The following is a 125,311-nucleotide window of genomic DNA, read 5'->3' on the forward strand; positions in this document are numbered from 1 at the left end:
CTCAGCAACGATGGCCGTCCGGGGTGTCACGTGACTCCACGCCCGGCCGCCCTCAGCAAAGATGGCCACCTGCCCCGGGGCGGGGCCAGGCCTGGGGGGCGGGCCCGGGCCCGGGGGGGGCGGCGGCAGCGGCGGCGCGCAGCAGCCCCCCCACGGCGCGGGCCAGGCGCCCCAGGCTCTGCTCCTCCTCCAGCGCCTGCTGGGGCCGGCACAGGGCGGCCTGGGGGGAGACGGCGGCCGGTTAGGGGGCGGCGGGGGGCGCGGGGGGGCCGAGCGCAGGCGACAGGCGAGCGGAGCCGCGGCCGAGCCCCCGCCCGCACGGACGCCCGCCCCGCGCCCCGCCCCGGCGCCGCCTCTCTGTACACGCCTCCTATCAAATATAGTTATAATTTAAGGGAGGCGGCGCCGGGGCGGGGCGGCCCCCTAATAATAATAATAATAATAATAACAATAATTTAATATTAACAATAAAGGGGGGGGCGCCGCCCCGGCTTCCCCGCGGCGGGGGTTAAGGCGAGGGCGTCCCGCCCCCGGCGGCGGCTCCTCAGAAGACGCCGGCAGTGCAATAAGCCAAGTAAAGCAGCGACATGACGAGGACATAGAAGAGGGCGAAGCCAGCGAGGTGGGGGGGGGCGGGCGGGGGCCGGCGGGGGGCGGCAGCGCCCGCAGCGTGGGGCCCAGCCGCCCCAGGCGGCCCCGCAGCACGTCGCCCGGCGAGCACAGCGCCACCTGCGAGCCGACACAACGGAGAGGCGCCGCGTCAGCGAGCTCCCCGCCGGCCCGGACGCCGGGGCCCCCCCCGACAACGCCGCTCACCTCGGGCACCCCCATGCGCCGACAGGCCTCCAGGAAGCTCTCCACGTTCCTTCCGGCTCTTGACGGCGCTCAGCTTGGGCTGCGGAGGGCGGAGGAGGCTGAGCCGGGGGGGCGGCGGGGGGGGGACAAGGGGGAAGGGCCCAGGCGTCCGGGACTCACCACGGCGGGCGACGGCACGTGGATGAAGGGCACGGCGCGGGGGCGCAGGCGGTTGGCCAGCTGGCACAGCACGGCCCCGTCGGCCAGCGCTTCGCCCAGGTCCTCGCCCAGCGAGAGCTGCAGCAGCCCCTCGATGCTCTGCAGGGGGTGGGGGGGGTCAGCCGGGGTGGGGGGGGGGGGGGCAACCCCGAGGGGCCCCGGCGTCCGGCCGCTCCGGCTCTACCTTCCGCATCTCGGCCACCAGCTCCTTGTCGTCCGCGTCCGGCGCGGGGGCGGCGCGGAGCCGCGGGGGGTCGGCGGCGTCCTGGGGGGAGGCTGCGGGGAGCGGGGGGGGGTCAGCGGCGGCGCGCCCCCCCCCACCCCACCCCCCCCGGGGACGGCGGCGCCGGGGCCACGTACCGGAGCCGGCGCGGACGGCGCCGCGCGACGCCGAGCGGAAGAGGAAGCTGTTGGGCTTCGGGGCCGCGCCGGGATCGCGGGGCGACGAGCCGCCGGCGGCCGGGGGCGACTCTGGGGGCAGGAAAGGGAGGGGGCGTCACGAGGGGGCCCAGGCGTCCGGGCGCCTCGCGCTGCGCCCCCCCCTTGCCCCTCCCGGCGCCCGGAGGGGGCCCAGGCGTCCGGGCCACTCACCCTGCTGCCGCGCCGCGGGCCGGGGCGACGCCGGGCGCAGGGGGCCGGCAGGCAGCTCCGCGCCCTGCAACGGAGCCGGGGCAGCCGCAGTTAATTACCCGCCCGGCCGTCGTTAGCCCTCCGCTAACGAGCCCACAGCCCCTCACCTGCGTCCGCAGCCGCCTCTGCAGGAAGGTGCTGGTCTCCGGCTGGCCGCTGCGGAGGGGGGAGGACAAAGAGCGCGGGGGCCTGCGGTGAGCCCAGGCGTCCGGGGGGCCCAGGCGTCCGGGGGAGAGATTTGGGGGGGAATCGGGAGTCTTACTTGGTCGGCGCGGTGGCGGCGGCGGGGCCGGCTCTGGGCGCCGTCCGCAGGAAGCTGGAGCGGGGAGAGAGGTGGGAGAGGTGGGAGGAGGCGGCGGGGGCCCAGGCGTCCCGGCTCCGTCCCCGCTCCGTACCTGTCCCGCTTCTCCAGGCTCTGGCTCCGCAGCGCCTGCTGCTGCCGCTCGCGCTCCTGCCACAGCTGCAGGGTCTCAGGGCGCCTGCGCTCCTCGCCGGCGGCCTCTTCCCGAGCCTGGATGGATCCCGGAGCCGCCCTGGACGGATCCCGGAGCGGCGTGAAGGGGAATCGCCGCGGGAACGGCGCGTCCCCCCCTCCGCCGGCCCCGAGCGCTCACCTGCCGCTCGCGGCCTTTTCCCCCGCCTCCGCTCTGGGGGACGACGGGCTCTTCTCCGGCCTCCGCTTCTCCTGCGGGACAGGGAGAGGGGTCGGCGCCGGGGAACGCGGCGCCGGCAGCCCGGCGGGACGCGGCCTCACCTCCGGCGGGGCCGGCCCCTGCGAGCTGGCGTCGGAGCGGGCCGCCTCCTCCTCCTCCTCCCCGTTGACGCTGCCGTCGATGAAGTCGACCTGCTCCAGGTCGCTGTCGCCGGCTGCGGGGAGCGAAAGCGTCAGGCGCCGGCTCCGGCCGGGACTGCCGGCTGGCGGCTCCGGCCGCAGCAGCCCCGCTCACCTGCCCCGGGGCGCTTCTCCTTCAGCTGCCGGGGCTCGCGGGCCAGCTCGGCGATCCGCAGGGACAAATCCGAGAACTCGTCCGCGGACTGGCACGGGGGAGAAAGGGGAAATCCTTGGGAGACGGCGGCTCCGAGTCGGACCTGCCGCCGCCGCCGCCCGGGAAAACCGCCCCCTCCCGCCCCGCGCCGCGAGCCCACCTCGTTGCCAGACCACCGCTTGCTGCCGCTGTCGACGCTGTTGAAGCCGGAGTCCAGGCCTCCGTACTGCCGGACGGGGTAAAACTCGTCCGCGAGGCTGCGGAGCAGAGAGAGGGGCGGGCAACGGCGGCGCCGGCGCTCCCGGCGGCTCCGGCGCTCCCGCCTCGCGCCTCCCTTACCAGGTGCCGAAGCTGGAGGGCCGGGCGGCCCGGGCGAACTCGGCCAGCTCCGGCGCCGCTTTGCTGCAGGCTTCGACGTTGAGGTATTTGAAGATGTGGACCTTGCCCTTGAGACAGACCTGCGGGGGGGCGGCAGGAGGGAGCGGGCGCGCGGCGGCACCGGCGCCTCCTCGCCCTCGGCACGCCTGGGCCCTCTGCCTCCGCCCCCGGCCGCCGCGGCTCACCTGGGCGGGGGGCGACCGCAGCGGGTTGTTGTCGGACAGGATGGTCTGGAGGTGGCGGAGGTGGCGGTAGCAGACGGGGATGGCGGCGACGCGGTTGCAGGAGAAGTCGAGGCGGACGAGCGGCAGCTCCGACAGCTCTGCGGGAGGGAAGGGGGCTCAGCGCTGCCGGCTCCGGCCCCCCCGGAGCCGGGCGACGGCCCCGAGCCCCAGCGCGCGCCGCCGCCGACCTTCGGGCAGGGCGGTGAGCTGGTTGCGACGGACGTTGAGGTCCCGCAGCGACTCCAGCTGGCCCACGCTGGCCGGCAGCGACTGCAGCTCGTTGCAGCTCACGTCCTGGGGGACGGAAACTTAGCGGGGAACCGGAGCGTCGGATTCCCCCCGCCGCCACCGCCCTGGGGGAGAGGAGAAAAGCGGCGGCCGCCCGGCGCCGCGGGGAAGGGCCGGCTCTGCCCGCGCGCCGGGACGGACCCGGCCCCCCGCGGCCCCCCGCTTCCCCGGCTCACCAGCTGCCGGAGGCCGCTCAGGGCCCCGATGTCGTCGGGCAGCAGCGGCAGCTTGTTGTTGCTGGCGATGAGCACGCGGAGGGGCAGGCGGCACAGGCAGGTGGGCAGGGCGGCCAGCTGGTTGCGGCTGCCGGGGAGGAGCGAGAGGCCGGTGGCAGGCTCCGAGCGGCGGGAAGGAGCCGGCCGCCAGCCCCGGCCTCCGGGCCGCCTCCTACCTGAGGTTGAGGTAGGTGAGGGCCTGCAGGTTGGCGATGGTCGGCGGGATGCTCCGCAGGCAGTTGTGGTAGAGGCTCAGCCCCTCCAGCGACACCAGCCGGCAGGCGTCCTCCGGCACCTCGGCGAAGCGGTTCCGGGAGAGATCTGCCGGGGGGCGGAAAAAAAACACAATAAGCCAAACCATCGCGGCGGCGGCGGACGCGACCCCGACCCGCTTTCCCTCCCCGGGGCCAGCGGTGAAACCCTGGGCACGGACCGAAGCACGGGCTGACGCTGTTTCGGGAGCAGAAACGTGGAGGTGGATGGCGGCAAAACCTTCAGCCGTGCCGGCAGCCCCGGCCCCACCTGCTCCCCGCCGCCGCCTCCTTCGCAGGAGCTTAAAAATTAACCAAAATTCCCGTCGGCGGGAAAGGCACCGCGCCAAGCGCCCAGCCGAGACGTCACGCTCCGCTGCCGCCGAGGAGCGGCCGGAGCGGCGAGCTGCAGCCTCAAGACGGGACGGGTGATCCCGCCGGACGACAAGAGCTCGGGCGGGACCCCCGGCTGCTGCCGAAGGGGCGCTCGGAAAGGAGCCGGAGAAGCCTTTCGGCGCGGCTATCCGGCGGGACAGACCGGCTGCCCGCTGCCTCTCCCACGCGGCCCGGCCCGGCCGGCCTCCGCCGAGCGCAGGGGCGTTTGCTGCCGACGCCGCCCCAATCCTGGGGGATTCGGCGGCTGCTCGACGCTGCCGGAGAGCGCGGACGGGGAGCCAACGGATTAACGCTGGAGAAGAGGCCGGGAAGCATCCGGGCGAATAAAAACCATTTCGAGGTGAGGAAGCTCCTTACGAAAAGCCCGGGAAACGGCCAAAAGGCGTTTTCCCGAGGACGGCCCCCTTTCCGTGCCTTCGCGGCAGCCCCGGTTTTGCCTCCGGCTAGATGCGACCCCTCGATTTTTGTTATTTATAACCAGGCGATTAATCCCTCGAAGGAGCTCCCGGAGGGAGCGGGTGGATCTTCATCCCCGGCTGGGGTCGAGGTCTTTTCCGGACGGCAGAGAAGAGGCTCTCGGTCGCCGGCGTGCCGCAGGGCGAGCTCGAGCCCGGACGCTGGGAAAACCCCGTGGGCCTGTTATTAAACTGACGAGGGAAGGGCAGAGCAGCTGGGAGCGCGGCCCGATCCGGGTGCCAGGCTCTTTCCCCGCTGCCGCGGCTCTCGGTTTTACTCCGCGCGCCGTTGAAACCGCTCCGCTCCCAACCGAACAAAACGCGCAGACGGACGCTCGCTCACGGCTTTTGCCGCCTCCCGTCCCGCTGCCAGGCCGCCGCGCGCAGCCGGGGCGCTTCACCGCGTTCGGCGGCGCGCGAGCGGCGGCGGGTCGAAGAGGCGGCCGAGGGCGAAAGCCGGAAAAGCCGCCTCGGAGGCGGCCAGCCGGGGCGATTTCCCGTTTCCGACGAGCGGGCAGGATGTGGGTTTCTGTCGGGGTCGAGGCAGCTCCCGGCTCGCGCTGAGCTTCTGCTTCCCGGCCGCATCTCGGCCAGCTGCTGTTTTCCGTTCCCCGGGATGGAGATTAACCCGGCACGGAGAAATTCCCACCATCTCTGCCGTCCGCGGACGCTTCCCGCTCACGCAGGGGCCCAGAAACGGACCTTTTTGCCAGCTGTTAAGTGCCAAGGAGGCTACCAGACCCCCCCTCCTCTGGCCCCCAGATTTTAAGCATCTGCGTAAGCGAGCAAGGGAATTTCTGCCCTCCGAGGAAGCCAAAAACAAGCGGCGGGTTAAAGCCCCTCGCGGAGGGGAATCCGGCCGAGATACGAAGCCGTCGGGACAGGTGATGCCACCCGGCTTCGCTGCAGGAATTCCTCGGCGCGGCGATCCTCGCGCTCCATCGCGCTCGCCCGGCCCTGCCTCTCGCCTTCCTCCCGCCCCACAGCCTCCTCGAGCGGCCAAGAGGCGAAATCCGGACCCGCGCCTCCTGGAAACCAGGCCCAGAACGCAAATCAGGGCTCCGGCTGGTTCCTTCGCTTTTTTCCGGCTTTGGAGATGCCCCAAAAATCCCCTCCCCGGCTGGAGGGGGGGTTGCGCAAGGCCCCCGCCGGCGGTTACGAACAGAGCGGGCCAAAGCCGACGTCGGAGCCGACCCGGCGCAACAGCCGAACGGTCGCTTTCACCCGCGCTTCTCCGTGGAGGAACCACCGGCCAGCGAGCACAAAATCCTCGCTTTTGCCACCGAACGAGCCTGACCCCCGAGGCGGCCTCGGCCGCCGGGTTTTCAGATGGACTCCTTCGATGGAGCGAGCTTCCGGGGCCGACACGGTCGGAAAAGCCGTCGGAAGAGCCCAGAGGGTCCGTCTCTCATCCGCCGCCTGCGGGAAGCGGCAATAGGAAATCCTGTATTAGCGGGGGACGGACGGCAAGAGCCGGACGGCGAGGTGAGCGGGACGCGCGAGCCACGGAGAGGCGAGATCCCGGGCCCCAAACGGAGGGCAGCCGGGCTGGAACGGGCCCCGCTCTCCGAGAGACTCCCGCTTCGCTCCGTCCGGGCTGCCGGCGCGGCGGAGCTCGAGGACGGTGTCGCCGGAGCGCGCCGCTCCCGGCCCGGCCTCCTTCCCTAGCGCTGCCGGGGCCTTTCCCGAAGGAGCTCCGGCCTGGACGCTCCAAAATCCTCCCCTTCCCTCTGGCAGTTTGCTCCAGCGGTCAGTCACCCTCATTCGGGGCGGGCGGGGGGGAGAACAATTTCGTGTTATTTCTCTTCCAGCTATTCGTTCTTCGTACGTCCTCCTCGGCCAGGATTCGAGAGCCCACGGGGCCCCGGCGCTTTCTCCGACCCAGCGGCCGTCGCCTTTCCGACGGGGATAAAACCCGCGGGAGGGAGGGAGGCACTCCGCGTCGCGCCGCCGCCCCGAGCGCCCCGCGGCCGCCTCCGCCGGCCCGTCCCGACCCATCGGCTTCGTATCGCCGGACGGAGGAAGAACGGATCCCGCGGGATCGCTCTGGAGATCCGGCGCCAAACGGCTGCGAACGGCCCCGGGCGGGCTGCCCCCCGCAGCAGCGAACGCCCTCAAAGCCACCGCGGGGGTTTTTTTTTTAATAGCGGGCAACGCTCAACACGCTTGGAATTAACATGATACCCCCGCTGTGAAGCGCAAGGGGAACACGCCGGCTGCCAAGGCCGGTGACAACTGCTAAAATACTTGGGATTCGTGGAAGACGAACCCCCCGGAGACTCGGGCTTTCCGGCACGGAGCCCGTCCCAGCTGCCGTCGCTGGCGGCGGGATCTGAGCCTTCGCCGCGTCCCAGGGCGGGATCGGACCGTTCCCACCGCTCCGCTGGGAGGTTTCGTCCCAGGCTTCTCCGGCACAAAAAGCCCCTCGGAAGCGGCCCCGGCTTTCGGAGCAAACCTGGACCAAGGAGCAGCTGCCCGCCGCCTCCGGGCACGGCGTTGACCCGAGGCCGCTTTGCTCAGCTCCCACGGGGAACCGCTCGCCTTCCTGATACTTTTTCCCCCTTCTTCTCCCCAAAGGAGAAGCCGGAATCGGTTCCCGTCCCGGCGCGCTGGCTGGGCTTCACCTCCGCTCATGCCAGGTGACTTCCCCGCCGCACAGCGGGGCCGCGTTTCGCCTGCGTCAGGCGAAAGAAAACCCAGTCAGCGGGGTGGGGGATCGCTCCGAAGCGCCCGCGGGGAAGGGCTCTCCGGCCGGCCGCGCCGGGCCCCCGCGCCCGAGGTGTCGCTCCCTGCCGCGGGCGGGCGCCTGATTTCCACCGAGGGGAGAGCGGCGCGTTCCCGGCCGGGGAAGGGCTTCAGGGCTCTAAATCCGCTTGGGACGAGTTCGAGAGCGGAGCGGGTTTCCTAAATATCCCTGCCGAGGCCGGGAGTCGTCCCGGTCCGGAGCCCCTCGCTTCGGGGCCGACTCTCCGGACGGCCGCTCGGAGGGTTTCCCGTAACCGCGGCGCTTTGGGATCGCTGCTTGCGGGGGAGCAACGGTCGGCGTCCAGCAGAAACGGGGCAAAAAAGTCACAGGAAGAGCTGCAGGCCGCTCACGAAACGCGAGGGGTTGAGGGAACGGCCGCGGGAGAGCCCGGCTCCCCCGCTGACAGAGGGGCAAGATAAGGGAATTGAGTAATCTCCGCTGCAAGGCATTTTTTCACTCCCTCCCACCCGGACGCGTTGCTATCGGTTACGGCCGGATTACTCGGCCGCTTTGGAGCCGGGCTGGAAAACGATCCAGGCCGGGCTGACAACACCGGGTCAGCAGGAAAGGCCGCCGCCGGCAGGCCCAAACTCTGAAAGAAACACCCCAAAACGCGGCCTGAAGCCCGTTCCCTCCTCAGCCCCCCCTCCCGAGGGGAGCAGGCCCTGGGCGCAGCCGGAGCACACCCGGAAGCGGGAGCGAGTTTCAGCTCTGCTCTGAGAGACCGGGGACTCGGCTGGGACAAGGAGGCCGACGGGAAGCCCCGGCTGGACCTGCACGAGGAGCCGCGCGCTCGACCCCAAAAACGCGCAGATCGCGCCCGGGCTCCGGGCAGAAGGGCTCCGGCCGCGGGGTCGCAGGCGGGAGGCCGGAAGAGCCGCCGGAGAGCTCGGGCAAAGGGGGTTTCGAGACGCGTCCCTGCAGAGCAGCGTCGCGCTCCGCCCTGGCACCGCGCGCAGAAGAGAGGCCGGAAGGGGAAACCAAAGGGGGAAGCGAAAGCAGGGAGGCGCCGTGCCCAGCACCCTCCGCAGCCCGGCGCGGGCAGCGGGAGAGGACGCGGCAGCGTCGCCGCGCGCCCGGCCCTGTCGCGGCCCCACGGAGCCGCTCCGGGGTCAAAATCCAACTCTGTCGACAGCAGCGCTGCGCCGAACGGGATGCGGGTGGGGAGGGAAACTGAGGCAGCAGGAGGGAGGGCGGAGGAGAGCCGCGAACGCCGCCCGGCTCGGCATCTCCCTCCCGGCTCGGTGATTAGACGCTCCTGGCGGAGGCGGATCAGAGAGCGGCCCTGGCTGGCACGGGAGGTCCCAGCGAGGCGGTGAAACAGCCGCAGACTAAACCTGCGAGTTACAGAGCTCGGTTTCCTGTGATGTCTAATAACAGGGCTGAATTTGTGCCGGAAGCTTTGCCCCGGGGGCCCCGCCAGGGCGCCTCTCCTCTCCCGAGGCCCGTGCCATCACCAAACGCGCAGGGACGTCGCGTCTGCTGGAGACGGGCCTCGCCGCGGCTCCAAGTCAGCCCCGCACCGGAGAGACGGGGCTGCGGCAGCGCTGCCGGCTCGGCCCTGCCCTGGGGGAGGAAGTATCCAAGTCGTTCCCCTGCCTCGCCCTTAAGATCAGTATATCCTTTGGGCCGAAGGACATCCGGACCAAACGCCACCTCACACCTTCAGTTCAGGCCAAAGTCGCCGTGGGAGCAGGGTGGCAGCGGTCCAAAACCCCGGGTGCGCTGCAAACACCTCCACGCCGCAGCTGCCCCGGAAACGAGCCACTTTCTTCTCCCAGCTTGGCCTTTTTTTGGCTCTTTCCCCCTCCTGGCGCAACGGGGTCTCGAGCGCGAGCGACGCGGCCGAACCAGGCGCTGCGATTCCTCCGGGCGGGCGGGGGGGGGGGGGTGTTCTTCATATCCACGGAGTCACTTGTTTACCCGGCATTTTGCCCGGCAGCGATTCAGCTCGGCGGCAACCTTTGCTTTGCAAACGAGTTGACTCGTTTACGGGGACGGTCCCACAAGCTCTGGGAAGCTCGGCTCTGCCCAAAGCCATCCATCCGCGCGGGCAAGCCAGTCCTACCCGCGTCATCCCGCCGCGTTATCCCCAGCTCAGCGCTCTTGGGGAGGGGGGGGATTTTGATATGAGAAGGCGACCGGCTCTGCTGAAAGGCCCGATTCACCGGCAGCACAAAAGAGCGAGTGTTTGCGTCGCGCCCCGAGCGTCCCGTCAAAAGTTCATTGTATCGGAAAGCTCTCGGAGCGGAGATTTGGCTTGGCAGCCGCTCAGGCTTTTCTATCGCAACGGCGAGGGGGGGGAACGGGGCCGGGGGGGAGGAACCACAGAGGTTTAGACAACTAACAGGTGGCAGCTGACGGGGGAGCGGCGCGGAGAGACCCCCGGAGCTGCCCCCGGCGGATCGGCCCGGATGGGGGGCATGGAGGAGATGGCGGGGATGCTGCGGGGGGTAGAGGTAAAGGGGAGCCCCCCCCCCCACCTCACAGCAGGGCCAGGGGGTGGGGACGGGGCAGGCGAGCAGCCCCACAGGCATGGGGCAGGACTGGGGGGCGCGGGGGCGGGCCCCCAAGAAGGGGGGGGCTCGGGGGCTCAGGGGGTCGCGCTGGGGGCGGGGGGGAGCGCTGTGGGCAAGACCCCCGGGGCGGGGCCGAGACCCCGGAGGGGGCGGGACCGAGACGCCCGTGGGCGGGGCGGGGTCTCACCGGCCTGCGTGGTGTCGCTGAGGTCCCACCGCCGCGCCGCGGCCGCCGGGAAGGTGCGCAGGCGGCGGCCGGCCAAGCTGAGGGTGCCCGAAGCCGCCGCTTCCTCCAAGGCGCGCTCCGTGCCGGCTCCTCCGGGCGGCGGCGGCAGCGGCGGCGGCGGCGGCAGCTCCGCGGCCGCCTCCGTCTCGCCCGCCGCCATCGCGGGACCGGGGCAACGGGGAAGGGGCTGGAGGGGAAGGGGGGCAAGAGGGCTCCGCTCGCTGCGGGCGCCGCTGCCCAACTGAGCGGCCGGTTGCCGCCGCGCGGGGGAGGGACCCCAGCCGCGGGGGCGGAGCCAGCGGCCCGGCCAATCAGGGCGGGAGCGGCGCGGAGGGCGGGGCCTCGCCGGCGAGGAGCCAACCCAGTGAGGGCGGAGGCGGGGGGAAGGGCGGGGCTGAGCCTCCGGTTCCTCCAATCAGGAAGAGAGAAGGCAATGAAAGCGCGGAATTGGGATTCTTTTGATGGGTAGGCGAGCAGACCAATCATCTCCAAGCAAGGCGGGCTGCTGCCCGGCAACAGCCAATCATAGGGCAGATACCAGAAAGGAGGGAAGAGAGGGCTATTGAGTTCCACCAATCACGGCGGAGAAGGCGGAGCTAGTCACCACATAGCGTCCTACCACAAGCCCGTCCCCAAAAGGACCAATCCTAGCAGAGGACGGTGGGTACAACAGTCTCAACGCAGCCAATAGCCTTTCAGGAGGCGGGGAAACACGTGTGATTGATATGTAAGCTTCGATGCCCAGGAGGCCTGGAGAAAAGGCGGTAAGAGTTGAATACATGAAACCCAGGGCAACATGCAGGGCCGGAGCATCCCAGCTCTGCCAATCACGAGCAGAGGGCGGGCCTTACAGAGGTGAATGACAGCCTGGTTACCCCATCAAACGGAGGATCAGTGCACTTCATTGACAAGTGCAGTGTCCAATCAGGAAATCACAGCAGGTGAAAGGTGGGCACCAGGGCAGAGTGACAGCCCAGGGGGCCAATCAGAGGAAGTGTCACCTCAGGTGAAGGGTGGGCACCAGAGGGAAGTGACCGCCCTGGCAGCCAATCACAGCGAGAATCACCTCAGGTGGAGGGCGGGCACCAGAGGGAAGTGACCGCCCTGGCAGCCAATCACAGCGAGAATCACCTCAGGTGGAGGGCGGGCACCAGAGGGAAGAGACCGCCCTGGCAGCCAATCACAGCGAGAATCCCCTTGCCATGGGGCAAGGAGCAGTAAGAGGTGCTGTGGGGCGGTAAGAGGTGCCATGGGGCAGGTTCTGGGGCGGTGAGAGGCGCCATGGGGCAGGCGCGGGGCAGGAAGCGGTTGCCACAGCGCGGGGCGGGGGGGGGTCGCTGCGGCGCTGCTGGAGGGGCCGCGATGCGGCGTGCAGCCCCGCTGCTGTGGGGCAGGAAGGCCCGCGGCAGGTGCCGGAGGGCAGGGGCTCAGCAGGGCGCCCGTGGGCCCGGCCCCACGGCGGCCCTCGCCGCCCGCCCTGCACCCTGCCGGCGCAGCCGTGGGGCACCAGCCCCCTCTTGTGCCCTGCTGCCGCATGGCACCCTGCTGGGGGGCAGGCGCTCAGCCCGCACCCTCCCCCCAGCCCCACCGCACCCCCCAGCCGGCGCTGGCGGCCAGCGAGGAGCAGCCGGGCACGGCCGCCAAGCAACGCCCGCCTCCGGAGCTGGTGAGTCGGTGTGTGCCCACGGCACGGCGGGGCCCTACAGGGGAGGGGCGCGCGGCCTCTGGCAAGGCGGGATGGGGGCCGAGGGCCTAGCCGGGGGGCGGCTCGTGCGTGGCGGGCGCCGAGGCGCCGTCGCTCCCCGCAGCTGGAGCACGCCGCGTCCTTCCTGCCGCTGCGCGACACGGCGGCGCTGGGGCCCGAGCCGCCGCTACCTGCGGCGGGTGGGCGACGGCCAGGCCGCGGCCACCTCCGAGGGCTACCGGCCGTTAAGGAGCCCCGACGGCCGCACGGCTTCCCCCGGGGAGGCGCTCCCCGCCCGCCGGCCGCCCGGGCCCCTCCCGCCCGGCAGCCGTTCGCTCCGCCGGCCGCTTAACGAGCAACGCGCGCCAGTTAACGAGCTCGAGCACCCAGCCGCGGGGGGTGGAGGGGGAGGCGGGGGGCGCCCGGCGCTCACCCCCGGCCCCGGCCCCGCGGCGGGTTTAAAGTCCCGCGCGCGTGGCCCCGCCCCCCGGCTGGCACCACGTTCCCTCCCTACAGGCTGCTGAGGCCGAGCCCCGCCCTTCCCGCCTCCAGACCCCGCCCCTTTGCTGGCGCCAGGCCCCGCCCCCGGCTGGCACCACGTTCCCCCCCTACAGGCCGCTGAGGCCGAGCCCCGCCCCTCCCGCCTCCAGACCCCGCCCCCTTGCTGGCGCCAGGCCACACCCCCCGGCTGGCCCCACGCTCCACCCCTACAGGCTGCTGAGGCCGAGCCCCGCCCCTCCCGCCTCCAGACCCCGCCCCCGGCTGACGCCAGGCCACGCCCGCCGGGCCGCCCCGCGACTGGCGCCAGGCTCCGCCCCGCGGCAGCCCCCCCAGGCCACGCCCCCTCGGGCCGCTCTTAAAGGAGCCGCGCCGCCTATAGCCGTCTGCGGAGGCGCTTGCTCTAGGCGGGGTGGGGGTGCCCCCTCCGCGGGGGGCCTGTCAGGGGCGGGGGGGGTGGGGGGTTCGTTCCCCGGCTCCCGAAAGGGGGGAACATGGCAGCCGGGGGCGGCGGGGGGGAACACAACATCGACGTTTCCTCCAGGGGGCTGGCGACGTGGCGGCCCTCGTGCAAGGGGCCGGCCCGCTCCTGCCTCCACGGCTTGCACGAGGGCCACTGGCCAAGGACACAGCCACGTGGCCCCTCGTGCAAGCCCCGCCCCCTCGTGCAAGCCCCGCCCCCTCCAGACACCGGTTGGCCGGTTCTGTGTCCTTTATTTGCATACATGGGGTGGCCCCGGGCCGGGGGGGGGTGCTCAGGGCTGCCCCCGGCAGGGTCGCTTGCTGAGGCTGCCCAGGATCTGGTGCTGCTGCGGGCGGAAGGGCACCACGAAGGCGTCGGGGGGCAGCAGGGGGGCTCCGGCCGCGTCCAGGCGGCCCATGAGCACGTAGCTGGCACCTGGCAAAAACGCGGAGAAAAGGGTTAAAGGGGGGGAAAAAAACCAAACGGCATGGGGGGGGGAGACGCCCGCAACCCACCTTTCTTGAGGCCGGGGCAGTGGCGGCAGGGCAGGCCGAGGCGCAGCGCGGCGCCCTTGGCCGGCTGCGGCAGGCTCAGCCCCCCCAGCTTGTAGGCGTGCAGCACCGAGACGGCGGCCCAGGCGCCGGCCTCCCGCGACACCGTCTTCACCGTGCCCGTGAGCACTGCGGGGAGAAGGGGGCGGTGAGGCCCGCGCCGCCGCCACCGCCGCCCCCTCCGCGTCCCCCCCGCCGCCCCCCGCCTCACCGAAGTCGCTGGCGCAGAAGTTGCTCTGCATCGTCCCCGTCCGGCGGCAGCGCTGCGGGCACTCGGCGGCTGCAAGAGAGGGGCCGGGGTGGGCCGGGGCCGCGCCGGGGCCGCGCCGGGGCCGCCGCCACCCCCTTACCTGGCGCCGCGGCGGTGGGCGGCTCCGGGGCCGCCTTGGCCGTGGGGCCGGGGCCCTTGGGGCCCTTTCCCGGCGGCGGCTTGTTCTTGGGCTTGGCGCCGGGGAAGACGCCCGCGGCCGGGGGCGGTTTCGGGGCCGACTCCGGGGCCGAGCCGGCCGCCTCGGAGCGGCTCTTCATGGCGTAGGAAGCGGAGAAGCCGTCGGCCGTGACGCTGAGGTCGGACACGAACTGCACCAGCAGCTCGTTCCCGGCCGACACGATGGGGCTGCCGCCAGCGAGGAGAGGCCGGTCAGCGGCGGCGGGCGAACGCCGCGAGAAAAGCAGGTTTGTTCCCCAAGAACAAGCCCCAAAGGAAGGGGAGGAAAAGCCGCCTCACCCGGGAGCGGCCTCGCCGCAGAACTTGCCCAGGCGCCGCGAGTCGTCCGTGTCGCCACCGTCGAAGACGGCCACGTAGTCGTAGCGGCAGTAGGTGTCCGGCTCCACGTCGAACTTCCCGAACGTCAGCTCGATCACCTGGAGCGGCGGCGGGACGGAGACGCCGCGGGGGTCAGCCCCGTCCGGCCCCCCGCCCGCCGCGTCCCCGTCCCCGCGGCGGCGGCGGCCCCACCTGGTCCTTGGGGGCCACGATGTGCCAGGAGCAGCTGATGCCGGCCGGGTAGTTCTCCTCGGGCCAGTTCGGGGTCTTGAGGCCTCCCTGGGGCTTCTCCAGCTTCCCCCCGCAGAACTGGTGCTCTGCGGGGCGGGGCGGGGGTCAGCGCGGGCCCCCCGCCGCCGCCCGCCCGCGGCCCTGCCGCCGCCGCTGCCCGGCCGCGCTCCGCTCCGCGCCACGCCGCACCACGCCACGCCTCGCCGCGCCAGCGCGCTCCCCCAGGGCTGGCAGCCGCCCCGCGGCCGCCAAATTACAGGGCCGGAGTTGGAGGCGGCGGCGGGGGGGAGGCGACGCCGGGAAGGACAACGCGGCCCCCGGGGCAGGAGGAGGAGGAGGAGGAGGAGGAGGAGGAGGAGGAGGAAGGGGGCCACGCGGCGGCGGGGCTGGGGACATCCTGCTCGCCCCCCCGGGCGCCGGGGGCGCTACTCACCGTCAAAATAGTGCCAGGACTCCCCGAAAAACCGGGGTTTACTATTAGCACCCAACCGCCGCCGTCCGTGGGGGCGCCCTGCAAAAGGTCCTGAGGGTTGGGATGGGGCGGGGGGCGCGGGGGGGCGGCCATGCAGGGCGGGGGGGCCAGGCTGGGGCTGGGGGGGCGAATCGGGGCGGGGGTCCTTCCCGGCTGGCTGCTGTGCGCGGCGGCGGCGGCGGCGGCAGCGGCGGCGGCGTCCTGGCCCGCGCGTCCCCCGCCCCCCGCGCCGCCGCCGCCGCCCCGGCTCACCGTCGACGTGGGGCAGGCCGGCGCTGAACCAGACGAGGAAGCCGCGGCCGGCGGTGGCCTCGTCGCTCTCCATGCGCAGCAGCATGCGGTTGCCGGTGGAGAGCAGGGCGCCGGGGCGGAAGGTGCCGCAGAAGCGCCCCAGCAGCTGGGCCCCGGCCCCGGCGCCCGCGTACACCGAGAGGGCGTCGAAGCGGCACAGCGGGTCCGGCTCCAGGTCGAAGACGCGGAAGGAGAGCATCACCACCTGCCCCTCGGGCACCTGCGGGATGGGCGGCGGCGTCAGCGCCGGGGGGCGGCCGGGGCGGGGGCGGCCGGGGGGGGCGTACCGTGATGGTCCAGGTGCAGTTGCGGTTGGGCGGGTAGTGCGCCGGGAAGCCCTCGCTGGCGATGTAGCCCGAGTCGCCGCTGTGCTCGCCGCCGCAGAGGAACACGGGCCTGCGGGGGCGCCGGGGGGCCGTCAGCGCCCGGCCCGCGCACCGGCCCGGGGGGGCCCTGCGGGGGGGCCCGGGGGCGCCGGCCCTGCCGGGGAGGGAACGGGGGGGCCCTGCCAGGGGCGCGGGGCTCGGGCGCCGGCCGGACAGCGGCTGCGGGGGGGAGCGGGTGCCACGCCGGCCCCCCCGGCGGCGGCGGCGGCGGCGTTGGGGGCGCAGGGCCGGGGCTGCAGCCGGGGAGCGGGACGGGGCGAGCGGGGCTCGGCGGTTACCTGGAGACGTTGGCGCGGGCGGCGGGGCCCTGCCCCAGGCCGAGGCGGCTCAGGGCGCAGAGCCCGAGCAGCAGCGGCAGCGGCGCCGGGCCGGGGCTCATGGCGCGGCCGGGACCGGGGCCGGGGCCGGGGCAGGGGCCGAGGGTGCCTGCGCGGCGGCGCTCCGCAATGGCAGCCGGGCGGGCCGGGCCGGGCCGCGGCGGGCGGGCGGGCGGGGGCGGCGGCGGGGCCCCGCCGGGGGAAGGGGCCGGGGGCGCGGCGGGGGGGGCCGCGCCGCGGCGGGGCACCCCGGCGGGGGGGCGGGGCCGGCGGCGCGGAAGCTCCGCCCCCTTGGAGCTGCCCCCGCCGACGTGGCGCCGACCCGCCCCGCGGCGGCGGCCAATCGGCTGGCGGCGGCGGCGCGGGAAGGGAGCCGAGGGGGCGTGGCCACCCCGGGGACGGGCCAGTGGGCGGCGCCGACTGCTGCCAGGCTGGACGCTCCCCCCCCCCCCCCATTTGCTGGCGTTCGCGGTGCAAGGCAGGACGGCGGCGGCCCACGTGCGGCAGCAGGGCACGACGCCAGACCCCCCCCCCGGCCCCAAAAAACCGCGGAGGCTGCCGGGAACGACCCCCTCTCCCCCCACAGAGACACGGGCACCGTCTGGGCTCACCTTTAATGCGGGACGGCCCCCCCCCCCCGCGCACACGACACACGCACCGGACACGCACACACACGTGTGGCCCTGCCGCACTGGGGGGGGGTGGAGCCCCCCCGGGCCCATAGGGGGGGACCCAGGCGTCCGGGGGGGGGCACAGCTCAGCCCTGATTGTCCCAGTGTTGGCGGCGGGGGGGGTCCTCCAGCATCCCACAACCCCCCGCAGTGGCAGCGGCAGCACCCCCCCCCGCGGCGCTAGGCCGAGGTGCCGCCGCGCTCTTGGAGGTCGGGGGCCGAGTGCTGGCGGCGCATGCGGGGGGGAGCGGCGGGGGCGGCGCCAGGGGGGGGCGGTGGCGGGGGCGGTCGGGGCTGCTGCCGCGGCGGGGGGGGCCCCGGCGCCCGGCCCCCGTCCAGGGAGCCGCGGCGGTGCTGGCGGGGCCGGGCAGGGGCTGAGCCAGAGCCGGAGCCGGAGCGGCGGCGGCGCTGGGGGCCGGGCGAGGCCGGGGGGGCGGCGGGGGGGGCGGTGGCAGCGGCGGCGGCGGGGCCCCCCCCCAGCTCGGCCCCGGCCTCGCCCTCGGGCCCCCCCCAGGCGCCGCGGTGCTGGGGGTTGCTCTTGAAGGGGAAGCGGAGCTTGCAGTCCTGGGGGGGCACGAAGCGGCCGGGCCGGCGGGGGCCGCGGGGGGCCGGCGGCTGCAGCCCCTGCAGCCGGGCCTGCTCCTGCCGCAGCCAGCGCAGCCGCCCCCGCCGGAAGGCCGGATCCTGCTCCATGAGGCGGCAGAGCCGCTCGGCGCTGGACGGCTCCCGCCGCCCCGGCCCGCTCCAGGCCTCGGCCACCGCCGCCTCCTCCGCGCCCTCGTCCTGCCGGCGGGCAGCGGCGTCAGGGCCCGGACGCCGGGGCCCTGCCCGGGGAGGGGGTCTGGGGGCAGGATGGGGCCCGAGGGGGGGCGGAGGGGGCTGCGGGGGGCAGGACGTGACCCGAGGGGGGGTCCCGGGGGCAGGAAGGGGCCACGCAGGAGGTCCAAGGGGCCCGGCTGGGGCACAATGGGGCCGCGAGGGGCCAGGATGCAGCCCAAAGGGGGGGGGTCCCTGGGGCCCCAGGGGGCAGGAAAGGGCCCCAAGGGGGGCACACGGGGCAGGAAGGGACTGTGTGGGGCAGGAAGAGCCACCCAGGGGGGTCCAAGGGGCTGTGTGGGGCAGAAAGGGGCTGCGAGGGGGCAGGAGGGGGCTGCGTGGGGGGGTCGGGGGGTCTCTGGGGCCCCAGGGGGTAGGAAGGGGCCACGCAGGGGGTGCAAGGGGGCAGGATGCAGCCCGAGGGGGGGGTCCCCGGGGCCCGAGGGGGCAGCAAGGGGCCATGGGGGGCAGGAAGAGCCACCCAGGGGGGTCCAAGGGGCCGTGCGGGGCAGAATGGGGCCGTGAGGGGGCAGGAAGAGTCACCCGGGGAGGGGTCCAAGGGGCCGTGCGGGGCAGAAAGGGGCCGTGAGGGGGCAGGAAGAGCCACCCAGGGGGGGTCCAAGGGGCCGTGCGGGGCAGAAAGGGGCTGCGGGGGGGCGGGGGTCTGGGGGCAGGAAGGGGCTCGGGGCGGCCGCACCTGGCAGAGGGGGATGACGCGCTCCATCTTGCCCACGCGGTCCCGCAGGGCCCGGATCTGCTCGTCCTTCATGTTGTTCTGCAGCTTGACCTCGTGCAGGATGTCCGTCAGCTTGTCGATGTGCGCCCGCAGGTCGTCCACGTCGGCGGCCGCCGGCCCCCCGGCCCCGCCGCCCTCCTCGGCCCGCTCCTCGCCCACCCCCACCGTGTCCCAGACGTCGCGGGCCACCGCCCGCCACGTCTCCTTCTCGTGGGGGTCCCGCTTGCCGTAGAGGCGGCACAGCTCCTTCATCTTGACGATGCTCATGGCCTCGATCTCCTGGCGCGCGTGGCGGAAGTCGTTGAGCGCCACCTCGTAGCAGATCTCCTTCACCGCCTGCATCTTCAGGTCGGCCATGGTGACCCACTTGGGGTCCTTGGCCATGCGCCGGCGCTGCGGGATCTGGTAGACGCGGAGCGGCTCGCGGCGCTTGCCGCTGCTCGGCAGCCCGCAGCGCTTGACGATGCTCTGCACCGTGGTGGCCGGCAGCTTCTCCCGCAGCGACGAGATCAGCCGCCAGCTCTCCTCGCACGAGCGCTTGTCCGAGTCGTCCCCGCTGTCCGAGTCCGCGTACTGCCGCGGGGGAGAGGGCACGGCTCAGGCGCCCGGGGGACATCCCAGGCACCCAGGGGACATCTCAGGGGTCCAGGAGGACATCCCAGGCACCCAGGGGACATCCCAGGTACCTAGGGGGACACCCCGACTTCCAGGGGACATCTCAGGTGTCAAGGGGGACATCCCAGGCCCCCAGGGGACGGCTCAGGCCATCGTTTGGGCGTTTGGGAGATGCCTCCGGCGCCCACCCAGCCCCACGCCTCCCCCCCGTCCCCCCTCACCAGCCGCTGCTGCTCCAGGAGCAGATCCGCCTCCTCCTTCTCGCGCCGGTACTGGTTCTCCAGGTCCTGGAGCCTGCGGGCGGCGGAGGGGTGAGCGGGGCCGTGGGGCCGCTCGTGGCCCGTGGCTCGCGGCCCGCGGCCGCCCGGCCCTCACCTCTTCTCCATCTCCAGCTTGATGTCGATGCCCTGCTTCTCCAGCAGCTCCCGCTGGGCGAAGTTCCAGTCGACGGGCTCGGCCGGCGGCCCGGCCGGCGGGCTCCGCTCCCGCTCCAGCCGCGCCTGCTCCGGGTGGTTGAAGCGGAAGACGTGGTTCTTGCCCAGCACGATGCGGTTCCCTGCCGGGGGCGGAGGCAGAGCGCAGCGATGGGACCCAGGCGTCCGGGCGCGCCGGGGCGGGCGGCGGCGGGAACCCAGGCGTCCCCGGACGTACCGGATTTGAGGACCAGCGGCTCCGTCACCTGCTTCCCGTTGACGTAGGTCTCGGCCCCCTCGCAGGGCTCCAGCGTCACCACCACTGCGGGGAGACGGGCCGGGGTTACGGGGCGACGGAGCGGAGGGGGGCGCTTCCCGAAACACCCTCGCCACCCGGGGGCCCAGGCGTCCGGGCCCTGCCCTCCCCCCGGGGACCCCTCTGCCGCCGGCGCGGGGGGCCGGTACCTGGGGGCCGCGGCGACCTGCTCCAGCGCCAGCACAAGAGAGGGGGAGAGAGACGTGTTAGGGTCGGCGGGGGGGCGAGGGGTCCCTGCCGGCCCCACGGCGGGGCGGGGGCCCCCGGGGGCCGTGGGGCGGCGGCGCGTCCCCCCCCGCCCCGCGCCGGCCGCCCCCTACCTTCCCCGGCGGGGTTGGCGCAGCTCCGGAAGACGCAGTGCCGCTCCCGGATGAACTGCCCCGTCAGTTTGATGTCCACGTCCACCTGGCCCACCCTGGGGGGCGGCATGGCACGGGGAGGGGGGGGCGTCAGCGGGGCGGGGGCCGCCCCACGGCCGCCCCACGGCCACCCCACGGCGCCCCGCCGCCCCACCTCGTCACGCCGTCCTTGATGTGGTACAGGAGGCACTCGGACATGAGCGGGTCCTCGTTGAGGTTCACCAGGTGGGGGGTCTGTGGGGCAGGGAGGGGGTCACGGCTGGCGGGCCCTGCCCCACAGCGCGCAGCCGGTGCCGGGGGGCGGGGGACACCCCTCCGCGCCCCCCTGCCCCCCCCACGCTTGCCTTTTTGGGGGAGAAGACGCCGACGGTGCCGCCGTCCTCCCGCAGCGCCACCCCCATCTCGGCCAGCAGCGCCTCCCTGCAGGCAAGAGGCAGCGTCAGGGCCGTGGGGCGGCCATGGGGCGAGTGGGGGACGTGGGGCGGGCAGGACAGCTGCGGGGCAAGTGGGGATGCTGTTGGCAGCTGTGGGGTGGCCATAGGGCAGGCAGGGAGGCTGTGGGAAGGGCAGGGCGGCCGTGGGGCGGCCGTGGGGCAGCCATGGGGTGAATGGGGAGGCCGTGGGGCAGCTGTGGGGTGAATGGGAAGGCTGTGGGGTGGCTGTGGGGTGAATGGGGCAGGCATGGGGCAGGCGTGGGGTAGGTGGGGAGGCCATGAGGAGGCCGTGGGGTGGATGGGGCAGCCGTGGGGCAGCCGTGGGGCAGCCGTGGGGCGGCCGCCCCGCCCGCTCTCACCTCTCCATGCGGATGGCCTCCGTCTTGCGCAGCTTCTCCTCCCAGGTCTCATTGAGCTCCGCGATGATCTTCTCCGTCTCCTGGGGGGGCCGTGGGGGGCGGGGTGAGCCCGGACGCCTGGGCCCCCGCCGCGGGCTGGGGGGGCCGTGGGGGGGACGAGCTGGACACCTGGGCCCCCGCCGCGGGCTGGGGGCGCCGTGGGGGGTGGCGCTACCTGCAGCCGCTCCATGGCCTCCTCAGCGCCGATGAGCTGCTCGCTGAGGGCGGGGAACGGCTCCGTCGCCCCGTTGAGGGCGCCGGGGGGCAGAGCGCCGGGGGGCAGAGCGCCGGGGGGCTGGGCTGGCGCCGGGGGGCCGGGGCGGCCCGCGGCGCCGTCGAGCTTCGGCCCTGCCGGGGGGCCAGAGCGGGACGTCGGGGCGGCTGCGCGGCTTCCTCCCGCCAGAATCCCCCCCACTCTGTCCCCCAAGTGCCCCCAAGTGCCCCCCACATCCCCTTTGCTCTGCCCCCCAACCCCCCCAACTACTACTCCACATCCCCTTTGCTCTGCCCCCCACATCCCCTTTACTCTGCCCCCCGCCCGGGCTCACCGCCGAGGGGGCCGGCGTCGGAGAGCCCCTGGGCGAAGAGCAGCTCCCGGAGCCGGGCCACCTCCTGCTTCAGCTCCCGGATGAGCCGGGCGTTGGGGTCCTCGTTGATGACGGCGTTGCAGCGGATCTGCTTGGTGCGGTCGGCGTAGCTGGGGGGCGGAGGGCGCCGTCAGGGCCGGGCGCCCCCCCGGCGGCCCGCTCCCCCCGCGGCCCCCGCCTCACCGCAGGGTGCTCAGCGTCTCCTCGTAGTTGATGTCGGCGGGGCTCAGCGCCGCGATCATGGCCGTGCGGGAGTTGCCTCCTGTGGGCAGAGGGACCGGCGGGCTGCGGCGGTGCTGCTGGGGACGGGGTGCCCGGGGGGGGGCCGCCCGTGCCGCCCCCCAACCCCGCCGCCCCCCAACCCCGCCGCCCCCCGCCGGCCGGACGCACCCAGGTTCTCCTTGAGCAGCCAGGTCAGCACCGAGTCCCGGTAGGGGATGAAATCCGACTTCTTCTTCTTGTTGTTCTGCTGCGGAGACGGAAAGGAGGCTCCGGAGGCCGCTCGGCTCGGGCGGGGGGGACCCCGGAGCGCTGGAGGGAGCCCGGGCGCCCGGGCAGGGAGGCCGGGCGCCCACGGAGGGAGGCCGGGCGCCCACGGAGGGAGGCCGAGCGCCCACGGAGGGAGCCCGGGCGCCCACGGAGGGAGCCCGGGCGCCCGGGCAGGGAGGCCGAGCGCCCACGGAGGGAGGCCGGGCGCCCACGGAGGGAGGCCGGGCGCCCACGGAGGGAGGCCGAGCGCCCACGGAGGGAGCCCGGGCGCCCACGGAGGGAGCCCGGGCGCCCGGGCAGGGAGGCCGAGCGCCCACGGAGGGAGGCCGAGCGCCCACGGAGGGAGGCCGGGCGCCCACGGAGGGAGCCCGGGCGCCCGGGCAGGGAGGCCGAGCGCCCACGGAGGGAGGCCGGGCGCCCACGGAGGGAGGGCGCGCCTCCCCGGTGACCCGCGCTCACCATCTCGGCCAGGGCGGAGATGACCTTCCCCAGCGTCGTCAGCGACTTGTTGATGTTGGCTCCTTCCTGCAGCGGAGGAGGAGGAAGAGGGGGAGGAGGGGGGAAGGGGGCGTGGGTCAGCCCGCCCCACGGGGACCCCAGGCCGCGGGGCGGCCCCCCAGCTCCCGCCCTCACCTTGAGCCGCGTGCCCCGGGCACCCGAGGAGTCGGCGCGCTCGCTGCCGGCCAGGTCCACCAGGCTGATCTTGCTGACCTGGGCGGGCGAGACGGGGCTTCGGGGGCTGCTGGCGGGCCCAGGCGTCCGGCCCGGCCCGGCCCGGCCCCAGCGTTACCTTCTCGGTGTCGAGGTCGGTGAGCTGGTCGTGCCTGCGCTGCGTGAAGACGATGGTGAAGACGGCGTGCGAGCGGCTGCTCGTCTCGTTCATGTTGGTGGCCGCCACCGTCCTGGGAGGAGAAGCGGCGGGAGAAGACGTTAAGCGGAGCGAAGCCGCTCTTCGGCACCCGAAACGAGGAGGAGGAGAAGTGCCCGGACGCCCGGGCCCCTCCCCGACCTGGCTTTGTTCCCGCAGTCCATGAGGTCAGCGATGTCCTCGAAGGAGGTGACGGCCAGCTTGGAGAGGTCCTCGACGTAGGGGCCCATGATGGGGTGCTCGCGCACCCGCAGGTTGCCCCGGCTCTTGGGGTTCAGCAGGTCCCGCACCCGCTCGCAGTAGATCTCCATGTAGCTCACCTGGGGCGGGCGGGAGGGGAGGGGGCCGTGAGCGCCGCGGGGCCGGCAGCGCCGGGAAGGCCGTGCCCGGAGCGGCGCGCGGCCGCTCACCTCCACGGAGTAGGAGAGGTCGGGGCAGCCGTTCTGCTGGACGCGAGCGAAGAGATCGGCGCAGAGCTGGGGCGAGAGGGGCAGCGGGGCTGAGCGGCGGCTCCGGCGCTCCCCGGCGCGCCGCCCCCGCCGCCCCGGCGCCCCCGGCCCACCTGCGGGATGATGCCCTGCTGCCCGGCCTCCTGCTTGCCCATCATGGTGTAGGACTTGCCGGCGCCGGTCTGGCCGTAGGCGAAGATGCAGACGTTGTAGCCCTCGAAGGCGTGCAGCAGCATCTCCTCGCCGATGTCCTCGTAGACCTGCCGCTGCGAGGCGAAGCGGGGGTCCTCCTCCTGCGCCGAGAGGGGCCGGGGCGGTGAGGGGCGGCGCGGGGGGCTCCCGCCCGCCCCCGCCGCCGGCACTCACCGACGTGTGCGACCAGTACGAGTAGTCGAAGGTGAAGTTCTTGGTGGCGTCCTTGGAGAGCTTGGGGTTGGTGATGCCTGTGGGGACAGGGTGCACGTGCGAGGCCGTGCGAGGGCGTGTGAGGCCGCCGTGCGAGGGCGTGCGAGGCCGCCGCGCGCCCGCCACTGCCTATAAAAGGGCCTGGCGCTGCCCCGGCCCGGCCGCGCGGCGGCTTGGCAGCTCCCCGGGGGCCGGGACGCGGCAGCGGCTATTTTTAGCCGCCCTCCGGCCTGGCGGCGGCAGCCGGTCGCCCGGGGAGGCTGCCAAGGGCGAAGCGGGCGCTTCCCCGGCCGGGCTCGCGCTGCCGGAGCGCGGCGGCCCCGGCGGGATCTCGCGCCGTCCGCCTCCCTTTCCGAGGCGCGAAGGCGGCAGGCGTGTGGCCGGGAGGCGCTTCCGCAGCTCCCGACTGGCCGCCGGGATCCCGAGGATCCCGCTCCGCGTCCGCGCCAAGCCCGGAGCGCCGGCCGGCCCTTCCCGGCACCGTCGGCGGCCCCTCATTCCTCGCATAACTCTCATAGCTGCGGCTTTGAAGCTGCTCTTCGAGGCGTGGGGCGCCGGGGGAAACAAGGAACGACGGGGCGAGGGCCGAGACGGACGGGAGAGGGGCGCCGTGGCTCTGCCCTGGCGGGAGCCGCTGCCCGGAGGAGCTACTCACACGTGGTTTTGCCCTGCATCTGGATGACGCACTTGGCGTCGCGGCTGGTTTCCCGGGAGTTGAAGGGCCGGACGCGCACGGCCACCTTCACCGACGCGCCCGCCATGGTGGGGCCGGAGGGCTCAGGGCTGGCAGCCGGCGATCATGGATCTAGCCTGGCAGGGGAGGAGAGAGACGGACGTCAGGCGCGGCGGCGCCCCGCTGCTCCGCGGAGCCGCCAGCGGCGCCCTGGGGCCCCTCCGGGGCCGGGGAGCTGCCGGAGGGAGCCGGGGTGCGGGACGGCCCTTTCCTCTTCATCCCCCCGCCGCGGGGTAAAAGCAAACGTCCCACGCGAAATCCCGGGCCGGCGGCTCCGGGCGCTGCCGGCTCCCGGCCCCGCGGATGTCTGTGCGCACGCCGGACGACGCGGCTGCGTCCGAGCTCGGCCCCGGCGGAGCCGCGCGGCGGGAGGGCGGCGCGTTGCCGGCCTTCCCGCCGCTCCGTGTCCTCCCGCGCGGCCGTGGGCGGCACGAGAGGCGCGTCACGACCCCGAACCGGCTCGCGGGACGCCGCCGGGGCCGGACCCGCTCCGGCCGCTCGTGTAACAGCTCGACCGCCCGGCGGCCCCGCTTATCGCCAGCCTCCGCCCCGGTCCGAGCCCCGGAGGAACCATGAAACAGGTTTCTTCCCCCGCAACAGCGTGCGCGGAGGGACGGCGGAGCCGCTCGGAGCAGCCTCCCGGCAGAGCCAGGTGCCGCTCGGCTCCTCCGGCCCCGCGGAGCCGCTTTTCCGTGGGAGGAGCGGAAGTCACGAAGCCTCCCCCCGCCCCCCCCCCGACGACGCGGCCTCGTGAAAAACCGCCTTCGAGACGCTCGTTCCTCGAAAGCCGGCGGGAGCCCGCGGCCGGCTCCGGAGCAGCCGCCGGGAAAGCCCAGCGCCCCGGCCGCGCGCCCCCCGCGGTAACGAACCCCCCCGGGCCCGTCCGCGGGGATCTCGCAAGGACGCCCGGCGGCCTGCTGACGAGGAGCGGTCGTCAACGCGCTTGACGAGCGGCGACGCGTCAGGGAGGTATTTTTAGCCCGGCAGCTGTCCGGAGCGGAGCCGCCTGAGCAACGCCGGATCCCCGCCGCCCCGCGCGAGACCTGCGGCGGGAGGCGCCGCCTTCCGCGGGAGAGCGCTTGCTCCGCGCGCTCAGCCCCGTTACGAGACGCCGGAGAGCCCCCGCCGGCGAGGGCGGACGACGGCGCCGCCCCCCGGGACGGCCGCTGCCCCTCGCCTCCCACGGGAGCTCCTGTTTTTATGAAAAAGCCGCGTTTTACAGCTCCTCCGGGGCCTGAGCTGGAGTTCTTTAAGCATCGGATATGGGAAGCCGCCTCCTCTTTTCCTTTTATCTTACAAATTCGTTTCCGAGCCAGGGAAGGAGCCGCCGGTTCGGACCGGAGCGCCGGGACCCCCCCAGAGAGGCCGTGCCGCTCCCAGACGGGTTTGGTGCCGTTTTCCCAGGTTTTGTGCTGTTTTCCCAAGGAAGTTCGTGCTCAGGAAGAAGGTCCCGACGGCGGCGTTCGTGGCGCCCAGCTGGAAGCACCGGCGGCGCGGGCGGCTGGGGAGCGGGAGGTCCCATTGGGGAGGATCAGAGGAAATATTCCCAAGTTCTCCGAGCGCCGCTGGCTCCCACGGCAGGGAAACGCGAGCTTGGGGCAACGTTCGTGCCGTCTCCCTTGGGTGCAAACCGGCTTGGTTTTTGGCTTTTTTTTTTTTTTTTTAAAAAGATGCGTATTGAAGCGGCTGCCTGGATCTCCGCGGGGATTTCGGCATTCCCCTCTCCCAGGTCCGTGCGGGCTCCGGACATCCCACTCGGAGCGGCGTGCGCCACGCAGGGACGATCCCTCAGCGTCCCCCGGGAGGCCCCTTCCCGTCGCCTCTTCCCGGTGCTCCCAAATCCCAGTTTTCTGCGGGACGCGGCGCCTCCCACGCGCCCGGCGCCGGCAGCGCCGTGAACAAAGGCCGCTCTTCACCCCGTCTCCGGGAGTTTCTCCTCCCGCAGCCGGATCGGGAGCTGTTTCGTATGCAGCTGGGTCAGTTCGGCCACCTTCTCCCGCCTCGAGCATCTCCCTCCGGCCGCTCCGGGGGGAAACGCCGTGTTTTTCTCCCCGGCAAGGCTCCGGGGACACTCACCTGCAGGCGCCGGGGCGCGCTGCGCCCGCAGGAAGCGTTGGAAGCTCGCCGGGGACGAACCTTTGATGCCGAAGCGTTCGGGAACGTCGGGTCCGGAGGCCTGTCCCTGCTGAACGCCCCCGGCAGAGACTCGGTCCGGCGCACGCGGGGCGAATTTTGGGAACTCTCCTTGCCTGCGATCATCCGGCCAACAGCGCCGAGCGCAGCCCCGAGAGCTTAATTACGACTCCAAGTGCCGGCGCTGTTAATTAGAATCGCTGCCAAGGCAGCTCAGCAGGAAAGAGGCACCCACCCTCGGTCGGAGCCGTTAAAAAATACACATACATCCAAGCGCGGGGCTATTCCGGGGCATTTTCTGGAAGGGAAAAGCGAAGGAAACCCTTGTGGTTTCCCCTGGCGGGTTTTTCCTCACCACCTGGCGAAATCCAGGCTGCAAAAGCACCGTCCGAGCGGAGCCCCACGGCCGGGAGGCGGCGGGTGAGGAAACGGATGCCGGCGCGGAGGAGAACAGCTGCTGGGAAAGCCGGGCCGGCCGGCGGGCTCGGGGCGTTTGCCGAGGGAGGTGCCGGCGGATACGACCCAACCCCACGCATACTTGAAAGGCGGCCAGAAAAAGCAATTAGGCCGTTCCCTTCTTTGGGAAGCGATCGCTTTAACTGCGCGAGAGCGGAGCGCGGCGGCGGCGTTCCCGAGCCGGCTTTTCTCCCGCGCCCCCTCGCCCGACCGTCAGCTGCAATTTAACAGCGCCGCTCCCCGGCTCGCGGCTTTCCGAGCGCCTCGACGCCCCCCAGCAAACGTGGGTGGCGGCGGGCGGAAAGCAGGAAGCGTCTCTCCGGCCCCGGCTCGCGCCCGCGGGAGCAACGCCACGGCTCCGCCGCTCCGAGGACTTTCGCGAAGCTCGCGCGGGAACGAACGGACGAGCCGAACCGAGGCAGCCGGAGCCGAGGGCCGGGGAGCAGGCGGGCGCGTCCCGGACGGCGCCAGACTCTGCTCCCGTTCCCGGCTCCCGCTCTCGCCTCTGCCCTAGCTGCCACCCGGAGCTCAAAGCCACCTCGGGGCGAAACGCCGGCTTTCGGCGCGGCCGGGTGGGCGCCGACGCAGGCACCGGCGCCGAGCGGTGCCTCAGTTTGCCCGGCCGGTGAAACGGGGCCAAGGAGGGGCACGGCGGGCCCCTGCCCCCCGCCGCACAACAAGCGCTGTAACCCAAGCACTTAATCCGCGCCGCTGCCGAAAGCATTCCCTGGCAAAGGGCACCGCGCCGGGAGGGCTAATTTGGGCCGGACGGCCCCCTCGACGCCCGCCGGGCTCGTGACCCTGCTCGGCGGCGCTGCGGGCGCCGATCCGGCCACCGATCCGGCCACGGCGCGTCCCGGGGAGCCGGACCGGGCCCGGAGCACCGGAAAGCGCCAGCAGCTGGCTGGGAAGGCGCGTTTAACACCCCGAACCGCAGCCAGCAAGCCGCAAAGAAAGGGAAACAAGGACATTTCTCGATTTGAGGAAGAACCCGGCCTCGAATTTGGGTGTCTCAACTCTCCCCTCGCTGCCTTTCTGTCCCCCACCACTCGCAGGAATTTCGTATTCCTCAAATTCCCCATCCAAGCGGAGCAGCCCCGGGAGCAAGGAAGCGCCGCGGGGACGGGGAGCCGGGCCGACGGTGGCGCCCGAAGGGAACCAGGGCATTTCCCAGCAGGCAGAGCTGTTGGGAGAGGCAGGTAGAGGCAATTATCCGCCACCGCACGCTCCCGGCGGAAAGGACGCCTCCTCCGACGCTCGGCATCGCCGGAGCCGCCCCGAGAGGCCTCCCGGCGGAGGCGCCGCCGTCCGACGCGGTCTCCGGAGACTCGCTCCGCTCCGCAACGTGGACGGCCCCTCGCGTTTCTCTGGCGAACGCAGGTGCAAGCTGCTGCACCAGGAGTTCGCGCTCGGTTTTAAGGCTCAACTTAAATATCCTGGGATACCTCCGGGTGGGAGGAGCCGATGGGAAGGGTGGGATGCGACAGGCCCCTCACCAAAACCGCCCCATGGCAGCAGGGCTCCGCGCTGGCAGCTCCGGGCCGCCTGCTGCTCCGCCGCTGCCTGTCGGGAACTCTCCGTCCGGGAACTCTCCGTCCCGGCAGCTTTCCACACCTCCCGACACGCATTCTCCGCCCGGAGGAGCTGATAAGGCAGAAACTAAGGGAAACGATGCACCTAAGCGAGAGCAGCCGGGCCAGGCCGAGCGCGAGACGCTCGCCTCCGGGTTCCCTTCGATCCTCCGCGGCGCGAAACGCGCCGGTCCGGAAATTCTCGTCCCTGCAAGAGGGACGAGGGGCTCCAGCCGCCCGCCCTCCCGCCCGAGACGCGCGGACAGACCCGAGTTTCACGGATCAAAGGCTAAGATCTCTCTTGATGTTCCCAGCTTCCTTATAGCTCTCCGCAACAGTCGCCGGCTTGGCAGGCCGAGGCAGAACAGAGGCGCGCAGGTGCTGTCGTTTCGCTTGCTCTTCCCCAGCACGCCCCGGCGCAAAGCTTCGGCGGCGCTTACATCCCAGACGGGACCGCGAGACAAGGCGGTTCCCCGGGAAAAAAATGCGTCTCCCCTCCTTCCCGCGCCCGGCGCGTCCCGTCGGCTCAAAGATTCACCAAAGACCCATGCGGTTCTGCTGCCGAAGGCGCCGCGTACCGAGCCAGCCGCCTTCTCCTTCTCGCTAAAAACGCACAGCCCGGTTTCTAACCTGATTTTGTCTAGTCTCTGGAGGCCCAGAGCGCCGCCCGGCTCCCCGGACTACAGGGGCGTGCTGCTCCCCGGAGAGCCTCCTTCCCCCGGGAGCGGGCCCGGCGTCGCAGCCGGCTCAGGAGACATTTCAGGTCTGATGAATCAGAGGGCAAAGGGAGGAGGGAACCGAGAGGGGAGGGGAAAAGCGAGGGGGGGAAAGGGCACTCGCTGCTAAAAATAATCCTGACGGCTCGCTCTGCGTTCACAAAGCGGCAACAAGTGAAAAGCCTCTTCCGTAATCCCCCGCGACGCGCAGGGGCTTGGCACGGCGGCGCCGTCCCCCTGCCCGCGGCACGGCCCCGCCGCCTCCGCGAGCTCAAGGGCACTCGGGGCGAGGAACCCGGGGCGGCCGACGCCTCGCCGCGACCTCGCCGCCCAGCTCGTCCCTCGGCGGCCGAGCCCTGGGCGCACGCGCCGCGCCGGGAGCTCACCGGCGCTCCGTTTCGGCCGCCGCGATCGCCAGCGTTTCGCGGGGGGGAAGGAGAAAGGGACGAGGGGGGAAAGGTCTTACGTGCGGCTCTGTCCCTATCGGACTGCCCGGCGCAGAGAAACAGCACGTGACGCCCCTGGCGAGCGAGCGAGCGGGCAGCAGGTCTCCTCGCGCGCTGCCCCGGCCGCCGCTCAGGTTTCATCCGCTCGCCAGGAAGGTTTTCCGCCCTGTCGACGCGCGCCCCGCACGGGTCAGGCCGCGCTGCCGTGCCGCGGGAAGGCCCAGGAAGCCCCGACCTCGCACCTCAAAGGCCCCCCGTGGAGCTGGGCATCCCCGGGCACCTCGCGGGCCCCGCGGGTGCCGACACCCGCCAGCCCCAGGGCCTGAATCGCCCCCCAGGAACCCCTGACACGTCCTGTCCCCCCGCCGCTAACGGCAGGGTCCCCCTTACCTGCTGCTCCTCAACACCTGGATCAACCCCCTCGGACCCCCAAACCCACCCCCCCTTCCCCTAAGGCGCCCCGACTCCTGCTGCTCCCCCACCCCTGGTGTGACACCCCCACAAACCCCCTACATCTGCCCCCCACTTCCCCAAAGCTCCCCTGCACCCGGATCAACCCGACCCCCTAAACCCACACCGACTCCCTAAAGCTCCCTCACGTCTGTGCCTCCCCCCCATCTGCAGGGAGCCCCCCGGATCGCCCAAATCTGCCTCCCATTAACCTAATGCTGCCCCGCACCCCCATCACCCCCAACGCTCCCCCCCCGTCCCGACGCTCCCCATCACCCCCAACGCTCCCCCCGCCCGGATCAGCCCCCCCGACCCCGCAGCCGCCCCCCCCGCCGGGCCGGGTGCCGCCCGAGAGCCGGTCGCTCACCTGCCCCGCGGCCCCTCATGGCCTCCGGCCTGCAGCGGGCCGATCCCCAGCGCTAGCCCTGCCCACGGCCCCGCGCGGCGGCTGCGGCATCGTCCCGGGGCGCGGCGGGAGCGGGGCGGAGCGGGGCCGGGCCGGGCCGGGCCGAGCGGCGGCGGAGCCGGCGGCGGGGCGGGGCCTCGGGCGCGCCAGGGGGCGGGGCCGGCGGCGGGGCCGCCCCTGTGCCGGGGAGGGGGCGTGTCGCGTGGCGGCAGGGGGAGGAGCCCCGCCCCCTCCGGCCGGGCCGTTAAAGGGGCAACGCGCACGGGGGGGGCAGGTGGGACCCAGTCGTGGGTGTGGGTGTGTGCATGCACGCACGCAGGTGGGGCCCACTCGTGTGTGTGTGTGTGCGCGTGTGTGTGTGTCTGTGTGTGCACGCAGGTGGGGCCCACTCGTGTGTGTGTGTGTGTGCGTGTGTGTGCGTGTGTGTGTGCACGCAGGTGGGGCCCACTCGTGTGTGCGTGTGTGTGCGTGTGTGTGCGTGTGTGTGCGTGTGTGTGCGCACGCAGGTGGGGCCCACTCGTGTGTGTGTGTGTGTGTGTGTGTGCGTGTGTGTGTGTGTGTGTGTGCGTGTGTGTGTGTCTGTGTGTGCACGCAGGTGGGGCCCACTCGTGTGTGCGTGTGTGTGCGTGTGTGTGCGTGTGTGTGCGTGTGTGTGCGCACGCAGGTGGGGCCCACTCGTGTGTGTGTGTGTGTGTGTGTGTGCGTGTGTGTGTGTGTGTGTGTGCGTGTGTGTGTGTCTGTGTGTGCACGCATGTGGGGCCCACTCATGTGCGTGTGTGTGCGTGTGTGTGCGTGTGTGTGTGCACACAGGTGGGGCCCACTCGTGTGTGCGTGTGCGTGTGTGTGCGTGTGTGTGTGCACGCAGGTGGGGCCCACTCGTGTGTGTGTGTGTGCGCGTGTGTGTGTGTGCACGCAGGTGGGGCCCACTCGTGTGTGCGTGTGTGTGCGTGTGTGTGTGTGTGCACGCAGGTGGGGCCCACTCGTGTGTGTGTGCGTGTATGTGTGTGTGCACGCAGGTGGGGCCCACTCGTGTGTGTGTGCGTGTGTGTGTGTGTGCACGCAGGTGGGGCCCACTCGTGTGTGGGTGTGGGTGTGTGTCTCTGCACACGCAGGTGGGGCCCACTCGTGCAGGCGTGTGCGGGTGTGTGCGCGCGCACACGCGTGTGCATGCGTGCGGCAGCAGCAGCGCCCCGCGCGGGCAGTGCCACGTGCGTTGTCACACCTGCGCGCACGTACCTGTGCCCGGCTCGCCTGGCCGCAGAGGAAACCCTTCCCCGAGGCAGCCCAGCCGCGGGCAGCGCCGGCCACCGGGCTCGTGTCCGAGAGGCTCCGCGGCAAAGAGCCGCTTCCCCTTTCTGCTGTGTTTTGGGGTTTTTTCCTTCAGCTGAAAACGCTCCTTTTCTGGGAGCGGGCCGAAAAACTGACTAAAACTCAGGAAAACAGCGGCGGAGAGGCCCGGGGCTGCCGGAGAAGGGCTGCCATCTAGCGTGCAGCGCGGCCGCTCCGGGGAAGGTTCAGGGATGCACGGATCCGTCCCAGAGCCGGGCCCTGCTCCCGCCGGCCTTCAGGCGGTTTGGGGAGAAAAGGCAGAAATTAAATGAGGTTTTCGAGCGGGATCCAAGCGGCGACGCTGGCGAGGCTACCGGCCCGTGCCCGGGGCTGGCTCCGACGGGAAGGAGCCCCAAGGGGAGGGCTGTGCGCTGGTGGCCGAGGAAACCTGCCGCGTTTCCTCCGGGCAGGAAACATGCGGCGCAGGGGGAGATGTTTGCCTGTAAAAGCAATTAAAAATCACAGCGTGCTTCTGAGCCGGCCCCGGAGGACCGTTCCCTGATCCTCGCCATCTTCCCTCCATTTTCCCACACTTTTCCCTTCTTTCCCTCTGTTTCCCTGCCACCCTTCTCCTTCCCTTTTCCCTCCTTCCCCTCTATTTCCCTGACACGTTTCCCTCCATTTTCCCTCCAATTTTCCCTCACACTTTCCCCTCACTTTTTCCTCCATTCTCCCTCTGTTCCTCTGCAACACTTCTCCCTCCATTTCCCCTCCATTTTCTCTCCCTTTCTCTCCCATACATTCCCTCAAGTTTCCTCACATTCCCCTGCCACCCTTTTCCCTCACATTTTCCCCACGTTTCCCTCCATTTTTCCCTTCCATCCTTTCCCCTCACGTTTCCCCTCACGTTTCCCCTCACGTTTCCCCTCACGTTTCCCCTCACATTCCCCTCCATTTTCTCTTCTATCTTTTCCCCTCACATTTTCCTCACTTCCCCTCCATTTCCTTCCATACGTTTCCTTCCATTTTCTCTTCCATCCTTTCCCCTCACGTTTCCCTTTCATCCTTTTCCCTCGCGTTTCCCTTCACATTTCCTCGCTTCCCCTCTTTCCCCTCACGTTTCCCCTCACATTTCCCTCACTTTCCCCTCTTTCCCCTCACATTCCCCTCACTTTCCCCCTCACATTCCCCTCACTTTCCCCCTCACATTCCCCTCACATTTCCCTCCATTTTCTCTTCTATCCTTTTCCCTCACATTTCCCTCACTTTCCCCTCACATTTTCCTCACTTTCCCCTCACGTTTCCTTCCATACGTTTCTTTCCATTTTCTCTTCCATCCTTTCCCCTCACGTTTCCCCTCACGTTTCCCCTCACGTTTCCCCTCACGTTTCCCCTCACATTTTCCTCACGTTTCCCTCCATTTTCCCTTCCATCCTTTCCCCTCACGTTTCCCCTCACGTTTCCCCTCACGTTTCCCTTTCATCCTTTCCCCTCACGTTTCCCTCCCAGTTTCCTCGCTTCCCCTCTTTCCCCTCACATTTCCCTCACTTTCCCCCTCACATTCCCCTCACATTTCCCTCCATTTTCTCTTCTATCCTTTCCTCTCACATTTCCCTCACTTTCCCCTCACATTTTCCTTCCATACGTTTCCTTCCATTTTCTCTTCCATCCTTTTCCCTCACGTTTCCCCTCACATTTCCCTCACATTTTCCCCACATTTTCCTCACGTTTCTCTCCATTTTCCCTTCCATCCTTTCCCCTCACGTTCCCCTCACGTTCCCCTCCATTCTCTTCCCTCACGTTCCCCTCACATTTTCCTCACATTTCCCTTCACATTTCCCTCCATTTTCTCTTCCATCCTTTTCCCTCACATTTTCCTCACTTCCCCTCACATCTTCCTCACGTTTCCCTCCATTTCCCCTTCCATCCTATCCCCTCACGTTTCCCCTCACGTTTCCCCTCACGTTTCCTCTCACATTTTCCTCACGTTTCCCTCCATTTCCCCTTCCATCCTTTTCCCTCACATTTTCCCCACATTTCCCTCACATTTTCCCCACGTTTCCCTCACATTTTCCCCACATTTTCCCCACATTTTCCCTTCCATCCTTTTCCCTCACGTTTCCCCTCACGTTTCCCCTCACATTTTCCTCACGTTTCCCCTCACGTTTCCCCTCACATTTTCCTCACGTTTCCCTTTCATCCTTTTCCCTCGCGTTTCCCTTCACATTTCCTCGCTTCCCCTCTTTCCCCTCACGTTTCCCCTCACATTTCCCTCACTTTCCCCCTCACATTCCCCTCACTTTCCCCTCCATTTTCTCTTCTATCCTTTTCCCTCACATTTCCCTCCCTTTCCCCTCATGTTTCCCTTACATTTCCCTCCCTTTTCTCTTCTATCCTTTTCCCTCACATTTCCCTCACTTTCCCCTCACATTTTCCTCACTTTCCCCTCACGTTTCCTTCCATACGTTTCTTTCCATTTTCTCTTCCATCCTTTCCCCTCACGTTTCCCCTCACGTTTCCCCTCACGTTTCCCCTCACGTTTCCCCTCACGTTTCCCCTCACGTTTCCCCTCACATTTTCCTCACGTTTCCCTCCATTTTCCCTTCCATCCTTTCCCCTCACGTTTCCCCTCACGTTTCCCCTCACGTTTCCCTTTCATCCTTTCCCCTCACGTTTCCCTCCCAGTTTCCTCGCTTCCCCTCTTTCCCCTCACATTTCCCTCACTTTCCCCCTCACATTCCCCTCACATTTCCCTCCATTTTCTCTTCTATCCTTTCCTCTCACATTTCCCTCACTTTCCCCTCACATTTTCCTTCCATACGTTTCCTTCCATTTTCTCTTCCATCCTTTTCCCTCACGTTTCCCCTCACATTTCCCTCACATTTTCCCCACATTTTCCTCACGTTTCTCTCCATTTTCCCTTCCATCCTTTCCCCTCACGTTCCCCTCACGTTCCCCTCCATTCTCTTCCCTCACGTTCCCCTCACATTTTCCTCACATTTCCCTTCACATTTCCCTCCATTTTCTCTTCCATCCTTTTCCCTCACATTTTCCTCACTTCCCCTCACATCTTCCTCACGTTTCCCTCCATTTCCCCTTCCATCCTATCCCCTCACGTTTCCCCTCACGTTTCCCCTCACATTTTCCTCACGTTTCCCTCCATTTCCCCTTCCATCCTTTTCCCTCACATTTTCCCCACATTTCCCTCACATTTTCCCCACATTTCCCTCACATTTTCCCCACATTTTCCCCACATTTTCCCTTCCATCCTTTTCCCTCACGTTTCCCCTCACGTTTCCCCTCACATTTTCCTCACGTTTCCCCTCACGTTTCCCCTCACATTTTCCTCACGTTTCCCTTTCATCCTTTTCCCTCGCGTTTCCCTTCACATTTCCTCGCTTCCCCTCTTTCCCCTCACGTTTCCCCTCACATTTCCCTCACTTTCTCCCTCACACTCCCCTCACTTTCCCCTCCATTTTCTCTTCTATCCTTTTCCCTCACATTTCCCTCCCTTTCCCCTCACGTTTCCCTTACATTTCCCTCCATTTTCTCTTCTATCCTTTTCCCTCACATTTCCCTCCCTTTCCCCTCACGTTTCCCTTACATTTCCCTCCCTTTTCTCTTCTATCCTTTTCCCTCACATTTCCCTCACTTCCCCTCACGTTTCCCTCACGTTTCCCTCTATTTCCCCTTCCATCCTTTCCCCTCACGTTTCCCTCACGTTTCCCTGCCATCCGTGTCCCTCGCGTGTCCCTCCGTTCCCCTCACCCGTCCTCTCCTCTCCGGGCCGGTTGCCGTCAGGGCGCCGCCGGAGCCGGAGCCGGAGGGAGCCGCGGCGGCTCCGCACGGACGAGGCGCCATGGAGCGCCGGCCCCGCGCCGCCCTCGGCCCCTCGGCCAGGTACGGCGGGAGAAGTCGGGGCACCAGCGCGGGTTTCGGGCAGGTTTTTCTCCAGAGACAACCGGGCGGAGGGAGGCGAAGCGGAAAGGAAGGACATTTGCTCGCTGGGTCCCTAAAAAGCTTTTCCAGCAGGTGGCACGGACGAGTCGAAGCCGGCCCGGCCGGCAGCAACGGACGTAGCGCGGCGCCGGCGCCGGACGCCTCCCAATTCCCCTCCGCCCCGGCCCGAGCCAGCCCTTTCTGCCCCGGCCACGAGAAAGGGAGATAAATGGGGAAAAAAACAAAAAAAAGCAGCCGGGGAAAGGCCAGGCTCCGCGTTACGGCCCCAAAGGGCAGGGAAGGAGCCGCCTCGCGTGGGGATTAGGGGCCGTTTCGTGCCAAGGCTCCGTAAGTGACTCCGGGCCTGCCGGAACGGCGGCAAGCGCTCCGCAGCCCCGAGTCCTGCCTCCGCCCCGGGCAGCCCGGGTGATTTTCGTGGCCTCCGAGGCGCTTTCCTCCGCGTTTCTTCTTCAATTGGCGATAAACCTGATCTGCGTGAAGAAAACATCGGTCTGACCGCCCTCCCCCAGCAATATAAATCAATCTGAGCTCGTGCGTAACGCCGGCCGGGAAAAATTCACCCAGTTTCTGCTCTTTTTTGAGTCCGACAGCTTTTGCTGAGCTAAAACGTTCGACCGAGCGGACGGGAGAGGGGCGCGTTCTCGCTCGCTCCCGGGGTCTTTATTCAGTTTTTAATCAACCTGCCTGGTAAAAACTGGTCTCTAATTTCTAACTCGCGTCCGGCTGGTTTTCGGCAGCCGGACCGTCGCAGCGTTCGGCGGTGCCGGCCAGGTGGGATGTTTTTGCCCCCTTTGCCACGTTTTTAAGCCCATTTGTTCTTTCAGCCCAGTTTGCCGTCATTGCTGGTTCTCCAGAAACGCCAGCGCGAGGAAGACCCTTTCCCGCCCTGTTTTGCACATAGGGAAAACGAGCTGCAGAATTTACCTCTAAATTTCGATGCTTAAAAGCCGCCCACGCGCCCTGCTTTGCTTTGGCTCGTGCCAGCGCGGGGAAGCACCAAACGCCACCTCCGGTGCTAAGCGAAACCACCGTGAGTCATGCAACCCGGCCCGTGCCAACTCACAAATTGCCCTAACCCTACCTTTCCGACCAAAAAACCCTGCCCGGAGCCCTGCGGTTTGCACCTAAGCCGTGCAGCCCGGCGCACGGAGCCGGTCGGTCGAGCCCTTTGGGAATTAAATGCCGTGACTTTGCGGGGGGGAACAGCACGAAATTGCACCCCGGTGACCTCGGGCATTGCCTGCTGCCGCCGTTGTGCTCCCCTACGTGTGCATTTATAACTGGCGTGCAAAGTTAACTGCTCTCCTTTTTAACTCTTGTCCTTTTTCGGTGTCCGCCTGTCCCTATAAACACCCGTCCGATTCGTTTTCGGTGAATTACCGCCCCAGTTGGGAAAAAAGCACTGCCTGTGCAGGCTGTGCAAGAGGGAAGGGGGCCGAAAAGTGAGCCAGCCCCCCCCCACCGGCCGCCGCTTTCCGCCTGTTACTCTGACGCTGTCTCCGTTTCAGTGCTTTTAATTATCAGATTGGGCAAAGCGCAGCTCCTCCGAGCGGAAGGACTCCGGGAAGTTAATTGCGATGCTGATCATCAGCCCGGTTATTCCCCCGCTGCGATAACGCTGCCTCCGGCGCTCGGCGAAGAGGGGCCGACGGCGGGGGAACGCCGGTTTCTAAAAGCCCCTTTTCCTAACTGATCCCCCCCCGCGGGGGGGCACGTGGGTCCCAGCCGGCGTTCCCGCGCCGGATCAGCCCTCCGCGAGGAGGGAGAAGCACCTGGCACGAATTTCCGTGCGGCGAGCCAGCGGGAGACACGCGTGAGCTTTAACCGGAGAGGGCAGATCGGTATCTGGCCCTCCCGCTCCCTCCCCGCTGACGCACGCCGGTCGAAAACTTCCCAGCTTTTACGAAAGCAAGGCTGCGGCCGCCGAGGCCAAAACAAGGGCTTGTATGGGGCCGGGGAAAGCAGCGCGGCGCAGACGCTCCTGGCCGCCGGCAGCCTCAGTTCCCCTGCCGGCCGGCGGGAAGGGAGCTGTGACTGCGGGGCTGCGCCCGGGGGGCTTCTCGCGGCGCGCGCGACCTCGTTCCCGGCGACGCATCCCCGCGCCGCCCGCCTGCCCCGGCCGGCTGCCTGAACGGGGTCTAAATTCGCCCCCCGGCGCAAATTCGGGGGCCGCCCGCGAATGAGTTTGAGCCTCCCCTACCCCGACCCGCTTTCACCTCGCCTTTGCTTCGCTTGCAGGCAGTCGGAGACGGTGAGCAGGCGCGACGTGGATGCGGCCGCCGCCGAGCGCCGCGCGGCCTGGGCAGGGCTCGGACCGCGGCCCAGGTAGGGCGCCGCGCGCTCCGCATCCCAGCGCGTCCGGCCCGTTCTGTTACCCCCCTTCCGCCTGCCCCGAGCTGCCGACGAGCTTTAATTGCTCCACGGTTCATGCAAAAAAAAAAAAAAAAAAAAGCGTGTGCGAATAGAGACAATATTTCATGTATTTGTGAATAGGTGCGCGTCGAATGCCGTAGCGGCTCTCCAAATTAAACGCGTCCCTGCCCCTTCGGCCCTTCCCGCTTATCGGCAACAGCGGCCGGGGGACGTGTCGCCACAACCCCGAAAGGGACAGGGGTAGGAGAGGGGGGACGGAGGCAAACCGCCCGCAAGTCACCAACATCTCACTTGCCGGGGAAAAAAACCCAAAACCCACAGGTTAATGCCCGGCTCCTCCGCCGGCCTCGCGCCCCGCTCGGGGCAGCCCTTTCCACGGCCCTGGGGTTATTTTCCCCGGTGGCTAATCCACGCGTCCCTCCCGGGATCGCTCACGGACCCCGTCTCATTCGGGAACGCAGCGCTGAAAACGTGCGTTTGACCTTTTCAGGCCGTGCTGGACGGACGGACGCCGCGAGACCGCCCTCCTCCTGGCGCAGGTGGACGCGCACGCGCAGGTGTCCCTCTCTCCTCTCGCTTGCACGACCGATAGCCGATAGAAAACCGGGCAATCGCCTCGAGGGCGGGCGCTCGGAGCCGGGTGGCAGCGCCCCAGGAAGGCTCCCGCTCCCCGAAGCGCCGGGAAGAGCCGTCGCTGCCCGCCGGCGGTTCCTCCGGGTCTCCGCGGCCGGGGAAGAGCCGGGAGCGGGGCGAAGCAGAGATTTAGCGCAAGCCGCTAAGTGCCCTAAAGGGCCCGCTTTCAATTAAGCCCCTTAACTAATTAGCAGCTTTGCACGCCACCTCCCCAGCCAGGGGCTCGCACAGGCCGGACATTGTTGCCGCCATCTCTTAGGCCCCGCAAAGGATTTGAAATTCCGCTTAAAGCCGCGGATTTACCTTTGGCCCCAAACGCCCCAAGACGCTCCCGGCCCCGCAGCGCCCCGCAGAGACGGAGCTTGCTTGTACCTGGCCCGGCGCACGCCGCGCTCCCCCCGCCGACCCCTTCCCTTCGTGAACCGTCTGCGTGAATTGGGAGCGCGCCCGGCCGGGGCAGCCGATCCCGGCCGCGGACCGGCGCGCTCCCCGTCCCGCAGGCGGCCGGCCGGGCGCTGCCCTCGCCCCGGGAGCTGTGCGGCCGGCAGCGGCGGAAGCGGCCGGAGAAGGGGAACGCCACGCGGGTCGGCTCCCACCTGGAGGAGCTCAAGAGGCGGCAGAGCAGCATCGACGAGTAAGGCCGCCCCCCAACAAGGGTTATTTATTTCCTTTTCGTTTGGTTTGGGTTTTTTTCCCTCCCCCCCCCCCGCCCGGGTTTTTTTCCAGGGCGGCACACGCGTGTGCGCCGTGCACGCGTGTGCGCCGTGCACGCGTGTGCCGCCCCGCGCCCCCCCGGCCAGGCTGAAGAGGCGGACGTGGGGCGGACGCGGCGCCGTGCCCCCGGCCGAGGAGACGCTGCGCCGGCGCCCGGAGCCCGGCGGAGACCCCTTCGGCGCGGAGGTGAGCTCCAAAACGGGGCCAAAGCGGGGAGGTTCGGGGCCGCCGGCTCTCGCTCCGGCGTTTTCGGGGCGGAAAAAGCCGCGCGACCGTTGCCTCCCCGCCGCAGGAGGCGGCGCCGCCGCCGTGGCGCCCCAGGCGCGAGGAAATCCCGCTCTCCGCCGCCGCTTCCCGCGCTCCGGCCCAGCTCCCGGGGGGCTGCCGGCCGCCGGGGCCGCCCTGGGCCGTGGGGCGACACGAGGAGTGACCGGCCTCAGCCCCGGCCCCGGCCCCGGCCCCGGCCCCCGCCGCCGTGTTTCCCAACGCTCCTGTTGCTGTTCTTCTTCTTCCCCTTTTTTGGGAGGGTTTTGGCTCCGGCCGTGCGAGGCCGTGCCGCGCGGCGCCCCCCCGCGACGAATGTTCCTGCTTCTCCCGCTATTAAACGCTGGTGACCCCCCCGCGGCTCCGAGGTTTGCTCCGCGCGGAAGCCGGCGGCTTCGCCAGCACGTGCAGCCAGGGAGGCCCCCGGCGGCATCTCGCACGAGGTCCCCGCTCGCACGAGGGCCCCGCTCGCACGAGGGCTCAGCTCGCACGAGGGCTCAGCTCGCACGAGGGCCCCGCTCGCACGAGGGCCCCGCTCGCACGAGGACCCCACTCGCACGAGGGCCCAGCTCGCACGAGGGCCGCACTCGCACGATGCCCCCATGGCCACCTCGCCCGGGGCCCCACCCTCACGGGCAGGCTTTCCCTGACCCCCACCCACGACACCCAAAAGCCGGACTTTCCACCCCAAAACGACCACTCCGCAGGGAGCACCGCGGGGCGGGGCGGGGCGGGACACCGGGCGGGGAGCCCCGCCCCGCCCCGCCCCGCCCACACGGCAGAGGCTCCGCCCACACGGCAGAGGCCCCGCCCACCCGGCAGAGGCCCCGCCCACTCCTCGCCGCGGAGGCCCCGCCCCCCGTGCGCGCTGAGGTCACGCGCCGGCGGCGCTGTCACCGCGCGGCGCCGGCGGAGCGGGAACATGGCGGCCGGCGGCGGCGGCGGCGGCGGCTCCGGCGGAGGCGGCGGCGGCCCCGGCCCCAGCGGCCCCCCATTGCCGGCAGGTGGGGCGGGGCCGGGGCGGGGCCGGGGGGCGGGGCCGGGGGCGGGGGGAGCTGTGGGGCGGGGGGATGGGGGGTGCCAGGGACGGGATGTGGGGCGGGGTGGGGGGTGCAGTGGGGCGCCGCGGGGTTCTGCGGGGCGCCGCGAGGTGCGGTGGGGCGGAGCGCGGGGTGCCGTGGGGGGGGCGGTGGGTTGCCGTGGGGGGCTGTGGGGCACGGTGGGGCGAGCTGTGGGGGGCTGTGGGGCAGGCGGTGGAGTGGGCTGTGGGGCAGGCTGCGGGGCGGGCTGTGGGGCACCAGGAGGTGCCATGGGGCGGGCTGTGGGGCACTGTGGGGTGAGCTGTGGGGCGCCGCGGGGTGCTGTGGGGCGGGCTGTGGGGCGCCCCGAGGTGCCATGGGGTGGGCTGTGGGGCACTGTGGGGTGAGCTGTGGGGCACCGTGGGGAGCTATGGGGCGCCGCGGGGTGCTGTGGGGCGGGCTGTGGGGCGCCCCGAGGTGCCATGGGGCAGGCTGTGGGGCACTGTGGGGTGAGCTGTGGGGCACCGTGGGGAGCTATGGGGCGCCGCGGGGTGCTGTGGGGCGGGCTGTGGGGCGCCCCGAGGTGCCATGGGGCAGGCTGTGGGGCGCTGTGGGGCGAGCTGTGGGGCGCCGTGAAGTGCCCCGAGGGGCCGTGGGGCGGGCTGTGGGGCGCCGTGGGGCGCGAGTGACGGCGCGGCGCGCAGGTGCCAGCCCTTCCCGTGCGCCCCGCGAGCGGAGCCGGCCCGGCCGGGCGCTCTGAGCGCCGCGGCAGCCGCCATGAGCCACAAGGAGACGGCGGAGCTCTCCGGTAAGCGCCGCGCCGCCCCCGGGGTCGCGGGGGACGGGACGGCCCGGCCGGGGGTCACGGGGGACGGTCGGGGGTCGCGGGGGACGGGACGGCCTGGCCGGGGGTCACAGGGATGGGACGGCACGGCCGGGGGTCGCGGGGGACGGGACGGCACGGCCGGGGGTCACAGGGATGGGACGGCACGGCCGGGGGTCGCGGGGGACGGGACGGCACGGCCGGGGGTCGCGGGGGACGGTCGGGGGTCGCGGGGGACGGGACGGCCTGGCCGGGGGTCACAGGGATGGGACGGCACGGCCGGGGGTCGCGGGGGACGGGACGGCACGGCCGGGGGTCGCGGGGGACGGTCGGGGGTCGCGGGGGACGGGACGGCACGGCCGGGGGTCACCGGGGACGGCCGGGGGTCGCGGGGGACGGGACGGCACGGCCGGGGGTCGCGGGGGACGGTCGGGGGTCGCGGGGGACGGGACGGCACGGCCGGGGGTCACCGGGGACGGCCGGGGGTCGCGGGGGACAGCACAGCACAGCTGGGGGTCACAGGGACGGGATGGCACCGCATGGCCGGGGGTCGTGGGGGACGGGACGGGACGGCCGGGGGTCGCGGGGGACGGTCGGGGGTCGCGGGGGACGGGACGGCACGGCCGGGGGTCACCGGGGACGGCCGGGGGTCGCGGGGGACGGCCGGGGGTCGTGGGGGATGGCTGGGGGTCGCGGGGGACAGCACGGCACAGCTGGGGGTCACAGGGACGGGATGGCACCGCACGGCCGGGGGTCGCGGGGGACGGGACGGCCTGGCCGGGGGTCACAGGGACGGGATGGCACCGCATGGCCGGGGGTCGCGGGGGACGGGACGGCCGGGGGTCGCGGGGGACGGTCGGGGGTCGTGGGGGCGGCACAGCACGACGCGGCGCAGCCGGGCCCAGGCGTCCGGCGGGGCCCAGGCGTCCGGCGCCCCCTCACCGCCCCCCGCAGACAGGAACCACCTGAAGGTTTTCCTGCCCCGGAAGCTGGTGGAGTGTCTGCCCAAATGTCCCGCGCTGCCCGCGGAGCGCCTGCGCTGGAACACCAACGAGGTGGGCGCGGGGGGACGCAGGGGGACAGCGCGGGGGGGCGGGGGGACGCAGGGGGACAGCGTGGGGATGTGGGGGGATGTGGGGACAGCGTGGGGATGTGGGGGGACACAGGGACAGCGTGGGGGCGTGGGGGGATGTGGGGGGACACGGGGACAGCGTGGGGGCGTGGGAGGACACGGGGGGGACACGGGGGGACACGGGGACAGCGTGGGGATGTGGGGGGACAGGGGCACGGGGGACATGGGGACAGCGTGGCGCTGGGGACGGGGACGGGGACAGCAGAGCCTTGGGGACCCGGGGGGGACAGGGGGACAGCGTGGCGCTGGGGACGGGGGGACGGGGACAGCAGGGCCTTGGGGACCCGGGGGGGACAGGGGGACAGCGTGGCGCTGGGGACAGGGGGACGGGGACAGCAGGGCCTTGGGGACCCGGGGGGGACAGGGGGACAGCGTGGCGCTGGGGACAGGGGGACGGGGACAGCAGGGCCTTGGGGACCCGGGGGGGACAGGGGGACAGCGTGGCGCTGGGGACAGGGGGACGGGGACAGCAGGGCCTTGGGGACCCGGGGGGGACATGGGGACAGCGTGGCGCTGGGGACAGGGGGACGGGGACAGCAGGGCCTTGGGGACCCGGGGGGGACATGGGGACAGCGTGGGGACGGGGACGGGGACGGGGACAGCAGGGCCTTGGGGACCCGGGGGGGACACGGGGACAGCGTGGCGCTGGGGACGGGGACGGGGACAGCAGGGCCTTGGGGACCCGGGGGGGACATGGGGACAGCGTGGCGCTGGGGACGGGGACGGGGACAGCAGGGCCTTGGGGACCCGGGGGGGACACGGGGACAGCGTGGGGACGGGGATGGGGACAGCAGGGCCTTGGGGACCCGGGGGGGACACGGGGACAGCGTGGCGCTGGGGACGGGGATGGGGACAGCAGGGCCTTGGGGACCCGGGGGGGACGGGGACAGCGTGGCGCTGGGGACGGGGATGGGGACAGCAGGGCCTTGGGGACCCGGGGGGGACACGGGGACAGCGTGGCGCTGGGGACGGGGGGACGGGGACAGCAGGGCCTTGGGGACCCGGGGGGGACATGGGGACAGCGTGGCGCTGGGGACGGGGACGGGGACAGCAGGGCCTTGGGGACCCGGGGGGGACACGGGGACAGCGTGGGGACGGGGATGGGGACAGCAGGGCCTTGGGGACCCGGGGGGGACACGGGGACAGCGTGGCGCTGGGGACGGGGATGGGGACAGCAGGGCCTTGGGGACCCGGGGGGGACGGGGACAGCGTGGCCGAGGCCCCCGGCGCCCCGCTGAGCCCTGCTGCCCCGCCAGGAAATCGCCTCCTACCTCATCACCTTCGAGAAGCACGACGAGTGGCTGTCCTGCGCGCCCAAGACGAGGTGCGGGGGACGCGGGGGACGCGGGGGGACGCGGGGGGACACGACGGGCCCTGGGGTGACCCCCCCGCGCCCCCCCAGGCCCCAGAACGGCTCCATCATCCTCTACAACCGCAAGAAGGTGAAGTACCGCAAGGACGGCTACTGCTGGAAGAAGCGCAAGGACGGCAAGACCACGCGTGAGGACCACATGAAGCTGAAGGTGCAGGGGGTGGAGGTAGGCGCCGGGGGGCCGGGGGGGCCCCGCTGGGGGGCCGGGGGGCCGGGGGGGGGCCCGGGCGGCCCCCACCTCCCCGTGTCCGTCCCCGTCCCCCCGCAGTGCCTCTACGGCTGCTACGTGCACTCCTCCATCGTCCCCACCTTCCACCGCCGCTGCTACTGGCTGCTGCAGGTACTGGGGGGGGGGCCCCGGCGTCCCGAAACCACCCCCCGGGGAAGGACCCAGGCGTCCTGGCACCCCCCGGGAGGGACCCGGATGTCCTGACACCCCCCCCGGGAGGGGCCCAGGCGTCCTGACACCCCCCGGCACCCCCGGGAGGGACCCGGATGTCCTGACACCCCCCTGGGAGGGACCCAGGCGTCCTGACACCCCCCGGCACCCCCGGGAGGGACCTGGATGTCCTGACACCCCCAAGGAGGGGCCCAGGCGTCCTGACACCCCCCAGCACCCCCGGGAGGGACCTGGATGTCCTGACACCCCCCCAGGAGGGACCCAGGCGTCCTGACACCCCCTGGCACCCCCCGGGAGGGACCTGGATGTCCTGACACCCCCCAGGAGGGACCCAGGCGTCCTGACACCCCCCGGCACCCCCAGGAGGGACCCGGATGTCCTGACACCCCCCAGGAGGGACCCAGGCGTCCTGACACCCCCCGGCACCCCCGGGAGGGACCTGGATGTCCTGACACCCCCCCGGGAGGGACCCAGGCGTCCTGACACCCCCTGGCACCCCCCGGGAGGGACCTGGATGTCCTGACACCCCCCAGGAGGGACCCAGGCGTCCTGACACCCCCCAGCACCCCCGGGAGGGACCCGGATGTCCTGACACCCCCCGGGAGGGACCCAGGCGTCCTGACACCCCCCAGCACCCCCGGGAGGGACCCGGATGTCCTGACACCCCCCCGGGAGGGGCCCAGGCGTCCTGACACCCCCCAGCACCCCCAGGAGGGACCCGGATGTCCTGACACCCCCCCGGGAGGGGCCCAGGCGTCCTGACACCCCCCAGGAGGGACCCAGGGGTCCTCGCGCCCCCCCAGCGCCCCCGGGAGGGTCCCAGGGGTCTCGATGCCCCCCCAAACCCTCCCCCCGGGCCCCGAGGCCCCCTCAGCGGTCCAGGGAGGAGCGGGGGTGTCCTTGTAGCCCCGCGGGGCGGGGACCCAGGCGTCCGGCGTGGCCCGCAGAACCCCGACATCGTGCTGGTGCACTACCTGAACGTGCCGGCCATGGAGGAGTGCGGCAAGGCGTGCGGCCCCGTGCTCTGCTCCATCAGCCCCGACCGCAAGGAGTGGCTCAAGTGGTCCCAGGAGGAGCTGGTGAGCCAGCTGCGGCCCATGTGTAAGCGCCGGGGGGGGCCGGGGGGGCCGGGGGGCCGCGCCAGGGGGGCGCTGAGCTCTCCCCCCCCCTCCCCAGTCCACGGCATCAAGTGGACGTGCAGCAACGGCAGCGGCGCCGGCGCCTTCTCCCTGGAGCAGGTGGTGCAGCACGTGCTGGAGAGCCAGCAGGCCCGGCCGGCGCCGCGCACCCACGCCTGCCTCTGCTCCGACGGCCTGGGTGAGCGGCGGGGACGCGCGGGGGGGGCGGCGGCGGCCCCCCCTCGCCGCCCTGACCGCCGCCGCCGCCCTCCCGCCCCGGCAGGCGCCCCCGGGCACAAGTGCAGCAGCACCAAACACCGCATCATCTCGCCCAAAGTGGAGCCGGGCGCCCGCGAGGCCGAAGCCGCCGGCGCCGCCAAGCCGGAGCCGCCCAAGCCGCCCTCGTCGCCCGACACCACCCAGCCCTCGCCGGGGCTGGCGCTGCCCGCCGACGGCCCCGCCGCCGTCACCTTCGCCTCGGGGCTGCCCGTGCTGGTCATGGCCAGCCTGGGGGGCGGCTCCGGCGCCCCCCCGCCGCCGCCCCCGCCGCCGCCCCCGCCGGAAAAGCCGCTGGGGCTGACGCCCAGCCAGCACCTGGTGGCGGGGGACGGCGGCGGCGGGGGGCCCGAGCTGGCCCCCGCGCCCCCCGGCGCCGTGGGCCTGGCCCTGGTGCTGTCGCCCGGGCTGGAAGCGGGGCTGGAGCCGGGCCCGGCCGCCTCCGCCTTCGATCCCGACTGCTTCCTCAACAGCCCCGAGCAGGGACAGACCTACGGCTGCGAGGCCGAAGGCGCCGGGGCCGCCTCGCCGCCGCCGCCGCCGCCGTATCCCCTTTACTCTGCCCCTCCGGGCCGCTTCCCGCTGCCGGAGGCCGGCGAGCCGGGCCGGGCCAAGGACAAGGACGAGACGCCCATGGAGACGGCGGCCGGCGCGGCCCGGGCTGCGGCGGCGGCGGCGGCGGAGCCGGCGGCCCCGCGGGGGCAGCCCGACCTGCCCGAGGAGCTCTACTCCGTCATCCAGACGGCCGGCGCCGCCGGAGCCGCCGAGCTGCCCTTCGGCCTCTCCTTCGACAGCCTCATCTCGGAGCTGCTGACGGACGAGGGCGGCTACGAGCGCCCGGGGGCTCCCAGCCCGGCGGCCGGGCCGGCCCAGCCCGACGCCGGCCCCCCGCCGGCGCCGCCGCCCCAGAGCCCCGGCGCCGCCGCCGCAGACGCCGCCGCAGACGCCGCCGGTTTGGTCTCCATCACCGACTTCTCGCCGGAGTGGTCCTACCCGGAGGTAAGCGCGGGGCCGGGCCGGGCCGGGGCCGGGCCGGGCGGATGGGGGCCCTGAGCCTCGTCCCGCGCCGGCCCGCAGGGCGGCGTCAAGGTGCTCATCACGGGGCCCTGGAGCGCCGGCGCCGGCGCCTACAGCTGCCTCTTCGACCGCGTCTCCGTGCCCGCCGCCCTCATCCAGCCGGGCGTCCTCCGCTGCTACTGCCCCCGTGAGCGCCGGGACGGGGGGGGGAACGGCGGGACTGGGGGGGAATGATGGGACTGGGGGGGAACACCAGGATTGGGAGGAAACGGTGGGATTGGGGGGGAACGGCAGGGTTGAGCAGAAACACCAGGACTGTAGGGAGGAAACACCAGACCTGGGGCAGAAACACCGGGAGCGGGGTGGGGGGAAACGCTGGGATGCGGGGGGGGGGGGGAGACGCCGGGCCGGGCGGCTCCGGGCTCACGGCTCGGCTCGCCCGCCCGGCAGCGCACGAGGCCGGCCTGGCCGCCCTGCGCGTGGCCGTGGCCGCCCGGCTCCTCTCGGCCCCGGCGCCCTTCGAGTACCGCGCCCGGAGCTTCCTGGCGCTGCCCAGCTCCCAGGTGGACTGGCTGTCCCTGGACGGTGAGCGGCGCCCGCCCGGACGCCTGGGCCCTCTGCTGCGGCGGGGGGGGATGGACGGACCCCGAGCTGCCCTGATCCCGCTGCACCCGGACGCCTGGGCCCCCTGCCATGGGGCGGGGGGGGATGGACGGACCCCGAGCTGCCCTGATCCCGCTGCACCCGGACGCCTGGGCCCCCTGCCATGGGGTGGGGGGGGATGGACGGACCCCGAGCTGCCCTGATCCCGCTGCACCCGGACACCTGGGCCCTCTGCCGCGGTGGGGGGGGATGGACGGACCCCGAGCTGCCCTGATCCCGCTGCACCCGGACGCCTGGGCCCCCTGCCTGCGGGGGGGTGCTCAGGATACCCCCAGGTTGCCCTGATCCTGGCGCTGTGCAGCACCCAGACACCTGGGCCCCTAATGGGAGCGGGAAGGGCTGCCCGGACGCCTGGGCCCTCTCGCAGCGGGGAGGGGGTTTAGGGGGGTGCGGGGGTGCCCGGACGCCTGGGCCCTCACGCCCCCCTCCCCCCCGCTCCAGACAACCAGTTCCGGATGTCGATCCTGGAGCGCCTGGAGCAGATGGAGAAGCGCCTGGCCGAGATGGCGGCCGGGGCCCAGGCGCCGCGGGGGGCCCCCGGCGACCCCCCCCCGGGCCAGGTGGGTCCCCGCACGCGCCGCCCGGACGCCTGGGCCCCTCCCCGGGCCGTTGCGGTTCCCCCGCCACCGGGCGCTGCCGTTTTGGGCGGAGAGGGGGGATTTCCGCGGCGTTTTCCGGGGAGTTTTCTGTTGCCGGGGGCTGACGGCCGGCCGCAGCGGCCGGGCGGCGCCTTCGAGCAGCGCGTGGTGGCGGTGTGCGAGGCGCTGATGGGGCGGCCGGGCCGGGCCGGCTCCGGCGCCCTGGGCCGCGCCGGCCCCTTCCGCGGGATGACGCTGCTGCACCTGGCGGCCGCCCAGGGCTACGCCGGCCTCGTGGACACGCTGCGCCGCTGGCGGTGAGCGGGGACGGGGACGGACAGAGGGGACGGGGGAGATGGGGACAGGGATGGACAAGGGGGACGGGGACGAGGATGGACGGGGGAGTTGGGGATGGATGGGGAAAACGGGGACGAACAAGGGGAAATGGGGACGGGGACGGATGGGGGAAACGGGGACGAACAAGGGGAAATGGGGACGGGGACGGATGGGGGAAACGGGGACGAACAAGGGGAAATGGGGACGGGGACGGATGGGGGAAACGGGGACGAACAAGGGGAAATGGGGACAGGGACGGATGGGGGAAACGGGGATGAACAAGGGGAAATGGGGACGGGGACGGATGGGGGAAACGGGGATGAACAAGGGGAAATGGGGACAGGGATGGATGAGGGGGACGGACAGGAGGAAACGGGGACGGGCAAGGGGAAACGGGGACGGACAGGAGGAAAAGCGGACGGACGGGGGGAAACGGGGCAGATCTGGCTGCAGGGGGAATACGGGGAGGGATCTAGAGGAGCAAAAATACAGATGGATCTGGCAGAGGGGAAAAACGGATGGAGCTGGAGGGGGGGAAACGGGGGTGGATGCCGCCGGCGGGGGTCCATCGGGATCCGACCTGCCCCCGTCCCCCCCCGGCAGGACGCTGGCGGCCGAGAGCCTGGAGCTGGAGCAGGAGGTCGACCCGCTCAACGTGGACCACTTCTCCTGCACCCCCCTGGTGAGCGGGGGGGCCGGGGGGCCGGCCGGGGGGCCGCGGACGCGGGGCGCTGACCGCCGTCCCCCCGGCAGATGTGGGCCTGCGCCCTGGGGCACCTGGAGGCGGCCGTGCGGCTCTTCCGCTGGGACCGCCGGGCGCTGGCCGTCCCCGACACGCTGGGCCGGCTGCCGCTGAGCGTGGCCCGCGCCCGGGGCCACCTGGCCCTGGCCACCCGCCTCGAGGAGCTGCAGCGCCGGCGCCGGCCGCCCCGCCGCCCCCCGCCGGCCCCCGCCGGCCCGCGCGCCCCCTCCCCGCTCGCCCCCAGCCCCGACACAGGTAGGGCCCCCGCCGCCCCCGCCGCCGCTGCGTCCCCTCGCTCCCTCTGGGGCGTCCCCAGACCCATCCGGGGCGTCCCCAGGTCCCCTCGCTCCCTCTGGGGCGTCCCCAGACCCATCCAGGGTGTCCCCGGGTCCCCTCGGTCCCTCTGGGACGTCCCCAGACCCATCCGGGGCGTCCCCGGGTCCCCTCGCTCCCTCCGGGATGTCCCCAGACCCATCCGGGGCGTCCCCGGGTCCCCTCGCTCCCTCTGGGGCGTCCCCAGACCCATCCGGGGTGTCCCCGGGTCCCCTCGCTCCCTCTGGGGCGTCCCCAGACCCATCCGGGGTGTCCCCGGGTCCCCTCGCTCCCTCTGGGACGTCCCTAGACCCATCCGGGGCGTCCCCAGGTCCCCTCGGTCCCTCCGGGACGTCCCCAGACCCATCCGGGGTGTCCCCAGGTCCCCTCGGTCCCTCTGGGGCGTCCCCAGACCCATCCGGGGCGTCCCCGGGTCCCCTCGCTCCCTCTGGGACGTCCCCAGACCCATCCGGGGCGTCCCCGGGTCCCCTCGGTCCCTCTGGGGCGTCCCCAGACCCATCCGGGGTGTCCCCGGGTCCCCTCGGTCCCTCTGGGGCGTCCCCAGACCCATCCGGGGTGTCCCTGGGTCCCCTCGGTCCCTCTGGGGCGTCCCCGGACCCATCCAGGGTGCCCCCGGGTCCCCTCGCTCCCTCTGGGGCGTCCCCGGACCCATCCGGGGCGTCCCCAGGTCCCCTCGCTCCCTCTGGGGCGTCCCCAGACCCATCCGGGGTGTCCCCGGGTCCCCTCGGTCCCTCTGGGACGTCCCCAGACCCATCCGGGGTGTCCCCGGGTCCCCTCGGTCCCTCTGGGGCGTCCTCAGACCCATCCGGGGCGTCCCCGGGTCCCCTCGGTCCCTCTGGGGCGTCCCCAGACCCATCCGGGGTGTCCCTGGGTCCCCTCGCTCCCTCCAGGACGTCCCCAGACCCATCCGGGGCGTCCCCAGGTCCCTTCGGTCCCTCTGGGGCGTCCCCGGACCCATCCAGGGTGCCCCCGGGTCCCCTCGGTCCCTCTGGGGCAGCCCCAGACTCATTTGGGTTGTTCCCGGGTCCCCTCGGTCCCTCTCAGAGCGTCCCCGGGTGCCCCGTCCCCTCTGGAGCACCTCAGGGTGCCCCCGTCCCCCTCGATGTGTCCGTGGGTCCCCCGACCCCCTGGTGTCCCCCCCGCAGGGCTCAGCACCGCCAGCAGCATCTCGTCGCCCTCGGAGCTGTCGGACGGCTCCGGCTCCGGCTCCGGCTCCGGCTGGGGCTGGGGCTCGCTGAGCTCGGCCTACTCAAGCGCCTCGGCCGCCCGCGACTCGCCGGCCCCCAGCCCCGAGGGCCCCATGGAGCTGGGGGGGCCCCCGCCGGCGCCCCCCAGCCCCCCCGGCGACGGCCCCGACTGCCCGCAGGTGACGGGGCCGGCGCGGCCAGAGCGGGGGGGCCCCGGCGTCCGGGCCGCCAGCGCGGCCTCACGCCCCGGCGTGTCCCCCCCGCCCGCCCCGCCGCCGCAGGTGGACATGGTGACGCTGGCCCGGCAGATCATCGAGGCGACGCCGGAGCGCATCAAGCACGAGGCCTTCGGGGCGGCGGAGGCGCCGGGGCGGGAGCGCCCGGCCCCGGGGGGGCTCAGCGCCGCCATGGCCTGGCTGGCCACCTACCTGGAGAGCGTCGACCGCCCGCCCGGCGCCCCCCAGCACAGGTAGGGACGCGCCGCCGGCGGGGCCACCGGGGCCGCGGCCCCCCCGGTCGCCCACGCCGCCTCTCCCGCAGGCCGGAGGCGCCGCCGGGCGAGCCGGGGCTGGAGCGGCCGCCGCCGCCGCCCTCGGCCGCCGGCTGGGCCGAGTTCCTCAACGCCTCGGCCAGCGGCAAGATGGAGAGCGACTTCGCCCTGCTCACGCTCTCCGACCACGAGCAGCACGAGCTCTACGAGGCCGCCCGCGTCATCCAGACCGCCTTCCGCAAGTACAAGGTGCGGGCACGGCGCCCCGGCTTCCCGCCGGCTCCGCGCCGCCGTCCCCCCGGCTCTCACCCGTCCCCCCTCCCCAGGGCCGGCGGCTGAAGGAGCAGCAGGAAATGGCCGCGGCCGTCATCCAGCGCTGCTACCGCAAGTACAAGCAGGTAACGGGGCTCGGGGGCCCCCCGGATCCCCCCAGACACCCCCCTGCATCCCTCTGGACCCCACTGATCCCCCTGGATCCCTGCAGATCCCCCCCGGATCCCCCCAGACACCCCTCCGCATCCCTCTGGACCCCACTGATCCCCCCCCAGATCCCTCCCCGGATCCCCCTGGATCCCCCACATCCCCCCCAGATCCCTCTGGATCCCGCTGATCCCCCCCCAGATCCCCTCGCCCCCGCTAACCCGCTCTCTCTCTGTCCCGCAAGCTCACCTGGATCGCTCTGAAGGTAACGGGGGCATCGGGGTCCGTCCCGGGGCTGGGGGCAGGGGGCGCCCGGACGCCTGGGTCCTCCCCCCATTCCGAGGGCTGGGGGTCACTCGGACGCCTGGGTCCCTCCCTGAGGGCTGCAGGGGACCTGAACGCTCAGTTCCCCCCCCACGAGGGCGGCGGGGTCCCCCCGGACGCCTGGGCCCCCCCGCGAGGGCGGCGGGGTCCCCCCGGACGCCTGGGCCCCCCCGCGAGGGCGGCGGGGTCTCCCCGGACGCCGGGGCCCCGCTGAGGCGCCCCCGCCCCGCAGTACGCGCTGTACAAGAAGATGACGGCGGCGGCCATCCTGATCCAGAGCAAGTTCCGCAGCTACTCGGAGCAGAAGAAGTTCCAGCGGAGCCGGCGGGCGGCCGTGCGCATCCAGCAGTGCTACCGCAGCCACCGCGAGTGCGAGCGCCTCAAGCAGGGCCCCCGCGCCCCCCCCGCCGCCCTGCCGCCCCGCGCCAAGTGAGCCCGCCGGGGGGCGGGGGGGCGCCCGGACGCCGGGGCCCCGTCAGGTGGGGGGTGCCCAGGCACCTGGGCCGCGGGGGGCGCCCGGATGCCTGGGCCCATGGGGGAGTGCTTGGGTCCCATGGGGTGGAGTGGGGGGTCCCCGGATGCCTGGGTCCCATGGTGGGGGGCGCCCGGACGCCTGGGCCCCTTGAGGTGGGTGGCGCCCGGATGCCTGGGCCCTTGGGGGAGTGCCCAGACACTTGGGTCCCATGGGGTAGAGTGGGGGTATTGGGGGGTCCCTGGACACCTGGGCCCCGTGAGCTGGGGGGCTGCCCGGACGCCCGAGTCCCGCGGGGCGGTGCATGGGGGACGCCCGGACGCCTGGGCCCCGTGAGGTGGGGAACGCCCGGACGCCCGGGTCCCGCGGGGCGGTGCATGGGGGGTCCCTGGACACCTGGGCCCCGTGAGCTGGGGGGCTGCCCGGACGCCCGAGTCCCGCGGGGCGGTGCATGGGGGACGCCCAGACGCCTGGGCCCCGTGAGGTGGGGGACGCCCGGATGCCCGGGTCCCGCGGGGCGGTGCATGGAGGACGCCCGGACGCCTGGGCCCTCACCCGCCTCCCCCCCTCCAGGGGCACCTTCCTCACCAAGAAGCAGGACCAGGCGGCGCGCAAGATCATGCGGTTCCTGCGGCGCTGCCGGCACCGGTGCGGGGGGCCGCGGGGGGCCGGGCCGGGGCGGGGGGGCCGCAGGGGGGGCCGCGGTCTCACCCCCCTCTCTGCCCCCCAGGATGAAGGAGCTGAAGCAGAGCAAAGAGGTGGAAAGTTTACAGAAGCGGGGCCTGGCCTCGTAACCCCCCCACCCCCACGGGGCCCAGGCGTCCGGGGCCCTCGCCCCCGCCGCGGACCCGGCCCCCCCGCACCAGGGACCCAGGCGTCCGGGGCCAGCCCCCACCCCCACCCCCCAGGGGCCCAGGCGTCCGGGCACCCCCCCCCCCGGCTTTGCCTTATCTCTGGTGCCAAGTGACCCCTGTCCTGCTGCCGCTGGGCGCCCGGACGCCTGGGCCCGCCGGGGAGGGGGCGCCCCCCCCCCCGCTGCCTGTAAATACGTCGCCGCCCCCCCCCCCCGCATGCCCCCGCGGCCCCCCGGGCCCCTTTGTACAAATTTCCATTAAAAAAGAACAAAAACGGAGCCAGGAAGCAGCCAAGTGTCCCAATTTGAGTGTGTTTGGGGCGGGGGGGGTCGCGGCCGGGTCCCCCCCATCTGCCCTCCCGCTTCGTCCGTCCCCCCCCTCCACAAAGGGTTCGTTTCCCTTTAAGGCCGGGGGGGGAGGGGAAGGGGTGCGCCTGCGCCTTTAAGGTGGTCCCCGCGCCTTTAAGCCGCTTTGCGGGTTTGATCCCCTCCGACAGCTCCTTAAAGGGCGGGGGGGGGGTCGTATGCCTTTAAGCGGCGGGTCCCGCCCGAGGCGCTGGCGGGAGGGGTTTTCTCCCTCCGACAGAAACGCCGGCGGGCGCGCCTGCGCCTTTAAGGCGCGCGGTGACGCAGCGTGACGCGAAGGGGGCGGGGCGCGGCGGCGGCGGCGGCGGCCCAAGATGGCGGAGCTGGACCTGCTGGGCTCCATCCTGAGCGCCATGGAGCGCCCGCCCGGCCTGGCCGACGGGGAGGCGCGGCGGCGCGCGCGGGGTCAGCGCGGGGTCACCAACGGCCGCCGCGGGCGGGGTCACCAACGGCCGCCGCGGGGTCACCAACGGCCGCCGTGGGGTCACCAACGGCCGCCGCGGGCGGGGTCACCAACGGCCGCCGTGGGGTCACCAACGGCCGCCGCGGGGTCACCAACGGCCGCCGCGGGGTCACCAACGGCCGCCGCGGGCCGGCGGGCGGGCGCGCGCGCCACCCGGCTCCCCCTCCCCCCGCCCTGCCCTGGCCCCGCCCCCTGCGCCCCTGGCCCCGCCCCCCGGGACCCCACTAGTCCCTCGGGGCCCCGCCCCCAGGACCTGCCTGAGCCCTGGCCCCGCCCCCTCGCTGCCAGCCCCGCCCCCAGGACCCCCCGAGCCCTGGCCCCACCCCCTCTGGGCCCTGCCCCGCCCCCAGGACCCCCCACCCACAGTTCAGATCCCGCCCCCTCGGGGCCCCACCCCCAGGACCCCCCCCGAGCCCTGGCCCCGCCCCCTCTAGGCCCTGCCCCGCCCCCAGGACCCCCCACCCACAGCTCAGATCCCCCCCTCTGGCCTAGCCACGCCCCCTCAGAGCCCAGCCACGCCCCCAGGACTCCCCAAGCCCTGACCCCACCCCCTCAGGGCTCAGCCCCGCCCCAGGACCCCCACCTACAGCTCAGATCCCGCCCCTCCGGGTCCTGGCCCCACCCCCAGGGCCATTCCCGGCCTTGACCCCGCCCCTCAAGGGCCTGGTCCCGCCCTCAGGTTCATGCCTGACCCCACCCCCAGGACCCTCTCATGGCTCAGGTCCCGCCCCCAGGCCCCTCCCAGCCTTGACCCCCCCCCAGGCCCTGGCTCCACCCCATGACCCTCTTAGCCCCGCCCCCAGGGTCAGCCCTCACCCTGATCCCAAGGGCCTGACCCCACCCCTGTGACCCCCTTTGGCCCCGCCCCCAGGTCCCCTGTCCTCGCCCCCGAGGTGGGGGCAGGGCGGGGGTGGGCCCAGGTGTCCGAGCCCCCCCCGAGCCCCCCCTCTCCCTCCAGAACAAGCCGCTCGGGTGAAGAAGCTGCAGGAGCAGGAGAAGCGCCAGAAGGTCGAGTTCAGGAAGAGGGTGAGTGTCGGCCCGGACGCCTGGGCCCCCCCGGCCCGGACACCTGGGTCCCCCATGGCCCGGACACCTGGGTCCCTCCGGCCCGGACACCTGGGTCCCCCATGGCCCGGACACCTGGGTCCCCCCCAGCCCAAACACCTGGGTCCCTCCCGGCCCAGACGCCTGGGCCCCTCCCGGCCCGGACACCTGGGTCCCCCCGGACACTTGGGTCCCCCATGGCCTGGACGCCTGGGTCCCCCCCAGCCCAAACACCTGGGCCCCTCCCGGCCCGGACGCCTGGGCCCCTGACGCAGCGCCGCCCGCAGATGGAGCAGGAGGTGTCCGAGTTCATCCAGGCCAGCGGGGAGCCCCGGCGCCGCTTCCAGCCCATGAGCAAGATCGAGAGGAGCATCCTGTGAGGGGGCGCGGGGGGCGGCGCGGGGTGTGGGGGGCGGCGGGGGGGCTGCTCCCCCGGGGCAGGGCGGCTCCGCGGGGGTCGTCGTCCCCCCCCGGGGCGGTTTTGCCCCCCGGCGGCGGCTGACGCCCCCCCGCAGCCACGACGTGGTGGAGGTGGCCGGCCTGACGTCCTTCTCCTTCGGCGACGACGAGGAGAGCCGCTACGTCATGGTCTTCAAGAAGGTGGGTGCCGGCCCGGGGCGGGGGGGCCCAGGCGTCCGGGGGGGCCCAGGCGCCCGGGCCGCCAGGGACCCAGGCGTCCGGCCGCCCCCCCGCAGGAGTTCGCCCCCTCGGACGAGGAGCTCGAAGCCTATCGCCGGGGCGAGGAGTGGGACCCGCAGCGGGCCGAGGAGAAGAGGCGCCTCCGGGTAGGGGGCGGGGCCTGGGGAAGGAGGTGGGGCCAGAGGTGAGGGGCGGGGCTTGTTCTAGGGGAGCAGAGCCCATTGTGGAGCTGGTGGGGGCAAAACATGGGTGGGGCTTATGGCAGAGGCGGGGCTTACAGGCAGGGGTGTGGCTACAGCAGAGGGCCTGGGGGTGTGGCCTAAAGGGGCGGGGTCACAGGACAGGGAGAGCCTATCAGAAGCATTGCTGCTGGTGGGGGTGTGGCCTCAGTGGGCACAGAGGGCGGGGCTCCCCAGCTCAGGGGAGGGGCCTGCAAAGGGTGGGTGGGGCTTGGGGGACAGCATTCCCTGGGGCAGGGGCGGAGCTCCTGGAGGAGGGTGTGGTCCGGGGGCGGGGCCTGCAGGGGTGGGGCAGTGACGGCCCCGCCCCCAGGAGCTGGCAGCGCAGGAGGAGGAGGCGGAGCTCCGCCGGGGCCCCGCCCCCGTGAGCCCCCTCAGCGACTACAAGGACAAGTACCGGCACCTGATCGGCACCGCCGCCGCCAAGGCCGCCGCCCGCACCATGGAGGCCAACAAGGCCTACGGCTGCGGTGAGTCCTGCCCCCGGACGCCTGGGCCCCCCGGGACCCCCCTCCCCGGACGCCTGGGACCCCCTGGGGTGCCCAGGTCTCTTCCAAGGCTCCCGGACGCCTGGGAGCCTTCCAGGGAGACCCTCGGACACCTGGGCCCTCTTGAGGGATGGAGGAAGCCCGGACGCTTGGGTCCCCTGGGGGGGGGCCCGGACGCCTGGGCCCCCTCTCACCCGTCATGTCCCCCCCCCCCCCCCCCCCCAGTGCCTGTGGCCAACAAGCGGGACACGCGCTCCATCGAGGAGGCCATGAACGAGATCCGGGCCAAGAAGCGGCTGCGGCAGGCGGAGGACGAGGGCGGCGCCGGGGGCGCCTCGGCGTAGGGGGGGCCCAGGAGTCCGGGGGGTGGGGGGGGACGGGGGCAGCGCGGGGCGACGGGGCTCCCGCTCGCGCACATAAACTGCCTCTGCTTTAACTCGTCTCCCTGTGTCTGCTCGGGGGGCCCAGGAGTCCTGGTGACATCGGAGGGGGGAGGGGGCCCAGGAGTCCTGGCCGTGTCCCCCGCCCCCAATAACGAGTCGGGGCCCGTCGTGCTCCAGGTCATTTATTGAGCGGGTTTGGGGACGTCGGGGGGACGTCGTGGCCGTGCCGGGGGGGACGCGGCGGCTCCTGCTCCGGGGGGACGCGGCGGCTCCGACCTCGGTCCTGGGGGGACGCGGTGGCGCCGGGGGGGGACGCGGTGGCCCCGGTCACCCCCCTCCTACTTGGCTCGGGGATTCCTGAACTTGCGCCCGGCGAAGGTGGCCTTGTCACCCAGCGCCTCCTCGATCCTGGGGACAGCAATGAGCGGCGGACGGGGACGGTGACAGTCCCAGCGGGGTGACATGGGGACAAGGATGGTCCCAGGGGGATGGAGATGGTGCCAGAGGGGACGTGGGGATGGGGATGGCCCCAGTGGGGGACAGAGATGGTTTTGGGGGTGACGTGGGGACAAGGACGGTCCTGGTGGGGTGATGGGACGAGGATGGACCTGGGGGACGGGGACATTCCTGGGGTGACGAGGGGATGGGGACGGTCCCAGGGGATGGAGATGGTCCCGGGGTGAGATGGGGACAAGGACAGCTCTAGTGGGGTGACGTGGGGACGAGGACGGACCTGGGGGGACGAGGACGGACCTGGGGGACGGGGACGTTCCCAGAAGGGACGTGGGGAGGGGGACGGTGCCCAAGGGGGACACGGGAGGACAGGGGTGGGGACTGGTCTGGGGGACACGTGGGGCACGGGGGGAAGGAGACAGGACACCGCTGGGGACACAAGGGGACACGCGGGGGCTGCGGGCACCCACCTCATGAGCTGGTTGTACTTGGCCAGGCGCTCGGAGCGGCACGGGGCGCCCGTCTTGATCTGGGGGGACATGGGGACACGGGGGGGACGGGGACGGGGACATGGGATGGGGACCATGAGGACAAGGAGCATCCGGGGGACACAGGGACAGGGAGGAGGGGACATGGGGGGGACAGGGACCGTGGGGACAGGGAGCATCTGGGGGGACGGGGGACATGGGACATGGAGGATATGGGGAGACATGGAGGGACATGGGGGGACATGGGGGACATGGGGATGTGGGGAGACATGGGGGACATGAGGGGACATGGGGGACATGAGGGGACATGGGGATGTGGGGAGACACGGGGGACATGGGGGACATGAGGGGACATGGACATGGGGAGACGGGGGACTTGGAGGATATGGGGGGACATGGGGGACATGAGGGGACATGGGGGGACATGGGGGGACATGGGGGGACATGAGGGACATGGAGGATATGGGGAGACATGGGGGACATGAGGGGACATGGGGGGACATGAGGGGACATGGACATGGGGAGACGGGGGACTTGGAGGATATGGGGGGACATGGGGACATAGAGGGACATGGGGGATATGAGGGGACCTGGGGGGACATGGGGGGACATGAGGGGACATGGGGGGACATGGAGGGACATGAGGGGACATGGGGGGACATGGGGGGACATGGGGGACATGGGGGACATGGGGAGACATGGGGGATATGAGGGGACATGGGGGGACATGGGGGGACATGGAGGGACATGGGGGGACATGGGGATGGGGACAAGGGACACGAGGGGGGTGGGGACCATGGGGATAGGGGGACATGAGGGGGGATGGGGGTGATGGGGACACGGGGATGGGGAGACCCCGGGGGGACGTGGGGAGGGACGGGGACACGGGGGGACGGGGACGGGCTGGGGGGACACGAGGGGGAGCAGCGCTGACCTGCCCGGTGCAGAGCCCCACGACCAGGTCGGCGATGAAGGTGTCCTCGGTCTCGCCCGAGCGGTGGCTCACCATGACGCCCCAGCCGTGGCTCTGCGCCAGCTTGCACCTGCCGCGCACGAGGGGCTCGCACCAGGGTTTGCACGAGGGGATGCGCGAGGGACTCATGGGGGTCGCACCAGGGCTTGCACGAGGGTTTGCACGAGGGGATGCGCGAGGGACTCACGGGGGTCGCACCAGGGCTCGCACGAGGGTTTGCACGAGGGGATGCGCGAGGGACTCACGGGGGTCGCACCAGGGCTCGCACGAGGGGATGCGCGAGGGACTCACGGGGGTCGCACCAGGGCTCGCACGAGGGTTTGCACGAGGGGATGCGCGAGGGACTCACGGGGGTCGCACCAGGGCTCGCACGAGGGGATGCGCGAGGGACTCACGGGGGTCGCACCAGGGCTCGCACGAGGGTTTGCACGAGGGGATGCGCGAGGGACTCACGGGGGTCGCACCAGGGCTCGCACGAGGGTTTGCACGAGGGGATGCGCGAGGGACTCACGGGGCTCGCACCAGGGCTCGCACGAGGTGTCGTGCACGGGTCACATGAGGGCTCGCGCGGGAGCCTGCCCGAGGGCCGTGCACAAGGGGTCGCACGGCGGGGGGTCGCACGAGGGCTCGCACAAGGACCGTGCAACGCGGGGCGCGTCCACTCACGCCTGGATGGACTCGGTGACGGAGCCGATCTGGTTGACCTTGAGCAGGAGGCAGTTGCAGGCGTGCAGCTCGGCCGCCCGCTGGATGCGCTTGGGGTTGGTCACCGTCAGGTCGTCGCCCACCACCTGGATGTTCACCTGGGCCAGGAAGCGCTGCCAGCCCTCCCAGTCGTCCTGGTCGAAGGGGTCCTCGATGGACACCACTGCGGGGCCCCGCTCAGCTGCCGCTGCCGCCGGCCCCCAGCGCCCCCAGCCCTCCCCTTCCCTGAGCCCCGCGCAGCCCTACGCGAGACACCAGAGAATCCACCACCTCCCTTCCCGTCCCAGCGCCCCCAGGCCCCTCCTGTCCATCCCAGTGCTCCCAGCCCTCAGTGGGAGTCCGCTTCCCCCTACCCGCCCCAGGCACAACCCCGTACGAGACACCCGAGAAGCCACCGTTTCCCTTCCTAGCCCTGTTCCCCCCATTCCTCCCAATCTTCCCCAGTCCCCCCCGTCCCCTCAGTCCCTCCAGACCCTCCCCAGCCCTGGGGGAGAGGCCACCCCGCCCCGCAACCCCAGGCACAACCCCGTACGAGACACCCGAGAAGCCACCGTTTCCCTTCCCGTGCCAGTTCCCCCGGCCCGCGGTCGCCCGCACCGGGGTAGTCCTTGATGAAGCTCTGGTAGAGCTGCCCCAGCTGCTCCCCGGAGATGAGGCGCCCGGGGTCGGGCGGCGACTTGAAGTCGAGGTCGTAGCGGCCGTCGCGGCAGAACTCGGAGGCCGCCACGTCCATGCCGATCACCACCTTGTCCGGGTACCCGGCCTGCGCGATGGCCGCCTTCAGCAGCTCCAGCGCTGCGGGCGGGCGTCAGCCACCGCTGCCCGGTGCTCGCCAGCCCCCGCGCGCCCCGGCCGGGACCCCGCCGTGCACCAGGGACCCAGGCGGCCGGGCGGCCGACCCCCCCCCAACCCTTCCCCGAAGGACCCAGGCGTCCGGGCACCCCGGGCCTCCCCCGCCCGTCGGCACCCCGGCTCGTGGGCTCCCCTGGCCGGGCGGGCCCAGGCGTCCGGGTGCCCCTCCCCACCCGGGAGGACCCAGGCGGCCGGGGCCTCCTGCCCTTTGCTGACCCCCCTGGCGCCCTCGTAGCCTTTCTCCAGTTACGGCCGCAGGGGCTAATTATGGCCGCAACATTTAACGAGGGGGCTGGAAACCCAACCCGGGGGGCTATAAGTAGCTCCACCGTCTCCCGACCCGGAGAGGACCCAGGTGTCCGGGGCCGGGTGGCAGGGGAGGACCAGGAGGGGCCCAGGTGTCCGGGGCCGGTACCTTCGTTGTTCTCCAGGATGTTGGGGGCGAAGCCGCCCTCGTCGCCCACGTTGGTGGCGTCCTTGCCGTACTTGCCCTTGATGACACCCTTGAGGCTGTGGTAGACCTCGGCGCCGATGCGCATGGCCTCCCGGAAGGACGCCGCCCCCACCGGCAGGATCATGAACTCCTGCATGGCCAGCTTGTTCCCCGCGTGCGAGCCGCCGTTGATCACGTTGAAGGCCTGCGCCGAGGGTCCCAGGTGTCCAGGAAGCTCTTCTCCTCCCTCCATGAAGATCCCCCCCCAAAAGACCCAACCGAGTCCTCCAAAACCCAACCCCGATCCCCCCCCCAAGACCCAACAGCTCCTCCAAGACCCAACGATGTCCCCAAGACCCGTCAGACCCTCCAAGACCCAATAAATCCCCCAAGACCCAACTGGGTCCTCCAAAACCCAATGACCCCCCCCCCCAAGGTCTCAATGGAGATCCCAACACCCAGGGATCCTCCCAAAGCCTCCCCACTACCGCCCCCCACCGCAGAAGGACCCAGGCATCCGGGGCCCTCACCGGCACAGGCAGGATGAGGTCAGCGTTGCCGGCCAGGTCGGCGATGTGCCGGTAGAGCGGGACGCCCTTCTCGGCCGCCCCGGCCTTGCAGACGGCCAGCGACACCCCCAGGATGGCGTTGGCCCCAAACTTGGCTGCCAAAGAAGGGGAAGGGGGGGGGTGAGCGGGGAGGGGGCCCAGGCGTCCGGGACAGGACAGGGGACCTGGGCTCACATTTGTTCTCGGTGCCGTCCAGCTCGATCATGAGCTTGTCGATCTTCTCCTGCTCCACCACGCTGATTTTCTGGGGTGGGAAAGGGGGGGGACAGTGTGAGCCAGGGGGTGGGGGGGATCTGGACTCCCCACCCTGGCCCCCACCCTGACCCCCACTCAGGCCACACTGACCTTCTCCACCAAGGCGGGTCCGATGGTCTTGTTGATGTGCTCCACTGCCTTCAGCACACCTGGGGGCACGGCGGGGGTTAGGGGGTGCGAGCCCCCACCCTGGGGTCCTCGTCACCCCACCCATGGGGGCAAATGGAGAGGGAGATGGGGGGCAGAGGGGAGCAGGGAGGGCAGGGATTCAGGGGGTCTTTGGAGGTCATTGGGTCTTGGGGGGATCCAGCTGGGTTTTGAGGGATCCAGTTGGGTCTTGGGGAGGTCGTTGGGTTTTGGGGCACCCAGAGGGGTCTTGGGGGGGATCGTTAGGTCTTGGGAGGCTCAGTGGGGTCTTGGGGGATCTAGTTGGGTCTTGGGGGACCCAGTTGGGTTTTGAGGGATCCGGCTGGGTTTTGAGGAGTTTGTCGGGCTTTGGGGGACTCATTTGGGTCTTGGAGGACCCGGCTGGGTCTTGGGGGGGATCGTTGGGTTTTGGGGGTCTCGGTTGGGTCTTGGGGGGGTTGCTGGGTCTTGGGGGGCCCTGTGGGGTCTCACCTTTGCCCAGGTAGCGGCTCTTGTCGCCATCGCGGAGCTCCAGGGCCTCGTGGATCCCCGTGGAGGCGCCGCTGGGGACGGCAGCGCGGAAGTGGCCTGGGGGGCTGGAGTGAGCCGGGGGGGGCCACAACCCCCCATGGGCCCCCTATGTCCCCCCCACATGCCCCCAGGCCCTCCCACATTCCCCCATGTCCCCCCAGGACCTCCTATGTCCCCCCATGTCCCACCAGCTACCTGCGTCCCACCCCCCCGTCCCCCCATGTCCCCCATGTCCCCCACCTCTGCCCGTGTCCCCCCGGCCCCGGCGCCCACCCTTGGCCGTGTGCAGGTCGACCTCCACCGTGGGGTTCCCGCGGGAGTCGAGGATCTCCCGCGCGTGGATCTTCTGGATGGACATGGCTGCTGGGGGGGGGTGGGGGCAGGCGTCAGGGCCAGGGGGACCCAGGCGTCCGGGCGCCCCCCGCAGCCACGCCGCCCCCCGCCACACCAGGGGGCCCAGGCGTCCGAGCGCCAGCTTTCCCTGCCCTTCTCCCCCCCACCGGGGGCCCAGGTGTCCGGGTGGCCCCGCTCTGCACTATAGACCCCACTGCCCTCAGGGCACCCAGGCGTCCGGGGGGGGCCCAGGCGTCCGGGTGGCCCCGCTCTGCACTATAGACCCCACTGCCCTCAGGGCACCCAGGCGTCCGGGGGGGGCCCAGGCGTCCGGGTGGCCCCGCTCTGCACTATAGACCCCGCTACCCCCAGGGGTCCCAGGCATCCGGGGGGTCCCAGGCGTCCGGGCACCCCACAGGGACCCAGGCGTCCGGGCGCTGCTGCTCACTGGTGCTGGTTGGGCTCCGAGTGACCCCGGGGGGTCCCCGAGGGCCTTTTATGCCCATCCCCTGCCCCCGCCTCCCCCAGGGACCATCTGCAAACGCGGGACCCAGGCGTCCAGGGCCCAGGCGTCCGGGTGGGCTCGCCCCTGCCCCACCCGCCAGGCCTGACTGCCCCCCCGGGGGCCCAGGCGTCCGGGGACCCCCGCTCTGCCCCGCTGCCCCCCCCAGGGGGTTCAGGTGTCCGGGGGGGCCCAGCTGCCCCCCTCCCCCACCAGGCTTCGCAGCCCCCAGGGGGCCCAGGCGTCCGGGCGCTGGTGGCCCTGGTGGCACTTTGCGATGGTCCCTGCCCCCCCCGGGCTATTTTTAGCCCCCCCCAAAGGTCGGAGCTCGAGGAAAGGACACGGTAACTCGAGACGCCCGGACGCCTGGGCCCCCGTGGGCTGGGAGCAGCCAGATGCCTGGGTCCCCCCGAGGCTGCCCGGACGCCTGGGTCCCTGGAGGATGTGGGGGGGGGAGCACCCGGATGCCTGGGTCCCCCTTGGGCTGGGGGCACCCGGACACCTGGGTCCCCCCGGGACTGGGGGTACCCGGACGCCTGGGTCCCCTGGAGTTGAGGCTGCCCGGACGCCTGGGTCCCTGGGCGACTCCTGGGCCCCACCGCACGGGGGCGCCCGGACACCTGGGTCCCTGGAGGATGGGGGGGGGGGAGCACCCGGACGCCTGGGTCCCTGGAGGATGGGGGGGGGGGGAGCCCCCGGACGCCTGGGTCCCTGGGGGGGGGAGGGGGACGCCTGGCGGCTGTGCTGGGAATGGCACCGGTCCTATGGGATCCATAGGGGATGGGGGGAGGGGAGGGGCCCTGCGGGGTCTATAGGGGCCGGGGCCCTATAGGGGAAACGGGAGGGGGGAGATGGGCCCCGTGGGGCCTATAGGGGACGTTGGGGGGGGGTCGGGCCCTATGGAGCCCATAGGGCAGGGGGAGGGGGAGGGGCCCCGGCTCCGCTCGCTGCTAAAAACCCACTTCCCGGGGAAGTTCCCACAGCGGGGCGGGGGCGGGGCGGGCCCGGACGCCTGGGCCCCGGGGGGGGCAGGGCCCCTGGACGCCTGGGCCCCCGGACGCCTGGGCCCCGGGGGGGGCCCCGGATGTCTGGGCCCCGGGGGGGGGCAGAGGGGCCCCCGGACGCCTGGGTCCCTCGGCCAGGACGAGCTGGTTTCCTGCCCCCCCCCCATTTCCCATGATGCCCCGGGTTGGCGTGAGCGGGGGAGGGGCCGCGGTGGCGACACTGCTGGGGGAAGTTCGCAGCGGGGGGGAGGGGCAGGCGCCCGGCTGCCTCCGACCCCCTGGTCCCCCGGACGCCTGGGTCCCCAGGCAGGCGCGGGGTCCAGGGCCCGCTGCCCGGACGCCTGGGTCCCCCGGACGCCGCCTGCCCCCAGCGCCGGCGCCTCGGCCCCCTCCCCCGCCCGGGACAGGAAGTGAAACCGCCGCCCCTCCCCCCCTCCCCCCCCCGGAAAGTCCCCGCCCGGGGCTGACTCAAAGCAGCCGGGAGATATGGGCCGATGCATGTGCGATCGCACACGCGTGTGCACGGGGCGGGGAGCGCGGCGGGGGGGCATCGCACGGGGGGGGGCGTTGCACCAGGAGTTGGTTTGCTCTGGGGTTGCGCTGTGCTGGGGGGCTCATGGCGCGAGGGGTGGGTTGCACCAGGGGTTGCAGTGCACGAGGGGTGCGTTGCACCGGGAGTTGGGTGCGTTGCACCAGGGGTTGCAGTGCACGAGGGGTGCGTTGCACCGGGAGTTGGGTGCGTTGCACCAGGGGTTGCATTGCACGAGGGGTGCGTTGCACCGGGAGTTGGGTGCGTTGCACCAGGGGTTGCATTGCACGAGGGGTGCGTTGCACCGGGAGTTGGGTGTGTTGCACCAGGGGTTGCAGTGCACGAGGGGTGCGTTGCACCGGGAATTGGGTGCGTTGCACCAGGGGTTGCATTGCACGAGGGGTGTGTTGCACCGGGAGTTGGGTGCGTTGCACCAGGGGTTGCAGTGCACGAGGGGTGCGTTGCACCGGGAATTGGGTGCGTTGCACCAGGGGTTGCAGTGCACGAGGGGTGCGTTGCACCGGGAGTTGGGTGCGTTGCACCAGGGGTTGCAGTGCACGAGGGGTGCGTTGCACCGGGAGTTGGGTGCGTTGCACCAGGGGTTGCACTGCACGAGGGGTGCGTTGCACCGGGAGTTGGGTGCGTTGCACCAGGGGTTGCACTGCACGAGGGGTGCGTTGCACCGGGAGTTGGGTGCGTTGCACCAGGGGTTGCATTGCACGAGGGGTGCGTTGCACCGGGAGTTGGGTGCGTTGCACCAGGGGTTGCAGTGCACGAGGGGTGTGTTGCACCGGGAGTTGGGTGCATTGCACCAGGGGTTGCAGTGCACGAGGGGTGCGTTGCACCGGGAGTTGGGTGCGTTGCACCAGGGGTTGCAGTGCACGAGGGGTGCGTTGCACCGGGAGTTGGGTGCGTTGCACCAGGGGTTGCATTGCACTGGGGCTGCACCACACGGGGGGCTGCATTGCACCGGGGGGGTGTCGCACAGGGGCCGAGGCGCCGCACGGCCTGTGCGTTGCTCCATGCTGGCACGAGGACACGCATGTCCGGGGGGCTGCGTGTGACACGGACACGGGGGTCCCGGCGCAGGGAGCTGGGGAGGGGGCCGCGAAGAGGTGCAACGCGCCACCGAGGGCGACGCCGGGGGGGCCGTGGCGGCAGGAAACGTGGGGTGTCACCCGCAGGGAGGGGCCGTGCAAAGGGGGGTGCGGAGGCCGGGGAGGGGTGCAAGGGGGGGGGCGACGTGCAGGGGCGTGCAAGGCGCGGTGATGCCCGCGGGTTGCACGGCACGAGGAGGGTGCAACGCACCCGGCTGCAAGGCCGGGGGGTGCGATGCACCCGCGGGTGCACACAGCACAAGGGTGCCGCACCCGGAGGGGCTGCTGGGGGGGGGGGGGGCGTGCGCACGTGTGCGTGCAACGCTCGAGGGGGGCGGGGGGGCGGGAGGGAGCTGCAGTGCCCAGATGTTGCGTGTGCGACGCCGGAGGGATGCAGTGCACGGGGATGCACTGACTGGTTTGCATGTGCAATCCCCGGGGGGGGGTGGGGGGTGCACATCTGTGCGTGCGTGTGCGCTTGTGTGTGCGTGTGCGTGTGTGCGCGTGTGTGTGTGCGCGTGTGTGTGTGCGCGTGTGTGTGCGCGTGTGTGTGTGTGCGTGTGTGTGTGTGCGTGTGTGTGTGTGTGTGCGCAGTGTCTGCACACGTGTGTGCACGTGCACGGTGCCCCGGGGATGCAACACAGGTGGATGCAACACCCGGGCTGTGCGTGTGCAGTGCACATGGATGCAATGCTGGGGGGGGCAGCGCTAGCAGGTGCAGTGCTGGGTGTGCAGTGCCCGGGGGGGGGGTGCAGCACCCGCTGTGCAGTGCCTGCGGTGCAGTGCCCATTATGCAGTGCCGGGGGGGGGGTGCAGTGTCGGGGGGGGGCAGTGTCTGAGGTGCAGCACCCGTCATACAGCGCCCCTTGTGCAGTGCCCGGGGGGGGGGGGGTGCAGTGCCCGGGGGGGGGGGTTGCAGTGCTGGGGGGGTGGGTGCAGTGCTGGGGGGGGGGGGTGTGCAGTGCCCGGGGGGGGGGGGGCAGCGCCGGGGGGGGGGGGAGTGCAGTGCCCGGGGGGGGGGGGAGTGCAGTGCCCCGGGGGGGGTTGCAGTGCGGGGGGGGGGGGGTTTGCAGTGCCGGGGGGGTTGCAGTGCCCGGGGGGGGCAGTGCTGGGGGGGGGGCAGCGCCTGTCGCCCAGCGCCCGCCGCTGCCCGGGGTCGCTCTGCCGCCGCCGCCGCCGCCGCCGCCGGGCGGGCTGGGGGGGGCGTGTCCCGCGGCGGCCCCGCCCCCTGCGGGCGAGCCCCGCCCCCTGCGGGCGAGCCCCGCCCCGCGGAAGCCCCGCCCCCGCCGCGCGGGGCTATGAAAGGCGGCGCGCGGCCCCGCCGCGGGGCCCCGTCTCGCGCCCGCCGCCCGCTCCGCGCACGCGCCGCCGCCGCCGCCGCCGGCCCCGCCCCCGCCGGCCCCGCCCCGCCCGCCCGGCCCGCGCCGCCGCCGCCGCCGCCGCCGCCATGAGCGGGTGGGCGCCCTACGTGGAGAGCCTCATGGCGGACGGCACCTGCCAGGACGCCGCCATCGTCGGCTACAAGGACACGCCGGCCGTCTGGGCCGCCACCCCCGGCAAGACCTTCGCCAACATCACGGTGGGGCCCGGGCGGCGGCGCCGCGGGGGGGCGGCGGCCGTTGGGGGCGATTCCGCGGCGGTCCCGGGGCGCGGGGTGTCCCCGGGCCCCCCCGCCGGCCCAGGCGTCCGGCCCCCCCCCCCGCCCGCCCGCGCCGCGGCCCCCCCGGGCCGGGGGTCGGGCCCGGCCCCTCCCCCCGCCGGCAGGAAGTGACCGGGGGGAGGGGGGGCCGGATCCTGCCCATCCCCCCCATCCCATCCCCTTCCCCCCCCCGGCCCCAATCGGGACAAAAAAGGGAGAAAAATGCGTCCGGGAGCGGCCCCGGCCGCTGCCAGCGTGGCCCGGCCCCCCCCGCCGCCGGGGAGGGGACCCAGGCGGCCGGGCCGCGCGGGGGGGCCCAGGCGCCCGGGCCGCCCCCCTTCCCCGCTCCAGCGGGGGGCCCGGGCGCCCTTTACCCCCTCCCCTTCCCCAGCCACCCCCGGTTTGGGGAAGGAGCCCCGGCGTCCGGGCTGCGGCGAGCACGTGGCGGAGGGGCTGCGGGGGGGCCCGGACGCCTGGGCCCTCTGCCCGCCCGCCGAGGGGTCGCCGGTGTCTCCCCCCTCCCCCCGCTGAGAAAAATGCGCGGAATGTGGCAACTTCCCCCCGGCGGGGGAGGGGCGGCCGGGGCTTCCTGTGGGGGAGGGGAGGGGGCGCCTGGGCCCCCCGGGGCGGCGGGCAGAGGGGTGCCCGGGCGCCTGGGCCCCTGGCGGAGGCTGAGGGAGCTCCCGGACGCCTGGGCCCCCGGCAGGGCGTTGGGTGGGGTCCGGGACGCCTGGGCCGGCGCGGCTGGGGATGCCCCGGACGCCTGGGTCCTGCCTGTGGAGGGTGCCGGGGCGGGCGCCCGGACGCCTGGGTCCCTGGAGGAGCTGGTGCTGGTCTGGGCTCTTGGGCGCCCCGGACGCCTGGGTCCCCGGGGGGGTGTCAGGGCGGCTCACGGTGCTGCCCCGGACGCCTGGGTCCCGAGGAGGGGTGTCAGGGCGGCTCACGGTGCTGCCCCGGACGCCTGGGTCCCGAGGAGGGGTGTCAGGGCGGGCTCACGGTGCTGCCCCGGACGCCTGGGTCCCCGGGGGGGTGTCAGGGCGGCTCACGGTGCTGCCCCGGACGCCTGGGTCCCGAGGAGGGGTGTCAGGGCGGGCTCACGGTGCTGCCCCGGACGCCTGGGTCCCGAGGAGGGGTGTCAGGGTGGCTCACGGTGCTGCCCCGGACGCCTGGGTCCCCGGGGGGGTGTCAGGGCGGGCTCACGGTGCTGCCCCGGACACCTGGGTCCCGAGGAGGGGTGTCAGGGCGGGCTCATGGTGCTGCCCCGGACGCCTGGGTCCCCAGAGGGGTGTCAGGGCAGGCTCACGGTGCTGCCCCGGACGCCTGGGTCCCGAGGAGGGGTGTCAGGGCGGGCTCACGGTGCTGCCCCGGACGCCTGGGTCCCCGGGGGGGTGTCAGGGCGGCTCACGGTGCTGCCCCGGACGCCTGGGTCCCGAGGAGGGGTGTCAGGGCGGGCTCACGGTGCTGCCCCGGACGCCTGGGTCCTGAGGAGGGGTGTCAGGGTGGCTCACGGTGCTGCCCCGGACGCCTGGGTCCCCGGGGGGGTGTCAGGGCGGCTCACGGTGCTGCCCCGGACGCCTGGGTCCCGAGGAGGGGTGTCAGGGTGGCTCACGGTGCTGCCCCGGACGCCTGGGTCCCGAGGAGGGGTGTCAGGGCAGGCTCATGGTGCTGCCCCGGACGCCTGGGTCCCAAGGAGGGGTGTCAGGGCGGCTCACGGTGCTGCCCCGGACGCCTGGGTCCCCGGGGGGGTGTCAGGGCGGGCTCATGGTGCTGCCCCGGACGCCTGGGTCCCCAGAGGGGTGTCAGGGCGGGCTCACGGTGCTGCCCCGGACGCCTGGGTCCCCGGGGGGGTGTCAGGGCGGCTCACGGTGCTGCCCCGGACGCCTGGGTCCCCGGGGGGGTGTCAGGGCGGGCCACGCCCCCCCGCCCGGACACCTGGGTCCCTGACGGCGGGGGTCGTGGCCCGGCAGGCGGCGGAGGTGAACGCGCTGGTGGGGAAGGACCGGAGCAGCCTGCTGGTGAACGGGCTGACGCTGGGCGGGCAGAAGTGCTCCGTCATCCGCGACTCGCTGCTGGTGGAGGGCGAGCACAGCATGGACCTGCGCACCAAGAGCGCCGCCGGCGCCCCCACCTTCAACATCACCGCCACCGTCACCAACAAGAGTGAGTGTCCGCCCGGGCCCCTCGCGTCCCCCCCGTGTGCGCTCTGCGCCCGCCCCGGGCACCTGGGCCCCTCGTGTCACCCCCACGTCCCCCCTGTGTGCGCTCTGCGCCCGCCCCGGGCACCTGGGCCCCTCGTGCCACCCCCACGTCCCCCCTGTGTGCGCTCTGCGCCCACCCTGGACACCTGGGCCCCTCACGCCAACCCCGTGTCCGCTCTGCACCCGCCCCGGGCACCTGGGCCCCTCGCGCCGCCCCCGTGTCCGCTCTGCGCCCACCCTGGACACCTGGGCCCCTCACGCCGCCCCCGTGTGCGCTCTGCACCCGCCCCGGGCACCTGGGCCCCTCACGCCAACCCCACGTTACCTCCGCATCTGCTCCACACCATGCCCGAACGCTTGGGCCCCTCTGTGCTGCCCCTGGGTCACCCCCGCACCTGCCCCGGACGCCTGGGTCCCTCCATCCTCCCTGCTGGGTGCTGGATCCCCTCCCCTCTGCTCGCTCCTCCTGGACGCCTGGGTCCCTTTCCCATCCCCTCCCCCCTCCCAGCTCCCTGTTGCTCTGTCCCCGGATGCCTGGGTCCCTGGGTCGCTTCCCCATCCCCCCCGGATGCCTGGGCCCCTCTGCCCCCCCAGCTGTTGTGAGAAGGGGCAGCTGTTCCCCTCGCGGAGCAGCTGCACCCGGACGCCTGGGCCCCCTTGCGGGGGGGGGGATGTGGGAGGGTTCCCGGTGGGCCGGGCCCCCCCATGGAGGGGTTTCCCGGACGCCTGGGCCCTGCTGACCCCCCCCCCCCCCGCAGCGATCGTGCTGGTGATGGGCAAGGAGGGCGTCCACGGCGGCTGCGTCAACAAGAAGTGCTACGAGATGGCGGCGCACCTGCGGCGCTCCCAGTACTGACCCAATAAAGGCTGCGGCACCCGCGGCACCCGCCTGCTGCTGCTGCGCCCGGACACCGGGGCCCGCGCCGCTGGGGGGGGGGGACGGGGACGCCTGGGCCTGCCCGGGGCAAAGTCCGGCCAGGCTGGAGCCAGCGTCACGGGGGATGGGAGGGGGGGACGGGGCACCCTTGGGTGCGTTGGGGAGAGCTGGGGGGTCCAGAGCACCTTTGGGTGCTGGAGCCAGATTGGGGGGTCCTGGAGGGTCCTCTGGGTGCTGGAGCTGGGCTGGGCTGGTGGAGCTGGGTGGGGGGTCCTGGAGGGTCCTCTGGGTGCTGGAGCTGGTCTGGGGCCCAGGGACCAGCTCGAGCCCTGGGTTTGGGGTCCCGGAGCCCCTTGGGCTGCTGGGGCAGGACAGGGGGGTCCCAGAGGTGGTTCAAGGTGCTGGAGCCCCTTTGGGTGCTGGAGGGGTCTGGGGTGCTGGGGACCGGCTCAGCTGGGGCGTCCCGGACCCCCCTTGGGTGCTGGAGCCGGGGGCGAGTTCGGGCGGCAGGTTCGAGCGATGCTGGAGCCCCGCTCGGGTGCCGGGGGCGTCCGGGGTGCGGTGCCTCCCCCCGATCCCCGAGAGGAGCCGGAGCCGGGTTGGCCACGAGCCTTTATTGGGGGGCCCCGGCGTCCGCGTCAGACGGGGGCGGGGGGCAGCAGCGGGGTGCGCTCGGAGGCGCCCGTGTCGCCCTGGGGCGCCGGCTCCTCGGTGCCCGGCGGCACCCGCTGCTTGCACACGGGGCAGGTGCGGCGGGTGCGCGTCAGCCAGGGGTCCACGCAGCGGCTGTGGAAGGCTGCGGGGGCGGGGGCGGTCAGGGGGCCCAGGTGTCCGGGAGGGACCCAGGCGTCCCCCTGCCCCGCCCCGGCGCTCACCGTGGGCGCAGGGCAGCACCCGCAGCCGGTCGCCCTCCTCGTACTCGTCCAGGCAGATGGCGCAGACCTCGTACTCGTCCCCTGCGGAGCCGCGTCACCCGCGGGCCCAGGAGTCCGGGCCCCCCTGCCTCCCGTGAACCCAGGCGTCCGGGACAGCACCCAGGCCCCCCCCCCGTCACCCTTCCCGTGGCCTGGCCTCGCTGTGACCCCTCTGTTGGGGTGAGGGCCCAGGCGGCCGGGGTGGGCCCAAGTGTCCGGGTCCCCCTGCGCCGTGGGCCCAGGCGTCCGGGCTGCCTGGGGTGAGCCGGGGCGCGGGCCCAGGCGTCCGGGCGCCGCGGGGGAGGGGAGCCGGGGCGGAAGCGGGTGCGGGGGGGGTCGGGGCTGGCGCCCGCCAGGGCCTTATAAGGGCAGCGGCGGCGGCAGCGACGGCGCTTCCTCCTTCCCCCCCCCGCGCTGACTCACCCGCCGCGCCCGCCCGGACGCCTGGGTCCCACGCGCGGGGGAGGGGCCCCCACCGCGGTTCCCGGACACGCCCCGTGGCGAGGGCCCAGGCGTCCGGGCTCTGGACCGCGCCGGGGAGGGGGGGGATGCGAGCGAGGCCACGGGGGTCACCGAGGCCGCGGAGGGGGTGAGGGCGCCCCCCGCCCCGGAGCGGGGGGCCCAGGCGTCCCCCGCCCGCCGCTACCTTTGCGGTACTGGTGCACCGGGACCTTGCTGAGCTGCTCCTGCGAGAGCCGGTTCCGGCGGAGCCGCTTGCGGTGCTGGAGGCAGCGCACGACCTGCGGGAGGCGACGGGAGCCCAGGCGTCCGGGGCCGCCACCCCGCCCTGGGGGGGCCCAGGCGTCCGGGGCCGCCACCCCGCCCTGGAGCAGGGGGGAGCCGGGTGTCCTCGCCCCCTCCCCCACCCTGCGTAGGGGACCCGGGCGTCCCCGCGTGGCCCGGGAGGGGCCCAGGCGTCCGGCTCACCAGGACGGTGCACATGACGGCCACGACGACGCCGACGACGCCGGTGAAGGGCACCAGGTAGTAGCCCAGGGGGAAGACGTACTCGGGGATGAGGACGACGTGGGCCCTGCGGGGACAGCGACTGCTGGGCGCCCGGCCGGGGGGCCCTGGCGTCCGGGCGCAGGGTGCGGGGGGGGACAGCCAGGCGTCTGGGGGCCCTGGCATCCGGGGAGCCCTACCCGTGGGCGTAGCTGAAGGTGTCGCGGAGGAAGGCGGCGGCGCGCTGCCCCACGAACACGGCCGGGATGGCGATCTGCTCCCGCAGCCGCTCTGCAACGAGAACTGCCTCAGCCGGGGCTGCCACCGCGGGGCTGCCATGGTCACCACGGGGCCACGACAGGGCCACCATGGCTGCCATGGGGCCATGACGGCCACCGTGGGGCCACGACAGGGCTGCCACAGCCAACATGAGGCCCCCACGGTCACCACAGAGCCACGACTGGGCCGTGACAGCCACTACAACCATGATAGGGCTGCCACGGCCACCATGGGGGCCACGACAGGGCCATGACGGCCACCATGGGGCCGCCACAGAGCCACCATGGCCGCCACGGGGCCATGACGGTCACCATGGGGCAACAACAGGGGTGGTGGCCACCACAGCCACAACAGGGCCACCATGGGGCCACGATAGGGCTGTGATGGCCACCAAGCCCACAACAGGGCCACAACAGAGCCGCGACAGCCGCAGCTGGGCCACAGTGGCCATGATGGAGCTGCAAGGGGACCATGATGGGGTCATGACAGCTGTGACAGGGCTATGACGGAGACACAGTGGCCATAGTGGAACCATGATGGCCACAACGGAGCTGTGACGGGCCATGATAGAGCCACGACGGCCATGACAGAGACGTGGTGGAGCTGTGATAGGGCCACCACAGCCATGATGGGGCCACGATGGCCGTGATGGAGCCGCAGTGGTCACGGTGGAGCCATGACAGGCCACGAAGGAGCCGTGATGGCCACAGTGGAGCTGTGTGGGCCATGGCGGAGCCACCATGGAGCCATGATGGAGCCGGGACAGAGCCGGGGCCACCGGGAGAGCGGAGCGGAGCCGCCGCGTGGCCCGGCCAGCGCTCACCATCGTTCCAGACCATGTTGAGCAGCTTCTCCGAGTCCACGTTGTGCACCACAGCGGCCCCGAAGCCGGCCTGCTGCGCGTGCAGCACCTGCGCGGGGCGGCGGCGAGGGTCAGGGCGGGAGGCGGGGGACGCCTGGGCCCTTCCAGCCTCCCCCCCTCCCCCACGCCCCACCTTGACGTCGAAGTCGCAGTCGTAGCGGCGCACGAGGGCGATGAAGACGGTGCCGTTGGCGCCGGGCGCCGGCGCGATGGGCCGGCAGGCGTTGCTGGGCCGCGCCTCCACCACGAAACCCTGCGCGGGGGGGACGCGTCAGGGGCCCCCGCGTCCCGGGACGGGGCCCAGGCGTCCGGAGGAGGCCACCTACCAGCAGGCCTTGGCGAGGCAGCGGCGCGCCGAAGAGCGCCGGCAGGTCGGAGAACTCCATGGTGGCGTTGGGCCCCAGCACCTGGCGGGGAGGGGGCGGCGGCGGCAGTGAGCCCCGGAACGGCCCCCGAATCCCCCCGAACCGCCCCAAAACCCCGCTCACCGCCTGGATGTAGGTCTCGGCGGGGGGTGTCAGCAGCATGGCGGCGGCGGCGGCGGCGAGGAGGGCGACGGGGCCCGGCCGCATGGCGGGGACGGCGGCGACCTGGGAGGTGACGGCGGCGGCGGGTCGGGGCGGCCCCCGGACACCTGGGCTCGCTCCGCGGTGGAGGGGGCCCAGGCGTCCGGGCCGGCGCAGTGGCGGGGGGAGGTGGCGCGGCGAGGCGTGGCGAGGCGTGTCGCGGCGTGTCGCGGCCCCGGGACGCACCTCACCCCGATAAGCGCCGGGCGAAGTCCGCCCCCCCAGCCCACACGCCGCCCCGCTGCGGCGCCGGGGCCCAGGCGTCCGGCCCCCCCGCCTTACCTGGGGGGGGCGACGTGTGGGGCTCAGCGCCGGCCCACGGGGCCGTGGGGCGGACGCGTGTCCCCCCCGCCCGGGGGGTCCCCGTGTTTACGCCCGCAACATGGCCGGGCGCTCTCGCGAGAGGAGGAGGAGGAGGAGGAGCCGCCGCGTCCCGCCCCGGACGCCTGGGCCCCGCGCACGGGTCGGGGGGGCCAACGCCGGGTCCGGCCCTGCCTCGGACCCCCGTCGTGGGGTCGGTCGCGCGTGGGGGCCGGCGCCCCCCCGCCTGGCGGTACCTCCGGCGGTACTCCCCGAGGGCGGCGCTCGGGCCGTACCTGGGCTCCGGGCGAGCGTTTGGGGGTGCTTCGCGGGGCGGGGGGCCCCGGGGTGCCCCTCCCCGGGGCGGTACTCGGCCTTGGGGGCAGTACTCGCGTGGTACTCCTCCTCGGGGGTGGTACCGGGGTGGTACTCCTCCTCGGGGGGGCTGCAGTGGTACTGGGGTGGTACTCACCCTCGGGGGGTGGTACTGGGGTGATAGTCCTCCTCGGGGTGGTACCTCCTGGTACTTTGAGGCAGTTGGGTGGTACTTCCCATGGGAGGTGGTATTTGGAGGTACTTCTCGCCGGGGTGGTACCTGGCAGTGCTCCTCCTCGGCTGGTACTCCGGTACCCGGGGGCGGTACTGCGTGGCGCCCCGCCTCAGCGCTGGCTGGCGGCGGTACTCCGGGGTGCGCCGGGAGGGTGGTACCCGGCGTCGCTCCTCCAGGGCAGGACTCCTCCGCGGGGGTGTTACCCTGCGGTACTCCTCCGCGGGGGCCGCGCTCCCCTGCGCAGGTGGCGCTCTGCGGTGCTGCTGCGGCTGCTGCTCGCCAGTACCGGGGGGGGGGGGTGTTACTCGGCGGTACCCGTATGTGTGTTACTTGGCGGTACCCGGCGGGTGGGGGGGAGGGGGGCTGTTACTCGGCGGTACCCGGCGGGGGGTTGTTACTCGGCGGTACCCGGCGGGGGGGGGGGGGCTGTTACTCGGCGGTACCCGGCGGGGGGGGGGGTGAGGGGGGCTGTTACTCGGCGGTACCCGGCGGGGGGGGGGGGAGGGGGGTTGTTACTCGGCGGTACCCGGCGGGGGGGGGGAGGGGGGTTGTTACTCGGCGGTACCCGGCGGGGGGGCTGTTACTCGGCGGTACCCGGCGGGGGGGGGGGGTGAGGGGGGCTGTTACTCGGCGGTACCCGGCGGGGGGGGGGGGGGGAGGGGGGTTGTTACTCGGCGGTACCCGGCGGGGGGGCTGTTACTCGGCGGTACCCGGCGGGGGGGGGTGAGGGGGGCTGTTACTCGGCGGTACCCGGCGGGGGGGGGGGGGAGGGGGTTGTTACTCGGCGGTACCCGGCGGGGGGGGGAGGGGGGCTGTTACTCGGCGGTACCCGGTGCCTCACGGCGGGGGGGGGGGGGGCGGTGGGTCGCGCTCCTCCTCCTCCCCCCCCCCGCCCCCGGCGGCTCTTCCCGCCAAAACCGCCGCGCCAATGGGCGGCCGCAGGGGTGCGCGCGCGTCTGGCCCGGCCCCGCCCCTCCGGCCGGCCCCCTCAGGCCCCGCCCCCTCAGGCCCCGCCCCTCCGGCCCGTCTCCAGCCCGCCCCCGCCCCTGGAGGTCCCGCCCCTCCCGTCCCCGGTGGGGCGCAGGCGCCGCGCGCAGGCGCAGTGCGGCGGGCGCCGCGGCTGCGCGCGCAGCTCCCCCCCGCCTCCCCCCGTCGCCCCCCGCCCCGGAGTCACCTTGGTGCCGGGCGGCCGCGCCGCACCGGACCGGACCGGAACCGGACCAGAGCGGACCGGGCCAGACCGGACCGCACCGGCCCCGGCAGCGGCCGAGATGGCGGCGGCGCCGGCGGCCGAGAAGCCCAAAACCTCCCCCAAGTCCGTCAAGTTCCTCTTCGGCGGCCTGGCCGGGTGAGCGACCCCCCCGACCCCCTAGAGCCCCCCTCAGGGCCCCCCCGACCCCCTAGAGCCCCCCCCAGAGCCCCTAGAGCCCCCCCGACCCCCTAGAGCCCCTAGAGCCCCCCCGACCCCCTAGAGCCCCCCTCAGGGCCCCCCCGACCCCCTAGAGCCCCCCTCAGGCCCCCCCCGACCCCCTAGAGCCCCCGACCCCCTAGAGCCCCCCTCAGGCCCCCCCCCGACCCCCTAGAGCCCCCGACCCCCTAGAGCCCCCCTCAGGGCCCCCTCCGACCCCCTAGAGCCCCCGACCCCCTAGAGCCCCCCTCAGGGCCCCCCGACCCCCTCAGGGACCCCCTTGACCCTTCAGGGCCCCTCCGATCCCTTCGGGGCCCCATGCTCCCATCAGCCCCCTCAGGAACCACCCCCCGGACCCCTCAGGGTCCTCCCAATCTCTTCAGGTCCCTCAGCAGCCCCCCACTACCCTCATCAGAGCCCCCCCATCCCCTTGCAGACACCCCCAACTCCCCTCAGCCCCATCACGGACCTCGCAGCCCCCCAGCCCCCTCCGTCACCCCCAGGGAGCCCACCCAGCCTGAGCCATCGCAGGGTCCCGAGACACCGGCCCCCTTCTCCCCGCTTCCCCTGCCCCGGAGCTGCCTCGGGCAGCTCTGCTCCGTCAGCAGCTCGGCGCAGCCAGATCCCCCCACCAAAAGACGCTGCCCTGGGTGTCAGGCTCCTTCCCCAAACGCCTCGAGGGGCCGGCGCGGCGCACGTGCGGGTCACGTGCTGCAGCAGAGCCCGGCCGGCGCTGCTCCGGCTGCCAAAGCCGTTCCTCGGTGGCGGCGGGGGCCGCCCTGCCCAGCCGCTGGACCCGCTGCTGCCTGCCCGCAGCATGGGCGCCACCGTCTTCGTGCAGCCCCTGGACCTGGTGAAGAACCGCATGCAGCTCAGTGGCGAGGGCGCCAAGACCAAAGAGTACAAGACGAGCCTGCATGCCGTGGGCAGCATCCTGCGCAAGGAGGGCGTCCGCGGCATCTACACCGGGTAGGCGGGACGGGGAACGGCAGGGGGGCGGCGGGGAGGCCGCCACGCTGCCCGCTGAACGCCACCACCGCCCCCGGCAGGCTCTCGGCCGGCCTCCTGCGCCAGGCCACCTACACCACCACCCGCCTGGGCATCTACACCGTCCTCTTCGAGAAGCTGACGGGGGCCGACGGCACGCCGCCCGCCTTCATCACCAAAGCCTTCATCGGCATGACGGCGGGCGCCACCGGCGCCTTCGTGGGCACCCCAGCCGAGGTGGCCCTCATCCGCATGACGGCCGACGGCAGGTGAGGCCAGCGGGGCCCCGCAGCAGCGGCGGTGGCGGCCCCTCACTCCCGCCGCCTGCCCGTGGGCCCCCACTTTCCTTCCCCCCAGGCTGCCCCCTGCCGAGCGGCGCGGCTACCGGAACGTCTTCGACGCCCTGCTGCGGATAACGCGGGAGGAAGGCGTCCCCACACTGTGGCGGGTACGGCGCGGCGCGGCGGCGCGGTGGGGGGGTACTTGGTGGTCCCACGCTCCGGTGTCCTGGGGCGTCCGAGGCAGTGTGGGAGGGGGGCCCTGGGGTGTCCCCGCACGCTGGCGCAGCAGCGTGGTGGCCCTGGGGTGGCCCCACACTCTGGCAGGTCACGGCATGGGGACATGGGGATCTCAGGACGTCCCCACGCTGTGGCACGGGGGACCCCAGGGTCGCCCTGGCCCCGCTCACCCTCTCGCCCGCAGGGCTGCATCCCCACCATGGCCCGGGCGGTGGTGGTCAACGCCGCCCAGCTCGCCTCCTACTCGCAGTCCAAGCAGTTCCTGCTCGACTCCGGTGAGTCGCGGCTCCGGCGGTGTCACAGCTCCGGCGGCGTCGCGGCTCTGGTGCCTTCACGGCGCCGGCGGCATCACGGCTCCGGCTGCGTCGTGGCTCCGGTGCCTTCAGCGGTGTCGCGGCTCCGGTGGCGTCACGGCTCCAGCAGCATCATGGCTCCGATGTTGTGACTCTGGTGGCGTCGCGACTCCGTTCTTGCGGCTCCGGCCCCACTGACGCCTGCTGCCATCTCTCCCCTGCGGCAGGCTACTTCCGCGACGACATCCTCTGCCACTTCTGTGCCAGCATGATCAGCGGGCTGGTGACCACGGCCGCCTCCATGCCCGTGGACATCGCCAAGACGCGGTGGGTGCCGCGGGCGGTGGGGGCTCCCCTGAGTGCAGCCCCCCCGCTCACCACCCTCCTTCCCCCCACGCAGCATCCAGAACATGCGGATGATCGACGGGAAGCCGGAGTACCGCAACGGGCTGGTAAGCGGGAGCGAGGGGCCGTGGGCTGCCGGGGCTGCCGCGCACTGGCCCCGCCGCGAGCCCCCCGTCTCGACCCTCGCAGGACGTGCTGGTGAAGGTGGTGCGATACGAGGGCTTCTTCAGCCTCTGGAAGGGCTTCACGCCGTACTACGCCCGCCTGGGCCCCCACACCGTCCTCACCTTCATCTTCCTCGAGCAGATGAACAAGTACTACAAGAAATTCTTCCTCAGTGCCTAGCGGCAGCCCCGGCCCCAGCCCCGGCCCGGCGGTCTCCCTGCGCGCCTGGCCCCGGCGGGGGCACCCGAAACATGTCCCCCACCCTCTCCCTGCTGCGCTTGGAACATAGTAAAGAGCTGTCGGTGCGAGGAGGTGGCAGTGCGGGTGGCGTCGGGGCACGATGGTGCCACGGCGAGTGGGGCCCCCCCCGTCACTGCCCAGACGCCTGGGTCCCCCCGGGGTGGGGTGCAGGGTGAGAGCTAGGAAGCAGGTGTGTCCCCCCCCCCCAACCCCCAGTGGTTCCAGTGTCCCCCAGGGTGGTGCCGCCATCCTTCCCACAGTGGCTCTGTTGACCCCACCCCACCCTGGCACCAGCTGTGCCTTGTGGTGTGAAAAACCCCCTCGTGGGCCACATTAACCCCTCGTGGGCTACGTTAAACCCCGGGTGCACAGTGGCGCTCCCCTGGGTGCTCCCTGCCTCGCCCTAGGCACCCGCACCCTTGTGCGCGCCCAGTGCCTGGGCCTCTCCTTCGCATGCTCCTGCCTGGGGGCAGCTGAGGGTCCCTCAGAGGCCCCCAAATGCCCCTCTCATGCCCCTCCCACGTCCTGCACGCCCCATGTGCTGCCCACAACACCCTCCAGTGCTGCATGGACTCCCAAGCAACCCCAGCAGCATGGCCCCCCGCCAACCCGTGTGCCCCCTGTCCCTGCTGGAGAACGAGGACAGCTCAGCCAGGCACTGTGGACGCTAGGGCCTGCGGTTGGGGGGGGGAGTGGCAGCCAGGACATGCCCCCCCTAAAAACTCCACACCCCTGGAGCACCTCCATGACCCCTAAACCGGATACACTGGCCTCCCTGCACAGCCCTATACGAGCCCCTGGAGACTCCCCTCCCCTCCCCGCGCAGCCCTATACGAGCCCCTGGAGACTCCCCCTCCCCTCCCCTCCCCGCGCAGCCCTATACGAGCCCCTGGAGACTCCCCTCCCCTCCCTGCGCAGCCCTATACGAGCCCCTGGAGACTCCCCTCCCCTCCCTGCACAGCCCTATACGAGCCCCTGGAGACTCCCCTCCCCTCCCCGCACAGCCCTATACGAGCCCCTGGAGACTCCCCTCCCCTCCCTGCGCAGCCCTATACGAGCCCCTGGAGACTCCCCTCCCCTCCCTGCGCAGCCCTATACGAGCCCCTGGAGACTCCCCTCCCCTCCTCTCCCCGCACAGCCCTATACGAGCCCCTGGAGACTCCCCTCCCCTCCTCTCCCCGCACAGCCCTATACGAGCCCCTGGAGACTCCCCTCCCCTCCCCTCCCCGCGCAGCCCTATACGAGCCCCTGGAGACTCCCCCTCCCCTCCCCTCCCTGCACAGCCCTATACGAGCCCCTGGAGACCCCCCCCCCCCCCCCCCGGGGCCCAGGCGTTCGGCGATTGAAGCGGGTGGCTGCGACCTGGTTCGGTGCTTTATTACAGCATCTCAAGGCCACGGTGGGGGCTGCCCCGGGCCTACACCCCCACCCTCGAGGCCTCCGGCCTCTGGCCCCGCCCCCTGGAGAGCCCCCCCCCCCCCCACCGTGGGGCACCCCACGGCCATGGGGCCATAAAGTGCTTCATTAACGAGTTTCTCGTTACAAAATAATTAAAGCAAAATATACAGAGAGCCGGGCGCCACTGTGGGCCCTGCCCCACGGCACAGGGGACCCGTGGTGGGACCTGCCCCATGGCCGCGGTGGGGAGAGCCCATGATGGGACCTGCCCCACACGCGGGCCCCACGGTGGGACCTGCCCCACAGGCGGTTGGGGGGGGCGGTCCCGCGTTCAGCAACAATGGGGCGGGGCAGGAGCAAAGCCAGGGCGGGGCTTCAGCCTGTCAGTCAAACGCCGTCGCCGTGGAAACGGCTCTTCCTCTCCCAAGAGCAGCCCGATGGGTGGGGCCGGGGCGTGGCCCGGGGAGGAGGCGTGGCTCCCGGCGGGGGCGTGGCCATCACCAGTTCATGACGCAGTTGCGGTTGAGCGTCATGAAATAAACCTGGCTGCTGCCGCCCGAGCGCACCGAGGCGAAGAAGACCTGTGGGGACAGAGGAGGACATGGGGCAGCCATGGAAGGGCCATGCCACAGGGTGGGCAGGGACATGGGCGACACGTGGGCCGCGTGATGGGGACACGTGGGGATGTGGGCGAGCAGGGACACGGGAACATGGGATTCACAGGACAGTGCGGATACAAGGTCAGCAGGAACATGGGGTTGGGGGGGGGGGGGCATCCCTGCTGTCCCCATGTCCCAGTCTCATGTCCCTGCTGGTCCGAATCCCTGAGCTGTCCCTATGTCCCTGTCCCCACATCCCAGCTGCAACCAACCTCGTGTGCGTGTCCCTATTCCCACACCCCATGTCCCTGCTGTCCCCAGGCATGTGTCGCACGTCCTCCTGGGTCCCCACTAGTTCCCCGCGAGCCGCCCCCCCCCCCCCCCAACCTTGTCGTTGCGCTCGCAGAGGAACTTGAGCCGCTGTGCCCGCTTGTGCATGAAGACGCCATCGAGGTGGCCCGTCTCCACCGAGCGGATCTCAATGGCCTTCTCGCCCCAGCCCATGATCTGGTTGGAGCAGATGTATGCTGCACAGATGAGGGGGCCGTCAGTGGGGGGGGGGGCCCAGATATCCGGCCCCCCCCCTTGCAGGTGCCCCCTGCCCTCCTCACCCACGGAGGTGGGGGTCTCGCCCCACTGCAGCACCACGTCCTTGGTGATGCGCCCGTAGGTGTTGACGTAGACGCCCTCGTCCTCATAGCACAGCAGCATCTCCAGCCCCGCCGTCTCTGGCAGGAAGATGATGGCGTGCGGCGTCACCTGGCTCTGGATCTGCAGGGAGGTGGGGGACAGCATGGGTTGCCCCATGTCCCTCCTGCATTCCCCCCCCCCCCCCCCCCCGGTGGTCTCACCTCACTCTGGATCTGCACGGGCAGCCCTGTGCGGCCCCCCCCCCCCCCACCGGTGTCCCTTAGGTGCCTGTGTCCCCCCAGTGTGGGATACCACCAGGTTCTGGATCTGTGGGGACATCCCAGGTGGCTTCATGTGCCTGGTGTCCCTCCCCCTGTGGTGTCACCTCACTCCAGATCTGCAGGGCCACCCACCGTGGGGCAGCGCCACTTCCCATGTCCCCCTACCATGTGTAATGTCACCTGGCTCTGGGGGAGATGGAATGGGATGGTGGGTGATGGAATGTCCCCATGTCCCCCTCCACAGGTGTCCCCCGCCCATATGCATGTCTCTGCTCACGTGCACAGGCACGTAGACATCATAGGTGTTGCCTGAGTCGACATCGATGGCGTGGAAGCCGGCGCCAGAGCCGTAAATCACCTTGAGCCGCTGCCCCTCTTCCACCGTCAACTCCACCAGCAGCGGCCGGTGGGGCAGGTCCCCGAAGGACTGTGGGGGTCGGGGGGGGTGCTGGTGACCCACAGCAGCTCCATGCATGCCATCCCAGCCCCACCGATCTCCCAGACCCACACCAGGACCACCAAAGACCCATGGTAACCCCACCCCCCAAAGGGCAGAGTGGGGAATGCCAGGGCCCTCCAGCCCCATGGCAGGGATGCCGCAGCCCTGCCCCACAGCATCTGCCCCATGCATCCCCCTGGACACCTTGAAGGCCATGAACTTGTGGTAGGGCTTGGGGGCCCAGGCGTAGACCTCCACAGAGCTGCGCAGGGCGATCACCAGGAACTTGATCCGCTCATACTTCACTGTGGGAGGGGGAACGGGGGAACGTCAGCCCCTGCGCCATGGGGCAGCCCTGCAGCCCCCCCCCCCCCCGGCACCCTGGGGTGGCCCCTTACCCACGCGGTAGTGCACACAGCCCTCCATGTCGCCCACCGTGGTCCAGCCCTGCTTCTTCTCCACCTCGGGGTCATTGCGCAGGATCTTGTTGCGCAGCCACGACAGGTAGTAGACGCGCAGCTTGTTGCGCTTCCCTGTGCGACAATGGCATCAGTGGGGCCCCGCCGGGCCAGCGTGGGGTGGGGGAGGATGATGTGAGGAGGGGGTTGCCCAGACACGCTGGGGCAGGGGGGGTGGGCCGGGGAGCCAGAGGCTCCGTGGGGGGCTGTGTAGGGCCCTGTGGGGCAGCTGTGGGGGCTACATGAGGGACTGTGGGGTGGTTATGGCGCTGTGCAGAGCCTTGTGGGGCGGCCAAAAGGCTGTGTAGGGCCCTGTGGGGCGGCCATAGGGCATTTCAGGGCCATGTGGGGCAGTGCAGTGCAGGGGTGGGGCTGTGCAGGGCAGTGTGGGGCGGCAGTGGGGCAGCTGTGGGGCCATGCAGGGCAGTATGGGGCAGCGGTGGGGCTGTGCAGGGCCATGTGGGGCAGCAGTGGGGCCACAAGGCCATGTGGGGTGGCTGTGGGGCAGCCAAGGGGCCATGCAGGGCTGTGTGGGGTGGCTTTGGGGCTGTGCAGGGCCATGTGGGGTGGCAGGCGCGGGGCGGGCTCACCAGAGATGGTGGTGAGCAGGTTGAGGCCCTCGAGCACATCCATCTGCTGGAAGCGGCGGCGCGCGATGAGCCCGTAGACCTTGCCCTGCCCCGAGCGGTCCAGCAGCAGCAGCCCCGTCTCTGTCCCCACCAGCAGGTTCACGCCTGCACGCACACACAGAACACATGCGTGACGCTTGTATGGCGGGGCGGGGGTGGGCAGGGGACACGAATGCGACGGTGCGGGGACATGCATGGGCGGAGGGGGCACGTGCAGGTGCGAACAGGAGGGTGCAGGGCCATGCGTGTGCATACGTGATGGGGCGTGACTGTGGGGACACGTAACGTGTGTGCAGAGGGCACAGGGCATGCACAATTCTGGGGACATGTGACCACAAGGGCAGGGGGACATATGTGCATGTGTGAGCATGGGGGCACATGGGCATGGGTGGGGAGCTCTCCGGTGGCTCATAGGCACGTTGGGACATGCAACATACGTGCGGGGGGGGGGGGCACAGGATGCACAAGTGTGGGGATGTGTGACCACAAGGGCGGGGGGGGGGGGCACACGTATGTATGGGACAGGGCACGTGTGAGCGTGGGGATACGCGGGCCCAGGTCACGGAGTGCTCAGCAGCGTGGGGACACAGCACACACGTGCGTGCTGGGACACATGCGAACACGCGTGAGCAGCGAGGCAGCGCACCCCAGAGGGCGGCGCAGAGGATCTCCGAGTTGAAGCGCTTCTTGTACTTGCGGATCTCGGGGGCGTCGCTGTGGGGCCGCGGGTTGGCCGGGTTCACGTTCACCACCGAGCCCTTGCGGCCCTCGAGGCGCAGCGCCGCCAGCCGGCCCGCCTCGCCTGCCAGCGCTGCCAACACGCCAGGCACACGCGTGGGCGCCCGGCCCGCTGCGCACATGCCCAGCACTGGCGGGGGTGCCCGCTCCGCCTCGCCCACCCCACCGCCAACATGCCAAGCACCCGCTCCGTCTCACTCATCCCGCTGGGGAGACGCCACGCACACGCGTAGCCACCACTCTGCCTCGCTCACCCCACTACCGGCACGCCAGGCGCATGTGGGGGCACCTGCTCTGCCCTGCCGCGCACACGGCAAGCATATGTGTGGATGCCCGCCCCACCTCACCCACCGCACCATAGACACACCAAGCACACGCGTGGGCTCCTGCCCCGCCACCCTCCGCTCCGCCAGCTCGTGTGCTGTGGGCATGGGTCACGCGACGGGACCACGCCCTGAGGCCACGCTGTGAGGACAGGCCGTGGGGACTCACCGGCGATGGGCACGGTGTCCCCGGAGGCGGCCCCCTGGTACAGCCCCAGGTCCACGAACACAGAGAAGGACGTCTTGCCGGGTGCCTTCACCAGTCCCCGTGACTGGTACTGGGGGGTGACACATCACGCACATACCCCGTCGTGCACATGCCCCATCACGGACCCCCCACCCGCCACAGATGAGGTCTGCTTGCTGCCGTCCCCATGTCCCTGTGCTCCCATCAGGGGACTGGCTCCTTGTCGAGTCCCTGTGCCCCCCCCAACCGTGTCCCGCCATGTCCTGTGCTCACGTCAGGGGGCTCCTTGCCGGGCGCGGGGGGCTCATGGCTGGGCTGCACCACGTCAGGCAGGTTGGTGTAACCGTTGGCGTCAGCAGGCAGCCGGCCCCGCTCCTCCTCCGGCGCCTGGGGATGGTGGGGACGTGGTGTCAGGGTATCCCCGCATCCCCTCCGTGTCCCCCCCGTGATGCCCCGCCGTACCCGTCCCCGTGCCCGTCCGGCGGGCAGGGTGCCCTCGCCGCCGTAGGAGCTCTCGGAGCCGCTGCCGCCCGCCGACTCGTCCACCTCGTGCACCACCATGGTGGTGATGCTGTCCGTGTCCCCGTCACGTGGCCTGTGGGGACACGGCGGGGGGCCGTCAGGGCCCCAGTCCCCTTCTCCTGTCCCCCCGGCTCTATCCTGAACTACATGTCCCCATCCCTGACCCTGTCCCCATCCCCGATCCCAAAGCCCTGTCCCTGTCCCATCCCCAAACATGCGTCTGTGTCAATGCCCCCATCTCTGACCCCGTCTTCAAATCCCCATCCCCATCTGTGTCCATGTCCCTAAGCCCTAGCCCCGAGGTGTCCCCATCCCTGTCCCCATGCAATGTAAGGCTCCCTTACCCCTTGTCCCCACCCTCATGTCCTCAACCACGGGGATGTCCCCATCCCCATGACCTTGTCCCCAACCCGAACTACGCATTCCTGACCATGTCCCCACCAAATCTGTGTCCCCATGCCCATCCGTCCCCAATGACATGTCCCTGTTCCCCTATCCTCATCTCCAAATCCGTGTCCCTGAAGCATCCCCCTCCCCACATCCATGTCCCCCTCCTCACCCGTCTCCAACATGTCCCCATCCCTGTCCCCATCCCCAAATCTGTGTCCCTAACAACGCGTCCCCATCCCACCTGCTGCCCTCGGCAGAGCTGCCGGCCCCAGCGTCACCCTCGTCCTCGCTGCTGTCCCCATCGCCGTCCTCACTGGACGACGAGTAGTCCATGGCCTTGGTGAGGGGCCGCGGTGCCTCCTCGGGGCGCTCCCGCACCAGCACCAGGTTCTGGGGGTGCCGCCGTCAGGCCACCCGGATGCCTGGGCCCCTCTCGGGGGACGGATGCCCAGGTCCCCCCATCCCGCCCCGCGGGGCCAGATGCCTGGGTCCTCGCGGTCGTGGTAGGGGGTGAAATAGGCAGCCTGGACACCTGGGCTCCCTGCTGGAGGTGCCTGGCCGTGTGTGTCCCCCACCCCGCCCTGGACACCTGGGCCCCACTCACCGGGGGCCGGCGGCGGTCGTCACCCCGGGGGGGGCCGGCGGGGGGCAGCAGGGGGGAGCCATCGCGCCGCGCCACACCTGAGCAGGGCCCAGTGAGGGTAGAGCCCCTGGCTCCCACTGTCCCCTGCCTGTGTCCCCCCAGATGTCCCCATGTCCCTCCCAGGCCCGTCCAGGTCCCCATCTGTCCAGTCCCACAACCTCCCAGGTGTCCCCATGTCCGTCAGGTCCCTCCCCGTGTCCCACCTCCCTCCACGGGTCCCCATGTCTCCCCAGGTCCCTCCCCATGTCCCCCAAGTTCCTCCCCAGGTCCCACGTTCCTCCATAGATTCCCAAGTCCCGTGCCATGTCCCCGCTCTCCCTGCGTCCCATATCCCTCCATGGGTCCCTGTGTCCCCCTCCACCTCCGTGTCATGTGTCCCCACGTCCCTATGACCCTCCTCGTGTCCCTCCATGTCCCATGTCCTTCCATGGATCCCCAGGGCCCCCCCACAGTCCCGCTGTCCCTTCCTGTGCCCCCCCATGTCTCTCATTACCCTGTTTTCCCTCCTATGTCCCTGTCTGGTCCCCATCTCTCCCATGTCCAGTATCCCTCCTCGTGTCCCCGTGTCCATGTGTCCCCCTTAGCCTCGTGCCCCCCCACGCCACCCCTGGAGACAAGCAGAATGAGGGGATGGGAGACAATAACCCATGTCCCCTCTCACGGCATCCGTGTCCTCTCGCACCCCTGGTCCCCCTCATGTCACCCGTGTCCCCTGGCACCCCCCTGCGTGCCCCGTCCCACCTCCGAGCCGGTTGCGCTCCAGGGACCCGGCCTGGGGGCGGCTGTCGGCCCCCGGCTCCCACGTGGGGTCGCTGCGCCGCAGGTCGGGGTTGCTGCAGGCCGAGAGCAGGTGCCGCGGGTGGGTGGCCGGGTGGTGGTGATGGGGGGCACGTGTCCCCCCCCCCCATCATGGGCGTGTCCCCAAACCCCACGTGGGGACCCCGGCATCCAGGCAGGCCTCACCTGGCGCGGACAGCGTGGGTGGGCCGGGTGGCAGCGGCGGTGTTGAGGGCGGTGGCGATGGAGGCTGTGCGCTGCGGCACCTGCGGGAGGCCGAGAGGGAGCGAGGGTGCCGGGAGCGGCCGGGACCCAGGTGTCCGGGTGCACACTCACCTTGGGGGGCGCCTCGGGTGGGCGCCGCAGCCAGGGCCCCTCGGGGGCCTCCGAGGTGGGGTCCGAATTCTGGCGCAGGACGGGCCGGGGGGGTGCGGGGGGGACTGCGGCGGCGGCGGCAGCTGCCAGGGCCCGGCCTGGCTGCTCCTGCAACGACTGCGAGCGCGGCACCGCCGCTGCTGCCGCCTTCAGCGGCACCCGGTGCGCCACGTGGCTCTGGGGGGGGAATGAGGGTGAGGGGTGGAGGCAGTGAGGCCCAGGCCCCAGTAATGCCCCGACCGTGCCCAGCCCTGGCTCTGCCCACCTTGTGCGGCCCCTCCTGGGGCTCCACGGGGCGCTGCATGGGGGGAGTCTGCGCCGTGGGGGCTGCGGGCTCCGTCGCTGCAGCCGTCGCCTTGGCTGGAGCCGCCGGAGAGCTCGGCCGGGGCAGCCGCGGGCGCTCCTCCGCCTGCGGGGGGGCCCAGGTGTCCAGGAGGGGGGCCCACGGCCTCCGGGGTCTTATCGCTCCCGCCAATGGGGGGGCCCAGGAGTCTGGGTCCCTGTCACCCTCTTCCATGGGGGAGCCAGGAGTCCAAGGTCCTTGTCACCCCTGCTCAAAGGGGACCCAGGCATCCCAGCCCCCTCCTCTGGTGGCCCAGGTATCCGGGCTCACCTCGCGGGCCCAGGCCGGGGTCTCAGCGGCGACGCCCCTCCCGCGGGGACCCAGGCGTCCGGCATCGGGGGGGGGCTGGAGCTGCTGCTGCTGCAGGGACTTGAGGTAGGCATGCTCCTGCTGGAGCTGCCGCTGGAGCCGCTCCGACTGCCGCTGCTCCTCCAGCTGCTTCCGCTTGTACTCCTGCAGGGGGCCCAGGTATCCGGGGTGAGAGGGGCCAAGGCATCTGGGCCCCCCCCAACTCCATGACCTGAGACCCCCCGTGTGCTCCCAGGAGAACCCAGAGAAGACCGAGAAGGCTGGTGTCTCCCTGAAGCCCCTCCCCTTTCATGTGGGGGTGTGGCCAAGGGGTGGGTGGGGCCAGCCTCAGGGGCGTGGCCAAGGTGGGCGGGGCCGTGGGGGGCACATACCAGCAGCAGGGCCTGCTCCTGCAACAGCTGCTGCTGCAGGATCTCAAGCTGCCGCTGCTCCTCCTCCAGCTTGTGCCGGATGAACTCCTGCGAGGCGAAAGGGGTGAGCGGGGGCCCAGGTGTCCGGGACGGACCCAGGTGCAGCCCCCGCTAATCCCTCCCGGCTGGGGGGGCCCTGGCGTCCAGGCCTACCTGCTCGCGCTCGGCCTGGCGCCGCTCCTCCTCGCGCCGCAGGGCCTGCAGGTCCTCCCGGCGCCGCTGCTCCCGCTCCCGGCGTTGCTGCTGCATGGTGGGGGGACGCGGCGTCAGGGGAATCCAGGGGGTCGGGGGCCCCCCCCGAGGCCCAGGCATCGGGACCCACCTCCTCGAGGCGGCGCCGCTCATCCCGCTGCTGCTGGAGGCGGAGCTGACGCTGGAGCAGCAGGTGCTGGACCTGAGCGGGGCCAGGGGGCGGGGCCGGGGGTGGAGCCACCTCGGGGGGGCGGGACTTGTTCTCCTGCTGCAGCCGCAGGAACTCCCGCCGCAGCGTTGACTCCCCCGGCACGGCCAGCAGCGAGCTAGGGGGTGGGGCATTAGTGGGGCCACCCACTCTGGCAGGCCCCACCCCAAAGCCCCTTGCTCCACCCACCTCAGCCCTCAGGTCCTGCCCCCTCCCTGCCCTTGGCCCCACCCACGCCTCAGGCCCCACCCCCAGGCCCTTAGCCCCACCCACCCCAATCCCTCACCCCACCCCTTCCCAAGACAGTCCCTACCCCCTAGCTCCACCCACCTCTCAGGCCCCACCCCCAACCCCTTAGCCCCACCCCACCTCTCACACCTGTCTTGGCCCCATTGTTTAATGCAAAGTGATGACCAATCACTGCCTGGCACCCTGCCTGGAGGCCCTGCCCCCCACTTGGCCCCCACCCCTCAATGCCACAGCCCCGCCCACCCCCCACGAGGCTCCACCTCCCTTGGCCAAACCCCGCCTCTCAATGCCAGAGGCCCTCCACTCACCAGGCCCCACCCCCATCTTAGCCCCACCCCTTGGCCAGGCCCCGCCCCCACCTGGGCTCCCCTTCCTCCCCGCGGCCGTCGTCCTCCTCCTCGCTGCCGCTGTACTCGTACTCCGTCTCGTCTGGGGAGGGGGCCGCAGGGCTCAGGGGCGCCCCGTGACCCCCCTTCCTGCGTCCCATGCACGTCCTCGTGGGCGCCCCCCACCCACATCCCCACAGGCGCCCCCCACGCATGCCCCATGCCCCTCCATGCGCCCCCCCGTGCGCGTCCAGGTCGCCACGCATCCCCCACCTTTCTCACCGCGGTGCTTGCGCGAGCGATCGATGCGGTCGCGCAGCTGGAGGTGGACCTGCCGTCCCCCCTGCCGTGTCCCATGCGTGTCCCCGCGGGCACCCTGCACGCACGCACGACCCCGTGGGTGCCCCCCCCGTGTGCCCCCCCATGTCCCCCACCTTTCTCGCCGCGGCGCTTGCGCGAGCGGTCGATGTGGTCGCGCAGCTGGAGGCGGACCTGCCGCTCCGTGGGCTGCTCGCGGATGAAGGGCGCCTTGAGCAGCTGCTCGGTGCCGGGCCGGCTGGCGTACGCCTTGATCAGGCACGTCTCCACGAAGTCCACGAACTTCTTGGACCTGGGGGGGCCGCCTCAGCAGGGGCCCCCCAGCACCCCCCAGGATCCCCTTAGGCATCGGGGGTCCCTGCCCCCCGTTCCCTCTCCAGTGCCCAGGGGCCCCATGTCCATCTTCAGCACTCAGGGGCTCCCTCGTGACCCCATGTCCCCCCCAGCACCCAGGGGCCCCCAAGTCCCCCCCCAACACCTAGGGGCTGGCTCTCCATGTCCCTCCATATCCCCGAGCACGCAGTGGCCTCCCAAGTCCCCCCAGAGCACCCAGGGGACCCCATGTCCCCCCCAGCACCCAGGGGTCCCCCAAGTCCCCCCATTTCCCCCCCAGTGCCCAGGGACCCTCTGTGTCCCTCCTCAGCACCCAACCCCCTCATGAGGGGCCCCAGCCCCCTCATGTCCCCCACATCCCCCCCAGCACCCAGAGGCCCCCATGTCTGCCCGTGTCCCCCCCCCAGCACCCCCTTGCCCCCCACCTACCACTTCTTGGACTTGAGGCGCGGCGGGGGGTTGCGGGGGATGAGGAACAGGGCCCGCATGGGGTGCATGTCGCAGAGTGCTGGGGGGACGGGGCAGGGGGCAGTGGGCGGGGGGCCCCGGCATTCGGGAGCCCGCTCCGCTCTGCCCCCTCGCCGCCCCCCGTGGACCCTGGCATCCGGGACCCCGTGCCACGCCCCCCCCACTGCCCCCCCAGGGACCCGGCGTCCGGGACTCCGCTCCACCCCTCGCCAGGGACCACGGCATCCGGGTGCTCCCACTCCCCTCTCCCCCACCCCAGAGGGGCCCAGGCATCCAGGGACCTGGCCCCCCCGACTCACGCGGCGCCCCCTCGGCCATCTCTATCGCCGTGATGCCCAAGGACCAGATGTCGCTCTGCAGGGAGAGGAGCCGCACATGAACCCAGGCGTCCGGGCCGCTCCCCTCGACCCCGCGGGGGGCCCAGGTGTCCAGGCACCCCCCCTCCACCCCCAGGGGGACCCAGGCGTCCGGCTGCCCCCCTTTCAGCGGGCCCAGGCATCCGGCTGCCCGCTGGCCTTGGGATCTTGCTGTGCGTGACCGCCGCGGGCTGCTTGGCTCCAAGCATCCGGGCACCCCCTGCCCCCCCGGCCCTGGGGGCCCGGGCGTCCAGGTACCCGGTAGTCGTAGGTGGCCTCAGGGTTCTCGTCGCAGGCGATCACCTCGGGCGCCATCCAGTACGGCGTGCCAATGAAGGTGTTGCGCCGACCCACGGTGCGGTCCAGCTGGGCGCTCACCCCGAAGTCCACTGCAGGGCGGGGGAGGGTGACACAGTGCACTGGGAGCACTGGGAGGGGGTGTGGCAGCCCTTGGGGCATTGAGGGGGGGTGCTGGGGGCACTGGGAAGGGATTGGAGAGCTGCTGGGGGAGCCACTGGGGGCACAGGAAGGAGACTGGAGAAGGTGTTGGGGGGCACTAGGAGGAGAATGGGGGCACTGGGTGTCCAAGAGGATGTTTAGAGCCCACTGGGAGGGACTGGGAGCACTGGGGGGGGGGGGTGTCAGGGCTTCCCAGGGTCCAAACTGGAAGGCTGTGTTAGCAGCACTGGGAGCCCTATCCAGGAGAGCATACTGGGAGTGCTAGAAACTCAAACTGGGAGCCCATGCTGGTAGTCCATACTGGGAACACTGGGAGCTGCAATGGGAGCATTAGGGGCCTACCCTGGGAGCCCATACTAGGGGCACTAGGAGCCCAAATTGGGAGTGCTGGAAACCCAAACTGGGATCACCAGGAGCCTGCGCTGGAAGCCATACTGGGATCACTGGGAGCCCGTACTGGTAGCTCGCACAGGAAGTGCTGGCTGGCCATACTTGGAGCGCTGGGAGCACTGGGAGACCATACTGGGAGCACCTACCCAGCTTGACTTCGGCGTTCTCAGTGAGCAGCACGTTCTGGCCCTTGATGTCACGGTGAATCACCTTGTGCGCGTGGAGGTGGGCCAGGCCCTGCACACGCCACACACACGCGTGAGACGGATGCATGCCACACACATGGCACACGCCAGGCCCGGCACACGCCACGCACACGCGTGAGATGGGCACATATCATGCACACAGCACACACCAGGCCCTGCACACACCACGCACACGTGTAAGACGGGCGCATGCCATGCACATGGCACGCATCAGGTCCTGAATACACCACGCGCACGTGTGAGGCAGGCACACACCATACACACGGCACATACCAGGCCCTGCACACACCACACGCAAGTGCAAAGCGAGCACACGCACACGGCCCACACGCAGCATGTGCCAGGCCCTGCACACACCATATGTATGGGATGTGCAGGACGCGGCACACGCGTGACACTCACCCGCAGGATCTCGCGGCACACGTATGCGATGCAGTCCTCCTTCAGCGCGTTGCCCTTCGTGTTCTTCACCAGGTCCGTGACAGATCCGGCACCGCAGAACTCCATCACCAGCTGGGGGCGGGGGGTTAGCGCTGCCCCCCTGATCCACTCCTGGCCCCCTGGATCCTCCTCAGCTCCATGGATTGCCCTGATGCCCCTTCTCCTCCATGGATCCCTCCTTGATCCCTCTTGGATCCTCCCCAGACCCACAAATTCCTCCCAGGTCCCCCCTGGATCCCCCCTGGACCTCCAGATCCCCCCCAAAGCCCTAGACTGCCCCCAGATCCCCCCCAGACCCCCAAATCTGCCCTAATCCACCCTCAGCCCCCCCCACATCCTTCCCAGATCGCTCCGGGATCCCCTCTCGGATTCCCCCCCCGGATCCGGTGGGACTCACCCAGAGCTGGTCATCATTGCCGGGGGGGCTCTTCTTGACGAAGGCCCCGTAGTAGGTGGCGATGTTGCGGTGGTGCGAATACTTCTTCAGCATGTTGATCTCCTGCTTGATCTCCTCTTCCTCGTCCTAGCCGCAGGGGCAGAAAAGCACTAGGGTCACGTGTGTGTCCCCCACCCCACATCACACATGTCCCTCCAGCATCACGTGTGTCCCCCCCACCCCGCTCACCTCTGTCACATCCATGACCTTGATGGCAGCCAGCTGCCCCGTCTTCACGTGCCGGCCCTGGGGGACGCGGAGGGGGCGTGAGGAGGGGACCCCGGCGTCCAGGTGCCGCACAGCGTCCCCCCCTCCTGCCCTTAGGACTGGAGCAGGGGCCCAGGCGACCGGGCTGTCCTACTTGGACCATCCCAGCATGTTGCGTGTGCGGGGGGGAGCACGCGCAGGCGTGACACGCGTCCGCAATGCCTCACCTTATAGACCTGCCCATATGTCCCGTTGCCGACGACTTCCACCAGCTCAAAGATGCCGGCAGGATCCTGGAGGGGGACATGAGGGTGACGGAGGGGATCTGGGGGGAGCCCGAGCATCCAGCCCCCCCCCCGCTCCAGCAAGTATAAATAACCCACCGAAACGCGGTCAGCACGTCCTGCTGTCCCAGGCGCCCGCTGGGAGCTGCCAAGCGGGTTACAGCGCCCCGGCGCATCAAGGACGGCTGGGAAGCAGGGCAGGGCGCAGGGGAGCGCCCGCCCGTGCCCCCATGAGACCAAACCCGCCCTTTTCAGCCCCAAAATGCCTGCCTGCCTGCCTGCGCCTAGGCCCTGGACATGGAGTCAGGTGCCGCCGCGGGGGTAAATCCTGCAAATTCGGGATCACGAGGCGCCGCTTCATGGGTAATCGCCTTGCCTGCTAATCTCCTCCTGTAAGGCTTTCTTCCCTTCCCCCTCCCCCCCCCCGCCAACACGTGGTTTTTGGGCCCAAACGTAGCAAGTTTGGGCAAATCGGCTGCTCAGGGCGCCTTTTGGCGCCCTGCACAGGGGAACGGCGCCACGGCCGCTCTGATTTCTGCTGACGGAAGCGGGGCTCGGCACAGCCCCAGCCCGATGGGACGGGATGCCGTGGCAGCTCCTGTCGAAATTATAAATAATAAACGAGCGTCGCAGAAATGAGGGAGCCCCAGAGCTGAGTGGGAGCGGGGTGATCCTTGGTGGGGAGCGGGACCTCCCCAGCACGTGACCCATTTCTAGCCTGGGTCAAGGGTAGAGCCCCCCCTTCACCCTGGGGGCCCCCTCGGGCAAAGCCCCCCCCTTATCCCAGCTCGGGGGGAGGCTGGTGCTTTCCCAGGGGGGCTCCCCCTGCCCCCCGGTGGGTTGGGGGGTGCTGCGGGGGGGGGTAGCCCCCAGGTCCCAGCCATGGGGGTGGTTGAGGAGGCCCTGCAAGGTGGGAGCATGGTGGGGGGCTCTGGGGGGCCTGAGGAGGAATGAAGCCTCTAACCAGCCCAAGAGGACTACTGGGGGGCACTGGGGGATACTGGGGGGGGCTGTCTCCAGAGGGCAGCAAGTCTTTCTAATTAACCAGTAAAAGGCTAAGGGGCACTGGGGGTACTGGGGGCACTGGGGGAGGCCGGGGGGCTCTCCAGAGGGCAGCAGGTCTTTCTGGCTCGCCAGTGAGAGGCCGGCGGGTACTGGGGGGCACTGGGGGATACTGGGGGCACTGGGGGAGGCCGGGGGGCTCTCCAGAGGGCAGCAGGTCTTTCTGGCTCGCCAGTGAGAGGCCGGCAGGTACTGGGGGGCACTGGGGGATACTGGGGGCACTGGGGGAGGCCGGGGAGCTCTCCAGAGGGCAGCAGGTCTTTCTGGCTCGCCAGTGAGAGGCCGGCGGGTACTGGGGGGCACTGGGGGATACTGGGGAGTGCTGGGAGAGGCCGGGGGGCTCTCCAGAGGGCAGCAGGTCTTTCTGGCTCGCCAGTGAGAGGCCGGCGGGTACTGGGGGGCACTGGGGGATACTGGGGGAGGCCGGGGGGCTCTCCAGAGGGCAGCAGGTCTTTCTGGCTCGCCAGTGAGAGGCCGGCGGGAACTGGGGGGCACTGGGGGATACTGGGGGCACTGGGGGAGGCCGGGGGGCTCTCCAGAGGGCAGCAGGTCTTTCTGGCTCGCCAGTGAGAGGCCGGCGGGAACTGGGGGGCACTGGGGGATACTGGGGGCACTGGGGGAGGCCGGGGGGCTCTCCAGAGGGCAGCAGGTCTTTCTGGCTCGCCAGTGAGAGGCCGGCGGGAACTGGGGGGCACTGGGGGATACTGGGGGCACTGGGGGAGGCCGGGGAGTCTCCCAGGGTGAAAGCCCACCAACCCCGGTAAGGGGGGGGGCCCTGTGGTGACCTTTGCCCCCCCGTTCCCGCGCCCCCACGCCCTTTGACCCCGGCCGCCCTCCCACCCGCCGCCCTTTGACCCCGCTCACCCGGAGGGAGGAAAGGTCGATGTCGTCGAGGCTGCGGGCGGGGGCGGGGTCCGCCATGGCGGCGGGGGCAGGAGGGAGGAAAGGGGAAGAAGGGGCGGGGGGGAGAGCCGGGGCGGGGGGTCAGCGGGGCCCCATGGGGACGGGACGGGACGGGACGGGACCGGGCGGCCCCGCTCCGGCCGCGGCTCCGCCACCGACTGACAGCGCCCGCGCCGCCACCCAGCGCACTGCGCAGGCGCGCGGGGGGAGGCGGCGCAGCGCGCAGGCGCGCCGGAGGGGCGGGGCGGTGCCGCGCAGGCGCGTTGCGAAGTGGGGGGGAGGCGCGCGCCTGCCCGAGGCGCGAGGGCGCGGCCGGTCCCGCCCTTTCCACCCTCCTCCGCCGCGTGTGGAGACGGTGACATCACGGGGGAGCGGCTGAGAGGATGGGGGAGGGGCGGGGAAGGGACCCCGGCGTCCGGGACAGGGGACCCCGAGGTCCGGGGGTCGGTGGTGAGGGGCCCCCCCGTTCCTGAGGGGAAAAGGGGCAGGAAAGGGACCCCGGCGTCCGGGACAGGGGACCCCGAGGTCCGGGGGGTCAGTGGTGAGGGGCCCCCCCGTTCCTGAGGGGAAAAGGGGCAGGAAAGGGACCCCGAGGTCCGGGGGTCGGTGGTGAGGGGCCCCCCCGTTCCTGAGGGGAAAAGGGGCGGGAAAGGGACCCCGGTGTCCGGGACAGGGGACCCCAAGGTCCGGGGAGTCGGTGGTGAGGGGCCCCCCCGTTCCTGAGGGGAAAAGGGGCAGGAAAGGGACCCCGGTGTCCGGGACAGGGGACCCCAAGGTCCGGGGAGTCGGTGGTGAGGGGCCCCCCCCGTTCCTGAGGGGAAAAGGGGCAGGAAAGGGACCCCGGCGTCCGGGACAGGGGACCCCAAGGTCCGGGGAGTCGGTGGTGAGGGGCCCCCCCGTTCCTGAGGGGAAAAGGGGCAGGAAAGGGACCCCGGCGTCCGGGACAGGGGACCCCAAGGTCCGGGGAGTCGGTGGTGAGGGGCCCCCCCGTTCCTGAGGGGAAAAGGGGCAGGAAAGGGACCCCGGCGTCCGGGACAAGATGGTGAAGGAGAACCCCCAAGTCTGGGAGGGCAGGGGGGCTCTGAGGGCCTGGGGGGTGGTGAAGGGGAACCCCCGTACCTGAGAGGGGAGGGCAGGGGGACCCAGGTATCTGGGGGGTGAAGGGGCACCCCAATTCCTGAAGAGGGGAAAGGCTTAGGGGGGACCCAGGTTGGGGAGAGGGAAGGGGCACCCCCATATTAGGGAGGAAAAAGGGGACAGAGGGCATCTGTGGGAGAGAACTAAGACACTGAAGGGGAACCCCAATATCTGGTGGGAAGGAAGCAGCACAAGGACCAAGGTGGCCGGAGTGCGACAGGGGACCCCATCAAGGGGAGGAAAGGGCAGGGAGGCCCCAAAACTTAGAGGACACTGGTGACCAAAGGGAAGGGGTGCCGCTTAGGGGACCCAGGAGCCCGGGACGGGGTCCCGGCGTGGCGCACAGAGCAGAGGCAGGGTGCGTGGGTGTCGTTTATTGCCCTGCTCAGCAGCACCACCGTCAAGCTGGGGCTATTTATTGCCCCCCCGCTTCCCGCCCTTCTCCCACACTGGACCGTTAACTGTCCCCTCAGGCCGGGGGGCCCCCGTCGCCCCCAGGCAGGTCGGGGCCGGCCAGGACGCGGCGCTCGACCCCCCGCTCCGTCACTGCCGCCAGCCGGATCACGCCACCGCTCGAGCCGTCCCGTGCCATGGCCAGTGCCAGCGCTGCAGCAAGAAGATGGTGGGTAAGGCTTGGACTCTGCCTTAAGGTCGCTGCCCTGCTCCCCTACAACCTGCCCGGACTCCTGGGTCGCTGCCCTGCTTCCCTCCCTTCCATAAACCTGCCTGCTGCTTCCTACATCCCCCCACAGCTTCCCCGGATGCCTGGGTCCCCTTGTCCCCATTCCCCCGCTGCCCATCCTGTCACCCACCCGCTGGACGCCTGGGGCCCCATGTCTTCGTCCTCCCCATCCATCCCATTCCCCCCTCCTGGGTCCCCCCCACCCATCCATCCTGGACGCCTGGGCCCCCACCGCGGGCAGCAAAGTCCTCGCACTCGGCCTGGCTCATGCCGGGACGGAAGGAGGCGTCGACGAAGCCGTAGACGTAGGAGCTGCCGGAGCCACCCACGGAGAAGGGCTGGCGGACGAGGAGCCCCCCCATGGGCACTGCGTACACCTGGGGAGCACACGGGGGTCAGGGAGGGTGGGGGGGGGCACCACGGGCACCTGAGGTGCACACGGGGGTCAGGGAGGCTGTGGGGGGGCACCACGGGTAGCTGGGGGGGCACACAGGGGTCGAGGGGGCTGTGGGGGGCACTGCAGGCACCTGGGGGGTGCACGGAGGTCAGGGGGGCTGTGGGGGGACACCACGGGCAGCTGGGGGGGGACACTGGGGGCAGGGAGCCATAGGGGGGCACTGCAGGCACCTTGGGGGGAGCATGGGGGTCAGGGGGCTGTGGGGGGGGCACTGCAGGCACCTGGGGGTCACATGGGGGTCAGGGGGGCCATGGGGGGGCACCACAGGCACCTGGGGAGGGACACTGGGGGCAGGGGGACCATGGCGGGGCATTGTGGGTACCTAGGAGGGGCAAAGGGGGCACCTGGGGGGTGATGGGGGGCAGGGGGACCAGGGGGCGATATGGGGGCATGCAGAGGGCTCAGGGGGGCGATGTGGGGGGTGGAGGGGCCAGGAAGACAGTGTGGGGGCACCTGGGGGTCAGGGGAGCTGTGTGGGGGGCAGGGAAACACCACACATGCATGGGTGCAGGGGTGGGGGGGAATATGGGGGGCTAGAGGCATCGTGGGGGGCAGCAGGGTCTCAGTGGGCTGGGAGGTGCCTGTGGGGCAAGGGACACGTGGGGGGGGGAGGGGACGCCTGCCTGTGGTGACCCCGATCCCAGCAGGCCCCGGGGACGCCGCGAGGGATGGAGGGCTGGTGCGGGGCAGCCACCGTGACTGTGGGGCGCGGGGGGGCCGTGGGGCTGCGGCCGTGGGGCTCACCTGCCCGCCGCGGCGGCGGTCCCAGCCGGCGACGATGATGCCGGCGGTGAGCTCCTCGCGGTAGCGGTAGCAGGTCTGCTGGAAGAGGCTGGCGGCCGTGTGCACCAGGGGCGGCTCGTCCAGCTCGATGCTGGGGGGCACCGGGGGTCAGACCCGCAGCGGGGACCCCCCGCGCCCCACGGCATCGCCCCGCCCCACGGCGTCGCCCCCACACCTGTGGAAGGCCAGCTGGTAGGCCACGGCATCGGCCACGGCCTGGGTGTCGGCGGCGGAGCCCGAGCGGCAGCAGAAGATGCGGTCGTGGATCGGCGTCAGCTTGTCCGTCACCCGGTTGGCGATGTAGGACCTGCAGCCCCAGCGGCGCCACGGTGACACCGCCGTGGCGACCACCCCAGCAACGGTGAGGACCCTGGAGACAGCTGCCCCCCCCCGTGACAGCTCCAAGGCTGGGGACACCTAGCGATGACCCTGCTGTCGGGGTTCCCCTGGTGACTATCCCGGGCAACCTGGAGCACCAGCAGCGCCCCGGTGACCGGGGGGCCCCAGCAGCGCCCGGCCGCCCGGAGCCCCCAGCAGCGCCCGGAGCCGCGCTCACCCCGTGGTGGTCCGCGAGTCGGCCCCGATGACGACGCCTCCGTCGAACTCCACGGCCATGATGGTGGTCTGCGGGGCGGCAGGGTCAGGCCCCGCCGCGGGGCTGCCCCCAGCCCCGCTGCCCCAGCCCGCCGCGCCCCATGGCGCCCCATGGCGCCCCCTCCTGCCCCGCAGCCCCTCCGGCCCCGCTCACGCCGGTGCTGACGGCCTCCGCGGTCCAGTCCCGGTGCAGAGCCGCGGGCCCCGGCCCGGCCCAGGGCCCCATCGCGCCCGCCTGCACCGTCACCGCCGCCATCTTCCCGTCGCGCTTGGCGACGCGGCCGTGCCACGCGCTTTCGCGACATCCCGGCCGGCCCCGCTGGGCGCCCTCTCCGCGCGCTGCTTTACGGCAGAGTGGCACCGCGCTTTCGCGACGTCGCTGCCGGCCGCTCTTGGCCGCAGTGTGGCAGCCGGCCAAGCCCCTCTTCAAGAGTTTCTGACGTCATCACTGCAGCGTGTGACCTCCCGTGAAAAGCTCGGGAGCAGTACCTAGTGTTGCACACCAGGGCGGGTGCTATGGCGTCACCATAATCCATCACAATGATGTCATGAGGTTTAGGAAGCAGCAGCAGTACTGCGTATGACATCGCTGCAGCATGTGACATCATCGCATCACCCTGGTGACTCCCAGCCCCAACCCTGCGCTCCCAAATCACCTCTGTTGTGCAGTGTGACATCACCCAACATGGACAGCGCAGCAACTGTGATGTCATCACCACCAGTGACATAACCCCAGCACCAGGGCAGGCCCCGCCTCCATGGCTCCTCCCACACAAAGGGGTGGAGACACAGCTGTCAATCAAGTGCTTTATTGCCCCAGCTCCTGCCTGGGTTGTTGGGGGGGGGGGGGGGGTCTCAATTATGGGGGGGGTCCCGGACACCTGGGTTCCTGGGGACCGGGGGAACACCCGGACACCTGGGTCCCTGGGGGGAGGGTCCCCCGGACGCCTGGGTTCCTTGGTCCGGACGAGGGTGGCTCAGGTCGGGGGGGGCCGCAGGCAAGGGGGCTGCGACCCCCCCCACCCCCCAGCTCTGGGGCCTCACGGTGGCTCTGGAGGGGGGAAGGGGCAGAGATGAGTGGGGTTTCCCCAGGGGCCCAGGCGTCCAGGTGCGTCCCCCTGTGGGGATCTAGTCATCTGGGAGCCCCCCCCACCTGCCGGGGCCCAGGCATCCAGCACTCACAGGGGGCGTGGGGCGGCGGAAGACGGTGGTGAGGGCGGCGGGGCGCCGCGTGGGGCGCAAGGCTGGGGGCGCCCGCAGCTCGGCCAGCAGCTGCTGCCCCCAGGGCGATGGGCGGCACATGTGGAAACAGGGGGGGTCCGGGGGGGCGTCAGGGGCTGCCAGTGCCCCATGACCCCCCCGAACCCCAAAGCCCCATGGAACTCCCCCACCCCCCAACAGCCTCCTAGGCCCCTCCAGGCCCCCACTAACCACCTCTGATCCCCAATAACCACCCAGGACCCTCCCAGGCACCCCAAGACCCCCTCTAGACCCCCAATGCCCCCTAGGACCCTCCCAGGCACCCCAAGACCCCCTCTAGACCCCCCAGTGCCCCCTAGGACTCCCCCGAGCACCCTCTCTAGCCTCCAATGCCCCCTAGGCCCCCCCCCCGGGCACCCCAAGACTCCTCTAGCCCCTCAATGCTTCCCTAGGACCCTCTCCAGCCCCCCCAACCCTCCTGAGCACCCCAATATACCCCAGGGGACTCTGGCTCCCCCTGAGCCCCCTAAGATTGCGTAGACCCCCCATGAGCACCCTTACATCCCCCAAGGACCCCAAGTCCCCCTCAGGAACCCCTAGGAGCCCCCCTGATCCCCCCAGACCCCCAATCTCCCCCCCATGGTTCTCACCCTCCGGGGCTGTGGGGCTGGTTGGGGGGGCCGGGCCACTTGGGAGAGGCTCAGAGGGGGCCAGGGGCTGCTGGGGGGGCTGGAAAAGATAGAGGGGGGTAAGGGGGGACCAGGACCCCCCCAGCCCCCCCGGGCCCCTCCCCCCCCGTTACCTGCCCCTTCTCCATCCCGGCGGGGAGGGGGCTGGAAGAGAGGAGAGACAGGCACATTTGGGGGAGGACCCAGGCATCCAGGTGACCCTGATCCCCCCCCCCCCCCCGCCCCTGCAGGATACCAGGCGTCCCGACGCACCCACTCCACTGCACACTCCCGCTGCCCCCCCCAACAGGGACCCAGGCATCCGGGTGCCCCTGCCCCCTCCCCTGGGGGACCCAGGTGTCCAGGTGCCCCCCCCAGGGCCTCACCGCGGGGGGGGCCTGGCTCCGCTGCCCCCCAACGCTGCCTGAGGCTGCCCAGCCCCCTCCGCCCGGCCGCGGGGTTAATCGTTAACCTGGGGGGGGCAAGGTCCAGGGGGAGGACCCAGGTGTCCAGGCACCCCCGCCCTGCCCCACCCGCACCCTAGGGACCCAGGCAGCCAGCAGGAACAAGTGGGCACCAAGCTGTTGGCTGGAACCACTTTAATTAGGGGCAGCTGGGGGGCAGCTGGGGGGCCGGGGCCAGTCAAGGGGGCAGTTGTGGAGCCAAGGGGGGCTGCGAGGGGCCAGGGCTGGTTGAGGGAGTGGTTGTGGGACTGGGGGGGGGCAGCTGGGGGGCTGGGGCTAGTCAAGGGGTCAGTTGTGGGGCTGAGGGGAGGTCAAGGGCTGGTTGAGGACCTGGGGGCCACCAAAGGGTGGTGGAGGGCCGGTCACAGGGTGGTCAAGGGGAGGCTGGGGGGGCACCCAGGGATGGTCAAGGGATGGTTGAAGGATGGTTGAGGACCCGGGATGGTCGAGGGGAGGTCAAGGGGTGCCAAGGGTCCAGGAACAGCTGAGGGATGGTCAAGAGGAGGCCAAAGGCCCAGGGATTGTCGAGGGATGATTGAGGGACAATCAAGGACCTGGGGACAGTTGAGGGGAGGTCAAGGGAGGCCGAGGGTCTGGGAATGGCCAAGGGATGGTCGAGGGACGGTCGAGGACCCGGGGACGGTGGAGGGTTGCCTGAGGGCGGTTGAGGTTCCAGGAACGGTTGAAGGATGGTGGAGGGGAGCCTGAGGGAGGTCAAGGGAGACCAAGGGTCCCAGAAAGGCCAAGGGACAGTTAAGGGGAGGCCCAGGGGCTGGTCAAGGAAGGTCAAGTGTCCAGGGACAGTAAAGGGACGGTCAAGGACCTGGGGAGGCCAGAAGAGGTCAAGAGCTGAGGGACAGCTGGAGGTCCAGAAATGGCTGAGGGATGGTTGAGGGTGGTCGGGGGTGTTTAAGGGTCCAGGAATGGCTGAGGGGAGGTTGAGGGTCAGCTGAGCGTGGCCGAGGGTGCAGGGATGGCTGAGGGGAGTCTGAGGGTGGTCGGGGGTGGTCGAGGGTGGCCAGGGTGGCTGAGGCACTCAGGGGCAGCAGAAGAAGACGACGTCGTTGAGGCCGGTGTCGTCGCGGGTGCGCTGGGGGGCCTCAACGCGGGTGCGGAGGCCGCAGATGCCGTGGGTGGGCGAGCAGGTGGCACTCCAGTTGCCCCAGGTGCCGTGGGGGCCGCCGGCGCCCGCCAGCACGGCCCCGTCGGAGCAGGCGAAGTCCAGGCTGTTGGCGGCTGTGTCGTCGCGCAGCCCCCGCGGCTCCTCCACCCGCAGCCGGAAGGAGATCAGGCGCTCTGCCCGCCCGCAGCCCCGCGACGCCAACCACTCGCCCCACCTGCAGGGTGCAGCAGGCCCCCATGGCCAACAGTGTCACCCCACAGGGCCACCCCATTGGCCCCCACTGTCACCCCATATGAGCACCCCGTGGCCACCAGTTTCACCCTATAGCCACCAACCTCTACTCCCTATGGGCACCCCACGACCACCGGTGTCACCCCGTAGGGAAACCCCACGGCCACCATCATCTACCCCCAGGGACATCCCATGGCCACCAATGTCACCCCACAGGGCCACCCCATGGCCATCAACCTCTGACTTTCTATGGACACCCCATGGCCCCCACCATCACCTCACAGGGCCACCCCGTGACCCCCACTGTCACCCCCCACGGGGACCCCGCATCCCTAGCACTCACAGCCCCTCGCTGGAGGTGACCGTCCCCTTCTCGTTGCAGAGCAGCCGGATCCCGTTCAGGGCCGTGTCATCCTGAAAGACGCCCTGGGGGGGCTCGACCTGGGGGCACCGGGGGGGGCTGTCACCTGTCCCCGCATCCCCCGATGTCCCCCACAACCCGCTGCCGTCCTCGTCCCACCTTCAGCTGGAAGCCAGTGGCATAGGAGCCCTTGGGGCAGAACTCAGGCTCGCCCCACTCGCCCCACGGCCCCCCATTGTCCACGGAGATCTGCCCCGGGTACCCTGTGATGGTGGCGTGGCCCTCCTGGTCCAGGGCCAGCAGCAGGGCCAGGGCCACCCACAGGGATGGGGACGGGGACAGGGATGGTGCCATGACTGGGGCTCTGCACGCCCCCACCGCCCTTTATAGACCTGCGCGGGGGCAAAGGCCCTGGGGGCACGTAGCTGCCATGGGGCCACCGGGGCGGCCCAGAGCAGGGCCCTGCTGCTGATGGGGTGGGGGGGGCTGTGGAGACCGGGAGAACTGGGAGGGACTGGGGGGGACCAAGGCGAATTGGGGGGAACTGGGATGGGAAGGGAGGTGATGGATTCTCCAGTGTCTCATAGAGGGTGGGGGGGGATTGTAGGGGGGTGACCTCTACTGCAATAGGTGGTATGGGGGGGGCCGGGGGAGGGACTGGAGTAACTAGGAGGGACTAGGGGACTGGGCTGGGGAGATGGCAGATTCTCCCATGTCTCGTATCGGGTTGCACCATGGCCACCTCGGTCCAGCCGGCCCCGGCAGGGGTAACGCCCTGGGGGGCAGCCCGGCCCCAGCCTTGGCCCCAGCCACATCCGCCCCCTTTCCCGCAGCTCCCATTGGCTCAGCCGCACCAGGGGCTGAGCTAGGCCCGGCTCCACATCCACTGGTGGCCACTGCCCTGTCCCTGTCCCTGTCCTTGTCCCTGTGCCCATCCCTGTCCCCTCTGGACGCAGAGACCCCCCTCGCAGGAAGAGATGCTTTAATGGCACCTGGCCCTGGCCCCGAACATGCTGGGGGCTGCGGGCAGAGTTAAGGATGAAGCGGGGCCAGACCTGGGGTCAGAGCTGTCCTCGGGGCTGGCAGTGACCCAGAGGGCAGCTCTGGGATTTGGGGTGGCTCCAGGAATCCATGGGGCAGCTCTGAGATGTGGGGCAACTGCGAGACGCTGGGGGGCAGCTCCAGGACATGGGGCAGCTCTGGGATGTGGGGCAGCTTCGGGATGTGGGTGGCTCCAGGACCCCCTGCAGCAGCTCCAGGATGTGGGGCGGCTCCAAGACGTGGGGCGGCTCCAGGACGTGGGGCAGCTCCGAGACATTGAGCAGCTCTGCGATGTGGGTCGGCTCCAGGTCGTGGGGCAGCTCTGAGATGCTGGAGGGGCCTGGGGTGCCATGGGGCAGCTCCAGGATGTGGGGCATCTCTGGGACCCACCCCAGGGCGGCTACGAGATGTTGGGGGGCCCCGGGGTGCCACGGGGCAGCCGTGGGGCACCATGGGGCAGCTCCAGGCCTCGGCGGGGCAGCCGGCGCCGGTCAATCTCCTGGATCGAAGTGTAGCTGCCGCGGCCGCAGGGCTGGACTGGAGCGGCGAGGAGGAGGAGGAGGAGGATGACGAAGGCTCCCGTCGGCAGTGTCATGGTGAGAACAGCCCAGCTGAGCCCTGGGGGGGCAGATATAACCAGGCTGGGGCCAGGGGAGGCAGGGACACGTGTCAGAGCGTATCGGGGCATGTCGGGGCCCTGGGACACGTGTGGGCAGCCTGTGTTCCCGGGGGCGCAGGGACACCAAAGCCAGGACATGAAGCCCATGTCCCCATGGGTGTGGGGTCAGTGGAGCTGGGACATGGAGCCTGTGTCCCCATGGGTGTGGGGATGCCAGAGCCAGGACATGGAGTCCGTGTCTCGGGGGGAATGGGGACATCAGAGAAGGGATCCGGAGCCTGCATCCCTGGGGGTGTCGGGATACCAGAGTTAGGACCACAGCCCATGTCCCCGTGGACACCAGAGCCAGGAGATGGACCCTATGTCCCCATGGGCATGGGGACAGCAGAACCAGGACCCAGACCCACGTCCCCATGGGCATAGGGACGCCACAGCCTGTGTCCCTGTGGGCATGGGAACACCAGAGCTGGGATGGGACACAGACCCCATGTCCCTGTGAGTGTCAGGGTACCGGATGCAGGACCCAGCCTCCGCGTCCCCATGGGCATGGGGACACCGGAGCTGGGACACGGAGCCCATGTGCCCGTGGGTGGCGTGGGGCTGCCAGAGCCGGGACAGAGTGTCCCTGCTGGGGGCTATAAAGCGTGGCAGCCCCGCGGCTGGGGCACCCATGGGTGCCCTGGTGCAGGCGGCGCTGGCCCTGGCGCTGTGCGGCATGGCAGCCGCCTGTGGCGCCGGATCCCAGGCCCCCCCTGCCATGGCACCCCCCACGCCCAGCATGTCAACGGGGCTCCCGCCTGGCCACCTGGCCGTGTCCAACGGGGGCACCAAGGGCACCTGGGGGCCCCCTGAGTTCTGCAGCGCCGGGCACCACGCCAAGGGCTTCTCCATCAAGGTGGGGATGAGGGGACAGGGAGAGGGATGACGGAGTGGGGGACATGGAGCTGGGGGAGATGTAGAGCCAGAGGGGACACGGAGCTGGGAGAGGGACATGGATCCCAGGGGAACATGGAGCTGGGCAGGGAGGGCGGGGGACAGATAGATCCTTTGGAGGGAAATGGATCCCCAGAGGGAACACAGAGCCAGGAAGGGACGCAGAGCTTGGGGGGGGGGGGGGGGATGATACAGATCCTAGGGTGGGACACGAATCCTGATGGGGGACACAGATCCTGAGGGGGGATGACATGGATCCCAGGGGGGACACAGATCCCAGGAAGGGACACAGATCCCGAGGGGGGACACAGATCCTGGGAAGAGACATGGATCCCAGAGGGGACACGGATCCCAGGGAGGACACCAATCCTGGGAAGGGACGCAGATCCCGGGAGGTGGGCGCGGAGCTGCCGGCTGCTGACCCCTCCTGGCCCCAGGTGGAGAAGGGGCAGAAACCCACCAAGGACCACGTGGCCCTGACAGGGGTCGGGCTGCTCTGCACCGACAGCAACTTGGTCACCTCAGCCCAGGGCAGGTGGGTGCTGGCAGCTGGGCTTACTGGGATGCACTAGGATGGTCTGGGATGGGAGGTGGTGGATTCTCTGCTGTCTCATATAGGGCTGTGCATGGGCTGGGGAGGGGGAAATGGCCTCTACCCCAGGGCTGGGGGATCTGCAAAGCTCTAAAGGGACTGGGGTGCACTGGGGGGACTGGGACAGACTAGGGGGACGGGGATAGGAAGGGAGGTGATGGATTCTCTGTTGTCTTGTATAGGGTTGTGCATGGGGGTGGGGAGGGGGAAATGGCTTCTAACTGAGGGCTGGAGGGTCTGGGGGCATTGGGATGGACTGGGAGGATGGGGGGTGTTGGGGAGACTGGGAGAGACTGGGGGCAGGTCCCAGGGCTGTGCGCCATGTCCTGACCCCCCTCTTGGCCAGCAGCTGGGGCGTCTGGTCGCACAGCATCGTGTGCCCGGCGGGGCTGCTCACCCGCTTCCGGCTGCGGGTGCAGGCGCCGCAGGGCGACTTCGATGACACGGCGGCCAACAGCGCCGAGTTCGCCTGCGCTGACGGCTCCCGCCTGCGCCTGCCCGCCGGCACGCGGGGCCGCTGGGGCGACTGGAGTCCCCGCTGCAGCCCCGGCACCGCCGTCTGCGGCCTGCAGACCCGCGTACAGCCCCCCCAGGGCAACGGCGACGACACCGCCCTCAACGACCTGCGCCTGCTCTGCTGCTCCTGAGGTGCCCCGAGATGCTGCCGGCCCCCCCCCCCCGAAACACCTGGCTCCCCCCTGCAACCAGCTGCATCCCCCCAGAACACAGGGACCCCCCCAAAACACAGGACCCTCCCCCAAAAGCCACCCCCCCAACCCAGCTTCCCAATAAAAGCCTTTGCAGGGACCGGTGGCCCTGGTGCGCGGTCAGGGGCTCGGGGGCGGCACACCCCAGCTCTGCCCCTGCCGGGAAGGCTGGGAAAGGCCGGAAAGGGCCGGAAAGGGCTGGGAAGGGCTGGGAAGGGGTGGCTGCGCCGCGCCCCAAGGCCGTGGGGGGGCAAGGTCCGGAGCTGCCCTGCCGGGGGGGGAATGGGGCAACGCTGCTCTCACTGCCCATCACAACCCCCGGTGAGACAGCAGAGATCCCCCCCCCCTCCGGCCCGCCCCAACAACCTCCCGGCGGCCTTTGCCCCCGCGCAGGGCTATAAACGATGGCGCGGGCGCACGGGGCCCCAGCCATGGCGCTGTCCCCGTCCCCGTCCCTGTGGGTGGCCCTGGCCCTGCTGCTGGCCCTGCCTGGGGGGGGCCACCCCCGGGGGGTCCCCGTGGGGCACATCTCCGTGGAGAACGGGGGGCCGTGGGGCGAGTGGGGCGAGCCCGAGTTCTGCCCCAAGGGCTCCTATGCCACCGGCTTCCAGCTGAAGGTGGGATGGGGATGGCGGTGGGGGGAACGTGGGTGTACATGGGGACACGGGGGACCTCAGAGGGTCACAAGGGGACACAAGGATGGGGGTGTACATGGGCACCTGGGGGACATCAGGGGGTGATGAGGGGACATGGGGATGGGGGTGTACATGGGGACCCAGGGGACATCAGGGGGCATGGGGGAACACAAGGGGACACGGGGATGTGGGGGTACATAGGGACCCAGGGGACATGGGGGGACATGGGGGGACACGGGGACATGGGTGTACATGGGGACATGGGGGATATTGGGGGGATGGGGGGGACATGGGGATGTGGATGTGCATGGAGATATCAGGGGACATCAGGGCGACAGGGGCATATGGGGAGTGCAGGGGACATGGGGGACACAGAATGACGCTGGGTGACACGAGGGGACTAGGGGTGATGGAGGGATGGGAGGACATGGGGGGCACGGGGGACATGGGGAGGACATGGGAGATGGCTGACAGCCCCACGGCACCCCCCAGGTCGAGGATCCCCAGGGCTCCGGTGATGACACGGGGCTCAACGCCATCCGGCTGCTCTGCGACGGGGCAGGGACTGTCACCTCCAGCCAGGGCGTGTGGGTACCGGGGTCCCCTATGGGGATGGGGGCAGCCACCGGGGGGGATGTCCCCTGTGTCCCCATAGGGGCTGATAAGGTGCCCCCCTTGGCCCCAGACAGGGTGGTTGTTCCCCAATGATCCCAGATGGGGATGATGGGACTGCATTGACCCACACAGGGTGGTTGCTGCCCATTGACCCCATAAGAGTTTGATGGGACCCCATAGTCCCCATAAGAGGATGATGGGACCCCAATGACCCCACACGGGTTGATGGGACCTCATTGACTCCATATGGGGTTGATGGGACCCCAATGACCCCACATGGCATGATTGTTCCCCTTGACCCCACATGGGGTGATGAGACTCTATTGATCCCATAAAGGGGTGATGGGACCACATCGCCCTGTAAGGGGTGACTCACGGTGGGGGTCCTGCTCCCGCAGATGGGGCAGGTGGAGTCGGGCCCAGTTCTGCCCCACGGGGCAACTGACAGCCTTCCGGCTGCGAACAGAGGAGCAGCAGGGCCGGGGGGACGACACAGCCGCCAACGCCCTGGACTTCCGCTGCTCCCAGGGCCACCTGCTACAGGGTGCTGGGTCGCCATGGGGCAGCTGGGGGGCCTGGAGCCCCGCGTGTGCCCCGGGGGGCATCTGTGGCCTCCAGACCCGCGTGGAGTACCCCCAGGGCCGCGGCGACGACACCGCCCTCAACGACGTCCGCTTCTTCTGCTGCCAGTGAGCCCACCCCACGGCGGCCCTACGGCGGTGCCTGCCACCCCCAGGCTGCCCCGTGGAGCTGCTGCCTACCCCGTGGACCTTCTTCCTACCCTACAGACCCCCTTCTGCCCTATAGATCCCCTCCCTGCCCTATAGACCCCTCCCTGCCCCATACGCTCCCTCCTGCCCTATGGACCCCTGTCTAGCCCCAGCGATTAAACGATCCCCCCCCCCTTGCTCTCTGTGTCGCAGCCACTAGCCGGGGACAGGGCTGGGGGCGATGGAGGGCTAGAGGGGGGCTCTACGGGATCACACAGGCCCGTGTTGGGCTCTGCGGGCTCGTTTGGTCCTGTACGGGGCTCCACAGGCTCATATGGGCCTGTGCTGGGCCCTACAGACTCATAGGAGCCCATGCTGGGCTCCATAGGCTCATATGGGTCCGCACAGGGCTCTACGGGCTCGTACAGGCCTGCGCTGAGCTCGTACGGGTCCACGCCAGACCCTACGGGCTCGTACGGGTCTGCAGGCGGCTCTACGGGCTTGTATGGCCCGCACCAAACTCTATGGGCTTCTACTGGCCTGCATGGGGCTATACGGGCTCATACAAGCCCACACCAGGCCCTATGGGCTCGTACGGGCCCGCGCCGGGCTCTACGGGTCTGCACGGGGCTCTAGGGTCTGTGGCTTCACTAAGCTGATAAGCATAGCAGGGCTTTGGGAGGTGGAGGGCTGGAGAGGTGGCATGGGGCCAGCAGGCTGCCTTGCTGCCCAGTGGACTTGGGGGGCGTTTCCAGGGACCGCAGGCAGAGGGTCACCCGGACATCTGAGAGGTCTCAGCTTTCCTTCTCCTGCCTGCAGTGCATGAGAGCATGGGCGGGTGAAACAGGACTGCTTGTCCCTCCTTTCTGTGTGGGGTATGTGCATTTCTGTGCAAAGCAAGCCACTTCTGGCGCTGCAGTGTCTGTCAACACTGCGCTTCCCCTGAGGAACATCATCTACCGAAGGCCAGAGTTCACCGGGTGTCTGAGCGAGCCTGAGCACCTACAAGGGCTGCCATGACATCCTGGTGAGGAAACGGAGCTGGAGAAGCTGACGGTCAGTCGTAACTGCGGGAGCACACACGGGCCACAGACTAGGGGACAGTCCTGGGAGCGCAGTCGCCTGGCCTCTTGCGTCCCAGCCTCGTTGCAGGCGCTGAAGCACAGTCCGGCAGTTGAAAGAGTCTCACGGCTGAGAGCTCCCGGGGGGGATCTACAGCCAGCCACGGAGGACAAGCTCGGACCGGCAGCGTGGGCACAGCTATGTCCTGGGGCTGCGCCGTGCGTGCGAGAGGCTGGGAAGCGGAAGGCAGTCGTCCCAGAGTTGGGGATGGGGAGATGGTGCGGCAGTCTGGGTGCTGCTGCGAGGAGGGAGCGGGAGGTTGTTTTTTTGGGACTGAAGGTGAGTGCAAGCAATACGTGAGTGATGGGTGTGCCCAGGAGTGGGAATGCAAGTGATGTGTCAAGTGGTTAGGTTGCTTGGAGTACTAATGTTCATAAAGTGGATAACAGGCTAAAAACACACTTGTTTCACATCCTAAAAAATATTTACCAGGCTGCAGTGTTTTACCCTAGTTCTGGCCACTGTGAGGCATTTTCTGGTTATTCTTTAGGGTACACTTTACTGGCCAGAGGAAAAGATTTTGGGGGGATTTTGGATTTTGTTTGCCCAGGGAGCTGCGAGGACTGAAAATATGAAGTTAATTGTAACGGAGATGAATTAGTGCTTGCGGTGTTTCAGGTAGGTTCAGTGGAAGCGCAGCTTAGTGCAGTGCTGTGCAGCGATTCTCGCACGTGCTGGCGGTTGAACGGTGGCTAAAACCAAGCTTATAAACAGCAACTGTAACATGATTCTGACGCAGGTCTTCCTGTTCTGCCGCACTTCTAAATGAAGGGGAAACTTCTTAACCTGTGGGCACAACTCCTTGGCTTCTCTTTACTCTTCTCACGCTTATGTGTGCTTTGCTGTTTCTTGCTTAAAGCTGAGGGTTTGGAGTCTTTCCCTTAAGGTTTATTGTTTCGTTTGCTGTTGAGAGTCTCTCATTCAGGGATCACGGTTTATCACATTATTTTGTGGGGTTGTTTTTACTGGTCAGCGTTTACAGTTTGTTCACTTAGTGATCAGGGTGCAGGATTTAAAATCCAGCCTCATCCATAAATTTTAAAGCCTCTGCAACCATTTAGGTTCCAAGATTTGCAGTTTGTGACTTAGGGTTCATGGCTTACGCCTTACTGATAAATGACAAGGGCTATTTTATTTTATTTTATTTTTTACTTTTGTTGAGCCCGAGCTCTCCATTTTTCCTCTCGTCCCCTGAGTACTCCCTTTTCCTCTCTGTACCCCCAGGGCTCTCCCTTGAGCTTTCAGCCAGCACCTGAGGAGCTGGAGTGTCTCTGCTGCCCTGGCAGCCCCAGCTGTGCCTGATGGGGCTGAGGGCAATTCCCTCCCCCTGGTTCCGGAGGGGCTGCAGCTGTGGGCCCCGGGGCTGGAACAAGCCCCAGGTGGGGCTGGGGGCACCGATGGCCGCGGCAGGCGCGCGCCGGGGCTGGGGCCGCAGTCGGGAGGAAGCTCGCGCAGGGGCCGGTCTGGGACAACGGAGCCGCCGCTGAGCACCGCCCGCCGGGACCGGCGCTGCGGCCGCACCGCGGGGGAGGTGAGCGGGGCCGGGGGGGGGGTCCGCGCTCGGGGGTCCCGGCGGACGGGAGCGTCCTGGGCAACGCGGCACAACCGGGGCGCCCCGGGCCGGGGGAAACCGCACCGGGGGCGGGGATGGCGGTGCACCGGGACGGTGGGGACGAGCGGAGCACCGGGGCCGGGGAGGTGGTGGGGACGGGGGGGCGCTGGGGCTGTGGTGGGGCGGGGGGAAGGGGGTAGGTCGGGGCTGGGGGGGGGGAGAAAGGGAGCGCGCCGGGGCTGGGGGGGGGGGGGGCGAGAAAGGCGGGGCTGGTGGTTTACTGCGCGGTCGGAATAGCGCGGTGGGGGGGACCGTTTCCGGGGGGGGGGAGGGATCCCAGGGGAAGACGTGGTGGGGGCGGGGGCAGCGGGGGCGCGGACCCGGGGCCGGTCGCGGCGGTGTCGGGGGAGCCTCAGGCCGGTGCTGGGGATCGCTGCGCTGGGCTCCGCGGCGGCTTCCGGGTCGCGCAGGGGTGGGGGGGCGGCGGTTGGGACGGAACGGAATCACCACAGGGTCAAACCTCACCGAGCGCAGCGGCCCGCGGCATGCCGGGAGCGGGAGTCTTCCGACACGGCACTTCCGGGTAGCCATATTGTTTCGCGCGGCATGCCGGGAGCGGGAGTCTTCCGGCACGGGGCTTCCGGGCGGCCATGTTGTTTCGCGTGGCATGCCGGGAGCGGGAGTCTTCCGACACGGCACTTCCGGGTAGCCATATTGTTTCGCGCGGCATGCCGGGAGCGGGAGTCTTCCGGCACGGGGCTTCCGGGCGGCCATGTTGTTTCGCGCGGCATGCCGGGAGCGGGAGTCTTCCGGCACGGGGCTTCCGGGCAGCCATATTGTTTCGCGCGGCATGCCGGGGGTAGTAAACTTCCGGCACGAGGCTTCCAGGCGGCCATGTTGTTTCGCGCGACATGCCGGGGGTAGTAAACTTCCGGCACGGGGCTTCCAGGCGGCCATGTTGTTTCGCGCGACATGCCGGGAGTAGTCTTCTGCCACGGGACTTCCGGGCACAGCATCCTGGGAGTTGTAGTGCTCTGGCATTGAGCTTCTGGGCAGCCATTTTAATCTGTAGGGCATGCTGGGAGGTGTTGCTTTCCTATAGTGGTCTTCTCGGGGACTGTCTTGTACCTTTAGAGGAGGCTAGAAGTGCAATTCTCTGTCAGCCGGTTTCCCACCAGCTGGCCATGTTGTGCTCTGTGGCATAGCAGGAGCTGCAGTCCCAGGTGCCTGTTTGATCCTTACTGGATGCATGTCGCTCACGAGAGAGTCCCCATAGGTCATCGAGGACAGTGGAGTTGCCCTGTCTTTCCTTGGTACAGGGCAGGAAGTGTTTTCCCTCTCTGATATGACCAGGTAGGGTTGTCCTCAGGGTCTGGAGCTGTTCTTGTTGGCCCTAGGGAGGGCAGGGAGAGCGTGAGGGGCTGTGCCGGCTCCCAGGAGTCATAACTTTGCTCAGGATTGGGGCCAGTTAGGCAGCAGCTATGAGGAGCAGCGGCGCTGGGAGGGGACAGCGCAGAGCCGTCCTGTTTTGCAGCACAAGGAAAAGTCTTCAAGGAACTGCCACCAGCACTGTTTCTGTCCAAGGATCCTAAAAGAGTCTGAGACACCCTGGAACAGCCCCAGAGACACTGTGTTACTGCCTCCCAAGGTCGCTGTGTTAACGTACCTCTAACTGGGTCGAAAGAGCCTGCAGGAGTCCTGGGCACAGGTACAGAGAACCCCCAGTTGCCTCTAAGGACCTAGAGCTGTATGTATTTTCATTACAAATATGGGATCTCTTTGATGCCTTGGTGCTGCTTCTGTGTCGCTCAGCGCCCGGGTCCGCTATGTTTCGGATCCACCCTCCTTGCTGTCCTCTGCACTGTTGGAGATGTTGGCCAGATCACGAGGCGTGTGCGGCTAAAAACTAGGCCAGGGTGTCTCAGCTGCCTGGTATAGGACCCTATCATGTAAATGAGAAAAAGGTGCTGCAGAGGACTAAGATGCAGGGGAGACTGAGAGGAGTAGAAGTAGTAGGGGAAAACAGTGATGAGGAAGGTGTGTTGTTAGAGACAGTACAGTAGAGAAGAGAGGGGGGGAAAAAACGCTCCTATGATGAAATAAAAGCTGTCCTTGAGAGAGATTTGCTTTTTGGCCTTCAGGTTATGAACCTGCATGACTTCCTGAGGACTGTTCTGAGCAGGTGGCGTCGCAGCTCATAATCGCCTAGGCAGTGATTCCCAGGTTGTCTGCCAAGACTACACAACAGCTGATAAGTGCCTGTGGAATGAAAGCAAAGGCCAGCTTCTCAGAGGTAAGAGGCAGAGTCTAGCGCACTGGGCTATTCTTTTAGCCCCCTTTGTGCCTCAGAGGTGTCTTCTGGCCCTGCAGCCCCTTTAGCCCCCCTCTAGTCCCTTCCGAAGTCCTCCGGAGGCCTCGGTTTTATCCTGGAGCCCTCCTTTGGCCCTCCAGCCCTCCTAGCAACCCTCTAGTCTGCTCTGGGAGCCTCTTTTGGCCAACATTGGGCCCCAGAGGCTTTCTTTTGCCTGCTGCTTCCCTGAGGAAATCTCAGCTCTGGACACCTCTTTTGGCCCAGAGGGTGCTGCAGAGTCCTCTGTCGGCCCTCCAGAACGCTTAGGACCCTTCTAGGGCGCCCTCGAGCACTCTTTTGGCCTTCCTTGTTCCCCAGAGCTGTCTTCTGGCCCTCCAGACCCCCAAGGAACTGTCTAGGAGCTCCAGAAGCCCTCCTGAGGTTGTCCTTGTTCCCTGGAGCTGTGTTCTGGTCATATAAGCCTCTTTAGAGCCTCCTCTACTGTTCTCTGGACCACTCTTTTGGCTTTCCTTGTTCTGCAGAGCTGTCCTCTGGTCCTCGAGGCCCCTTAGGAACAGTCTAGTAGCCCCAGAACCCCTCTTGAGCTGGTCTTATTGCCTAGGGGTTTTTTTCTGGGCTCTTGAGACTGCTTTAAGAGCCCTTTAGTGCCTTCAGAAAACGTCCAGAGCATTTTCTCGCCTCCAGGAGTCCCGTATTGGCCCTCCAGCCCCTTTAGCAGCTCTCAGTTTTGCTTTGGCCCCCTCTCTTGCCCTTTTATCTTCCCCCACAGACCTCTCTCGGCTCCCTAGGCCCTTTAGTACCCCTCTAGTGCACTCTGGACTCCTCTGTTTATTTTTCCTTTTTCCCTAGAGCTGTCTTTTGACTCTCTCAATCCTTTAGAATGTTTATAATGTCCTCAGATCTGCTGCTGAGGCTTTTCTTATGCCCCAGTGTTCTCTGTTCATCATCTAGTGGTCTCAGCACCCTCCTTTTTCCCCTGCACCCCTCAAAGAGGCTCTAGTTGTTCTCTACTGGCTTGTTTTTATTGTTATCTAGCTTCCATTAGAAATGTCCGGTCTGGATTGCTCTGTAGAGCTTTGGTGCGTCACACCGACTTCTGTCGGTCCTGCGGACCTCTGAGGAGCCCCTTTATTTTATTCCGGACTGTTCTTTGTTGTGCCCCAGAGCCCCGTGTCCGTCTCTCAGCCCTCTTAGCGTCCCTCTCGCGCCCTCGGGAGCCGTCCCGAGGTCTGCCCGCGTCAGTTCTCCAGTTAGCGATGCAGAGATAGCCTTCTCCTGGGTACCTAGCCATTCTATCTGCTGCCCCCTTTTTCTAATCGTTCTAGGTACTATACAGGAAACATTCTTCTTCAGAAGTATTTCTATAACAGAAGAGATCTTGTTCCAGGAGTTCATTTTAATATCCTGCTTTGCCCTACAGGAAATACTGCTCTGCCAGAACAGCTGTATTCTATGCAGACCAGAACCAATTAGAGCACTGCAGTATCACGTTCCCTTTATAGACTAGGTGGAACATTGTAATTTCTTTCTAAGTCTAAGCAGAACCCATGTCTAGCGTGTAATGCAAAGGCTTATACTAGTTAGAGCGGAAAGAAGCTTAACAACGTACCTCTTGATATCGTGGATGGGCTATTTGAAGCCTTAGTAGCAAAAGAGATGTTCTGTTTCATAGAAGAGGTTTTTTTATCCTGTCTGTGCCCTCCAGTCTAGATACTGAGCAGAAGAAAGAGAGTCTCTTCTGCGCAGCCCTGTGTATTTATGGCAGCCATTGGTTTGCCCCTCCCCTCCGAAGGGCTTGTGGGTAGGGCAGTGGGTGGGGCCTAGGGTTACATAAACCGGGGGTCTCTCCCTCCCCAGCTCATTCTGCTTTGGATCTCCTGCAGGAGCAGTGCTCTGGAATCACCTCAGCTAGTAACAGCATTCGAGGCTGTAAAGCGATCCCAGAAGACTTATTCCTACAGTTGGGGAAGCAAAGGCCATTCACGAACGTAAGAGCAGCGGGACGGCTCTGTGTTTTTTTCTTAGGCTTTGCACGAAGTCGTGGCGTGGAGAAGCCGAGCGCTGAGAGGGAGGCTGAGCAGGTGCGAGGGGCAGCTTGCGGCGGAGAGCTTTACGGTGCGGCAGGGTAGTGTCGGGCTGCCTCTGGGTGATGTCCTTTGCTTTGCTTTTTCAGGTGCTGTGTGGGCCTCTTCCAGAAGGGCCGAGGAGTTGAGGTGAGGGGAGCAGCGTGTCAGTAGTCGTAGGGCTGTTGGGTGCTGTCTGGCCACAGAGTAACTTTGTTGCGTTGGTTTTCCCAGGTGCTGGGGGGGGGGGAGTATCCCCCTTCCCCCCCCCCCCCAAGCTGCAGTGTCTGAGTTTGGACCGGGTGCGTCGCAGGTGAGGAGAGGGAGTGTGGTGTTTGGGAGGAGGGTGTTTTTGGGGGGAGAGGCCGGAGCCGTGGGGCACGCGGGTGCTGGCTCGCGCTCTGTTTTGGCAGGTGAGAAAGGGGAAGGTTTGTGACTGAAGGAAGATCCGAGAGGACGTGCCTGGCGTTGAGGCTGGCTCTTGAGGACGCGTGGGGATGGACAGCAGTGCCCAAGCTAAGTGGAGGGGGGTCAAGGGTGTTGGTGTGTTTTGGGCTGTGTGGGGTGTGTGCCAATCGGTGTAGTGTGGAGGCCTCCTGAGGGTGGGTGCTGTGCGTGCGGTAGAGGCAGCAGGGGGTGTGCTAGGCCTGGCAGCTCCAGCCTGTATCTGTGTCGTTGTGTTCTGTGTGTGTTGTAGGTGTCCTGTGTTTTGCTCAGGTCTTGATGTTGCTCTTGTTCTTTGTGCTCGTGGAGCATGGCACAGATGTTGCATCAGTAGCACGGTAGGCATCCGGAGGCTTTCGAGTGGCCTGAGCGTTCAGCATTGTGCCAGTGGATGGTGCCTCCTCCTGTGCTGCCTGTGAGAGGGGCTGGTGGTTGCACTGAATTTGCATTGTAGGTGTCTGTGGCTGGCCATCTTTGCAGTGATGTTTGAGCGCTTGTCGGCCGCTCTTCGCTCGTCTTCTGCGGCGGCCGCTCTTCGCTCGTCTTCTGCGGCGGCCGCTCTTCGCTCGTCTTCTGCGGCGGCCGCTCTTCGCTCGTCTTCTGCGGCGGCCGCTCTTCGCTCGTCTTCTGCGGCGGCCGCTCTTCGCTCGTCTTCTGCGGCGGCCGCTCTTTTTTGTCTTTGTGGCATCCTTTCAGGGTTTTCTTGCCTGCATGGTCGCAGCCTTGGGTCCTTTTGGCCAGCCTCTTGTGCTTCTGTAGTCCTGGCTTTGCTGGCCCCTTGCTGTCACAGCTTGTGGCATTTGACTCTTTCCTAGGCTTCTCCTGAGCCTCTGAGGTGCACGGTTGTGCTGTTGTAGGGCTTTGTGGCCAGCAGGGTCTTATGCATGGGAATCGTTCTTTCTGCCTAGGGCTTTGCTCTGTGTTTGTGTGTGCTGTTTGTGTGTGTGCATGTTTGTTTGGGGCTGGAGGTGCCTTGCCTGTGGGTTTTAGCGATGACAGCGTGCAGAGTGGAGTGGTGATGGGGAGCAGATGATGATTGATCAGGCTTTGGGTCCTGCATTTTTCTGTTGTTTTTTGCAGATGTGGAGCAGTGTCGTGGGTGCCCGAGGGAGACGGAGGACGAGCAGGGCCTGCGCAAAGCAGGTGAGCGTGTGAGTGTTGTTGGCAGGAGGGTGTCTTGGGCAGCGGTTCCCTGAACAATGTTTGTTTTGTGTTTGTAGGTGGGAAGCCGTGAGGCAAGTGGGTTGCTTGTGCCTCGGAGGAGGCCGGCCAGGTGAGTGTTGGTGTGAGAGATGGAGCAGAGCGTGGAGCGGGGCTGTTGTGTTGTTGGTGCTGTGCCTGTTGCCCAGTGCTGTTCTGGTTTTGCAGGTGCGTGGCAGAGCTTGGCGTGGCCTCCTGTAGCCTGACAGTGGGGAAGGGTGAGCGGCGCAGGTAAAGGTGTGGGAGCGGTGGGTGGGTGTGGACGGGCTGCAGTTTTGTGGCCATCCCCTCAAGGTGTGGTATTGTCTCTGACTTTGCAGGTGCAGGATGCAGTTGTGGCGTGGAGAAGGTGAGTGCTGAGGCGGAGGCTGAGCAGGTAAGAGGGGGCAGCTTGTTGTTGAGAGCTTTATTCTGTGGTTGGGTGGTGTCGGGCTGCCTTTTGGTGATGTGTTCTGTTGTGCTTTTTTTCAGGTGCTGTGGGGGGCCTTTTCTGGGATGGCTGAGGATCTGAGATGCAGTAGAATGGTGAGTCCTTTGTAGTAGGGCTGTTGGGTGCTACCTGGCAGAAGAGTAACTTCGTGTTGTTTTTCCCAGGTGCTGTGGGTGTGCGAGCACTGGGCACGATGTGTGAGTTTGGAAGGGACGTGTTTCAGGTGAGCGGAGGGACCGTGGTGTTTTGGAGGGGGGTGTTTTTTGGGGAAGAGGCTGGAGGTGTGTGGCATGCAGGTGATGGTTTGTGGTCTGTTTTGGCAGGTGGTGAGGGCGAAGGTTTGCGACTGAAGGAAGATCAGAGAGGGCGTGCCTGGCATCGAGGCTGGCTCTTGAGGATGGACGGTGATGCGCAGCAGTGCCCAAGCTAAGTGGAGGGGGCCAAGGGTGTTGGTGTGTCTTGGGCAGTGTGTGTGTGTGTGTGTGTGTGGACAATCAGTGTGTTGTGTGGAGGCTTCCTCAGGATGAGTGCTGTGTGTGAGGTAGAGGTGGGTGTGGTAGTCTGGGCAGCTCCAGCCTGTGTCTGTGTTGTGTGCTGTGTGGTGTGTGTTGTAGGTGTCCTGTGTTTTGCTGAGGTCTTGATGTTGCTGTTGTCCTGTGTGATGGTGGAGCATGGTGTAAACTTTGCAGGGCTAGGGTGTTAGGCATCCGCAGGCTATTGAGTGGCCTGAGCGCTCAGTGTTGTGTCGAGGGACGGTGTCTCCTCGTGTGCCGCCCACCCAAAGGGTCGGTGTGTTGCGCTGAATTAGCATCGTAGCTGTCTGTGGCCGCTCATCTTTGTGGCGATGCTCCTTGCCTTCCGTGGCCGCTCATCTTTGTGGCGATGCTCCTTGCCTTCCGTGGCCGCTCATCTTTGTGGCGATGCTCCTTGCCTTCCGTGGCCGTTCATCTTTGTGGCGATGCTCCTTGCCTTCCGTGGCCACTCTTCCTCGCCTTCCGCGGTCGCTCGTCTTTGCGGCGATGCTCTTCCTCGCCTTCCGCGGTCGCTTGTCTTTGTGGCGATGCTCTTCCTCGCCTTCTGCGGCCGCTCTTCCTCACCTTCATGGCATCCTTTCAGGGTTTTCTTCCCTGTGTGGTTTCAGCCTTGGATCTTTCTGGCTGGCCTCTTGTGCATTGATGGTCCTGGCTTTGCTGGCTGCTTTCTGTCACGGACCGTGGCGTTTGACTTTCCTGGGCTTCTCCCAAGCCTCTGAGCCGCACAGTTGTGGCATTGTAGCGCTTTGTGGCCTGCAGGGTCCTATGCATGAGAACTGTTCTTTCTGCCTAGGGCTTTCCTCTGTGTTTGTGTGTGTGCATGTTTGTTTGGGGCTGGAGGTGCGTTGCCTGTGGGTTTTAGCAATGGCAGTGTGCAGCATGGAGTGGTGAAGGGGAGTGGAATGGGGATAGGTCTGCCTTTGGGTGCTGCAGTTTGTGTTGCTTTTGCAGATGCAGAGCAGTGTTCCAGGTACTTGAGGGAGATGGAGGAAGACCGAGACGTGCTCTAAGGAGGTGAGCTTGTGAGTGCTGTTGGCAAGAGAGTGTTCTGGGTGGTGGTTTGCTGAATGCTTTTTGTTTTGTGTTTGTAGGTGGGAAGCCGTGAGGCAAGTGGGTTGCTTGTGCCTAGGAGGAGGCCGGCCAGGTGAGTGTTGGTGTGCGAGATGGAGCAGAGCGTGGAGCGGGGCTGTTGTGTTGTTGGTGCTGTGCCTGTTGCCCAGTGGTGTTCTGGTTTTGCAGGTGCGTGGCAGAGCTTGGCGCGGCCTCCTGTAGCATGACAGTGGGGAAGGGTGAGCGGCACAGGTAAAAGTGTGGGAGTGGTGGGTGGGTGTGGACGGGCTGCAGTTTTGTGGCCATCCCCTCAAGGTGTGGTATTGTCTCTGACTTTGCAGGTGCAGGATGCAGTTGTGGCGTGGAGAAGGTGAGTGCTGAGGCGGAGGCTGAGCAGGTAAGAGGGGGCAGCTTGTCGTTGAGAGCTTTATTCTGTGGTTGGGTGGTGTCAAGCTGCCTCTCAGTAATGTCTTTTGTTGTGCTTTTTTCAGGTGCTGTGGAGGGTGTCTTCCCAGATGGCTGAGGATTTGAGGTGAGTGGCACGGTGTGCCGTTTGTAGTAGGGCTGTTGGGTGCTGCCTGGCGGAAGAGTGACTTTTGTGTTGTTTTTCCCAGGTGCTGTGGGTGTCCTAGTGCTGGGCAGGATCTCTGAGTTTGGAAGGGACGTGTTTCAGGTGAGCGGAGGGACCGTGTTGTTTTGGAGGGGGGTGTTTTTTGGGGAAGAGGCTGGAGCTGTGTGGCATGCAGGTGATGGCTTGTGCTCTGTTTTGGCAGGTGGTGAGGGTGAAGGAAGATCAGAGAGGGCGTGCCTGGCATCGAGGCTGGCTGTTGAGGATGGATGGTGATGCGCGGCAGTGCCCAAGCTAAGTGGAGGGGGCCAAGGGTGTTGGTGTGTCTTGGGCAGTGTGTGTGTGTCTGTGTGTGTGTGTGCTGCCAGTCATTACAGTGTGGAGGCCTCCTTAGGGTGGGTGCTGTGTGTGAGGTAGAGGGAGAGGGGGGTGTGGTAGTTCGGGCTGCTCCAGCCTGTGTCTGTGTTGTTGTGTGCTGTGTTCTGTGTGTGTTGTAGGTGTCCTGTGTTTTGCTGAGGTCTTGATGTTGCTGTTGTCCTGTGTGATGGTGGAGCACGGTGTAAACTTTGCAGGGCTAGGGTGTTAGGCATCCGCAGGCTATTGAGTGGCCTGAGCGCTCAGCGTTGCGTCGAGGGACGGTGTCTCCTCGTGTGCCGCCCACCAAAAGGGTCGGTGTGTTGCGCTGAATTAGCATCGTAGCTGTCTGTGGCCGCTCATCTTTGTGGCGATACTCCTCGCCTTCCGTGGCCGTTCATCTTTGTGGCGATGCTCCTCACCTTCTGCGGCCGCTCTTCCTCGCCTTCTGTGGCCGCTCATCTTTGCGGCGATGGTCTTCCTTGCCTTCCGTGGCCACTCTTCCTCGCCTTCCGTGGCCGTTCATCTTTGGCGATGGTCTTCCTTGCCTTCCGTGGCTACTCTTCCTCGCCTTCCGTGGCTGTTCATCTTTGTGGCGATGCTCCTCACCTTCTGCGGCCGCTCTTCCTTGCCTTCCGTGGCCACTCATCTTCGTGGCGATGCTCTTACTCGCCTTCTGCGGCCACTCTTCCTTGCATTCCGTGGCCGTTCATCTTTGTGGCGATGCTCTTCCTCGCCTTCCGCGGCCACTCTTCCTTGCCTTCGTGGCATCCTTTCAGGGTGGTCTTCCCTGTGTGGTTTCAGCCTTGGATCTTTCTGGCTGGCCTCTTGTGCATTGATGGTTTTGGCTTTGCCAGCTGCTTGCCATTATGGGCTTCTCCTGTGCCTGTGAGCTGCAGGGATGTGTTGTTGTAGGGCTTTCTGGCCGAGAGTGTTGTTTGTGCTGTGATTGTTGTTGTGTCTGTGTGTGTGTGTCTTTGTGTGTGGAGCTGGAGCTGCCTCGCCTGTGGGTGTAGTAGAGGGTGTGGGCTGTGCTAAGTACTGTCTCCCTGGGACCTTGTTAGGGTTTCTGTGAGAGTGAAACTGTAAGGCAAAGCATAGTTTTATTGTTTGTATATTTATTTATTGATGGATAGGAATGGTGTTTTTGGTGGGAGCCTGTTCACGGCAGTGCAGCGTTCCCTTTTAAATGGGTGGAAATCGGCTGTGTTAGTAGAGGTGAGGAATGGCTGCGGTGGGAGGCTGTGGGTAATTGTGTGGTTGTTGTTTGGGTTTGGTATTGAGCGTATCTAAGTCTGTATGCATGTGTTTGGTTTGTTTTCTGATTGTACTTAGCATTTAGGTTTTTTTTTTAATGGAAACCCCCAGGTGGGTGATTTTTTTTCCCCCTGACTTTGTTTTCCTGTGGTGTTGTTCACTGTCTGAGGTGATTTGATCCTTGCCAATGTTGCTGTGCAGGTAGGGCTGGGTTTTTTTTTTTAGGCAGGGTGGTATGTGGAAACGCTCGGTAATGCTGTTTCTGTGAGCGGTCCTAAAAACTGGTGCTGTTTGCCATGTAGTGCAGGGGGGCAGAGTGCCTGTGGTGGGACTGAGTGGGCAGTTGTGTGGATGTTGGGTGGTTGTTGGTATGGAATGTGTCTAACCTTGTATGCACCTTTTGTTCTTACAGGCTGTAGTTAGCAAGTAAAATTTTTTTCCATTTTTATTTTAAAAAAAAAAAAAACCCCAGCCGGGGGATTTTTTTTTTGCTTCCCCCGGCTGGGTTTTTTTTTTCCCCGGTCCCGGTCACTCTGTGAGGCGACGATCATCGCCAATGTCGGTGCGGAGCTGTGGCTCGGGGCTGGGGTTTTCTAGGCAGGGCGGTATTTGGAAGCGCTTGGTAATGTTGTTACCGAGAGCTGTCCCAAAAAACTGCAGGTGTTTCCTTGTAAGTGCAGGGAGGTAGAGTGTATGCTGCCGGATGGGTGTAGCATCGGTGCGATTGCAGAGAAGGTCGGTGACGAGTGTGTGCAGCTGCTGTGGATGGTGGGCTGGTATGTTATGTTGTCGGGGTGGTTTTGTTTAGTGTTTTGTAACTGACATGTCTTTCCCCCCTCCCTTTTTTTTTTTTGCAGGTGCAGAAGCAGCTGTCCTGTAGTGTGGAGGTGAGCGTGCTTATGTAGTGAGGAATGAAGGTGGAGGTGTTTCTGATGCTGTTGGAATAAGGAGATTGTTGTGGTTTTTTTTTCTTTTTGGAGCAATAAAGATGATAGAGGTGGCTGTGTTTGTGTCTCCTTTCCAATAAAGAGGATGTTGTTGTTTGTTTCTGTTGTGTTATTTCCAGTACATGTTGCACGGAAGTCCTTTGCTCTTGTTCCTCTTCCCCTTTCAAGTTAAAATAGGAGAGAAAATTTGTCCTGGTTCTTATTTGTATGGTGGTCTTTCTATGGCCTCCTAAAAAAGAAAGAAAGAGCGGGACCAATTTTTTCTCTTATTTTGTCTCTCATTGACCTTCTTTGTTTCTTTCTCCCTCCTGCCTTGTTGTCTTCCTTGGCTTTCCCCCTCTTGCTTTGTGCTTCCTTTTGCTTTCTCCCTCTGTGTTCTTTCCTGTAGTTTTTCTATTTTATCTCTACTGTGATAATGTTAGCTTTATGTTGATTATTCTATTTCTCCTTATTTCAGTATTTCTCCTTTTTTTTTTTCCCCTTTTCCTCTGTGGTTAGATTTCCCCCTCTGGGCTCTGTTTTTATTTTATGATTTTTGTCCATCTCCTCTTTCCCTCTCTTTGCTCTTTCCCTCTCTTTGCTCTTTCCCTCTCTTTGCTCTTTCCCTCTCTTTGCTCTTTCCCTCTCTTTGCTCTTTCCCTCTCTTTGCTCTTTCCCTCTCTTTGCTCTTTCCCTCTCTTTGCTCTTTCCCTCTCTTTGCTCTTTCCCTCTCTTTGCTCTTTCCCTCTCTTTGCTCTTTCCCTCTCTTTGCTCTTTCCCTCTCTTTGCTCTTTCCCTCTCTTTGCTCTTTCCCTCTCTTTGCTCTTTCCCTCTCTTTGCTCTTTCCCTCTCTTTGCTCTTTCCCTCTCTTTGCTCTTTCCCTCTCTTTGCTCTTTCCCTCTCTTTGCTCTTTCCCTCTCTTTGCTCTTTCCCTCTCTTTGCTCTTTCCCTCTCTTTGCTCTTTCCCTCTCTTTGCTCTTTCCCTCTCTTTGCTCTTTCCCTCTCTTTGCTCTTTCCCTCTCTTTGCTCTTTCCCTCTCTTTGCTCTTTCCCTCTCTTTGCTCTTTCCCTCTCTTTGCTCTTTCCCTCTCTTTGCTCTTTCCCTCTCTTTGCTCTTTCCCTCTCTTTGCTCTTTCCCTCTCTTTGCTCTTTCCCTCTCTTTGCTCTTTCCCTCTCTTTGCTCTTTCCCTCTCTTTGCTCTTTCCCTCTCTTTGCTCTTTCCCTCTCTTTGCTCTTTCCCTCTCTTTGCTCTTTCCCTCTCTTTGCTCTTTCCCTCTCTTTGCTCTTTCCCTCTCTTTGCTCTTTCCCTCTCTTTGCTCTTTCCCTCTCTTTGCTCTTTCCCTCTCTTTGCTCTTTCCCTCTCTTTGCTCTTTCCCTCTCTTTGCTCTTTCCCTCTCTTTGCTCTTTCCCTCTCTTTGCTCTTTCCCTCTCTTTGCTCTTTCCCTCTCTTTGCTCTTTCCCTCTCTTTGCTCTTTCCCTCTCTTTGCTCTTTCCCTCTCTTTGCTCTTTCCCTCTCTTTGCTCTTTCCCTCTCTTTAGCATGCTAATTGGGAGTAATCAATTATTATCCCAATTTATTCAAATAATAATTCTTTACTCCCAATTAGCATCCTAACCCTGCCACTCATTTCATTAAATATGCAAATTCAGTTTCCATCCTCTTATTATTTTTATTGTTTTATATACAACATATACAGCAATCTATATACAGCAACCAACACCACCACCCCCCACCCCTAGGGGGAGCCTGCCACACTACAGTTACAGGAGTCACCCTACTCTCAGGGGTTTAGGGGTCAGGGTTAGGGAGCCATTTAGGGTCAGGGTCAGGGTTTAGGGTTAGGGTTAGGGTTAGGGTTAGGGTTAGAGCCATTTAGGGTTAGGGTTAGGGTTAGGGTTAGGGTTAGGGTTAGGGTTAGGGTTAGGGTTAGGGTTAGGGTTAGGGTTAGGGTTAGGGTTAGGGTTAGGGTTAGGGTTAGGGTTAGGGTTAGGGTTAGGGTTAGGGTTAGGGTTAGGGTTAGGGTTAGGGTTAGGGTTAGGGTTAGGGTTAGGGTTAGGGTTAGGGTTAGGGTTAGGGTTAGGGTTAGGGTTAGGGTTAGGGTTAGGGTTAGGGTTAGGGTTAGGGTTAGGGTTAGGGTTAGGGGTTAGGGTTAGGGTTAGGGTTAGGGTTAGGGTTAGGGTTAGGGTTAGGGTTAGGGTTAGGGTTAGGGTTAGGGTTAGGGTTAGGGTTAGGGTTAGGGTTAGGGTTAGGGTTAGGGTTAGGGTTAGGGTTAGGGTTAGGTTAGGGTTAAGGGTTAGGGTTAGGGTTAGGGTTCTTGACTTGTAACTTTACTTTAACTTTAACTTTACTTTAACTTTAACTTTAACTTTAACTTAACTTTAACTTTTAACTTTTAACTTTTACCTTTAACTTTAACTTTAACTTTAACTTTAACTTTAACTTTAACTTTAACTTTTAACTTTAACTTTAACTTAACTCTTTAAACTTTAACTTTAACTTTAACTTTAACTTTAACTTTAACTTTTAACTTTAACTTTAACTTTAACTTAACTTTAACTTTTATTTAACTTTAACTTACTTTAACTTTAACTTTAACTTAACTTTAACTTTAACTTTAACTTTAACTTTAACTTTAACTTTACTTTAACTTTAACTTTACTTTAACTTTAACTTTACTTTAACTTTACTTTACTTTAACTTTACTTTAACTTTAACTTTAACTTTAACATTTACTAACTTACTTTAAATTAACTTTAACTTTAGACTTTAACTTTAACTTTACTTTAACTTTACATTTGAACTTTAACTTTAACTTTAACTTTAACTTTAACTTTAACTTTAAACTTAACTTTAACTTTAACTTTAACTTTAACTTTAACTT

General features: G+C 69.2%; 14 protein-coding genes across 31 annotated transcripts; 6 read left to right on the forward strand and 8 right to left on the reverse strand.

Annotated features, from left to right (window-relative positions):
- Positions 1–408: 408 nt before the first annotated feature.
- Positions 409–10,548, reverse strand: LOC138065496 (leucine-rich repeat and calponin homology domain-containing protein 4-like). The gene is given in 20 exon segments (XM_068929533.1): positions 409–729; positions 817–864; positions 866–895; positions 976–1,113; positions 1,199–1,290; positions 1,375–1,485; positions 1,606–1,669; positions 1,752–1,800; positions 1,907–1,960; positions 2,040–2,177; positions 2,259–2,329; positions 2,399–2,511; positions 2,592–2,679; positions 2,791–2,887; positions 2,970–3,088; positions 3,194–3,330; positions 3,421–3,526; positions 3,697–3,823; positions 3,912–4,056; positions 10,290–10,548. Coding segments are annotated over 20 exon segments (2,232 nt in total). The 5' UTR covers positions 10,489–10,548; the 3' UTR covers positions 409–423.
- A 2,660-nt stretch (positions 10,549–13,208) lies between these two features.
- On the reverse strand, positions 13,209–16,125 carry PCOLCE (procollagen C-endopeptidase enhancer). The gene is made up of 9 exons (XM_068929534.1): positions 15,949–16,125; positions 15,572–15,680; positions 15,246–15,504; positions 14,483–14,607; positions 14,252–14,388; positions 13,875–14,140; positions 13,736–13,804; positions 13,489–13,653; positions 13,209–13,408 (listed from the first exon to the last, which is right to left on the reverse strand). Exons 1-9 carry the CDS (start codon positions 16,047–16,049, stop codon positions 13,266–13,268), a joined length of 1,374 nt encoding a protein of 457 aa, XP_068785635.1. The 5' UTR covers positions 16,050–16,125; the 3' UTR covers positions 13,209–13,265.
- A 713-nt stretch (positions 16,126–16,838) lies between these two features.
- KIF1C (kinesin family member 1C) lies at positions 16,839–28,789 on the reverse strand. The gene is made up of 22 exons (XM_068929524.1): positions 26,353–28,789; positions 24,199–24,353; positions 23,505–23,581; positions 23,252–23,431; positions 23,100–23,165; positions 22,831–23,009; positions 22,612–22,723; positions 22,455–22,532; positions 22,281–22,346; positions 21,723–21,801; positions 21,516–21,594; positions 21,294–21,442; positions 20,921–21,093; positions 20,707–20,786; positions 20,258–20,333; positions 20,068–20,147; positions 19,875–19,969; positions 19,477–19,560; positions 19,201–19,381; positions 19,047–19,119; positions 18,172–18,783; positions 16,839–17,441 (listed from the first exon to the last, which is right to left on the reverse strand). The coding sequence occupies exons 2-22, from the start codon at positions 24,302–24,304 to the stop codon at positions 16,839–16,841; spliced, it is 3,228 nt and encodes a 1,075-aa protein (XP_068785625.1). The 5' UTR covers positions 24,305–24,353; positions 26,353–28,789.
- Positions 28,790–40,599: 11,810 nt separating this feature from the next.
- On the forward strand, positions 40,600–53,297 carry CAMTA2 (calmodulin binding transcription activator 2). Of its 3 annotated transcripts, none has more exons than XM_068929555.1 (23): positions 40,600–40,671; positions 41,391–41,494; positions 42,464–42,564; positions 43,898–43,965; positions 44,044–44,179; positions 44,282–44,353; positions 45,361–45,514; positions 45,590–45,730; positions 45,815–46,806; positions 46,885–47,011; positions 47,275–47,409; positions 47,929–48,047; positions 48,204–48,382; positions 49,005–49,083; positions 49,155–49,398; positions 50,622–50,842; positions 50,945–51,132; positions 51,204–51,402; positions 51,480–51,551; positions 51,818–51,838; positions 52,130–52,326; positions 52,943–53,017; positions 53,100–53,297. In XM_068929555.1, exons 2-23 carry the CDS (start codon positions 41,464–41,466, stop codon positions 53,161–53,163), a joined length of 3,615 nt encoding a protein of 1,204 aa, XP_068785656.1. In that variant the 5' UTR covers positions 40,600–40,671; positions 41,391–41,463; the 3' UTR covers positions 53,164–53,297. The 3 variants fall into 3 exon arrangements, with proteins under 3 accessions (XP_068785656.1, XP_068785658.1, XP_068785657.1); XM_068929557.1 differs by having other exon boundaries at positions 48,228–48,382; XM_068929556.1 differs by lacking the exon at positions 51,818–51,838.
- Positions 53,298–53,837: 540 nt separating this feature from the next.
- Positions 53,838–56,896, forward strand: SPAG7 (sperm associated antigen 7). Its single transcript, XM_068929558.1, has 7 exons — positions 53,838–53,993; positions 55,010–55,077; positions 55,383–55,471; positions 55,611–55,695; positions 55,791–55,880; positions 56,287–56,443; positions 56,687–56,896. The coding sequence occupies exons 1-7, from the start codon at positions 53,903–53,905 to the stop codon at positions 56,803–56,805; spliced, it is 699 nt and encodes a 232-aa protein (XP_068785659.1). The 5' UTR covers positions 53,838–53,902; the 3' UTR covers positions 56,806–56,896.
- Positions 56,897–57,011: 115 nt separating this feature from the next.
- On the reverse strand, positions 57,012–64,049 carry ENO3 (enolase 3). 5 transcript variants are annotated; one of them, XM_068929538.1, is made up of 12 exons: positions 64,027–64,049; positions 62,503–62,592; positions 62,191–62,286; positions 61,663–61,721; positions 61,492–61,561; positions 61,279–61,412; positions 60,731–60,953; positions 60,061–60,258; positions 59,425–59,626; positions 58,720–58,828; positions 57,768–57,826; positions 57,012–57,252 (listed from the first exon to the last, which is right to left on the reverse strand). In XM_068929538.1, exons 2-12 carry the CDS (start codon positions 62,585–62,587, stop codon positions 57,183–57,185), a joined length of 1,305 nt encoding a protein of 434 aa, XP_068785639.1. In that variant the 5' UTR covers positions 62,588–62,592; positions 64,027–64,049; the 3' UTR covers positions 57,012–57,182. The 5 variants fall into 5 exon arrangements, with proteins under 5 accessions (XP_068785639.1, XP_068785640.1, XP_068785636.1 ...); XM_068929539.1 differs by lacking the exon at positions 64,027–64,049 and adding an exon at positions 63,011–63,112 and having other exon boundaries at positions 60,061–60,226; XM_068929535.1 differs by lacking the exon at positions 64,027–64,049 and adding an exon at positions 63,011–63,111.
- Positions 64,050–67,027: 2,978 nt separating this feature from the next.
- On the forward strand, positions 67,028–70,413 carry PFN1 (profilin 1). Its single transcript, XM_068929541.1, has 3 exons — positions 67,028–67,273; positions 69,301–69,493; positions 70,290–70,413. Exons 1-3 carry the CDS (start codon positions 67,142–67,144, stop codon positions 70,385–70,387), a joined length of 423 nt encoding a protein of 140 aa, XP_068785642.1. The 5' UTR covers positions 67,028–67,141; the 3' UTR covers positions 70,388–70,413.
- A 589-nt stretch (positions 70,414–71,002) lies between these two features.
- RNF167 (ring finger protein 167) lies at positions 71,003–75,814 on the reverse strand. 6 transcript variants are annotated; one of them, XM_068929546.1, is made up of 11 exons: positions 75,654–75,814; positions 74,747–75,096; positions 73,897–73,998; positions 73,735–73,815; positions 73,542–73,661; positions 73,370–73,457; positions 72,468–72,558; positions 72,250–72,355; positions 71,969–72,062; positions 71,284–71,364; positions 71,003–71,204 (listed from the first exon to the last, which is right to left on the reverse strand). In XM_068929546.1, the coding sequence occupies exons 3-11, from the start codon at positions 73,978–73,980 to the stop codon at positions 71,047–71,049; spliced, it is 903 nt and encodes a 300-aa protein (XP_068785647.1). In that variant the 5' UTR covers positions 73,981–73,998; positions 74,747–75,096; positions 75,654–75,814; the 3' UTR covers positions 71,003–71,046. The 6 variants fall into 6 exon arrangements, with proteins under 6 accessions (XP_068785647.1, XP_068785651.1, XP_068785652.1 ...); XM_068929550.1 differs by having other exon boundaries at positions 74,571–75,096; positions 75,654–75,669; XM_068929551.1 differs by lacking the exon at positions 75,654–75,814 and having other exon boundaries at positions 74,747–75,138.
- A 101-nt stretch (positions 75,815–75,915) lies between these two features.
- Positions 75,916–78,848, forward strand: SLC25A11 (solute carrier family 25 member 11). The gene is made up of 8 exons (XM_068929553.1): positions 75,916–76,172; positions 77,049–77,201; positions 77,282–77,488; positions 77,577–77,667; positions 77,922–78,012; positions 78,258–78,357; positions 78,431–78,482; positions 78,565–78,848. Exons 1-8 carry the CDS (start codon positions 76,096–76,098, stop codon positions 78,718–78,720), a joined length of 927 nt encoding a protein of 308 aa, XP_068785654.1. The 5' UTR covers positions 75,916–76,095; the 3' UTR covers positions 78,721–78,848.
- Positions 78,849–80,305: 1,457 nt separating this feature from the next.
- MINK1 (misshapen like kinase 1) lies at positions 80,306–95,254 on the reverse strand. Of its 5 annotated transcripts, none has more exons than XR_011138540.1 (32): positions 95,031–95,254; positions 93,048–93,113; positions 92,803–92,859; positions 92,575–92,700; positions 92,139–92,249; positions 91,677–91,767; positions 90,940–91,070; positions 90,625–90,679; positions 90,287–90,365; positions 89,641–89,816; positions 89,240–89,309; positions 88,554–88,749; positions 88,385–88,474; positions 88,193–88,279; positions 87,783–87,965; positions 87,435–87,578; positions 87,131–87,346; positions 86,981–87,060; positions 86,759–86,850; positions 85,979–86,055; positions 85,616–85,764; positions 84,925–85,057; positions 84,736–84,849; positions 84,445–84,553; positions 83,861–84,025; positions 83,176–83,319; positions 82,530–82,660; positions 82,332–82,432; positions 81,966–82,115; positions 81,389–81,548; positions 81,165–81,304; positions 80,306–80,759 (listed from the first exon to the last, which is right to left on the reverse strand). XR_011138540.1 is itself a non-coding variant. In XM_068929543.1 (32 exons), the coding sequence occupies exons 1-32, from the start codon at positions 95,085–95,087 to the stop codon at positions 80,676–80,678; spliced, it is 3,762 nt and encodes a 1,253-aa protein (XP_068785644.1). In that variant the 5' UTR covers positions 95,088–95,254; the 3' UTR covers positions 80,306–80,675. The 5 variants fall into 5 exon arrangements, 4 of the variants coding, with proteins under 4 accessions (XP_068785644.1, XP_068785643.1, XP_068785645.1 ...); XM_068929543.1 differs by having other exon boundaries at positions 82,526–82,660; positions 84,736–84,848; positions 84,930–85,057; XM_068929542.1 differs by having other exon boundaries at positions 82,526–82,660.
- A 1,311-nt stretch (positions 95,255–96,565) lies between these two features.
- PSMB6 (proteasome 20S subunit beta 6) lies at positions 96,566–99,010 on the reverse strand. The gene is made up of 6 exons (XM_068929521.1): positions 98,877–99,010; positions 98,685–98,752; positions 98,304–98,435; positions 98,090–98,219; positions 97,121–97,265; positions 96,566–96,812 (listed from the first exon to the last, which is right to left on the reverse strand). Exons 1-6 carry the CDS (start codon positions 98,976–98,978, stop codon positions 96,676–96,678), a joined length of 714 nt encoding a protein of 237 aa, XP_068785622.1. The 5' UTR covers positions 98,979–99,010; the 3' UTR covers positions 96,566–96,675.
- A 3,000-nt stretch (positions 99,011–102,010) lies between these two features.
- Positions 102,011–103,144, reverse strand: LOC104142526 (vitelline membrane outer layer protein 1-like). Its single transcript, XM_068929522.1, has 3 exons — positions 102,929–103,144; positions 102,752–102,849; positions 102,011–102,391 (listed from the first exon to the last, which is right to left on the reverse strand). The coding sequence occupies exons 1-3, from the start codon at positions 103,121–103,123 to the stop codon at positions 102,091–102,093; spliced, it is 594 nt and encodes a 197-aa protein (XP_068785623.1). The 5' UTR covers positions 103,124–103,144; the 3' UTR covers positions 102,011–102,090.
- Positions 103,145–104,261: 1,117 nt separating this feature from the next.
- LOC104142527 (vitelline membrane outer layer protein 1-like) lies at positions 104,262–106,601 on the forward strand. Of its 3 annotated transcripts, none has more exons than XM_068929525.1 (3): positions 104,262–104,406; positions 105,636–105,897; positions 106,304–106,601. In XM_068929525.1, exons 1-3 carry the CDS (start codon positions 104,262–104,264, stop codon positions 106,599–106,601), a joined length of 705 nt encoding a protein of 234 aa, XP_068785626.1. The 3 variants fall into 3 exon arrangements, with proteins under 3 accessions (XP_068785626.1, XP_068785628.1, XP_068785627.1); XM_068929527.1 differs by having other exon boundaries at positions 104,274–104,406; positions 105,800–105,897; XM_068929526.1 differs by having other exon boundaries at positions 104,349–104,406; positions 105,674–105,897.
- A 280-nt stretch (positions 106,602–106,881) lies between these two features.
- On the forward strand, positions 106,882–108,820 carry LOC138065494 (vitelline membrane outer layer protein 1-like). Its single transcript, XM_068929528.1, has 3 exons — positions 106,882–107,278; positions 107,789–107,883; positions 108,310–108,820. Exons 1-3 carry the CDS (start codon positions 107,066–107,068, stop codon positions 108,602–108,604), a joined length of 603 nt encoding a protein of 200 aa, XP_068785629.1. The 5' UTR covers positions 106,882–107,065; the 3' UTR covers positions 108,605–108,820.
- Positions 108,821–125,311: the final 16,491 nt, after the last annotated feature.

The sequence above is a fragment of the Struthio camelus genome, unplaced genomic scaffold (assembly GCF_040807025.1).
Source record: "Struthio camelus isolate bStrCam1 unplaced genomic scaffold, bStrCam1.hap1 HAP1_SCAFFOLD_113, whole genome shotgun sequence".
Lineage (NCBI taxonomy): Eukaryota > Metazoa > Chordata > Aves > Struthioniformes > Struthionidae > Struthio > Struthio camelus.

Coding starts and splice junctions, on each gene's coding strand:
- PCOLCE (XM_068929534.1), bottom strand. CDS start 16,049: ATGAGCCCCGGCCCGGCGCCGCTGCCGCTGCTGCTCGGGCTCTGCGCC. Junction 15,505..15,571: donor ACTGCACCTGGACCATCACG/GTACGCCCCCCC, acceptor CCCATCCCGCAG/GTGCCCGAGGGGCAGGTGGT. Junction 14,389..14,482: donor TCGTGGCCCCCAAGGACCAG/GTGGGGCCGCCG, acceptor CCGCCGCTCCAG/GTGATCGAGCTGACGTTCGG.
- KIF1C (XM_068929524.1), bottom strand. CDS start 24,304: ATGGCGGGCGCGTCGGTGAAGGTGGCCGTGCGCGTCCGGCCCTTCAAC. Junction 21,802..22,280: donor TCTCCGCCCTGGCCGAGATG/GTGAGCGCGGGT, acceptor CCGTCTCCGCAG/CAGAACAACAAGAAGAAGAA. Junction 18,784..19,046: donor TCCTGGAGCAGCAGCGGCTG/GTGAGGGGGGAC, acceptor CCCCCGCGGCAG/TACGCGGACTCGGACAGCGG.
- CAMTA2 (XM_068929555.1), top strand. CDS start 41,464: ATGAGCCACAAGGAGACGGCGGAGCTCTCCG. Junction 48,383..49,004: donor GACACGCTGCGCCGCTGGCG/GTGAGCGGGGAC, acceptor CCCCCCCGGCAG/GACGCTGGCGGCCGAGAGCC. Junction 52,327..52,942: donor GCCCTGCCGCCCCGCGCCAA/GTGAGCCCGCCG, acceptor CCCCCCCTCCAG/GGGCACCTTCCTCACCAAGA.
- SPAG7 (XM_068929558.1), top strand. CDS start 53,903: ATGGCGGAGCTGGACCTGCTGGGCTCCATCCTGAGCGCCATGGAGCGC. Junction 55,472..55,610: donor AAGATCGAGAGGAGCATCCT/GTGAGGGGGCGC, acceptor GCCCCCCCGCAG/CCACGACGTGGTGGAGGTGG. Junction 55,696..55,790: donor ACGTCATGGTCTTCAAGAAG/GTGGGTGCCGGC, acceptor GCCCCCCCGCAG/GAGTTCGCCCCCTCGGACGA.
- ENO3 (XM_068929535.1), bottom strand. CDS start 63,068: ATGGGCATAAAAGGCCCTCGGGGACCCCCCGGGGTCACTCGGAGCCCA. Junction 58,829..59,424: donor GTCACCGAGTCCATCCAGGC/GTGAGTGGACGC, acceptor CGTGCGCGGCAG/GTGCAAGCTGGCGCAGAGCC. Junction 57,827..58,719: donor TGGGGCTCTGCACCGGGCAG/GTCAGCGCTGCT, acceptor ATGTCCCCCCAG/ATCAAGACGGGCGCCCCGTG.
- PFN1 (XM_068929541.1), top strand. CDS start 67,142: ATGAGCGGGTGGGCGCCCTACGTGGAGAGCCTCATGGCGGACGGCACC. Junction 67,274..69,300: donor AGACCTTCGCCAACATCACG/GTGGGGCCCGGG, acceptor GTGGCCCGGCAG/GCGGCGGAGGTGAACGCGCT. Junction 69,494..70,289: donor CGCCACCGTCACCAACAAGA/GTGAGTGTCCGC, acceptor CCCCCCCCGCAG/CGATCGTGCTGGTGATGGGC.
- RNF167 (XM_068929546.1), bottom strand. CDS start 73,980: ATGCGGCCGGGCCCCGTCGCCCTCCTCGCCGCCGCCGCCGCCGCCATG. Junction 73,662..73,734: donor TGCCTCGCCAAGGCCTGCTG/GTAGGTGGCCTC, acceptor CCCCCCGCGCAG/GGTTTCGTGGTGGAGGCGCG. Junction 72,559..73,369: donor CAACATGGTCTGGAACGATG/GTGAGCGCTGGC, acceptor TTCTCGTTGCAG/AGCGGCTGCGGGAGCAGATC.
- SLC25A11 (XM_068929553.1), top strand. CDS start 76,096: ATGGCGGCGGCGCCGGCGGCCGAGAAGCCCAAAACCTCCCCCAAGTCC. Junction 78,013..78,257: donor GCAGTTCCTGCTCGACTCCG/GTGAGTCGCGGC, acceptor CCCCTGCGGCAG/GCTACTTCCGCGACGACATC. Junction 78,358..78,430: donor GTGGACATCGCCAAGACGCG/GTGGGTGCCGCG, acceptor CCCCCCACGCAG/CATCCAGAACATGCGGATGA.
- MINK1 (XM_068929542.1), bottom strand. CDS start 95,087: ATGGCGGACCCCGCCCCCGCCCGCAGCCTCGACGACATCGACCTTTCC. Junction 91,768..92,138: donor TGTGCCGCGAGATCCTGCGG/GTGAGTGTCACG, acceptor TGGCGTGTGCAG/GGCCTGGCCCACCTCCACGC. Junction 87,347..87,434: donor CCCAGGAGGGGCCGCACAAG/GTGGGCAGAGCC, acceptor TTCCCCCCCCAG/AGCCACGTGGCGCACCGGGT.
- PSMB6 (XM_068929521.1), bottom strand. CDS start 98,978: ATGGCGGCGGTGACGGTGCAGGCGGGCGCGATGGGGCCCTGGGCCGGG. Junction 98,753..98,876: donor CGGAGGCCGTCAGCACCGGC/GTGAGCGGGGCC, acceptor GCCGCCCCGCAG/ACCACCATCATGGCCGTGGA. Junction 97,266..98,089: donor ACCGCCGCCGCGGCGGGCAG/GTGAGCCCCACG, acceptor TGTGCTCCCCAG/GTGTACGCAGTGCCCATGGG.
- LOC104142526 (XM_068929522.1), bottom strand. CDS start 103,123: ATGGCACCATCCCTGTCCCCGTCCCCATCCCTGTGGGTGGCCCTGGCC. Junction 102,850..102,928: donor CCACTGGCTTCCAGCTGAAG/GTGGGACGAGGA, acceptor CGGTGCCCCCAG/GTCGAGCCCCCCCAGGGCGT. Junction 102,392..102,751: donor GTCACCTCCAGCGAGGGGCT/GTGAGTGCTAGG, acceptor TGCACCCTGCAG/GTGGGGCGAGTGGTTGGCGT.
- LOC104142527 (XM_068929525.1), top strand. CDS start 104,262: ATGGGGCAGCTCCAGGCCTCGGCGGGGCAGCCGGCGCCGGTCAATCTC. Junction 104,407..105,635: donor CTCCCGTCGGCAGTGTCATG/GTGAGAACAGCC, acceptor GGGGGGACACAG/ATCCCAGGAAGGGACACAGA. Junction 105,898..106,303: donor GTCACCTCAGCCCAGGGCAG/GTGGGTGCTGGC, acceptor CTTGGCCAGCAG/CTGGGGCGTCTGGTCGCACA.
- LOC138065494 (XM_068929528.1), top strand. CDS start 107,066: ATGGCGCGGGCGCACGGGGCCCCAGCCATGGCGCTGTCCCCGTCCCCG. Junction 107,279..107,788: donor CCACCGGCTTCCAGCTGAAG/GTGGGATGGGGA, acceptor GGCACCCCCCAG/GTCGAGGATCCCCAGGGCTC. Junction 107,884..108,309: donor GTCACCTCCAGCCAGGGCGT/GTGGGTACCGGG, acceptor CTGCTCCCGCAG/ATGGGGCAGGTGGAGTCGGG.